Source organism: Panthera pardus, unplaced genomic scaffold (assembly GCF_024362965.1).
Source record: "Panthera pardus isolate Hobbes unplaced genomic scaffold, ASM2436296v1 HiC_scaffold_12, whole genome shotgun sequence".
Lineage (NCBI taxonomy): Eukaryota > Metazoa > Chordata > Mammalia > Carnivora > Felidae > Panthera > Panthera pardus.
In genome coordinates, this window is record NW_026526677.1 from 25,353,169 (window position 1) to 25,470,966 (window position 117,798).

Sequence of the window (117,798 nt, forward strand, 5' to 3'; positions counted from 1 at the left end):
TTTCAAGTTTTGGATGATGTTTCTTAATAGTAATTTTTAAAAACGTGTCCAGAGAGAATGTACCAAGAGAAGCCATAAGGTATCATTTATCTTGATGAATTAACCTGACTCTCAGCTGTCAGTTCAAAAACTGATTTTTTCCACCCAGAGTGCCTGCACATTAACTCAGCTTGTGGCAAACAAATCTAAACATCAGACAAAAGCAATTCATTTACATTGAAAATACAACTCACAAATAGATCAGATACTGACCTCCTCTGGCTGGTGCATTCTTTCCCTCAAGGAAAGCAATAAATTGGGTCAACTTATCATCTCAACATTGCTTGAACAATGGAAATTGTTGCTTGAACAAGGAAAACACTTGTCCCAATGCATTGGACACTCACCCATCATTTCCCGCTCTCCCAAATGAATAAAAAAAAAAAGGAGATCCCCTCCACTCCCCAAGAGTAGAAAAAAATGAGCGTACCCACAAAATGTCTGGGTTCTGGCCTGGGATTTGGGAAGAGGGTAGAGAAAAAGGGCAAGTATTTTTCGTCCCTGCTAATAGACTGGCTTTACCAAAGAAAACTCATTGCCATAATGACTTTTTAAAATTTGTTTTTCTTAGTAATCTCTACACCCAATGTGGGGCTTAAATCAGAAATCCTGGGATCAAGGGTCTCATATTGCTGTGAATGAGCCAGCCAGGTGTCCCTGCCATAGACAGTTTTGGGAACTTCTAATTGAAGGCAGGCTCAAAATTAACCTTCTGTCTCCTAGTGGCTCAGAGTCTGCTCTCAACCTGGACAGTAGACTGAGCCAAGTGCACAGCCCCAGAGCCTGTTATCAGTGTCTGAAGTTTCTCCAGAAGCCTTCCCATACACATCTACCTGTCCACACACCTCACTCACTTCCCTCTGTGCTCCCCACGACCTACCCTCACTCCTCACTACTTACTCCCAACCTTGTTATGAGAACTTTCCCTTATTTTGGTGGAATGGGGGTGGGAGGAGCAAGAAGGGAGAAATGATGGGGTTATCCTGAAACTTATACTCAAAGTATATTCCAAGGCCGGAATCTTCTGTTGGATAACATTCCTTCATATGCTCCTTTGGCTTTGTTTAGCCACTGTTGGCAATCATGAAACCGTTCAATAGGTAACTGCCTCTACAACTCAACGATTAATGACATCGGGCCATTTCCAAAATTCCTGCCTTTGAAAATGGACAGCTAGGGGGAGATTGGACCCAGGGCACCTCCTCTCCCAAATAGAACGTACATGGGAAATGCCACGCTGGATCTCTGACCTTTTTCTAGGTTCCATCTCATCTAATTCCTCTTCTGATTGATTGATTCATTCTTGATCTGTAATTTTCTCAAAGGTTAATCTATCTACTTTCATGCTCTTCCTGCTTCTGGCGTGAGAAAGAATCTGACTGTAAGGTGCCTCTACCCACATTGCAGATACCAGATTGCATCTCTTCCCTAAATATGGTCGCCCTAGATGATATCATTCAGGTGATTCGAAACACTTTATGTGGTGGTTGCTCAAAAATTTACCACTCCAGATCTGATCTCTCCTTCAAGCTTCAGAGGCCTTACTTCCACAGCTTACTAAAAGTCTCTAATTACATACTAGCAAACAATTTACGCCTCAGCAGGTCAAACATGGAACTCCTGATTCTTTCCTTTCCCAACCTGGTCCTCTTTCATTCTTCCCCATCCACTCAGTTGCTCGTCAAAAATATCACAGTCCTGGGGCGCCTGGGTGGTGCAGTCGGTTAAGCGTCTGACTTCAGCCAGGTCACGATCTCGCGGTCCGTGAGTTCGAGCCCCGCGTCAGGCTCTGGGCTGATGGCTCCGAGCCTGGAGCCTGTTTCCGATTCTGTGTCTCCCTCTCTCTCTGCCCCTCCCCCATTCATGCTCTGTCTCTCTCTGTCCCAAAAATAAATAAAAAAGCGTTGAAAAAAAAATTAAAAAAAAAAATATCACAGTCCTTTGTTATCACCAGCTCACACCCAATCAGCAAGTTTTATGACATGGCTGTCTCCCTCTAAAATGTATCCAGAATCTGCCCACTTCTAATCACATCCGCTGCTACCCACCAGTTCAAGTCTCTGTCTTTCCTGGATGACTGCAATCTTTCTTTTCCCCCTTCCTCTTGTTTCCGTCCTTGTCCTTACTCTTCATAAAGCAGCCAGAGTGATTCCCATACATGACATCATATCCCTTCTCTCCTTATAAATCTCCTTTGCGTGGATTACAAGACCCTGCCTGATCTAGCCCTCACCTGCCTTTCTGTCTTCACTTTTTACCACTCTCCAACTTAGTAGTCTTTTTCCCCCCTCTCACATGTCCTTTAAAAGTGATTTTAAAACTGTACAACCACTACCCTATAATGCCTCCCCTTAGAGATGAACACGAGCCACCCTTGCAGAGGTGGATGAAAATCTTTTGTTTATCTCCTGCAAAGTGCTTGTTACATTGCTTTGACGTTTAATTCCAGTTAAACAGGGAATTCAAAATAGCTTTCTCATGACAGTGACAGAAAAGAGGATGATGTCATTGGCAGCAGTTTCAGAGAAATGTTTAATATATGGGCTTGACTCCCTCGGACTGGTTGAAGGAGAAGGACCAGATGATAAAAGAGGGTTCTAAGTACCTTGGAAACTTCCTTGGCAAGGAGGGTGGAGCTGGGGAGCTATTTAAGAATTCCCGAAGGTCAAGTGATCTAAGCCCATTTGGGGTTTTCTCCTGCTTGGATAGGGAAGCTATAAAAACACACCACCACCACACACACACCAGTTCAGGACTGCGGTGCAAGGAATTCCCAGATGGATACCTATCCAAGCGGCAAAAGAATCCCAGGCGGAGTGCACGAGATCCACAGCTGGCCCTGCCCCGCGCCTGCGCCGAAGCCCGCGCGCCCGTGGAGGACCGCCGCCAGGGGGAGCCCCGCCCCGGCTCGGCCGCTCTGTCCCCGCCCCCGCCCGATCCCCGCCCCTCGCTGTCCAAGGCAAGCAGAGAAGGCGGAAGTAGGGGCGTCCGCGGCTGGGGCTGGGGCTCCGGGCGGCCCGGGGTCGCGGCCGAAGAGGCCTTCGGGTGGAGAGATTGGCGTGCAGGCAGTCTCAGCTCGGAGTGAGGAGTCTTGGCGGAGCGGAGTCGTGCGGCCGGGTGGAGTCGGCGGCCCAGCGGACGGGAGCGGTGAGTCTTTCTCGGACATCTCCTCCCAGTGGCCGCGGCCTCTCTTCCCAGAGGTTGCCGACGCCGCCCCCTCTCCCGTTTCTCACTGGTTGGGGTCGCCGCGCCCTATCCTCTTGCTTCCCCGAGGTTAGGGAGGCCGCCCTTTGTCCCCTCGCTCCCCAGAGGTAGGGGAGGCCGCTCTCTGTCCCCTCGCCGCCCCCTCTCCACTCACCTCTGCTCCCCCTGCTTGTGGGGGCCTCGTCATTCCATCCTCCGACGGGAATCCTGCGCCCCCTTCTTTAGCCCTACCTCTCTGCACCCCGCGTATTCCCCTTCCCAGAAAAGGACATCGCCTCCTGGATTTTCCCGTCCCTCCGAGTTGTTACCAGCTTTTTAAAAAAGGGGGGTGGGGGGGACCTTTTAAGTTCCCACCGTTTTCTGTCACTGTCATGGGAAAGCTGTTTTCAGGTTCCCTGTTGAACTCGATAGACATCCCAGGCAGAAAGTAAAAGAAAAAAAAAAAAAAGGTTCAGATGACAGGAATGTTTCCTCCCCCGCCCCTGCATTGGCAGTGGTAGCGATTGTTCCAGACGCGGGGTTGATAAAGCTGTTCCTAGTATTTGGTTTTAGGGGAACTCCAGTTAAGAGCTAGGACTGTCTTGAATGTGAACAGAAAGCACCTAAAGTATGAGCAGCTTGAATGTATAGCCTTGGCGTGTTTCTCCGGAGAACTTGTTACTAATGTCTTGCTACACGGGCGTAGAAACGAGAAAAACTTGTAAAGAAAATCTGAATGTTGGCCTTGTGAACCTGACCACTGCCATATTATCCGCTCCCCTGTGATTACTGGGGAAGATAGAAGAGGTTTTTCTGATTTTGAGGTTGGGGTGGCCTTTTTGTGATTCAAGGAAGGAATGTGTGTGTGTTTCATTCAGGCACTGGTTGCCCTTATCATGAGCAGGGTGTCAGTCTTCATTCATTATATTCTCAGTAGTTCAGAAGTGTAAGGGCGAGGTCTTTGCAGTTTGGGCTACTTTGATTTCAAAAGAAGTTGTTCAAATCCTTGCCTCCAGAAGGAAAATCGTTAGTGCCTAGGAAGGGGAATCCCTCTTGAATTTATATTCAAAATTAAGACGTAACGGTGGACTATTTTGCAACACTTCTTGGTCATTGCAGGACATTTAACAAGTCTTTGCATTTTAGGAATAGATTTTAAAGAGGTGGTGAACAGTTCTGTTTCTGAAGCTAGTAGCAGATTAAACGTACTTGCTCAGTATTTTGCTTTATATCATTTTACTTCATAGGAGTTCTGTATTTCGCCATGAATGAATTTTCCATTGACTTAAAATGGACCGATTCGAGACCTACCATGTTGATTTCTTTATCTTAGAACCTTTCTCCTTAGCACCTGTTGATCTTAGAGGAGCACATTTTTGTGCATCACCATACTACATCTGTCCCTTGCCTAAGATATTTAACAGTATACTCTTTGGATTATAATATATACCCAGATACCATGGATGTAAGCCATGATTTATGACAAGGCCGTTTTCAATATTCACTTTGCAGTAAAAATAAGTGGTTGCATCCCACAATATTTAATTAAGGCAGTGCTTTGTCAAAAGTTCAGAAATAATAGAAGTAAAAATCAGTGAATCACTGAAGTAGTAACTGGTAAAAGTTTATTGTACACACCAAAATACTTCTGCAAACTAGGAGCAGCCAAACCAAAACATGGAATGAGGCCCAGGATATTGTTATAAAGCAGCTTACATAGTGAGAAGGCCATGACTGTGTATTCCTAACGGTAATTGGTTATAATATTAGAATTTTTTTTAATGCTAGGGAATTGGTCAGTGGATGCTTCGTATGAATGTTGGGAAACAATTCAAGTATTACCTGTAACTTACTAGCAAGTTACTTAACCCTTTTATGCTCCATAGTTTCCACTTTGATAAAATGGGGACAATAAAATTATTAAATAAAATTACTGTATAGAGCTGCACATAATTAATAACTCATTCTTTCAGGCACAGTTCAAGGGCCTTGCACATATAATGCATTTAATCCGCAGTAATTCTGAGGTGGATTCTGTTATTATCCCCATTTATAGATGAGGAAACTGAAGCATAGAATGTTACCTAACTTGTTCAGGTCATACATCAAATGATGGAGAAGAGAGTGAAACCCAGATCGTTAAATTCCAGTACCTAAGCTTCTCATCACTTCACACACTCTCTAGCCAGAACAGTGCCTCCTCCTTTGTAGATCTTTTTGAGAAGAAGAAAAAGGTATCTGTAGTCGTAAAAAGATGCAGGATTACTGTCTTAACCCAGTGTTTGGCATAGTGGCAGCCAGGATTTTCATAGGAGAATGAAGCAGGCAGGGGGATAATTGTCTACCATATTGACTAGAGGCTTACAGTAGTTTCTAGAACTATAGCATATGTTAGCGGTTTCCCTCAGGTGTAATTATCTACAACAGAGACTTGGTTACATAGGCTGTGAGTTGCTTTTAGACATTAGCTTATACTTCATAAATACTATAATGGTTTAGAATTTAAAGGTTTCCCACCTACCCGTGAAAGCAATAGTTTTCCTTAGGCAGATGAAACCTCACGTGTTTTTCCAGTCATTGATAATGAGACACAGTCACTTGATCTGACTGAAGGCAGAAGGACATACACGTATATATTTTTAATTCCATTCTTTCTACGTAATAGAAATCCCCACACTGAATATTTAGAAATACTTGGAGAATTTTAAGTCTAGAAGAAACCAAGATCCAAATTGTTAGGTTGCCCCAAATCACGCATCTAGTAGGGCAGGTGATCACTTGATTCCTTGTTTAGTGCTCTTCCTTGCAGTGCTTGCTGGTCACACCATGCTCTTCGGTTTAGGATACTTGAAGGAACTTCCGTAGCATAATTCAGTTCTTCAGTAGATGCTTAATGAATACCAATTATGTGAAAGATCGTAAGTACTGAGGATATAGAAATTCTTGACTTCAGTGACAGGAAACAGACATATAAGCAGATAATTATGATAGAGCTAAGCTTTACAGTTGAGGTGCTTCTCTTCCGTTAACCTCGTATTCTCTCTTTCTCCTAGATCATGGACCCCTTAGCTCATTATAAAATCATAGTCATGGGGCGCCTGGGTGGCTCCGTTGGTTAAGCGTCTGGCTTTGGCTCAGGTCACGATCTCATGGTTTGTGGGTTCGAGCCCCACGTCGGGCTCTGTGCTGACAGCTCGGAGCCTGGAGCCTGCTTCGGATTCTGTGTCTCCCTCTCTCCGTGCCCCTCCCCTGCTCGCACTCTGTCTTTCTCAAAGATATAAAAAATATTTTAAAAATAAGAATCGTAGTCATGAAGCAAAACTCAAAGAACTTTGAAAGTCTTCTGTGAATAACGTTAACATAGCTAATGCATATCAACCGAAAGGTGAAGTGTACAGGTAGGCTATGACATACGTGTGTGCCTGTGTGCACGTGTTAATGCATTCTTTTCTCACTGTTCCTACAGAGCGGTTGATAATCACGTTACTATGAGTCTGCTAAACTGTGAAAACAGCTGCGGATCCAGCCAGTCTGAGAGTGACTGCTGTGCCGCCATGGCCAGCTCCTGTAGCGCTGCGGCGAAAGATGACAGTGTGAGTGGAACCGCCAGCACGGGGAACCTCTCCAGCTCTTTCATGGAAGAGACCCAGGGGTATGACGTGGAGTTTGACCCGCCCCTGGAGAGCAAGTATGAGTGCCCCATCTGCCTGATGGCTCTCCGGGAGGCAGTGCAGACACCGTGCGGCCACAGGTTCTGCAGAGCTTGCATCATCAAATCAATAAGGTACGTAAGTGTCAGAGCCGTGTCCTGTAACGGAGCCAAGCACAGACAACATTATCACCTAGAACACAGGCCCTTCTGGGGCTAGTCTTACACATAACAAGTTACTTAGGGAAAAGAACACTGGACAGCAAGTGGAGAAATTTAGATTCTTATTCCAGTTTCTGCTGCGGTGGGAAAAGTAACTGCTGTCTTGTCCCCTCCTGACCCTCAGGTAAATAAACAGGTAAATCAGCTACTTCTACTTAAAACCCTTCTGTTGCACACTAGGAGGTGAGTCCCTATGCTCTAAGAAAATAATATACAATAAATGTACCTTAGGGGCACCTGGCTGGCTCGGTTGGAATGTGCAACTCTCAGTCTTGGGGTTGTGGGTTTGAGCCCCACATTGGGTGTAGGGATTACTTAAAAATAAAAGCTTATAAAAAAAATAAATGTACCTTAAATGATGATGCTACTAGAATCTGAAAGTCTCAATCATACAAGGAATGCTACTCTTAAGTGATCAGTTATTTTAGTAGCCATGTAAAATTGTGTTACCTGGTGCCTATAGACAACTGTAAAATCACCAATATTTTTATTTTTTATTTTTTTAAGTTTCTATTTATTTATTTGAAAGAGAGAGAGAGCAAGCACGAGCAGGTGCGGGAGGGAGGGAGGGAGGGAAGGAGGGAGGGAGGGAGGGAGGGAGAGAATCCCAAGCATGCTATGCATTGTCAGTGCAGAGCCAGACATGGGGCTCGAACTCACAAATCTCAAGTGAGATCGTGACCTTAGCCCAAATCCAGGGTCAGACGCTTAACAGACTGGGAGATTCAGGCACCCATAAAATGACCACTAGTTTTAAGAAAGTATTAGTTGATGGCTGTACCTTCATAATACACCTAAAATCGAACTCCTTCTCATTGCCTCCACTGCTATTGCCAGCTGAATCACCATCAGCCATCACAGGCCTCTTGCTTCTACCCTTGCCTTCTTCCAGACTGTTCTAAATAAAACCTGGTAAAATAAGTAGGATGATGTCATCTCTGCTAAGAATATGGCATCAGGTCATCTGGGATGATAGGCTCAGTCCATTTGCTGACTGCCTCTCTGCTACGCTCCCCTTCCTTCCACCAGTTCATTCTGCTATTTCTTGGACATGCCAAGTGTGCTCTTGCCCTGGGGAGTTGGCTTTAACTGTTCTCTCTGCTTGGAGCCCTCTTACTTCAGCTGCCTGCTTAGCTGACCCTTCCCTTCCTCCAGTGTGGCTCACCTCTCACCTTCTCATAGGTACCCTGGCGACCCTATTCATACCACAGCATGCCTACCTTCCTCCACACTCCCAATGTCCCTTACCTACTTTTCTTTTTTCCTTAGCAATTTCCATCCTCTGAAATACCAGACAATTTGTTTGTTGTCTGCTGGTTTAACTGGAAGAAAGCTCCGAGCAGAGGTTGAGATCTGTTTTATTTCTTGATATTTTCTAAGTACCAAGAACAATGGCTGACACACAGTAGGTACTCGGTAAAACATGAGTAAATCATGGTTGCTTTAACCGAATGAAGGTGTATGGGATTTCCACAGGTGATTCAAGTTCATCTCCTGAGAAATAGATACATTTTACTATAATTCAGAAGTAGATGGGAATATTTCTGGGTGACTAAGGAGTTCTATTCAGAGCAAAAATATTGGAAGAAGTGGGGGTATTTTATGTTCTTCAGTAAATATCTAGTTATATTGGTAAAATCATTCTTAAGCTGACTATTCCCTAGTCTTCAAGTTTTTCTCTTTCAACTTTTAAATTAACTTTTCTATAAAACTTGAATTTTGGATAACTACATCCATATTTGGGACTTGGCTTAATTTAAGTTAGAAGGGAACATGTGGCTTGTATCACTTTTTGAAAAAGATGTGTCACCCATTATTGGATTGCTAAGGTCTGTCTAGGGCAGGTTTTCTTATCCTCCTCACTTTCTGTTCTGGGCCAGAGAACTTTTTGTCATGGGAAGTTATTGTAGGATGATTTAGCAGCATGCCCAGCCTCTGCTCATAGATGCTGTGGTATCTCCGTCCTCCCTAGCTCTGAGACCCAGAGTGTCTCCAGATACTGCCAAATGTCCCATAGAGGACAGAATTGTCCTGGTTGAAACCACTGGTTTAGAATATACACGATAATGATGTTAAAGGCTCAATTTTTTGTTGTTGTTTATTATGATTCTTATCTATATTGTATGTAGGTAACAAAAATGGATTGTTGATTTTCCTATAGGTAGAAATGTATAGTATTTTACCAAGTGTCATGCATCCCAGGAAGGTAACGAATCTTTAGCAGTTTTTTAATAGCAAAATATTCTTGCAAGTAGTGGGACAGTGGTCTGAAAAGGAAGTAAAACCCACAAAAGGAAGTCTGAGCGTTTTTTTTGTTTCTCTCTCCCTCTAAGTTAGAAATGACCACTTAGCTTTAACTCTAAAATTCTTAAAGGAACAGCTCTGAAACTTTTCATCTGTTATGGTCATTCAAGGAATCAAAATACATCTCAATCCAATTCCATTTCCATTTGGAGTGATTGCTAATGCTGTGGACAGTGGTTTCCAGTTTACTGTGTAAGATTGTTCTTATTTTCTTTTAGTCATCCATCACTTAGGTTTGGGGCACCTATTTCTTTCTTTCTTTCTTTTTTTTTTAATGTTTTTATTTAATTTTGAGAGAGAGCATGTGCGCAGGAGCAGGGGAGGGGTGGAGAGAGAGGGGGCAAGGGATCTGAAGCAGGCTCTGTGATGGCAGCAGACAGCCCAATGTGGTGCTCAAATTCACAAACCATGAGATCATGACCTGAGCCAAAGTCAGACTCTCAACCAACTGAGCCACCCAGGTGCCTCTGAGCATCTATTTCTATGCTTGTCAGAAAGTATTTGATAATGTAGTAACAGTATGCATTTTGAGACAGGCTCCATAAAGACCATGCTTCTCACCTTTACTGCTTCTAAGACATTTGACAGCAGACCCCATTTTTTAGCAGTTTTTTTACCTGCCAAAGCAATTAGTACTATCGGTTTATACATAGGAGCTGCTCAACAAATTGTCGAGTGATTGTCTAGCCTCCCCAACCTGCCACATTTTGTCAGTTAAAGGTTGAGACGTCTCAAAAAGTTAAAAGGGAGTGACAGACGACCAAGCTTCCTGGGGATGGCTTTTCCATCATAAGATCGAATAAACCACTGGGAATCAGGACATAGAGGTTGTCTAACTTGTACCTTAAACATAAAGGAAAGCTTCTGTTGCCTGTGAGCCAGAATATTGTAAGGATTGTTCAGAGTAAATCTAAAAATGTGGTCTGGTAGGGGTACTGCTAATTGGTTTAACTTTTACTTGTAACCAAGCAACACATTGTAGACATGTTAGCACGTGAGCAGCACATCGAGCTCTGTCTCACTGGTACCCAGTACGGCTGCCGACAGAACAGAAACCTGCCAGACTGCCAAAATTCCCACCCTGAACTCTCATTTCAGCTCATGCCAGTCAAAATAAGATTTCATTCAAGTATTTTTTCTCATTTTTTACTTAAAATCTATCCCCAAATCTAAAATCCCATAGTTTTTGATAGGTAATCAAAATGGTGCTAGTTGTATTCATTTCAGTGAAGAACAACTGTTGAACTGTCCACCGAAAGACAGTTTATTTTGGTGATATGCAATATACGGTGTTAAATTATTTTCCATAGGAAATAGTAAGTGGAGAATTTGTATGTGGCAAATGAAAGTTTGTGGGGTTTTTTGTTTTTTTTTTTTTTTTTAGTTCTTTTAAATTTATTCAAGTTGTTAACATAAATTTTGTGTTTTCTAACATTAACATTTGTTTAAATCTAATAAATGTATGTATCTTACTTGTTTTCTTTTAGGGATGCAGGTCACAAATGTCCAGTTGACAATGAAATACTGCTGGAAAATCAACTATTTCCTGACAATTTTGCAAAACGAGAGATTCTTTCTCTGATGGTGAAATGTCCAAATGAAGGTTGTTTGCACAAGATGGAACTGAGGCATCTTGAGGTATTAAAAATTATTTTCTAGCAGTTAGCATATATGCAAGGCAGTTCCTAGAGAATAGGCACTTTGCTGTGTCCCATCTGTGCCTAGCATATAGTGATTGGTTAATAAATTTTTGCTTATTATCCCGATTCTTTCATAATTGAATATAAATATAATTAGAAACCATAAATTTTTAACGATCTTTTTTTAAAATTTAGTTAATTTTTAAAATGTACATCCAAGTTAGCTAGCATATAGTGTGACAATGATTTCAGGAGTAGATTCCTTAATGCCCCTTACCCGTTTAGCCCATCCCCCTCCCACAGCCCCTCCAGTAACTGTCTGTTCTCCATATTTAACAGTCTCTTATGTTTGGTCTCCCTCCCTGTTTTTATATTATTTTTCCTTCCCTTCCCTTATGTTCATCTGTTTTGTATCGTAAAGGCACCATATGAGTGAAGTCATATGATAGTTGTTTTTCTTTGACTAATTTTGCTTAGCATAATACCCTCTAGTTCCATCCACGTAGTTGCAAATGGCAAGATTTCATTCTTTTTGATTGCCGAGTAATACTCCATTGTATATACACCACATCATCTTTATCCATTCATCCATTGATGGACATTTGGGCTTCTTCCATACTTTGGCTATTGTTGATAGTGCTGCTATAAACATTGGGGTGCATGTACCCCTTTGAAACAGCACACCTGTATCCCTTGGATAAGTGCTTAGTAACGCAGTTGCTGGGTCATAGGGTAGTTCTATTTTTAATTTTTTGAGGAACCTCCATACTGTTTTCCAGAGTGGCTGCACCAGCTTGCATTCCCACCAGCAGTGCAAGAGATCTTCTTTCTCCACATCCTCACCAACATATGTTGTTGCCCAAGTTGTTAATATTAGCCATTCTGACAGGTGTGAGGCAGTATCTCATGGTTTTGATTTGTATTTCCCTGATGATGAGTGATGTATTTCCCTGATGATGAGCATTTTTTCACGTGTCGGTTGGCTATCTGGATGTCTTCTTTGGAGAAGTGTCTATTCATGTCTTTTGCCCATTTCTTCACTGGATTATTTGTTTTTTGGGTGTTGAGTTTGATAAGTTCTTTATAGATTTTGGATACTAACCCTTTATCTGATACGTCGTTTGCAAATATCTTCTCCCATTCCATCGGTTGCCTTTTAGTTTTGCTGATTGTTTCCTTCACTGTGGAGAAGCTTTTTATTTTGATGAGGTCCCAGTAGTTCATTTTTGCTTTTGTTTCCCTTGCCTCTGGAGACGTGTTGAGTAAGAAGTTGCTGCAGCCAAGATCAAAGAGGTTTTTGCCTGCTTTCTCCTCAAGGATTTGGATGGCTTCCTGTCTTACATGGAGGTCTTTCATCCATTTTGAGTCTGTTTTTGTGTACGGTGTAAGAAAGTGGTCCAGGTTCATTGTTCTGCATGTCGCTGTCCAGTTTTCCCAGCACCACTTGCTGAAGAGACTGTCTTTATTCCATTGGATATTCTTTCCTGCTTTGTCAAAGATTGATTGGCCATACGTTTGTGTGTCCATTTCTGGGTTCTCTATTCTGTTCTATTGATCTGAGTGTCTGTTTTTGTGCCAGTACCGTATTGTCTTGATGATTACAGCTTTGTAAAACAACTTGAAGTCGTCTTTTTTTTTTTTTTTTTTAATGTTTATTTATTTTGAGAGAGAGAGAGACTGATCATGCACGCATGAGCAGGGGAGGGTCAGAGAGAGAGGGGGAGAGAGAATCCCAGGCAGGCTTACCACTGTCAGCGCAGAGCCCTATGTGGGGCTTGATCCCACAACAATGAGAGCATGACCTGAGCCAAAATCAAGAGTCAGGCGCACAACTGACTAAGCCACCCAGGTGCCCCAAAACCATAAATTTCTTATTCCATTTCCTGTGGCTTTGCCCCGGTGATAATAAGAAAGTCAGGGGTGCTTGGGTGGCTCAGTTGGTTAAGCATCTGACTCTTGGTTTCGGTTCATGTCATGATCTCGCAGTTTCATGGGTTTGAGCCCCATGTCAGGCTCTCTCCCTCTTTCTGCTCCTCCTCCACTTTGCACTGTCTCTGTCTCTCTCAAAATAAATAAACTTAAAAAAAAAATCTAGGATAATCTTATTAAAAGAAAAATCAGTATTCTACTACAAGTTTTTTAGGTGAACATTATCTGCAGTAAAACTGAGGAGCATAACAATTTTTTTATTTAATTTTTTTAAATGTTTATTTTTGAGAGAGAGAGAGGGAGAGAGAGACTGTGAGCAGGGGCAGGGTAGAGAGAGGAAGGAGACAATCCTAAGCAGGCTCCAGACTGTGAGCTCAGCACAGAACCCGTCGCGGGGCTCGAACCCACAAACCGATCATGACGTGAGCCGAAGTCAGACACTCAACCAACTGAGCCACCCAGGTGCCCCAACACATATTAATATATTAACTTGTATTTGAAATGCACATATAATCACCAACATACAAAGTATGTCTTGGGGCACATGGGTGGCTCAGTGAGTTAAACGTTGGACTTCAGCTCAGATCATGATCTCTCAGTTTGTGGGTTCGGGCCCTGTGTCGGGCTCAGGAAACTGAAATCAGAACCTGAGCCAAGATTAAGAGATGGGCACTTAACCCACTGAGCTTCGAAGGTGACCCAAAAGCATTTGTTTTTAAATTAAATAAGTCAGTTCTTAGCTTAGTTATTTTATTTATTTTTTTTTTTAATTTTTTTTTTTTTAAGTTTATTTTTGAGACAGAGACAGAGCATGAACGGGGGAGGGGCAGAGAGAGAGGGAGACACAGAATCAGAAGCAGGCTCCAGGCTCTGAGCTGTCAGCCCAGAGCCCGACGCGGGGCTCGAACCCACGGACCGTGCGATCGTGACCTGAGCCGAAGTCGGACGCTTAACTGACTGAGCCACCCAGGCGCCCCCTTAGCTTAGTTATTTTATAAGAAATTAAATATTATTTATGTTCTATTTGAGATTAAGTGTTTAAAACATATTTGTAACTTGCCCCCCCCCCCCCCCATAATTAGTTCCTTTTGAAGGAATGGTCCTTTTGACACAATATTCAATTGATCATCAGAAAATCTGACTTCTTTCCCTAATTGGATAGTTTTATTCAAGTTCAAGTTGCCTAATTGGATCCTTTTTGTTCAGGTTCAATTGTGAACTTGAGAATTCACATTCTTTGTATAAATAATTCACAACGGTTATTTTTAAATTCTTTAAGGCCTTTATATGGTGTGTGTTAAAGCAGTCTCGGTAGCCATTTCTTTTTTTTTTTTTTTTTTTTTTTAATTTTTTTTTTTAACGTTTATTTATTTTTGAGACAGAGAGAGACAGAGCATGAACGGGGGAGGGTCAGAGAGAGGGAGACACAGAATCTGAAACAGGCTCCAGGCTCTGAGCTGTCAGCACAGAGCCCGACGCGGGGCTCGAACTCACGGACCGCGAGATCCTGACCTGAGCCGAAGTCGGCCACCCAACCGACTGAGCCACCCAGGTGCCCCTCGGTAGCCATTTCTATAAAAGAGAACAGTACATTTTTGGAAGAGATTATTTTAGGAAATTTCAAAAGATTGGCAAATATTAATCAATTATTTCTTTCTTATTATAGGATCACCAAGCACATTGTGAATTTGCTCTTATGAATTGTCCTCAGTGCCAGCGTCCCTTCCAAAAATGCCAACTTAACATTCACATTCTCAAGGAGTGTCCAAGGAGACAGGTTTCTTGTGTAAACTGTGCTGCATTGATGGCATTTGAAGATAAAGAGGCACGTACCAGCTTGGATTTGTTAATTTCTCTACTGCTTAAAAAAAATTTTTAATGTACATTTGAGGGTAAGAGATGAAGATGTTACTCCGAATCCGGGTCTCTGTGATCATTTGTGGGAAGCTTGATGTTTAAGAAAGAAGGTTCAGTAAACCAGTTAAGTAAGTGTAGGGTTTATACTTGTATATCTTTCTTAGAAAACATTGTTTATACGACGTAACCACTATAGTAGATCTGTGAGTAACACAAGCTTCTAGGAAAGACTTGCTAATCTACTTTCCTATGTGATATGTTTTTTTAATGACCAGTCTTGGATTAGAGACAAACAAGTAGAATGATTACTTTATCAGACTCACACTTTTCACTTTGAAAAGAATGGGTTGTTAAAACCTTTAGGGAGAATAAATTAAATTCCACAAAGTGTATTCCTTTGGTGATAATTCATCGAGTTGTACACATGTAATGAATTCACTTTTCTGTACATGTTGCACTCCAATTAAAATGTGTATCTTTAAAAAGAAACTTCATGGTGCTTGACCACACCGTAACCATAGAACAGTTTTCCATTCAGAAACTGAGATGTGGAGAGGTTAAGTAATTTTATGTTAGTGTAGTCAGTGGCAAAGCTAGCACTGAGAACCTAGAACTGGATCCCTGTCTTATGTCTTTACTGAAATAACCAACTTCTAATTTATGTCTTTTTTTATAACTAATAAGATACTTCTTTAAACTTTATTTCTTATAAATTCATCTTGGTAATTTTTCCTACTTTCTTAGAAGATCAAGCATATTCATTAGGTTGATGAAATACTAAAAAAAGTCTGCTAACTTGCTAAAAATGTAGAAAGGTTTGAGGCATAATGAGAGCAAATTGATGTCTCTCTAAACTTCAGTAAATTAAATGGACTTAAACTGGAAGTTTGATGATTTCTCGGCATATCGACTGAACAAATCTATTGTATTCTGGAACACAGAGCTCTCCGTCTGGAGCACATGAGAACCTGGGCACTAAAGCCTCTTGCCCTAATAATATTTGTCATCTTTTACCCTTCTTGAAAAGAGTTTTACCTAAGTCATCATGCGGCTATTTGAAATTTTTGGAAGGGGGACTTTGGAGACTCCTGGTATTGGTAAATTTTGTCCAAACTAGTCATAGATGCTGTGCCTCGGTTCAAAAGTGGTGTAGAAGATTCTCTTATGTGTACTCACACTCTGTTAAAGAGCTGGAAGGCAAGATGGATCTCTCATTACTCCACTGGCAGAGGGAGGGCAAATAACCTTTGTATATCATTCTTACATTTTTGTTTTGCACAAACTGAGGTCCTTAGTTTGTTTATAGTGAAAGAACTACTTTTTATAAAAATAGACTGTTCTTACTTTTTCAGATTTTCTCATGCTTTTTACATATTTTTTTAATAAAATTTAGATCCACGACCAGAACTGTCCTTTGGCAAATGTCATCTGTGAATACTGCAATACCATGCTCATCAGAGAACAGGTATAATGATTCCCTTTCCTACGTTAATATTTCCATCAGATGAAGTAAACAAGTTAGGTTTTCAATTAAAAATTTAAATGAGTAAAGCACAATGAATATAGGTTGAAGAAGTATTAAAACTGAAAAAATTTTCACGTAAACTAATATAGTACTTTCAGAAAGAACAAAATATTCAGCTGTAAGTACTTAAAATTCCTGTCATTAACATAATACCCATGTTTATGTGTTTTCTTAAAAATTCCCACCAAACCCAGGTACTTGTAAGGTAAAAATGAAAAAATCTCCATGTAAAGAAAGAAAACTCTTTGAGAAATACATATTTGCACGCTGTGAAATAAGGATCTTGGGTCTGCAGAGACCAGCCGAAAGAGTGAGAGAACAGTGAAATAGAAGAAAGCAAACCTGGTCAGTAGCAGAGCACTACTTGTAGCTGTAGGCCCTGAGAAACGTTGGGACATTTTGAGATTTCCAGGATTGGTAGCGCCTCTGTCATTTGTGCTATAGGTCACTAATGGGCATCATCAGAAGAAGTAGTTATAGTAGAACGCTGTACATTTGTATTAATAGAGAAAGGAAAATTCCATCTGAGTACTATCTTTTGACATTTGGAGAGTTTACCCACAAAATATGAATATTAGTCACTAAATATTTACACACCCATGAAATCTGCAAACCCAAAGATCATAATTGATTACCTTACTAAGTAGCAGCAAGCAAACCAAGTTTAGTCAGTTGACTAAACTTTTCCATTTGTTTTTTAACAGTCTTTTAGTTTCTTTCCCAACAGAGCCTTAATTTGAAGGTGTTAAACTTCTTTTTGCTTATGAAGTCTCACCTCCTTAGTTTTTGTTTTCTCTGTTTTAATATTTAATATGTATCACATATTAAACCCAGTAAAAATAAAACAATGTAGGAAAAAACTCTAGGTTAAGAGAGAAAACCTAGGTTTTGATTTTGGCTGTGCCACTAACCTGCCCACTGATCTCTGACAAGAAAGTTGACCTTCTAGATCAGGAATCAGCAAACCAACACACCAGCCAGTCTGGCCTGCTGCTCATTTTTGCAAATACATTTTATTGGAACACAGCCATGCCCGTGTGTCTGTGCGTTGTATATGGCTAGTGTACCACAGTGGTAAGTTGAGTTGAGTACTTGGGACAGAAACCATAAGGCCCACAACGCTGAAAATATTTATTATGCGTCTCATTGCACAACATTTTGTAGACTGCTGTCCTAGACTGTACAACATGAAGAATTGGAGTAAGTGGTCTCAAAGGTCATTTCTGATTGAAGTATCTATGAGGAGAGCCAAACTAAATTTCTAAACGGAATTTGGTACCACTGTCAAAGAACATGATTTTGCATAATGGGTGTCACCTTGAAGAATGTGTTTTAGAGTCCCCAAGTCAAAGGCTGTGACTTTCTTTAGAACTGTTATTAATGTGCTTTAAAATACCTTCTAACATCTGCATCTTCCCATGGTAATCAAGGCATGCCCTGGTTAAAAAAAAGTAAGAGGACATATGAGACAGTCATGAGGGAAATAATGGGTGCAGCCAGTGGTGTCAGTGCATGGTCCCTATTAACTGGTCCATGCAGTTAACTGGTCCCTATTAAATGGCCTGGACCACAGCAGTCCTTGAGTTTGCAGTTGTAGTTGACGTCAGAAGATGTTTTTTCTCTGAAGTGTCCCTAGAGGGCGTTAGTTTCCCAGCAATAGAAACAAACTCGTTATCTGGAATTTTGAGCCATTCGGGGGGATGGTATGAGATATTGCTGTTTCCTTTCTCTGTGACTTTGGAAGTAAATACTAATCTTTGTGGGCTACACGCTTTCTGTTGTAACCACTCAGCTCTGCATTATGCAAAAGCATCCATAGACAATACATGATTTTGTTTAGATGAAATGTAAATCTTTATTTCAAATGTGATCTCATCAAACTCGAACATGATATGCAAGGAAAACCATTTTTTAACCTTTGTTTTGGTTTTCAGATGCCTAATCATTACGACCTGGACTGTCCTACAGCCCCAATTCCATGCACATTCAGTACTTTTGGTTGCCATGTAAAGGTAAAGCTTGTTTTTTCTTCTTTAATTATTGAATACCGATGAAGAAAATTCTGTTACATAGTGGATTTGAGAGTACCAGTGGACAGGGAGATGACTGGCATGTACTGTTGTATGAGTTTGGAGCTCCAAACAGAAACTGGGACTCAGAATATTGATGGGATGCCTGATGATGATGGAAGGTGCGATTGAGATCATAGAGTGAGTGTGTACAGGAAAGAGAAGCAGACCGTCATAGGAGTCGTGAACAAACCGTATTAGAAATTGGGAGGAGATGGTATGGTTATGTTCTCCAAAAAATTAGTTTCAAGACTAATGATCAGTTGTGTCATGGTTGAGATCGATGATTATTGTAAGTCATTCTTTCTGGAGAGTACAACTATGTTTTTGCTTTTCCATTATACTTTTTTTGTCTGACTTTTTTACAATAAGCATGCATTTAGTAATTTTAAGAATAAAAAGAAGAGAGCCGCCTGGGTGGCTCAGTCAGTTAAGCCTTCGACTCTTGGTTTCAGCTCAGATCACGATCTCGTGGTTTCGTGAGTTCAAGTCCAGCGTCAGGCTCTGTGCTAGCAGCACGGAGCCTGCTTGGGATTCTCTCTCTCCGTCTCTCTGCCCCTCCCCACTCGCACTTCTCTGTCTCTCTCAAAATAAACTTTAAAAAAAAGAAAAAGAGGAAATGATATATGCCGTGATTACATTTCGTGAGAGGATTCTGTATGTGTGTGTAGAGAAAAAGACTTAAAGGAAATGTATCAAAATGTTAATGGTAGTTAGGTGAGATAATAGGGAACTTTCATCTTGGTCCTCTATATTTTGTTTTTCTATAATATACACAAATTGCTTTTATAATAAAAGTTACCATAAGTATTTTTTCATGAAACAGGATGTTCTTGACGACCTAAGAAGAGTGTGGAGACACGGAAGATTATACTTTGCAGTAGATTTATAAAATAAATGACTTGGGGACAGTGCAGACGGACTGCTCTTGGTCGTAAAAGAAAGAGGGAGAAAATGGTATTAGCTAAAGAGAGACGTGAGATCAATAGAGAGGTGTGCCTTTTTTTCAGTAGGAAAGACTAATTGGAGGGAAGGGTCAGGGGGAGAGAATGAAGATAAAGGAAAAGGGGGATGACTGAGCAAAACCTCTGAGGTGTTGAAAATGCGAGTGCCAGCAAGAGCCCAGGTGAAGCATTAATGTTGGACAAGCAGAGCGTCGTCTCTGAGTCAGATGAATGGGTATGGATCCTGATACTTCCGTAGGTGGGAGGGAGGTTTATCTTGAGTGAAAGGTGAGAGTATTTGGCACATAGCCTCACTTTTCCAGTGGATGAAAAGATAAGATCGTCTCACTAGATCAAGAATTTGTTGAAGAAGATGGTAGGGGACTGAGGGAAGTGATGACATTACTTGAAAACCTTTTATTTGGCTTGGCTAGGTCTCTTCCTAGTCCTCACAGTATCTAGTCCCAACCTAAGGCTTGTGCTTGGTTTTTAGATGCAGAGGAATCACTTGGCACGCCACCTGCAAGAGAATACCCAGTCGCACATGAGAATGTTGGCCCAGGCTGTTCAGAGTTTAAGCCTTGCGTTACCTCCTGTACCTCAGTGTGATATGCCTCCATACGATTCTTCCTCTGCGTCCCGGGTTTCCACTGGGTGTCACCCAGAGGTCCAGAATTTCCAAGAAACCATTCAGCAGTTAGAGGGTCGCCTTGTAAGACAAGACCATCAAATCCGAGAGCTAATTGCTAAAATGGAAACTCAGAGCATGTACGTAAGTGAGCTCAAACAAACGATTCGAACCCTTGAGGACAAAGTTGTTGAAATAGAAGCACAGCAGTGCAATGGGATTTACATCTGGAAGATTGGCAACTTTGGGATGCATTTGAAATCTCAAGAAGAGGAGAAACCTGTTGTCATTCATAGCCCTGGATTCTACACAGGCAAACCCGGGTACAAACTGTGCATGCGCCTGCACCTTCAGTTACCGTCGGCTCAGCGCTGTGCTAATTACATATCCCTCTTTGTGCACACAATGCAAGGAGAGTATGACAGCCACCTCCCTTGGCCCTTCCAAGGTACAATCCGCCTTACAATTCTTGATCAGTCTGAGGCACCTATAAGGCAAAACCATGAAGAGATCATGGATGCCAAACCAGAGCTGCTTGCCTTCCAGAGACCCACAATCCCACGGAACCCAAAAGGTTTTGGCTATGTGACTTTTATGCATCTGGAAGCCCTGAGACAGAGAACCTTCATTAAGGATGATACTTTATTAGTGCGCTGTGAGGTCTCTACCCGCTTTGACATGGGTAGTCTCCGGAGGGAGGGTTTTCAGCCACGAAGTACTGATTCAGGGATGTAGCATCCCTGCATGTGTTTAAAAAAAAAAAAAAAAGCCGTCTGGAGAAAGCCGTCTTTCCTTGCCTTGTTCTCAATAATATGCAAACAAAAAAAGAAGTGGAAAGACATTGTACCCAGCAGTGAATGTTATTACTGAGGTCACTTACCGCTTCTTCCCGTTACAGATCTCGGAAGTGGTTTTTCCCTTGGAACCTACATGTTCCACAGTTTCACAAAGACTGGAGTGCCTGTGGCATATTGCAGCGGCTGTCTGTCTGTCTGTCTGTCAGTCAGTATACCTCTTTGTTGCACTTCATGGGCTTTTTTTGCTCCAGTGTGTTTTATTGTCAAAGACCCCAGGGTTGGAGTAGTAAAGCTCAAACCTTTTAATAATAATGGACGTTCCTTAAAACTTCAGCTTATTTTTATATTATATGTAATATATTAAATTTGAGAATCACTACTGCCTCGTGCTGGTGCCAGCGAGAATTATTACTCTGGAGCTGAGTTCTCATTTATTTGACCTTCTGTAGATTTCAGAGGATTTTAACCTTAATCCTTGGAAAGTTTAAGTTCTCATTTACTCCGTTTCCCCCCCATCCCCGGGGTGCGACTAAGGATATTCAGAAACTAGTTTAAACCCCAGGTATAACCTTACCTAGTTAGTGCGAACACGTCTGTTGAATAATTCTTATTTGTTTCATTCTACCTGGCTTGCATATTTCCTTGAGGCTACATGTAGCATCTTCTCTAGAGTTTCGAATGCTGAGGACCATATGGATACCAACTGCCCAGTGTTATGCCATAAATCCCTTTTTCCTGTTCACTGCAGATTGAATTCCACAGCCTTACGTATGTTCTCTGCTACTCATGGCTTATACAACAAGGAGATGCACACATATAATCACCAACATACAAAATATGTCATGGGGTGCCTGGGTGGCTCAGTCGGTTGGGCGTCCGACTTCAGCCCAGGTCATGATCTCACAGTTCATGGGTTCGAGCCCCGCGTTGGGCTCTGTGCTGACAGCTCAGAGCCTGAAGCCTGTTTCAGATTCTGTGTCTCCCTGTCTCTCTCAGCCCCTCCCCCACTTGCACTCTGTCTCTCTGTCTCTCTCAAATATAAACATTAAAAAAAATGTTTTTTTTTAAAATATATCAACTAGTCAACCAACATGGCATCTCCTGGTGGTGGCAGAAGCAATCTGAGCCAGAAATTTTCAGCTCTTTTGAACACTCTCTGGGAGTTAGTTAAATGGAACAAAACTGATTTCCTAAAAGCAGAATTTCTTAATACCTGGGAGATCTTGGAGATACCTGAGAGGTCATCAAACCAGGGTGGGAAATCCTGGTGGTTCTATCAGGACTTAGCATGAATAGGTTCTTTAGTCCAGCAGTATATACCTGAGGAGAGTCATGTGGAATGTATCAGAGTGGCTAAGTGTTCCTAATAGAGATGGGTTTTAGGCCATTTGTTGGTTAAGGCCTATAGGTATAAATATGGTGAAATCTCATTCTCAGGGAGTCCCACAGCTAGTCTAGGCTCTTAGAAGACTCTCAGAGGACCCACACACTCTGCTGTTTACAAGATTGTTTAATGCTGTCTGGTCATGAGAGACGGTACTTTTGTTTAGAGAAGCCAAATCCGAGCATTCAAGATCAGCCTTAATTTCAAGAGAAAGCCAAGAGACCTTGTCTGTGGAGCAGAATGGTTTCGGTTCCAGGCTGACCCAGCAAGTGTCATTGTGGCCTTTCCCCTTACCTGTCTGTCTGCCCCTCTCCCCCCACGTTTAGACTTCCTCTCTGATGGGTTCATGTTCTAGAGTAAAAACAAAGCTCATGCAGGGATCCTGTTCCCCAGAGTTACCAACCGTACCACCTGCTCATCACCGGTTCCCAGTTTGCTTCCTTGAAGTCTGTGTCCCTCAGCCGCCGTGCCTTCCATCTAGCTCCCAGGAAGCGCTGCGGCACCACCATCTAGGTTCGAAACCCTGCACCGCTGCCCTTCTTGTGACTTTTTCAGTGAATAACTGTTGAGTTCCATTTAAGAAGTAAATGGTAGTTACTTTCATTACATAGAAAAAGCCTGAAGGAAATATACTGAACTATTTTTGAGGACTTATTTTTTTCTTTGTGCTTTCTTCATATGTTTTACATTTTCTACTGCAAACGTAACTTTTTTTTTTTTTAATTTTTTTTTTCATATTTATTTATTTTTGAGACAGAGAGAGACAGAGCATGAACAGGGGAGAGTCAGAGAGAGAGGGAGACACAGAACCCGAAACAGGCTCCAGGCTCCGAGCTGTCAGCACAGAGCCCGACGCGGGGCTCGAACCCACGGACCGTGAGATCATGACCTGAGCCGAAGTCGGACGCCTAACCGACTGAGCCACCCAGGCGCCCCTGCAAACGTAACTTTTATCAGAGGGGGGAAAAAAGGGGTTGCCACAAAACATTCAACCCTACCAAAAAAGGAAATGCTATTTAAAAGCTTCCTGGTCAAATTTCTATTAAAAGCATGGCTGTGCTTTAGGTTCTGAGGCCAGTCATTTCCTGCTTTGGTTATGTTATTTTTTTTCCTACTAACTACTTAATCCAAACAAAAACAGTTTTTGCCTGATTTCAACTTCTAGCTTCAGGTTTCTCATCTGTAAAATGAGTTGGTTTAGATGTTTCTAAGGTCCATTCCAGCCATAAAATTCTGTTTTAAGAAATGAAGTTGTAACCAGCAGAGTGTTGATAATACTTTCTAAAGAGTTTTGCCAGTAGGAAATGGCCTAACCTTATTTTTTGCTGACATAATATTCTACTTCAAATGTAGTGTCCATCAGCTGGGTCTCCTCTTAATTCAAATAAGCAATTTTTTTTTTTTTTTTAACCCGCAAACATTTTGTAAGAAACCAGGCACTTATTTTATACTGGCCATTCATTGTGAATATAGAATAAAAGTAATGGTCAAACTGTCATTCTAAATAGAAACTTTTGTTAAGATTTCAACTCAGAATCAAGCGTGGGTTTTCAAATCCGCCCCACTCACATGTTCTGGTTTCACTCAATTGGCTTACCCAGTGTTTGCCCCATGTATTTTTATTTTACTGACCTTTTAAACATGTTTATCTTCTGACATCATCTTGAACTTAGCGAAATTGTTTCCTCTTTTCCCAGAGGTGTCCAAGCCAGTGTTGGATGAAACTTGTTGCAAGTCATATATTTTGCTGCAGGAAAACAAGTCAGGATGTCGACTGGTATTTTGGTAGTTTTTACCGACCCTCAGCCCTTGCAGCAATGGCGGTTTCTGGCTATGCTACAGTGGGATGCAACTTTTATTGTGGGGATGAATAAAGTGAAGTAGAATGAAAGGCAAGTTTTGTTCCTCTAATACATAGAGATGTTGGATGATACCTGGCAGTTTCTGTGACAGGTGTAAAATGATGTTCTCCATTACTGTTTCTGTACCAGTAAGTCTTAGATGAGGTAAGCAGGAAGAGGTGAGGAATTATGCATCCAGTTAGATTACATTCTCCATAAAGAGGAACAGTTATCCAGGGAACTGTCAATTCTCTGGTGACCAGAAAACACTTTTAATTAGTAGAGAGGTTTTTCTAACTTAAGACTTTAAAGCAATGTTCTTTACTTGTTACTCCTCATTTTTTTGGCTTGCCTCGATTAAGTTACACTCATCATTTTATACAAAACACCATTAGGTGTTTTTTGTGATGCCTAGCTCTACAACACCTAAGCAGCGCAGTGCCTTAAATGAAAAATGGACAATAGTCATTTGTATATTTCTTTTGGAATACATTTTTCTCTAAATTTCCCAGATTCGCATGATAAGCTTATAGTTAGCTTCACAGTTGATACCATTGCTATCTATGGAATGGGGTCAACACTTCCAGATTCCCAGTATCCAGAAAGAGGATTTGATGAAACCTGGTTAGATGGATCTCTACAGATTGTAATATTCAATTCCAGCCTTCACTTACAGTCATGCACTTGCAAGGAGAGAACTACTGGTTTCTCTAAATGTCACCTAAGCCTTTAATGCTTTAAAGCTTTTTCCTCCCCCCAGATTGTTACTATAAATTTATAAGATACTAAAAAACAATGCCAGATGGGGCATACATTTTGTAGAATGAGGAGATGTGGTGCTCTTTTTTTCTCTCTCAAAGTGCTTTCTCAGCAGGACACTAGCCCCGCCTTGAGGACAAGAGGGAAGGAGAGGCGGACTCTTCTGCTCCCTCAAGGCTTGCCGCTGAAACAGCCCTCCTGGAAGGTCAGCAAAGCACACTGCGTTGCTGCTGCCCAGTGGGGTTTCTGGAAGAGAGCACCTGCAGGAGATTCCCTGCCCCTGCTGACCGATGGCATCCGCCCAGTGCTCCTGCCCATGGACTTCAGGGTCCAAGCTAAAGTGCCAACGGGGAAGAGGAAGTACGGATTCCTGTGTTACAAGAGAGAAATGCCGCCGGTCTTAGAAGCCCATAATGACTTACTCCAGTCCTCAGGAGAGTGTAAACATTGAGGGACAGGGACACTGTCCCGTTCACCACCGAAGTGGTGAGCGCCACTGCACAGCGCCTGGCACAAAGTACACGCTCACAGACTTTTAGTAAGGAGCAGCTAACAAAAATTCTGGTTCACGCCGGCCGATTTCTGGTAGTTTATTTGTCGCATGTAAGTCTTGGGTGGAAGTGTATAGACGGGGTTTTTTTTGTGTTTTTTTTGTTGTTGTTGTTTTTTGGTTTGTTTGCTTTTTACCTCCGCGCTTCATGATATTTTTCAAACGTTCAAAAATGTTGAGTGAATTGTACAGTGAACAACCACCACCTAGCCTCTACGAGTAACATTTTGGAACATTTGCTTTCTTACTTAGTGTTAATTTTAATGAGACTTCCTCAAGTTTGGTTTCTCTTTAAAAATCTAAGATAATTAGCCTCTACCGAGTCATCTTAAACTCTTTGAGGAAATGTGTGATATGTGAGCTGTAGCTAGAATTGTAGTCCTCGCTTTCAGCTCGTCTTCAACTTGGAAATTTATTATGCTGAATTTTAATCTTATTTATTTTGCCTGAAGGGATCCTTTTTATAATGGATTTATGTGAAAGTCCTCGATCAATTGTGCAGAATATTCTGATGTTATTTTCGCACTTGATAAATTATCCACTTAATTTCTCTGGTGAGAATGTAATTTGGGGCCCATTTTGCTTATACAGGGTTCCAGGATTATGTTCCCAGAGGGCTTGAGGAGGCAGTGTAATTTAGCTTATATACCAGTAAATTAGGAGTGAAGAGACTTCGGTGTTACTGCTGACTGACCACGGGCAAATCTGTTCTCTTTGTCTCGGTGTCTGTTTAGGTACCTGTAAAGAGGAGGATAAAATTTGAAATTTGGATATTATTAAGTAATGGGTAACATTTATTAATGCTTGGATCTGTTCAGAAAGATGCTTTATGAGCCCGGGAGGCTCTTCTAAGTGTGTAACTGTATGATAAGCTATGGGATGAAAGCTGACTTGAAAATGAAAGCATGGGCCGTGGTCAGAGTATCTTATCAAAAAGCCTGCTGTTGCTCAGAATTTACTATTGCTGTGGAATTTGTGAGCAGTTTTGCTAATCCACCTGGACTCAAAATAATGTGCTTTGTGAGAGGGAGTGAAGCAAAGGTGGCAGGGGGAGGCTAATCACAGAAAGACCGAAAATCAGTGTTGAGCAGGACGTACGGAAGGGCGTGCGTTGAAGGCATTACCAAGATTCACTGCCACACGCCCTCCACTAACCCCCCCTTCAACCACCCCCATCACCATGCACAACACAGACAGCAAGCCCTGCTGCTGCCCCGGCTCAGCCTCTGGTGATCTCCGTCAGGATGGCGGGGGTGGCCGAGCGATAAGCAGGGTCTCTACTCCATTGGTAGATAAGCGTGACCTGTTCTTTCCAGCCCAAGGTTATGCATATAGATTCACATGTATCTCACAGAGGCACTTGGAGATTTTACAGTAGATCATGTATTATTAGTAGTGGTTACAAGAGTATCACCAAAACAGAGTTTCTGGAATGGCACCTTCACTGAATATTAACTTAGAAGAAAACATGCCAGGAGGCGCCTGGGTGGCTCAGTCGGTTAAGCATCTAACTTTGGCTCAGGTCATGATCTTGCAGTTCCTGAGTTCGAGACCCGTGTTGGGCTCCGTGCTGACATCTCAGAGCGTGGAGCCTGCTTCAGATTCTGTGTTTCCCTCTCTCTCTGCCCCTCCCCTGCTTGCACTCAAAAATAAATAAACATTAAAAAAATTTTTTTGTAAAGAAGAAAACATGCCAGACTGACCTGCCTACCTGCTCCCACCTGTTGTGGATATTGTCAGCCTATATATAGCACCAACATCTTTACCAAAGGAGTACTCTTAATTAAAGTGAAATACATATATTAAAATATAACTGGTATTCTGGGTGTTTGTTTTAATAAAATAACTATACTGCTTGGATTTTTGCTTTTAGCTTTGTTTTATTTTGGAGACGGTAACTCGCTATATTGGGAGGGAAGAATGATCCCAGGCGCTAGTTTACACATGAAATACAATTAAGGCTCCTCCAGGAAATGGTAAATGAGGATTCATTCTAGCGCTCCATTTAGGCTGTGGTTTTCTTCCTAGGGCTTTTAAAACTGCATTTTGCAAAATAAGGCTAGGCCCAAAGAGAAAACTTTCCTACAACCATCTTAGGCCCAGTGAGAAAACCAGGTAAATAGAAAATATGAAACCAATTCCAGGCTGTGGCTGTCCCCAGCCACCCCCTTGCTGGCAGACTGTCCAGACATGGTTTTAAGCGATAGCTGCCTCTATCATATGCCAAAACAGCATTTTCAGGAAGCTTCCTGTGGGTCAGTCCTTGTCTTTTCTAAAGGAGGCTCAATTTCCCCAAGTGGGATATGAAAGCTGGTAAAGCATGCACGTGCTTCACAAAATGCCGCCTTCATTTTTAAAGGTCCAAAAGTGAAATCCTTGTATTAATCCCAGAATAAGCCATAAAAAAATTTTTTTAAACATTTCACCTCTAATTTGGGTTAGCTTCTTGACACTTACTTCTAGTCCATTCTTGTAGATGTGCTGTTACACTTGTCATATTTTTAAAATTAATTTTTGCATGGCGACCAACAGGAACCAGGATTACTTTATAAAGTGACAATTGTAATCTTTTCAGGAAATGATGCATAATCGCAATAATTTTTGCTTGGTCTGGGTGGGGATTTGCACATTTTAATATAAAAGCGAGTCAGCAAGTCTGAGCTTCACAGAATTTATACTTCTGGCAGCTAAATAATAAAACCTTGCTGAGATGGTTTTGAAATCCTAAAAAATAATCCTCATCATTATCCCAGACTTTCTCCTGGCCGCTCCACCCTGACTGGCAGAGGTTGATTTAGAAAAAAAACAAAAAACAAAAAAAACCAACTCTTTGTGGGAAGGTCTGGCGCGGTAATCCCAGCTCTGTTTCCCTCTGTCCAGTCCTCGAAGTGTCTAGATGCAGACAAAGCCCCATCAGCAGTGCTTAAGGAAGCTGAAGCTAACTAGTCATTCCCTTTAGAATAGTTTGGGGCTTGAATGTAAAGTTTATTTCAAACCTAATCTGATACTCTTTTGGAGCCTTTGTGAAAAAAGAAAGCAGATTTTCTGGGTACAACTAGGGTCAGTGTTTTGCAACGGTTTTTGTTGTGTGTTTTTGTTTGCTTTTTGTTTTTGTTGTTTTGGCTCATGAACCACAGTAAATGATGTAGATATATAGATAGATAAAAGATAAATAATAGAGGTAAGATGAATAAATAATATGTACCCTGACTAAACTGTGACAAAAGGTATTTGAAACACTTGCTTTTACGCCATCTGATGCGTTCTGATATTTTCTGTTCTTTTTTAAATGTAGCCCCAGAACCCAGATGAGTTCATCAGAATGCAACTTGTCTTTTGAGTCAAGATCTGAGGATTTAAAATAGCCCAGATTGGAGGCCAAATTCACATGCATTCCATCTCTCTCCACCTAGTAGGGTGCTACCTGTTTGAATACAGGGGGGCTGGAGGGAGGGTGAAAAGAGGAGAGGCAGATTGCTTCCTGCTATGTCAGAGTTACTGGCAACCATTAAGTGTCTCCTTCATCAGACTATGAGCGAGCCTTCAAGGGAAGGGCCAGCCCTTCTAATCTCTGATATGATCCTGGCCCTCTCAAAAGAGAGTCTGTCTCCTACGGATCTCAAATGAACACAAGTTAAATTTTTAATTTAATTTTAAATGAGGGAACCAGGTGGACGTTATAACTAGCAGAATCCAAAGAACAGACACAGTCCAGGAATATTTAAATGAATGTCCAAATGGACGCAAAGCTAGCTTCTTCCTCCACTGGGGAGGGATGTCAAGTGAACCTCTCCCCACAAGATATAATTTGCGCTTCTAAAAACAAGAATTATTTTGCATTTTCTCAGTTATCTACAGGACAGAGCTGAAAAATAGCTTCCTTAGAGTCAGAATGAAGGGTGTACTCTAGACAGGATAATGCAGCGTCTCATCAAAACACAAAATTTCCCCCACCCCTGTCCTAGTAATAATTCATTGCAACATGTGAATTGTAAGTAAATACGTCTGGAATATCTGTTCCTGTACCTAGAAGTGAACTACTCTGACAGCTGGAGTGAGGTGACAGCTGGTTGTAGCTCCTACAAAGCTCCACACTGGGAGAGTCACAAGCCAAGCAAACCCAGCTTAAGAACCACATAGCAGTAGGGGGCAGCAAAGCTCCATCCCTAAAGATTGCAGACTTCAGAAAGAAAGTTGTAAAATAGGAGTGACCATGGACTTTTGAGTCCATAAATCTCTCAGAGATTGTATGCAAAAAGTTGTACTTTGTGCATTTTTCTGGTAGGAGAGTCTTTTTTTCCCCCTACTTTAAGTCTGATGAAACTACAAAGCAATTTCCCCCAATATTGGAAATTCCATGTCCCGATTATTATAGTCACAACTTAGTTGCCAAATCAGCTTCATATTGGAAACACCTTAGAAGTTATTAGGTTGGCCCCTACAAACCTGTTGTTTTTGTAAGGTCACTAGAAGAGATGAATATTGGCAATTTGTCGAGGTTCAACTTTCATATAGGGATTCCTGGTCATCCTCACTGTGATACAGCCAATGGGTAGAACGTCCGAGATCAACTACCATCTTCAGGTTGAAGTTTAGGAAAATGGACTATTGGACCCCAGTCCATCCCAAGGCCTAGACGTTTAACCCCAGCCTTTTCTAGCCACTCTGAACTGTGAAAACCAAGATGGCCTTAGGGCCATCACCCCCTACCCAGGTTACTGGGGGGCTTTCTCAAAGGGTCGGATCTCTGATCAAGGGCCTCAGAGTCTCCTGGGGTGCTTGTGAAAATGCATATCATTAGACCCCATGCCAAACCCTAGAATTAGAATGAGTAGTGGGCAAGGTAATCTGCATTCTAAATAGGCTCCCAGGTGACTCTTCAGCAAAACAAGAGAGTAAGTAATCACAGGAGGCCGGAGAGAGAATGAGCTGAGGTTGGTCAGCTGTATCAAAGTATAATTGTTAAAATGGTAAAATCATGGCTCTCATTCAAATATAGGATGGACACGTGTCAAAGGTTTTGTTCAGTTCATAAATTTACAACAGAACCAATAGATGGCAAAGCTGATTCCAAGAGCATTTGAGGAAAAAGAGTTGATATAATCTCCCAGGGAAAGCATTTCAAAACAAAAGAATGTTAGAATAAGATTGCTAGGTTAAAAAAAAAAAAAAAACTAGTTAATATCCTGCAGGCTAACACAACCGTAACCTTTGGGGCTATCTTTCCTACCAGATAGAAAAATACAAATTAACCCATAACTTTGCAGTATCTGGCTATCACCAAACAATAAATAGCAAAGTCAAACACAGACATATTGTGCTAGAAAATTAAATAATCCTGGGGTGACTTAGTTAAACAATTCCCCAGTAGGACTTTGAAAGGACTTGCAGCCCAACTTTTTGCCTTGTTTCCAAGTTTTAAACACTTCTTTTTTACAGTGAACGAAGACAACACAATATGAAATGTGTGGACTCTGCTCCCAGAGGAGCAGCGAGAAAATTCAGGCTAGAGCAGATCTATTCAAACACAAGAAACACTTGATTCAGAGGGAGGAGAAAACTGATATTCAGAATTCACGTACAGCCTTCTTGGATTTATTTCAGACACCAGCCACAATCACTTCCTCTTGTTTTGTAAATAAAGTGGTCCTCTTTCTAGTTATCTGGCTTACAACTTCGTCATTCCCTAATAATTTCTTAGAAGTCTCTCTGAACAGCCTGCTAAGGTTTTCAGCTTTGTTCTTTTGTTTTTAATCTAAAAATTCAGGCGCTTTATTTGCTTAAACATGAAAAATATCCTCTGATTTTTACAAAACAATTGTTCACCTCGGGTGAACAATTAAACTTTCAGCTTCAAGAAACATGAACCGGAATGGAAATATCGCGTGTCCCAACTCAACCTCCATATTTTTTCATAGCTTCTTTTGCCTTTAGAGGGCTAGTTTAGGAATGAATGTATCTCTGTTGTGAGTAAACATCTGAGGTTCAGCAGCATTTCATTTCATTTCAGTTCCTTCTACTAATTTCCGGTAAAATTAAAATTTAGTAATTTTTGTGAAGTAACCTTCCAGCAGTTTTTCTCTACGTGAGATTACCGAGATTTTTTTCTTTGTACTTTTTCGTGTTTTTCCTTTTTGAAAAAACCAAGAGCGTATCTTTTTCATTATTTTCTTAAAACTCGCTTTATTGGTGAAATTTACCATTCCTTAAGTTATTGATAATAACAGCACCTACCATCTATTGGCTCTTTAAGTTTTGACAACAATAAATTCTTAAAATTTTTTTATAGTTTGTTGATCTTTTTTTTTTTTCTTCTTTTTTTCAACGTTTTTTTTTTTTTTTTTTTTTTTATTTTTGGGACAGAGAGAGACAGAGCATGAATGGGGGAGGGGCAGAGAGAGAGGGAGACACAGAATCGGAAACAGGCTCCAGGCTCCGAGCCATCAGCCCAGAGCCTGACGCGGGGCTCGAACTCACGGACCTCGAGATCGTGACCTGGCTGAAGTCGGACGCTTAACCGACTGCGCCACCCAGGCGCCCCTATAGTTTGTTGATCTTTGAGAGAGACAGAAAACATAAAGTTTTATTTTAAAATAACTTTATTGAGATATGTGCTATGTATCATAAAGTCCACACATGTCAAGATATTTATACATCAATGTTCCCAGCAGTATTATTCACACTAGTCAAAAGGTGGAAACAACACAGGTGTTCATCACTGGATGACTTGATAAACGAGATGTGGTCTATACATACAGTGGAATAGTACTCAGCCTTAATAAGGAAGGATAATTTGACAGGTGCGACAACATAGATGAACCCTGAAGACATTATTCTAAGCAAAGGGAGGCAGTCAGGACAAATACCGTGTGATTCCACTGACCTAAGGTGTCTAGAGTAGTCAGATTCAAAGAGAGTAAGGGACCGTGGGGAGCTGAGAGAGGCGGGTTTCTGCTTGACCGGGACAGAGTTTCAGTTGGGGAGGATGAAAACGTTCTGAGGGTGGATGTCAGTGATGGTTGTACAACGATGCGCACGTACTTAATGCCAGCGAAGTGTACATCCCAAAGTTATCAGGGTGGCAAAGTTCATGCTCTGTACATTTGCCACAAAAAAAAAAAAAAAAAAGAAAGAAAGAAACCCCCGCAACCTCAGATGTACAGTTCAGGTCGCTTTTTGTAACTTTACCCAGGGATGCAGCAGCAGCATCAAGCAGTTTTAGGGAGTTTTCATCTCTGTGGCAGGATCCCTGGTGCCCATTCCCACTCCACCCCCAGGGCAACCACCGATCTACCTTCTCTCTCGAAACATTTGCCTTTTCTGCACATTACGTATATATGGAGTCACACAAATGTGGCGTTCTGGGTCTGCCTTCTTTTACCTAGTGTCACATTTTTGAAGGCTGTCCGTGACGTAGCACGCGTCCATAGTTTGTTCCTTTTTTAGTGCCAAATAGAACTTGAGTGTGTGGATACACCTCGTTTATCTACCCGTTCGTTCATCAGTCGACAGATGTGTAGGTTGCTCCTAGTTTCTGGTTATTACACATGATGGCTGCCAAGAATAGTCATGATTTCACCTAACCCAGAGACAGCCTAAACCTTTTCTATGCCCTATGCACACACATATGTATGTGTGTATATATGCCCACATATGTGTGTATATATGGGTGTGTATGCATATGCATATGTCTAGATATTATTATTTTTCTCGAATCCTGCAAGACAGGCATAATTAGCTGCACACACATATGTATGTGTGTATATATGGGTGTGTATGCATATGCATATGTCTAGATATTATTTTTCTCGAATCCTGCAAGACAGGCATAATTAGCTGCATTTCACAGAAGAGAAGAAAGGTTAAGTAACTTGTGAAGGGTCACCCAGCTCGTTTTGCTGGGCATCGACAAAGGTCTGACTGACAGCAGTGACATGAGGGTGACAGAGGAGACAGAGGTCTGTCTGGATTGTCTGTGGATTTGGCCCCCTCCCATGTGCTCACTGGCTCTCAGGCGGCAGGTTTTGGAGGCCTAGCCTCGATGTGCCTCACACACACGGGTGGGGAGCCTCACAGAGGGAACTTCCCTCAAGTAGAACAACTTCCCTGTGGGAAACCAGGAGTTCCAAGGGGCTGCCCGGCATGCTCTTGCTTTTCTCAGTGACTGTAATTCTCCTTGGTAATTTAAACCTTTTTTTTTTTTTTTTTTTTTTTTTTTTTGAGAGATCATGTAAGCAGAGGAGAGGAGGGGCAGGGGAGAAGGAGGGACAGAGGGAGACAGAATCTCAAGGAGGCTCCTCCCTGTCAGCGCAGAACCCGACACGGGGCTCCAACTGACCAACCATGGGATCATGACCTGAGCCGAAGTCGGACACTCTGAGCCGACTGAGCCACCCAGCTGCCCTCTACTTGGTAATTTAGGTTACATTTTCCAAAGAGTAGAGGAAGAGCGTATCACGGTTAAAAGCAAGGCCTCTGGAGCTGGACAACCTGAGTTCACATTCTGCTGTTGCCAGTTTCTAGCTCCCTGGCCTCGGGGGCAAGTTATTTACCTTCTCTGTGCTTCAGCTTCTTTATATGTAGAATGTGAATAATAATGGTGTCTACCCTTCTGGGTTGTTCTAAGGTTTAAATGAGATAATGGGGGGGGGGCATCTGGGTGGCTCAGTCAGTTGAGCTTCCAACTTTGACTCAGGTCATGATCTCACAGTTTGTGGTTCGAGCCCCGCGTCGGGCTCTGTGCTGACTGCTTGCTCAGAGCCTGGAGCCTGCTTCAGATTCTGTTGTCTCCCTCCCTCTCTGCCCCTCCCCTGCTCTCTCTCTCTCAAAAACAAATAAACATTAAAAAAATAAAAAATAAATAAATAAGGTAATAGAGAGGGGCGCCTGGGTGGCTCAGCAGGTTGAGTTTCCAACTTTGGCTCAGGTCATGATCTCACAGTTCATGAGTTCAAGCCTTGCTTCAGGCTCTAAGCTGACAACTAGGAGCCTGGTGCCTGCTTCAGATTCTGTGTCTGCCTCTTTCTGTCCCTCCCTTGCTTGTGCTCTCTCTCTCTCAAAAATAAATAAATAAGCATTAAAAAATAAATGAGGGGCACCTGGGTGGCTCAGTCGGTTGAGCAACCGACTTAGGCTCAGGTCATGATCTCATGGTTTGAGTTCGAGCCCCGCGTCAGGCTCTGTGCTGATAGCTCGGAGCCTGGAGCCTGCTTCGGATTCTGTGTCTCCCTCTCTCTCTGCCCCTCCCCCCCACATGCTCTGTCTCTGTCTCAGAAATAAACATTAAAAAAAAACATTAAAAAAAAATAAATAAAAATAAATGAGATAATAGAGACAGCAAAGACTACACTAGCACCTGGCCATAGCAGGTCCTGAATAAGTACTAAATGTTATAATTACTTGCTACAGAATTATCCTTGGAGTCCCAGGAGCTTAGAAGACACTTGGGGCCCCTATGTCATCCTGACTAGCCATCACCACAGCACATTATGCCCCAAACTTCAGCCTGTTTTCTCTGTAGGCTTTTCCAGATGCGCCTGCCCACGTAGTAAGGGAAGTGGCAACTGGTGAAAATACCCTCTGAGGGAAATACCCCTGGAGCTCGAGGGCAGAGAGGGCTGCAGCCCAGACTGCCCACTTCAGAGAATGCTTCATTTCATGGCTGCCTCCAGCTTCCCCTCCCACCCTAACGATGGGCCCATCTGTCCCCCACTCTCTCTTGGGGCTCCCCCAGCCTCTTCTGCCTGATCCTGCTATCTGCCCCCCCACTCCAGGCATCTTTGTGTTTTAGGTGAAGACCAGAGCTAGCAGTGGCTTGGGAAGGATTCTCTGGGGGTTTTCGACTCTGATTCCCACCCACCCACAAACGCATGACTTCATCATGGAGTAGGCGAGTCTCTCCTCTTGAGAACTGCCAAACGCTCCCCTTCAACTCCAAAGGATTGAAAAGCTCGAAACCTAAAACCAGATAAGATGGCGCTCCCGAGCAGCAGGCAGCTGATCAAATCGGGAGTGGATACATGATTCTTAAACTACACGAGGTTCTCGAGAATTTGGACTGAGAAATTCAAAGAATCAGGCTGCAGTAGCCCATGAATTGGAAAGTCTCTGTACCGCTTGGAGACCATGTGTATAGAAGAGTAGCGCATTCGTAAAGTGTGAGAGTGACAGAAAATCTAAGGGTCTTAGTTCTTGAAGGCTTTCCAGTCCAGCGTCCCAGCAGTACCCACAGTCCGCTTGTGTTGAAATGGTCTCCTGCGCCCTCAGGGCTCCTCTCCAACTGGTTCGAGAAAGCACACCACAGGCAGCAGAGCTGTGATTCAAGCCCATTGGCAAGAGGTCAGACAGAACTAGGTTTGAATCTTCGCTACCATTTTCTAGCTGTGTGACCTTAGGAAAATGGTTGTCTCTCTGAGCTTCAATTTCCTGGTCTAATGGGGATGATAAAATTTACTTCATAAAATCACTCAGATGATTACACACAACAATGAATGAAATACTTATGGTGGTACTTGGCATATAGTTGATGACCAATAAATGATAATTTACGTATTATCATTTATTGAATCATCCTTTTATGAAATATGCATGACTCTAGAGGCGCATGAGTGGCTCAGTCAATTCAGTGTCTGACTCTTGGTTTCAGCGCAGGTCAATTTCATGCGATCGAGCCCGGAGTCAGGCTTGCACTGGCAGCAGTGAGGAATCTGTTTGGGATTCTCTCTCTCCCTCTCGTTCTCTACGTCTCCCCCACTCACATGAACATGCACTCTTTCTCTCTCAAAATAAATAAACTTAAAAAAAAAAGAAATATGCATGACTCTAAATTAACAACACCAAATTTCTTTAGTTAGTGTTTACATGGTATATGTTTTTCCATCTTTTAAATTTTCAATATTTCTGTGTCCCAATATTTGAAGTTATGTCTCTTATAAGCAGCCTATTGTTATTTTTTAATCTGATGTGACCATCTTCATCTTTTCATTGGAGTATTTAGCCCATTTACGTTTAATGTAATTACTGCTGTACTTGCGTTTACGTCTACCATTTGCTACCGTGTTTCCTTTCTGGGTTCTCAACCAAAAGTCCAGGAGGTTTGCCAAAGCTCCTCCCCCTCGGTGGGACTCAGGCCTCTGGCTCCTCGGCATTATGCAGCAGGTGAAATCCGTTTAGCTCTTTAGTTCCCAGCTTCTGTTCTCAGCTGGTTCCCTGGAATTCTCCCTGCATGCCCAGCTTAGGAGTCAGACAATAACTTGAGGGAAACACATTTGCAGATTTTTCATTTGCTCCTCTCCATCTTTCTCCCTTCGAGTCCCAGCTCCTCTGGCAGCCTTCACCTCTGATCTCAGCCCAGTAAGACTGCAGTTCTCTGCTATCACCCACTCCTCCCCTCCCCAACCCGCCCGTGATCTGGGAAAATGCCTTTGGGAAAAACCGGGATGACTGTGCATTTTGCTTCTCTCAGGGATCATAGCCACGTGGCCTTGCACCCAGTGCTCTTCAGTTCCTTCAAACGGTTACCCTACATATTGTGTCCAGCTTTTATAATTATTTTGACAGAAAGATTAATCTGATACAAGCCATTGCCCTCTGGCCAGAAGCAGAAGTGTTACCGTACTTTCATCTATTAAGCCCTTCTCACCACTGCCTTAGAGTGGACACCAGAAGTTTCCGTTGGCAGGCAACTGACTTGATCCTAGTTCAGTCAACGGGGAGTGAGATGACCTCGTAAGTTGGCTCCCAGACAAAGCTGAGATGTTTCATTCATCTCAGACTGAAGTTTAGGCATCTGTTAAGTTATGCGGCCCTGAGATGCAAGAATTCAGGAGCCTAGTAGGTACAAGGTATTTATATTGCTTAGGATTCTTCTCAGAGGACCAGACCTAGGCCAAAAGATCATGGAAAATGAGAACGAATTTAACGAGTGGCTTGGTGAGAGGGTCATATTTCCGAAGGGAGACCAAAGAACGAGGCAACTGGATAAGGCAATTGCCTACAACATCACTTCTCTTAGGGTTATGAAGTCACAGAGTAAGCCATCAGAAATAGCATCCTGTCTCTCTTGGGGATTCTGACAAGAGTCAAATATGCTTCACCAGTAAACTCAAGGATGCAGAGGAACAGTCACCAAAGTTACCTGAAAAGATGTCGCGGTGTCCTTAGGTCAGGGTGACAAGAATCGCTGTGTGTGTCTGTGGCTCTGGATCGCATACCCAAAGGAAATTTCTGGTCATGAGTAACCTGGGTTAACTGAGAGGATCAGTGTCTTCTTTAGTGAGTGGTTTATCAGTCAGGGTCTATCATGGGGCAAAAGCCACGCCAACATCCAAACGGAGAATTTAACGCACAAAAAATTGTTCATCAGGTATTGGACAAGTCAGATGGCAAAGAGGAGACACGGGGGAATCGCAGACGTGGTGAGTGCAGGGAGCAGCAACCACCCTTAGGAGCCAGGACCCAAAAGGCAGAGGTGGGGATGGTCGACGTTGAAAGGGCTAGAGGAGGGGCCCAGGCCGGCTGGTGCTGCTGCCTCTGAAGGGAGACGTCTGAGGCTGCTTCTGAGAGTGAGGAAAACTTGAAGCTGATCCTAGCCACTGCCATTGGGCCAGCCATGTTGACAAAGGCAGGAGACTGGGGTAAGTCTGTCTCTTCTCCTTCCCCTGGCTGCCCAGCCGCCCTCCAGCGCCCCCTGCAGGCAGAGCCTAGCAGGAACCCAGCCGACAAAGCAGAAATGTGGTTTTAGATTTCCAGCCCCAGCAACCCAAAATACAGAAAAGAATGGAAGCTGAGAGACGACAGCTTAACAACCAACATACCAAGAAGATTTAGACTCAAGTGTAGGAAGATTTAAAAGAAAACAAACTAGAGCACTAAGACTTTTGTGTTAGGAAGGAATCTGTGCATATTTGGTATTTTAGACACATGATATTTAAGAGAATAAGGCCCTGTTCAGGGACAGTTTTATAATTCCACTTTAAAATGTATAATTGAGTAATTAATTAAGACTTGTGTTTGTTTTTTTTATGATGTCTTCTAAGCTTAAATAGAGTATAAAAACATTTAAAGTTTCCCTTAGTCATAAGTTTAACTTTTGAGTTTCTGTAAGAATTTAGGATTGGGGAAGATTTTGTATGCTGTCAGAAAAAGTGAAGTACTTAAAAAAGAAATATTAAATTTATAAATGTATTTAGAAGTGTTTGAAGCGCTGAGCTAGGCTTGTAAATGGGAGCAAAGCATTATTCAAAGGCTCCTCCAAAATTAATGCTAAAATCTGCTAGACTTATAAATAGAATAATAAAATTTGTGAGTTAAACTTAAAAGCCTAAGACTTTTAAATTTGTATCTTAAATTGAATATTGACTCTGAAGACATTATTACCTGAATTATTTATTAAATGAATACTAATTATTAAACTTATTAAAATATTACTTTTAAATCCAAATTTAAACTTACTAAATTTTAAACAAACAAAATCAACCCACTGCTATCTTTCCTGCACAGGAAATCAGCTGTTCAGGATGGCAGAATCCCCCCACTCCCCCCCACCCCTCCCCCACAAGGTTTTCTAGAAGTGGTTGGAGAAGAGCAAGAGAGGCAGCTTTGTTTCTCGGCTCTCTGGAAACGCTGAAATCATCCCACTGTGTAGCGGGCTGAGGGAATGTGCCCCTGGCTTAGATGCTCTGCCTCTTCATCCTCTACCAAGCCAGGACACCTCATGGAACACAGGAAGGATGGCCACTGGACGTGGGGCAGGAGAACCCAAGCCTCAGTTTTCCCATCTGCAAAATGGAGGAGATACCTGCCACGCACAGTTGTGGGGATCAGCATAGTGCTTGGCACACCGGGGCAGAGTCTGAAGCTCCCTCGTGTTGGGCCTTTCTTGGGTTAGAGCCAGGAGGTCCTTGCCTGAGCACATGGGCCAGGAATACTCCCGCTCACTTCTTGGCAGGAGAACTTCAAAGAGATGGCCTCCCGCCAACAATAAGCACACGTTTCAGGCCCTGAAGGAATCTCTCACCACAGACAGAGAGGGGACAGGCGAGGAAGGAAGCAGCTGGCTCGGGAGCAAAGCAGCAGCCTGATGGACAGGGTCCGAGAGCTCCACAGGGACCGGCAGCCACCGGCTGGAGCAGGAAGGGGAGGGGCCACAGGGAAGGGCCTGGTCCTGGCCCCCAGCGGCGTCCACGGATCACCGGGCCACGTAGCCTCAGCTGGAACATGGTTCTAGAAAGTGGCATGGGGAAGGTCTCTGCCTACAAAGGAAAGGGGATGAAGGTCTTCTGTACGAATACATGGGAGGGAAGGAGTGGCGGTCAGAATTACCACCATCTCATTGTCCAGTGCACCTGACTTAGAACTTTCTCTGTATTGCTAAGCCCTAGGCATGCAAACACAAGTCCCACGTATCCTTGCCTTCCTGGGGAGGCACCTGCACATGTAGAGGCAGAAGTGTCTACCCAGAGAAGCAGTGGGCAGGGCGTCCGGGGTGTGGGGGCAGCAGGAACAAGGTGGGGTGCATGCACGTGGAGGACGCCTTCCAAGACAACGAACCATCCAGTGAGACTGACGCCTCATGGCGAGGGAGTCAGGGGGCAGCAAAGGAGGCCGGGAAGGCAGAGGAGCGCCAGCTTGGGAAGGACTTTGAAGTCACGTTCCAGTGTGTGGATTTTATCGGAAGCCAGGGAGAAGTTTTAACTACGTTTTAGAAAAATCTGCTGGGGACGTGCATGGGGAGAGATGGAATCTGGAGACAGATACAGGGAGTTCCCAGTTGGAGGAGTCCAGACGGGGGAGGATGAAGGCTTGACAAGCAAATGAGATTAGAAATCAGAGAAAGGTTGGAGCAAGAGACTCCAGAATCATGGTTGGCGTGGGAGTCTGGGCCAAGGCACCTGCCCGCCCACTACAGTCTCATCTTTGTAGGGTCCCCAGCACACTCTGTGGTGGCCCTTCTCCTGCTGGGACAGGCAGGCAGTGGAGACAGTGCCCATGACATCTCGAGATGGAGGTCATGCTGTGTCATCTCGGGGTGGGTGGGTAATGGAATCCCAGGGCCACCGTCGCTGGCCTGGAAACCTCAGGAGGTGGCCCATGAGCCCAGGCATGCAGGCGGCCTCCAGAAGCTGGCAAAGGCGAGGGGACGGATTCTCCCCCAGAGCCTCCAGCCAGGGCCGCAGCCCTACCGACGCGTGGATCTTAGCCCAGTGAGACCCACGTCAGACTTCCAGTCCCGTGAGGCGATAACTGTGTGTTGTTTTCAGCCACTCAACGCCATTGCCATTGGCGGCCATTTGTGATGGCAGTGACAGGAAACACAAGCAGATTATAACGTTGGGCATTTCAGAGAGAACTTCTCTAGCCACCTCACCCAGGATTGCCCTCTCATCGCACCCCCCAGCCACTGAGGTTTGCATTTGATTTCCTCCGGTGTCTTTTGTTATTTGAAACGCCTGTGTTGATCCGATTGCCCACCTTCCCCCATTAGACTGTCTCCAGGAGGGCGGGCACCTTGCCTGGCTGTCCATCACCGCATCCCCAGCTCCAAAGCAAGTGCCTATGACACAGTGGCCGCTCCACAAACTCCTGGTGGATAGATGAGCGAGTGTGACGGTGCACCAGTGACACGACCAGAGATCTGCCAAGGCACAATATACAGCAGCTCTTTCCCACCACATAGCCTCTGAAGGCTCAACACAAATGTACATGCTCTCCCCCTACCCCCAACCCCCCACTCTCCCCCGGGATGCTCAGCTCAGGTCCCACCTCTTTGAATGCTCTTACTAATCAGCCTTCAATCTCAGGCCAACTCGGCTCCAGCCCTCCTAGGAAAACACACGCAGAGAGTAAAATATTATGGATTCCCTCTGCCAAACAGATCGGAGGGGAGCATATGACGAGAGAGTCCATGAACAGACATGGTTAAGTGTCCCCCTCCAGGTTAAAGGCTCGGGAAGAGCCCAAACTGGTTTTAGAAGAGGCCTTGCCTTCTCAGACTTTGTTCGGTGTTTTCCAAGCTTCGCAGACAGGCCGCCCCTCCAGGAAATGACTTGCCGATCCAGCTGAGGACGGCAAACAAAACCCAGGGGACACTGGCTGAGGTCAGGCTGCTGCCTAATCCTGGAGTGGAAGCCGGCACAGAGAGCGTGAGGACAGGATGCATGAAGAGCTGGGGGCGGTGGCGCTTGCAGATTCTGTCTGGCCACACAGCACGGGGACAGGGAGGACGTGTACAAAATGACGTTTATTGAATCTATTTTGGAAACAGGCAACATGAAAGGTTTTTGGTTTGTGAGCTCACTCAGAGCTCCGAGTCGTGTTAGCTTCCTGTCATTAGAACTCAGCCACTGGAAGATTCTAGCTTCATCTTCTAAAGGGGCAAAAAAGTGGTTGCAAACACTGCAGCCATCACTCTTGCCATAGCTCAGATGGCTAAAATGCCCATAAGCATCAACAAAATGGTGTGTGTAGTCTGAAATATTTACAGTACGAGATCAGGCAGGTACATCAAAGGTGAAGTTGTAAACTGGCGAACAGTCATCAGCAAGAAAGTACAGTGGGTCTGGACCGACACTCCCATTCTCATCCTAAGAGCTGACACGTTTAACCGATGACTGCTGTCCTCATCAGGGGCATTTAGTATACGGACAAGGCATTTAAAAGCATATAGACCTTGAACGTTGTAAACTAAAAAGCAAACCCAAGCCTGATTAATTACCTTGCCTGGATCAATAAATACTAGTCCCAAGTGCCAAGTGTACCAGTAAGGACACACACCATCAGTTAAATAAATCATCATGTTGTTACTTACTGACGTTCTATTTGCTAACGCACGTTAGTCAGTTTGTGGACTTTATCCAACACGTACACAGAGATAATTTTTTTGTTTGAAATTCTCAGAAGACCTCCTTTGGACACTTCTCTTCCACCCTCTCTTAGAAGAATAAAAATGAGACAACTTCTTAAAGTTTCCAAATCAGAAGCCATCAAGAAAGCATGACTCTGGTCACGTTCCAGATCTTCACCCAGAAGGGATGTGCCATCAAGGCTTCGATGTGCTTAGAAGGCCTCTTCCCCTGCTGGCAGCTTACACTGTCCTTGTCCTCTCCCAGCCTCCTCCTGCCATATTGGAGGCCAAGCTGGCTCCTGTCTCTGAGATTTTATAAACAGTTTCCAAAGACCAACAGCACACCTAAAAGGTGCCAGAAGGGTTCGGGGGATCCTTCTCGCTTTTCTGGATGTGTTATCAGTGAGGCCAACAGGCAGATACAAAGAGAAGAACAGGGGTTCTAGGTGGATCAAAAGCCCAGACCTGGGGGAGCAGTGTTAAGGATTCAGCACAGTACCAAAGCCTGCTGCCCCAAATAGCATTTTGAGAGCTCAGATGTTAGAAATTCCAGGCACTTCTGGCATTTCTTTAATCACAGGGAATGAACATCTCTCCAAAAGGTCCTGCCCACATTTCCCCCATCTCCCTCTATGGTGAAGCATTGAGACATTCCATTTGCTGCCACCCTCTGCTCACGAGGCAAAGTGAGGCTCCCAGCCTCAGTGCTGTCGACCGTGACACTCACAGACACAGGCCGTTCTGGATTCAAGTCCAGTGGCTTCCGGCGCTCAGCAGCTGATGAGCCCTGCCCACCACGGATCCCCTGCGCCCTGAACAACTTCCAGGCTCCTTTCCTAGGGGGGCTATTTTCTAGTTTGAGGACACACCCCACTGGAAATGAGCAGTGCAAGATCCTACGTGCAAATATTTGCAAACACTTCCTTTTGAAACGATGCACATTTACAAAATTCAAGTCAAATCCAGGAACAGACTAATTGGTTGGTTATCAGCTGGCCCCTCACCCACAACAGGAAAATGGTCAGTGTCTGAAATGAAAGAGGAATGAAGGCACCAGCTACTCCACCAAGGAGGTTAGTTCCTTGAGCTTGGTGGGGAGGCCTGAGAGGGAAATGCTGAGGCTTTGTCAAAGAGGGGACTTCCTCAGCCCCGTAGCCCTCCTGGGCCAAAAGGCAAAGGTGGCAGGTAGGATCTGGATACGGGTGAGAATGGCCCTCACCCGCGTGAGGGGGGCAACTCTTTCCAGTAATTGTGAAACTAAAATAAGGAAAGTACACTCCCAGAGTCGTGCTTGGTCGGGCTGCTGCCTCCTTCCACTCCCCACAGAGTAGGCGGGAAGGACACCCCTCCACTACCTGTTCTCACCTGTGAGCCCCGCATCACAAGAACCTAACGGGGAACTCCAGAGGCCGATGCATCCTCGCTGGCTTTGTGTGTGGCTCAGCCGACGTCCTGCTATCATAACGCCAGGGGGGCCCTGGGCCGCATCATTGGGAGTGTCGGACAGTCCACTATCTGGGAGAAAAGCCCAGAGAGAGGGGTCTGGAGTCAGGCAAGCAGAAAGGGAACATTAGGCAGTTGGGTCTGTGTGGCTGTAAAGAGATGGTCACAGTCACAAAAACAAAGAGGTTCACACCCGGGATTTCCACTAGGGCACTTGGGCTAGGCCTGACACGGGCAGCGTCACCCGCAGGAAGAGCCCCTTGGTGAGCCCCTGGGGATGGGGCGGTCCTCGTGTTGGTGACCAGGCCGGAGCTGGGAAGTCCCAGAGGCGGGCATTCAGCCGAGGGAAGCACAGTTCAGCTCAGAGTCCCCCTGGCTGCCCCCTGTCACCTCCTCCAGCTCATCAGGGCTGTCGGTGATGTTGGGCTCACTGGAGCACTGTCGGTGGGGTGGGGAGAAGCTGGGCGGCAGGAGCAGACACTTGTCCTCACCGCCAGGCTCCTCGCCTAAGCCTGAGTGCATCATGGTGGCCATGGCCAGCAGCTGGATGTCTGAGTGGGCGTTGGCCACCGTGTGCCTTCGGACGCTGCCACACTTCTCCAGGTAGGCCTCCCCCTCTTGCTCCGTCAGAGGGGTCAGAGCCGTCTCATTCGGCGGCCGGCTGATGGTGGTCGTTGGGGAGGCGTAGTTCAGGACAGCCACCTTGGGCCGGACCCTGGAGTGGCGTCTCGCTGCAAGACAAAAACCAGCACAGGCGGTAACTGCTAGGGACACAGGGTCAACTGAGCCTACTCATCAATTTGGGGGAAGAGGGAGGTGGTGGCTCCACCTTCCGGAGTAGCTTGAGGCACAGTTCGGCTGGATGCAAGGGAGGAACCAGAAAGGTCTGCCTGCTTCCCTCGCAGCCTTACTTGCCTGCGCCCGACACTGCCCCGCCGACATTCCCACCGTAGTAGGGGTCACCAAAGGGCTTTCCGGGACAGACTAGCTTCAAGGGGATCTCCCCTCCTTCTCAGCTGCTGCCTGAACTTCACTGCATTTGCCCTAAATCTCCTTTCAGCCGGTCTCCTCCAAAGGCCTGGGCACAAGCTGGACCAGCTTCTACAAGAAAACCCCCAGCTCTGTGGAGCAGGAAGTGGCCTCCCCAGTGTCAGCAGATGAAGTGGAAAAGGCCCCAGGAGCTTAAGGTCCAGCTTACCCGAGGGGGCCTCGGCTATTAAAGCTAGGGAATGGGACGTCCTCCAAATCATCTTGACTAGGACTATAGCACTCCCCTCCCACCAGGCCACTGGCCCGAGACCTATGTGCTGTTCACGTCCTACTCGCTTCCAACAGCCTCTGGCACCATCAAAGAACGGGCTGGGCTCCACGGATGGCCCCCGTGGAGCCAGACACACAGAGGAGGGCTGGACATGAATCATCACCAAACCACTGCTGCTTGAGCTCTCCCCACATTCTAGAAACTACGCTAGGCCTTGATATGCACTCATCTTTTGACTCCTAAAAACTGAGCTTAAGTCATGATAGGTTTATTGGCTCCCACTTTACAGATGAGAAAACGGGAGTATCAGAGAGGTGATGACTTACCGACGTGTGCATCGCTAGAACGCGGTATAGCGGGGAGTTAAGGGTGGCCTCCCTGCAGACGCTGCTCTTCCCGGACACCCACACAACACGCACGTAACTACAATAGGCTGAGTACTGCCAGGGAAGGAAGGACAAGCCAAGTGCATGGGCTTCAGAGGCAGGGACAAGTGTATCCATGTGTCAGGGCGGATGTAGCCCGGAGCCGGTCTTCAGAGTAGCAGAGCTCCCAGAAGGGAGGAGTGACAGCATTCTGAGCAGCGGAAACAGCCCGAGCAAGGTGCCCGGGACAGGTGCGCCACTGGGCCCCAGCCTGGCCGAACACTGTATGCATGAAACAGTGGGGACGTGCACAAGCAGGCGGATGGCCCTTGGTCCTGCAGGAGGGCCCCTGAAAGCCAGATGGAACCATCGGTGATCAGACAAGCCCGGGGATACGGCGCAGGATGGGGGCTGTGCTCCAGGAAGATGCACCCCGCAGGAGTTATGCAGGGTTGGAGCCCGAGGGCCCAGAAGTGAGGAAAGCCAGGATCATGACAAACCTACATCCCCTCCGTGTCAGGGAGGTCTCTTCCCCACGCTCCTGGAGAGGCAGCCCACCTCTTCTCTCACGTGGGCCCTTCATCTGTATCACGAGTGGGATGAAGGACCCCAGCGAGAGACAGGACTGACAATGGAGGGCTGAGGACCAAGTGGGTTCTGTTCAACCTCTCTCTTTCTACCGGGGCATACTTCTCCCGTCTTTCCAGCCACCCACCCCATTTTCCCATCACGACTTTCCACAGCTCCCATGTCCTTGAGACCCTGAAGGCCCCCCCAAAAGCACCCTCTCTCAGCAGGGGGATGCAGCAGGCCGCAATGGAGAAGTGTGACAGGGCTGCTATTCCTGAACACTGGCAGGATCAGAGGGGAAGATTTAGTCCCTAAAGAGAAAGCAAACAGTGCTGCTCAGAGACTGTCCTTGGGGACACACGGCCCACTCTGCTTTAGTTTACTCTTGGCTCTTCCTGTGGGTCTGGAGGGCCCAGATGCACACTGTCGTCACTTCCAGAGCTCAAGCTCCTAGACGGGCATCACAGTGAGATAGGCCATGTCCCCTGCAAAGCTCTCCGCGACCCCTGTCACTGGACGGTTCTGCATGTCCTTATATACACATATATGCACAGGCAGTGACAAGAGAATGAAATCTTAAGCCTTAGGATGGAGTCACCAAGTCTGCTGGCTCTGAGCCCAACAGGAAATCTTTGGCAGGTAACTAATTATTTCTCAAGACCCAAATAATATGTAGAATTTTACTGTGTTCCCATCCACTTTCTCACTGCTGAGTCCCAATCTCCCTTTGAAACACCAAGGCTACTCTCATTATTTCCATTCTTCAGATGAGGAAGACTGAGGCTCAGCCCAGCTCTCATAGGCTCTCAACAGCCATGCCCAGACTTTCCCCACTGCATGCTATTGTGTCTCAGGGTTCCACTGCTGCCTGACCCCCCCACACCCCCACCCTCTGATGCCAGGTAATAGCAAACACTGTCCCCTGAGGTGCCAAATAAGAGGCTGCTACTGGCTGGGAGAGGCTAGTTCAGCGGCCTTTCTCTTTGGGGAAGAGTGAAAAGGAGAGATGAGGTGGCAAAGAGCGACCAAGAAGCAAGGATCCCATTAAAGAACGATCCTTAAAAAAATGCCCTCGAAAACCATCCATTCATCCCCTGCTATTAGAAACAAGCACTTACGACCGGCAGTTGCAAAGATCTGTGTTGTGGCCCAAACCTTCAACCAGCTGGGCAGGAGACTGGGCTAGACTGTTCGGTGAGCATTTACTACACGAAGATCCAGGAAGGCGAAAGAGCTAGAGCAAAGGCTGGGCTGGGCCCAGGACACAGGGTAAGTTGAGGGCATGGGGGATAGATGAGGGACACACACAGCATCTCTGGAGGAAATGAGGATTGTTTGATCGTTTCCAGGGGCCCTACTCCAGTAGAATGAGCCAGGAAGGGTGTTTCAGATGGGTGCCTGGATGTTCTCCGTCTCTCTCCCACATTGTTAGCCAAGAAGCCCAAAGTCCTGGGGGCGGGGGGTGGGGGGTGGTGGTTAACAGGCAGAAGAGACAAGAGAGACCACGTTAGCTGCTGCTGCAAGCTGGAGCCACAGTGAGGGTGGCCAACAAGGAGGAGGGGGTCTCCATGACATCTGCCCTCTCCTGCCCCAAACGCTCTGAACTGCAACATGCAAAACACTGTGGTCGCTGCTGGGAGGGAGAAATGTGAATCTGACATGGGGCCCGCCTCAGGGGCCTGAGCCCAGTGCACGTGTGTGTGTGTGTGTGTGTGTGCACATGTGCATGTATGTGGTGGGGGGTTGGGTCAATGAGCATCTAGTACGTGCCACATACTGTATCAAAAAAGGAGGTGCCTCACCGACATGGTCATCTTCTGACCATTTTGTAGAAAAGGAACCTGAAGTGAAGATGTGAAATAACTTTCCAGCCAGTCAGCGGTATAATCCGGATTCAAGCCCAGGCCTCAAGGCAGAGCTCCTGCATGCCCACTGGGAAGCCTACACACAAGTACCTGTTAAAACCAGATCAACAAGTGGGGGCACCTGGGCGGCTCAGTCGGTTAAGCATCCGACTTCAGCTCAGGTCATGATCTCACGGTCTGTGAGTTCGAGCCCCGTGTCGGGCTCTGTGCCGTCAGTCCAGAGCCTGGAGCCTGCTTCGGATTCTGTGTCTCCCTCTCTCTCTGCCCCTCCCCCACTCACGCTCTGTCTCTATCAAAAAATGAATAAACGTTAAAAAAAAATAAAACAAACAAACAAAAAAACCCAGGTCAACAAGTGTGGAATTGTTGAATCACTGTATCATACACTTGAAACTAATATAACACTGCATGCTAACTCTACTGGAAAAAAAAAAACGAACAAGGTCAACGAATGACAGGGCAGAGGTACAGGCAGGAGCTCTCTGAGGAGTCAGAGGAGGAGAAGTCTTGAAGAAGAGTCATTTCGGATGGGCCTGCTCCAGAGTGACTGACGGATGGAACCCAGACATTCACTCACACACTCACTCAGAGCAGACACCTATGCTAGGGCCTGGGGTACAAGAGGAACCACACATTCCCTGCCCTCGACGAGCTAACAGTCTAAGGGGGAGACTGACAAATCATCAGGCATGACTACGCAGCATGGCAAGGGTCAGGATGCGGTCCGGGGAGAGGCACATACAATTTCTCATCTGGAGGCATTCCAAGGGGGCCAGGCTGCCTCTAGCTGGGGACCGTATCATAGCAGGTAGCAGCTCTGCCTGGGCCCTGCCCTGAGACAGGGTGGCATCTTCCTTCTCTGTGCTCAGCTCTCTGCAGCTCAGAGACATCAAGTAACTGACTCTAGGCCACACAGCCAAAGCGCAGCCCTTGTGGTTTCTGAGGCCCCGCTCCTTCTGGCCTTGCCTCTCTCCTTATGGCTGTTCCCTGCTGATGACTCACAGGAGAGGCCTAGGACTCTTCCTTCTGCCTGCTGGGTGGAGTGTTTTGGTTCCCAAGACTGGGTGTGGGCAGAGTGGAGACCACAGGGGCCGCTGGGCTGTGCCGAGTCCCCCGGGGGCAGACAGCGTTTCCTCGATAAGCTCCCATCAGACTCCAGAGTCAACCTCAGACAAGCACGTCAGCTGCGGCCCCAGTGGGGTCAGACCACAGGCCAGGCTGAAGCTGAGACAGCTACCCACACTGTTGTTGCCTATCATCTTCCCGGCCTTCTCATTTGTACCCGGGAAAGTCAGGCCTTGCCACTCAGAGAAGAAAATCTCCCTTTAAGAGGCTGATAAAGCTGTGGTCACCCCTCGGGGGCTGAAATGGGTCCTTCCCTTGCAACGGTACCCTTTGAGCTGGGAGAGGAGCCGTGTCCTGCCACCTGGGCAGGCACCCACCTCCAGACCTCCTCCTCCTCCTCCTCCTGCCTTTCACACGGGGTGGGGCAAGGGGAGCCTTTCTGCCTTCATCACTCCCCAGGCGCCCCACTGAGCTCTGGCATTCATCCCCCTACACCGGAGCCAGCAATGGCAGTTCCTTTCAAACCCCAGAGAAGCAAAGCCTGGATGAGGCGGTCCTCGGGCCCTTTGTGGGGGACTCCGTTCCCAGGCCTTTGATCTCCCAAGCTCGAAGGAGTGGCCGCCATAATGCGGGTATTGTGCTCTCTGCACGCCAAGCCCATTGTGGACGTCCCTCTCCAGGCCCAGGCACCTGAAAGCCCATGAATGCCTACTTGTCACGAGGAGAAGTTACAGGGTCTTGAGGAAAAGGGCCCTCCCCTGGAGACACAATGGAGGAAGATCTGTGGGAGGCCAGGGCTTTTGTGTGAGAGAAACACAGCACGGCTGAGTGTTCTGAGTGTTTGCTGGGGGGCCCGGGAGGCAGCCAGGGCAGCAGCTTGGAGACTTCGGGAACTAGAAAGGTAGGATGTGGGCCTGGCCTCTGACAAAACAGTTTTGTTTTTGTTTTTGTTTAAAGATTTTACTCCTCACCTCCACCTCCCCACAGCTCTGGAAAAGGGACTGCTTTGGAGAAGAGCCACATTGCACACACAGTTGCTCCCATGAGCCTCAGAGTCCTCTCTCTCTCTCTCTGCCAAGCCTCGTATATCAGGGGGTGAGGCTCGCTCCTCACACCCATCGGCCTGGCTCACAGGAAGAGAGCCTTCCCCAGAATCCCCGTGGGGTCAAGCGTGCCTGGACAGGCGCGTGCAATGAGGGGCGCCCCCTGGAGAAACCGCTTCTCTGTCTCTGGTCATCTACTCCACGCAGCCCTGGGGAGGTCTCTTCCGGAGTCTGAGATTGAGGCAACCACAGCACTCCCCCACCCCTCAGCAGGCTGTGCAAAGAGGACAAGTGCCCGGTCAGCACCTGAAACATGACAGGCATTTTGATAAGTGGTGGCTTTTGAGATGAGCGCTCTAGCTGCCCTCGACTGCTCCTCACCCCTGGATGCCCCCCATCCCCTTCCCCTTCCCCGCCCCACCTTTGCTCCCCTCACCACCACCCCCGCCCCCGCCCCAGCAGACCACGGCAAAGCCCTCCTGTGGCTTCACACTTCAGTTGGTGGTCTGCACGCTCCTCTCCTTCAGGCAGGATAAACATCATGGTCTCCATGTTTTACTGAGGGGAAGACTGAGGCACAGAGAATCCTCACTTTATCTGGCAAAGGGGTGTCCTCAACGGGGAAGAGATCCATTGTAGCCATGTCAACTTTTTAGTATCCAGAGGTTTGGGGTGAAATGTCTGGCCCCGGAGCCCTGAGGAGCTAAGGAATGAGGGGGAAGGATCACCTCCTCAGCTGTCCCTCAGTAAAATCACAATGACCTTCTAGAAACTGACAGGGGCGGGGGGAGGCTGGAGCATGTAGGATAACTGGTAAAGTGCAAACAACCTGGGGCTTTCAAATCCCAGCTCCAACAGCCAAGTGACCTGAACCCTCAGCTGTAAAATGGGAACAATGGTGCCCACTCTGCGGTATGGTCTCCAGCCCACCCAGCATAATGCCCAGGATGTAGTCTGTGGCCTGTGCCTTCCCTGGCCACCAGCCACTTTGCAACTCTGACGGTATTTTGGTTTTTCAAATGCTCCAGCCCCTCCCCCCGCCCCCGCCCCGTTCACCACTCTCCCTACCCCAAAGGCCTCCCAAAGATCTTTCCCTCTCCCTGGGATAGCTCAGCAAACAGCGAAGGGAGACTACCTCAAATCCATCCTACAGGACTCAGCACAGGTATCACTTCCTTTGGGGAGCCTCCCCTGGTTCCCCCAGTCCAGGTGAAGTGCCCCTGCCCTGGGCCCTGTGGCCGATGTACTTCCCCCATTCAGAGAACTTGTTCACTAATGAGTCATGATGTACTGTCTGAGACCTCCTCACTGGACTGTGTGCACCACAGGGCAGAGATGGGTTGGTTTTACTCGTGGATATACCTGCAGCACCTCCTAAGGTACCAGGGGTAAGGTTTCAGTATACATTTGCTAAAATAATCATAATCAAACACTCCATAAGAGTCATTTTCTTCCCCTTCTGTCCCTCCTGAGACAACGCCCCACACAAGGATTCTCCTTGGTATAAAAAAAAAAACAAAACCAAAAACCTCAGGCCTTTGCTTTATACTTTGACAAAAGGATGTATTATCCTAACTGGGAAGCCAAAGGTGTCCCCTCTTGGAGTAAGTACTCCCAGAGCAAACTTCCAAATCTGTCCCTGTTCCTGGCTCTAGGCCCAGCCAATGGCAAAGTCCCCGATGTGGCCCAGCTCACCTGATGGTGTCCTGACATCTACCCGGATCCTCCCGTCCCAAAGTGGGTGAGCCGGCAAGCCAGTGGGCTGAGCTGAAGTAAGAAGGTGGGCTCCAGGGAGGGCATAGCAACGTGGCACCCCGCTCACGGCCAGAGAGGCAGGGGACGGTTTGCCCTCAGCCGCCATTGCTACTCTGGCTCATGCCAGCCCCTGGGCGGAATGAGTGAGTGAGCAAGGGTGGAAGAGAGGGCGGGGGAAGGACCGGGCAGGCGGGCTGGGCCAGCACCCCAGTTGTGCGGTGGCTGTGGCTAAGCTGGTGTCTCCAGAGAAAACACACGAAGGGGCCAGGAAAACTGGCAGCCAGCCCTGCTTTGCTTGCAGTAGTGAGGCCCAGGAAGGGGTAGGAGCCAGGCTGGAGGCTGTTCCTCTGCCCTTTTCTTTGACGCTCGGCTGCAATTCCATTAAAGCAAGGAGAGGAGGCAAAAGATTCCCAGTTCAGGGAATTGCTTTTCACCTCTGCAGCTCTGTATGGGCGCCAGTCAGCCCCGCCTTGGGGTGCAACTGCCTGTCGTCCATCCACTAAGTATTTTTTGAGTGCCTACTATCACCAACCACCATTAAAGTCACTGGGGATAGAAAAATTCCTGCCTTTGGGGGACTTTCATTTCAAAGAGTGACAGGAATGTGTCTTATGATAAGCCTGTTATACGGCTATTTCCCCATCTGGACCGTGGTTTCACAGAGAGAAGGAACAGATCCCGTTCACCTCGAGATTCTCCAGGGGGCCAAATGCAGAGCCTGACGCTAATGCTAGCCTTACAGCCACCAACAGGATTTGTCCCCCAGTCCAGGAGCCCCTTTCCTTGGCATGTGGGCCCTGGCAGTACCTACAGACAAGGAGGGGGTGACAGCAGCTCAATTTCATCTGTCCCTGGCAGCACATAAAATGAGTTGGCTTCACATTTCAAGCTGCTTTCAAGGGAAAATCCATCACGGGTGGTTTCTGCACTCGAGTGTGTGGGGTGTGTAATAAGGCATAGTTTCTGGTGATCAGATACAGGAAAAGTATTGCAGGCCCACAGAGAAGATCAAAGCCACTGATCAAAGATGTGGATCAGACAAGCAACACCACAGAGGCACAGTCCCTGGGGAGGCATCGTCAGGCGGGGAGGGTTACGGCCACACAGGCCAGCAGGACACAGGAGTGATTACCAGGCACAGATTTGCACGGACCCACATCAGAAGCCAAGGGCTTGGACATAATCCAGGTTCAGGAAAACAGAGCTGGCAGCATTATCACCAAAGCACCCGGCAGCCCGAGAGCCTTGCCCCTTACCCAACATAAACGCGGGACCCGAGACACCGCGGTCCTCACTGATGCCGAGAAACGGAGACACCACTTGCTTCACCAGTTCCTCCAGCTGCAAATAACCCTCACTTGGGCCTGTGGGCTCGTGAACACTCTGGAAATAAACATCCAAGAGAGACAAGGGTCAGTCAAAAGTTGCCAGGGCCAGCTGGCACTCAGCCACCAAGTCCTGATTGCCTTCCTACTACATTCAAAGTGGTGACACCAGCAGGCGGCATCGCTGTGGCTGGAATGAAGGAAACTGAGGCTTAAAGCCCGAGTCATTTGCCATGGGTCACAGGGATCAGAACTGTCCAGGGCAGGTGGGACTGCCCACTTTGGTCCCAAGCATGTAATCCCACCCCACTGCCACAATGCAGGCACTTTACACGGACCAAAGCAGAGGCCTCTCAACAACGCAAGGAGCCAGGGACCCTCCCTCATCGTCCACCTTCTACAGATGAGGAAGTAACACCCAGAGAGCTCAAGTAACTTTCCCAGGAACACTCAGCTGGTGAGTGGCAAAAACCTGGGACTGGAATGCCGGCTGTCTGGCTCTGAACCCATCTTACTGCCACTTGTTAAGGAGGTTAGAAAAGAAAGGGGGACAGAATATGGAAAAATCCAGAACAGTAGAAGAAAGGGAGAGTCACTGTGGAGCCAGACAGATGTTAGGCACCAAGATGAAGAAGAGTTAGTTCAAAAGCCCAACAGGACAGGAGTCCTCAGGGCTAAGCCTGAACAGACACCAACTAAAACACATGACAATGGTCAAAACCAAAAAGGAGACAAAACATGACGAAGGTTCTCTAGAAGACCAGTAGACTCCTAGGGAATCCAATATCTTGCTGGAAAGGGCTCGAAGCCTTGCTCTGTGTTGAGGGACTGTGGAAAGGCAGAGAGAAAAGGCTCCGTGGGGGCTCCCCTCGGCCATGGAGGACGTCCCACCAAATTCTCAAATTGGAATTGATGTTACAATCACCTTTACCTAAAAAGTAAAAACTCCTCACTGTGCTGGAATTTTCAGGGATTAGAGGACAAGATGGTGGAGGGGTGAAGCGGGAAGGGCCCATCCCACAGGTGGGGGAGGCCTGGGTGGGGTGGAGGCTCCCCTGCACACAGGCTGACTTGGCCCCTTGTCAGCTCCCCCCACCACGGAGACAGGGATGGCTGGGGGCAGTGACAGGGAAGGAGTGGCTTAAGGAAACACAAAGGAGGTTGCGGAAGTGGGCTGTGGGGACAGAAGACTTGGAGGCTGGGGCTGGGAAGGGGTGGGAAGGGAGGAGATGCAGAATAAACACGAGTGGGCCTCAGACTCCCTAGCACTGGCAGGGCACAGGGGACAGGGGACGGTGGGAAGAAGGCAGGATGTTTCTCATGCCCCCCGGGCTCTAATACTCCTCAGCATGGGCCGAAGCCACGGAAGCAAAGGGGAAAAGCACAGGGCCTGCTTCACTGGGGAAGGAAATCCTCAAGGCCACAGAGGGGAGAGCGGAGCCTTGTTAATGCTCCCCGGGAACCACCCAGGCCTCAAGAGTGTAGCAGTTTCAGCCCCAAAACCACCTCGACTGGTGTTCAGAGCTGAGGAGACTTTTTTCTTTTTCATTTTTTTCCTCCTTGTTATTTCTCAGGGATATTTCTCTGAGATATTTCTCTGTTATTTCTCTGCCTTCTCCTCCCCCGCCCCCCACCCAAGTGTTTCCCCCACTACGATTAATAAACGCTAAACAGAGAGGGGCAACAGAGAAAGGAGAGGAGGCAAGAGGTGGGAAGAAAATGGGTAACAAGTGCATGGTTTGGAGCTGGATGGTTTTCTCCCAGGGTAGCTGCTGGACAGCCTGGCTTGCACACAGCCCTCAGCCTGGCCGCCGGACTGCTATGTATTTGCAAGGCCCAGTGCAAAATGAAAATGTGGGGGTCCGTTACTGAAAAATTATTAAGAATTTCAAGATGGCAGTGGGAGAGAATTAAACTAAGCACAGGGCCCTGCTTGGCATGGGACCCTGGGTGACTGCACGGGTACCCCTCAGAAGGCACTGTTCTAGGATGATCTCAGAACCTGTCTGTACCTGCCAGGAGGAACCAGATCTCTATAGTGGTCAAGACCGCTGGTTCAGCCTCTCCCTGGGGTAGCTTGGGAGCATACAGCCCATAGCAGGGAAGTTGGAGCCCCTTGCGTATTTTGGGGAGGGAGAGGTTTGTTCAGTGACATTTTGGAAGAGCACTGGAAAAGGGAGAGAAGGCCTGAGAAATGGCTCTTTTCTCTGTACGAGTCAGGCAGGGAAAAGCCAGCCCCAGATCTCATGGCACTGGGGAAAGTGGGGGTCTGGGGAGAGAAGGGAGCAATTCTAACTACCGGGACCCAAATTTCCTGCAGTTGGAATGATCCCAGGGCACGGCAACCTGCAAGCTGCATTCAGACCCAGCAGCTGCCATCCTGCTATTCAAGATGACAGACCTGGACTGGCCAAAGATCCCGATTCGTCACTGTCACATTCCCAGCCCTGGGCTTTATAGCTCCCAGGGTGAGGAAGAACGTGGGCCAGAACTAGTCCCACGAGACCCTTGGGGGAAATAATGCCAAATGCCCAGCATTAAAGGGGACCATCTTAGAAGCTTATGTAGCATCTCCCAGGACCCTGGGGGGACTGCTGGGGGGCAGGCAGTTGTAGCTGGGCACGGCTCGGTGGGCAGGTAGCAAGAGCTGAGGACTGGATGACAGATCCAGATCTTACAGATTAGGACGTGACCTTAAGCTGGTTGGCCAACTCTCTGAGTCTCCACCTCATCTGTGAAAACAGGAAAACAGGGACGGTTTCCTCGCCCAACTTCCCAGACCTCTGTCACGACCATGGAGTTTCTCCGACTGTACTTCTGTCCACCAAGAGACAAATCCCAACTACGTGATGGTCACTGTCAGGGGATTTGAGGCCAGAGACCTGGGGTCAGTCCTACTCAGGCTCTTTCTGGCTGTGCCATCACTTGCGGAATGGGTGTTTCGTTCACCCTTCCCCGGGCCTGCTATGTGCTGAAGGAACAAGAGGGAGGAGCAAACATACAGACCTGCCTTGGCCTGAAGGGGACCGTGGACCCTGGAAGACTCTGCTGTGTAGGGAGACACAAAGGGGGTGCAAGTGTGGCTGCAGTTTCCAGGTGAGACTGGGGAGGTGGGAGGACCGGAGGCCAGGGTACAGACTGGGCTGCTCTCCTAAGATCCCACCGGGAACCCCACAGACAGCGGTGCGGACTGGGGGCCAGGATGGATGAAGGAAGCATCTCCCAGGCAAGCAGGCTAACCCCTATGGGGCTTCGGGGGGATGACGGCAGCTTTCTCATGTGATTCTTGGGTTGTCCAATGTGGGAACGTGGTGGGCGTTTCTCATTAGTACAGAGACAGTCCTTTTTGGTCTACTGTCAGCAGGTGGGGACCCCCGCCCCAGTTCTCCCTCCAAAAGAACAAACAGCAACAATAATAAAGGACACCTGTCATCCCTAAAATATTATAAATGGAAGTAAGAGGGGGAAAGCCCAACTCCTCTTTCCCAATTATCCTATCCGAACCCTAAAGGGCTCATTTTCTAGACTTTTTCCATGGGACGCAAGCTCTGCTTTATGCATCCCAGACATGAGCCCACACACACACTTTCTGACCCCCACGCCTTCTCCTTCCCTGCCATAAACATGCCTGAGCTGGCTTTCCAGACATTTAAGCGCCCCCTCGTCCTATTAGGCAGCTCTTGCTCCTCTGACTTCAGGAAAGGGGGAGAATGCCCAGAAGGACGGCCTAGCTTAGACAGCCAGAAGGCAACAGCAGCTGGGGGAGGGGGAGACCAGGGCCCCAAGCCTGCTGTTCTACCCCTGCCAAGAGGGCAGCGGGGTCACCACCAGCCTGACCAAGGATGGAACCGGCCGCCCTGGGGAACGGCTCAGACCTGATGCTGTGGCAGCTGAACTTGGTACAGAGGTGGAGGCATAGTTGCCATCTTCTGGGGCTGTCCCTGGGCTGCAGCTCTGTTTCTTGGGAATTATGCACCCCCGTCCATCGGATCGGGCTCCCTGACGCCATGTTTATGGTACTCGACCCAAGGTCATGGCTGACTGGCAAAGGGGAGTCGTGTAGCCAGAGCTAGACAAATCCAATTCTTTCCCCTGAGTGTACATAGCTCTGAATCTTACTACCTCTTGCTGAGGGAGCTTGGACAAACACACACTTCCCGGGTTTCCATTTCTTCATCTGTAAAATGGGAATAACAACACTGTCCGCCTCATAAGGTGGTCGTTTGGATTATCTGATTCAGAAATCAGCCAGTAGCATTAGCTCATCTTCCCACTGTTGATTCAGAACTGGGATTAAGAGACAACCATCTGGGTCAGCTCTCGGTGGAAACACGGGAGTTGTGTGGGGGATGCCACGTTTGGTCAGGTGCAAACCAAAGTACTGAATACAATTCTGCAGAAGGAGGGAGAAAGGGAGAGACACCAAGTCCACGAGGCACCGGGCAGGGCCAGGAGAGGTAGCAGCAGAGAGAAACAAGGCAAGACTGATAAGTGGTGAAAGGCTGGCAGCTTTGGGGCTTGATGTGGTCTTACTTCTGGCTGTAGTCTCTTAGGGTGCCCACCTGCCCGGGAACCCTCTAGGGAGTTCCTGGTCTGGCTTCAGCTAGGCTACAGCAGGCTCTTGTGGTCTCGTGTGATTTATGGATCACTGACATGCAGGAGAGGAGGGAAGGTGCTTCCTGAATGACAAGACCTGCTTCTCTGGCCCCCACTGGGATCCCAGCAGGGAGCACGGTGCCAGGGGCCTCACAGGCGCTCAGTGGAGGTACAGCAAGGGAACAAATACGCTAAGGCACAGGAACAGCTACACTGAAGAATACGAGCTAAGCTAAGACGTTCAAGTCGTTTGGTGCCTCCGCCGTCCCACAGGGTCTCTTCCTCCCTTGGCCAGGTGGCCACATCTCCACCAGGGCCTCACCCACCTGCAGGACGAGCAACATCTGGACAATGGATGAGGGCGGCTGGGACCGGGCCAGCAGCAAGTCGCCCAGCTTCACCTTCAGCAGGACCAGGTCGCGGAAGCCCAGCAGAGAGATCTGGCGGATGGTCAGCTCCTGGCCCTGGAGAGGAGAGAGGGGGCAGGGCTGGGAGGTGAGAGCCCGCAGAATATGCCACTAACCACGGGGGTTCCAGGACAACCAGTGTGTACAGAGCACCACGATGGGCCGGGATGAGGTGTTTGCAGACCTGGGTGGGGGGAAGACTGCTAAAAAGTCGAAGATTTGGCCCCTTCCTCCCCCCCGTCCTTCCGAATGAAAACTTCATTTAAGATTAAGGTGTGACTCAGAGGTGCCTCGTGGCTCAGTCGGTTAAGCGTCCGACTTCAGCTCAGGTCATGATCTCACAGTTTGTGCGTTCGAGCCCCGTGCTGGGCTCTGTGCTGACGGCTCGGAGCCTGGAGCCTGCTTCCGATTCTGTGTCTCCCTCTCTCTCTGCCCCTCCCCAACTTGTGCTCTCTCTCTCTCTCTCTCTCTCTCTCAAAAATAAATAAAACATTAAAGGAAAAAAAGATAAGGTGTGACTCACTCAATCCGCCTAAGTGACCCAAGATGGTACAAGATACATGGGGGCTATGCTGTCATGGGGGGCAAGGGGCATTCAGGAAGGAGGAAGAAAGGAAGATGGGGGGAAGCGAGAGAAAAGATCAACACTAGCCCTGGCCCCCACTTTCAAGGCTGCTTCCTCAACTTTGCTTAATACAGGGACTCATTTTGACCATGCAGGGTGCAGGCGGAGGATGAACATAACTAATAATCCTAAGAGCTGATACTACCCAAGCTCCATGTGCAAGCCATGACTCTAAATATTTTAGATGGAAGTAACACGTTTAGTCGCCACCCTTTCGGATAGGTACTATTACAAAACCTACCCTGCAGATGAAAACCCTGAAGGACAGGGTTATGGTACTATATCCAGGGAAGAGCTGGATCTCAAACATTAACCGGTTGATTTTAGAGCTGCCAAAGTTTCCCAAAAGAGAAAGGAGGGCCTCTTTCCTAGACTCTCCTTTGCACATGTATATACGGCACACACCAAAGATGGGTTGCTCGTGGGAGAGCCAAAGATATCATCAAGGCACCTGCCAAACAGGATGTAGCTTTTCATCCCACAAGTCTGCCAAGGCTTAAGGAAGTTTTACATTTCCCGTTAACTCCTTAGGGTTGCCATCCCCGCATCCCCCCCTCCCTCCACCAAGAGATGCACACAACCACCACCAGTGCCTTCCAGGCTCGGGTCAACCACCCCCCTCCCTGATTGCCTTCCCCACCGCCTTAAGGTGCTACGGTTGCTACTTTTTGCCCCACACGCCAGCACTCGACACTGACCGCCTGTCTCTTAGGTCTCTGCCCTCGCTTCCCCTCCAGGGTTCCTTTCCCCTTATGAGGTAGGAAGATGAAGGCAAGCTTCCACACCCTTGAACCCAGTAGGTACTCAAAACCACACTGTCCAATGAGGAAGTAGGTGTCAGACACCCATCCAGGCAGGGGGCTCTAAGAAGGATCTAGCCGGACAAACAGACACCTCGGTGTGTTACCACCAGTAGCGAGAACCGCTAACTCAGGGCTTCCCGCGGTGGGGTGTCCGCAACAGCAGCGGCAGCAACAGCACTTGGGAAACCGTGTGTGGCGAAGCGGATGGACGGGCAGCATCACCTGTCACCGGAGCTTCTGATTCTTCGAGAGAAGCAGGACAGTAACGTCCTCAGACCCTCACAGCTGGGCTCCCGCTTGGATGTATGTGAGGGCCCTTCTTGGCCATCTGACGATTGTCCCAGGGCCATGCTCACTCGGATGCCACACTTCCATTCTAAACCCATCTGGATACACCCACCCCTTGAAATTCCATGCCCACCAGGTCCCAAGAGAGAGACCCGGGTCTATACACCCCCGCCAACAGGATGCCAAATAAAACAGAGGATGTCCAGTAGAATGTGAATCATTTTTTAGTAGAAGTACGTCCCAAATGTTGCATTATTCATTGTTGATCTGAAATTCAAATTTAACTCAGCATCCTGTCATTTTATTTGCTAAATCTGGGAATCCTACCCCTAGGTCTGTCTTCTTAGGATCCAGTGCTGGCCTAGTGACTATCACAGGGTATGGGGGCTGAACTGTCTACATAAATGCTGCAAACCCCCTCACGGGGGTAAAGGATGGACCCGAGGATAAAGGAAGGGATCAAAAGAGCAGTGAGCTGTGCAGGCCAGAGGCTTCTACTAAAAATTGTTAGGGGCAGGCCAGAAATGGAAAGGAGCTCTGTAGGCATAACTTCCCAATTTTAAATACGGATACATATTTAAAAGAATTCCAAGCTCCCATAAAATACCATTCAGAGCAAACAAAGCATGTGGGCCCTTAGGTCTGGTACCAGGGTCATTCCTACCACTGTTAATGGCTCAGCTGCTATGCCCCACACCCACACTTCCCCAAAGCCAGGTGAGATAGGAGCCTTAAGCCCAGGGGCGGGGTCGGGGGGGCAGTGTTAATGCAGGACGGAGAGGTGAGTCTGGGAGAGGAACATCGATTGGTACACCTGCCTTCGGGGGCATCTACTCTGCACTGGCAATGCCTCGTCCTGCTATTAGACTCTGCGGAAAGATGGAAGGAAATCACCTCAAGTGTTAGGAGAAGCCCAGGTCACACAATAATACCAAAGAGATGCTACTCACTGCTCACACAAAATTCCACATTTTGCAGATGAAACCGAGCTATGCTCAGAGAAGTGAAATGAGTTTGCCCAGGACCAACTACTGATTCTCAGTCTAGTGTTCTTTCTGCTACATCATGTGGCTACTTGTCTTCGGGAATCCCTTACAGAGGGCAAGAAACATTATTCCTTTCCCACAGTTTGGTACAACAGGAACCCTGCCTTAAAATTGTGCTTCAAAGAAAGGGAGGGGGGAACAAAGAAAGAAAGGGACAGAAAAGAAAACAGTCTCCCTACCCCATCTCTGCTTCTGAGAAGCTGGAAGAAACAAACCACTCCGAGAACATACAAGGCATATTCAAAACCAAGAGGGTGAGGAGAGCCTACAAATTGCTAGTTACGCAGGCGCTCTCTCTTTGCCGGAGGTCAGATGCTAAACACAGACCAGAGAGCCCTTCAAAGAGCTCCGAGGTCCTTAGCCGACTCAGGCACCCAACGTCCTGCCTCTCCCCAGTTCACCAGGAGGCCCGAGCTGGCAAAGGCCAAGGAATGAGACAAGAGTGCTGAGGCCGGCAGGAGGTCGTTCCTCCGAGACTGACCTGAACTGGATAAAATATTGCCTGCAGGGTGGGGAGAGTCTCAGTGAAGAAGTGGTCCCACACTTCAGCCAGAACCTCAATGCGATTTTCACCTACACGAGGGCGAGAAGATGGGAGGGGAGAAAGAAAGAAAAAGAATTTGTCATTACTTGCAGGAGAGGCTAGAGACTGCTCCGTATCAAAGGGAGCATGGGGGCAGGTAACTCATGACCTACATTTCATCTAGGAGGCATTGCTACAAGTAAATGTGGGAATGAGTGGAAAGACTTAACCGAAAAGAGGCAAATATGTCTTCTATCCCCCAATCCAGGAAAGGGAGCTGAAGTCTGGAAATCACAGAACAGTTGCTGCTGTGGTGAGAATGGTAACAACATTCTCAGGCACTGTACTAAACTTCTCGTCTACATTTCATGAATAAACTATTCCCTCACTTTACAGGCTCAGAGACAGGCCAGGTGTCTAGCCTAACATCACACGGCTAGAAGGCAGAGCTGGGATTCCAGAATCCATGCCCTTGACCAACATTATCTGGGACGATCACGTGCACAATTATATATTGTTTTGATTTTCTAATCACTACGACACTGGGTTTTTATTCTGGATTTGAGCTGTTGGGACAAGGAGGTGAAAAGAAGGGCCTGGAAACTGTCACTTCCACCCACTGGTTTGCAATAACCAGCGGGGGGAGGGAGGCAGCATAGCACCTGCAGAACTCAGGCCCCGCCTCCTGATGCTATACTTACGCTCACCCCTGGGATCCTGAGCCATTGGTCAGGCACCGCTCCCAGGCTGGGTGTACATGGGTCACCCAATGCCACCAGAAGGCCGTGCCAGGAACCGCGCACCTGCAGGAAAGGCCGGCACTGGCAGAGAGGAGCCTGCACGGTGGCTGCTTTTTAATGACCTAGATAACAGAGCTGATTGGGCACCGTCTTTGCTCATCTGAGGCCGAGAAACTGGGTCGGCCAAGATTAGACACTGAAAGATGCGTTTGGCAAAACACTGCCAGTTCCACTGAACAGATCTTGAAAGATTCATTTAGCCTCTTCCGCCTATTAATTTAATGGACAATAAAAGCAGTGGCTGGGAGAGAGAACAGAACAAGGGCAGAACCAGCAGCTAGTGGGGCCGAAGATGCGTGGATTTTTGAAAGCTTGGAGAGACACACGCTAGGGGAAAATGCAAATCCATAGTCCCCTGTAATTTGCCTCACAAAGTGCTAATTACACGTTGTTGGAATCACTGATTGACTTCTCTGTCTCCTCTCCTAGAATGGGATGGGCGTCTGGGTCCTGTCTGTCCCGCTCCACCATTATTATTTCTAGTGCCTGGCATGTTGCCAGATCAATAAATTGCTTTTTAGAAATCTTTGAGTGAATGAATCACAAGTATCAAGGGTACAGGCTTTCGCAGATGCTGCGGCTGGTGAGCGAAGGGGGTTAACATTTAGCCCCAACATAGGACAGGACACAACAGGACTTAATAATTAGCTCCAACATTTTCCTTTGCTCTTAGATCAAGGAAACATCTGCAATACGGGCAATCTGGAGGGGACAGTCTGTTTCCTTCTTCTGCATCCTCACCCTCCTTCTCTATTCCCCTAAGTATGTGGATTTTATTTCAGTCCCTCAGGCTCACCATGCTCTGCACACCACAGGGCATTTGCATGTGCTAGTCCCTTTGCCTAGACTATTCTTTACCCCTCTTTCTGCCTCACCTACATCTGCCTATTCTTTTAGTTTCAGCTCCAGCATCATTTCTATAGCAAAGTCTCACCCATGGTTCAAACCTCCCTCCTACAGACTGTATTCTTTTTTTTTTTTAATCTTTTAAATTTTTATTTATTTTTGAGAGAGAGACAGAGCAGGAACAGGGGAAGGGCAGAGAGAAAGGGAGACAGAGAATCCCAGCAGGCTCCAGGCTCTGAGCCCGATGCGGGGCTCGAACCCACGAACCGCGAGATCGTGACCTGAGCCAAAGCCGGACGTCCAACCGAGTCACCCAGGTGCCCCAGACTGTATTCTTAGTACCTGCTGCAGTTACAGTGTTATATTTCATAATGATTTGATTAATCTCTCTCTTCACCACTGGGTTATGAGCTAATCCACGAGGGCCTGGAATCCTAGGATGGTTTTGTTCACCACCATGTCCCCAGCACCTAGCAAAGTGCCTGGTAGATGGCTGAACGAACCAATCTTTTCAAATGTAGGCTATGCTAGTTTGTGGCAGGGAGGAGTCGGGGAGCTCAAAAGGAACATCTGACATGTTAAGCCATCCTGGTACCCAAAACCAAGGTGAACCCAACACCCGGGGAACGTACTGCACAGGAGAAAAGGCTATATTCCAGCTGCTTTATTGATGGCCTGTATCCTAAGCCTTCCATTACAAAGCCCAGCAGAGGCCTTCCCGACACGAAGGAAGGGCAGGAGAATCCTGCAGATCCGTGCCGGTGCCCGCTTATTCCCCTCCACCGCCAGGACGGAGAGCTCGTCAGCACATGAGGTAATCTTTCAACCCAGCAGCAGAAAGGCACCTCTCCTGGGAACCCGGGTCTAATTGCTGGCTTCGAACTTCACAGAGTAATGGAGGTTTTGGAAAGTGTTCAGAGAAGAATGTCCGACTGACACAGGCTAACAAAACAGGGTGACCCCGGGGAAGAAAGAGTTTCAGGGAGGTGACTTCACCTCCAGAAACAGCCCCTAAGGACTTAGCTCCCTGCAAAGATGAAGGGGGCTGCACAGAGGCTTCTAGACAACCACCCTATAAAAACTGTCCTCTAAATGTGCCACGGGAATTTAGATCACCGGAAGCCCATAGAAGGGGAATCAGGGACTCCTTACGGTCAACGCCACGAAAGCTCTGGGAAAGATTCCTGGAAGAAACACGGCAGATCCTGCCCACAAAAGATCAACACAAGGATAAGAGCTGCCTCTGTCCTTTCTGCGGCCATAAGGGACACACGTACAATGTGTCCATAAAACAATCAGGTCAACAGAGTACGGTCTGTTCAGTGATAGGATGGATCCTATAGCAAGGGAATCCTTTCTGTCAAATAAAATCTTTCGTGGGGTTGTAATACATGAAATAAAAAAGTGGAGAAGTTCTGGCTGAAGACAGGAAAGGCCCTTCAAGGTTCTCCACCTCTTTCACTGTGCAGAGGTGACATGCAGACCTCATGGCCAGCACGGACCCGGGGAGAACCCCCGCCCTGGTGCCCCATGGCGTGCTTTAGGGCAGAGGCAGAGAACCTCAGATGACCTTCATTTACCCCATTCAGCACCATTTCTGAGCCTTCACTCCAAATGTATCCGTGTCAAGCGTCACTGGAATAAGAGACATCGACTCTTCCCTGAAAACACTTACAGACCTGGTTTTGCTCGGTATCTTTTTCATGAAGCTGGTTTCCCACACTTGCAGGAGCATGTAGTAACCCCTCAGGTGACTTACAGACAAATAATGTGGCCAGAGACCACACTTCCCTTCCCCCCCTTTACTAGGCAGCCACCTTCCATACTTGTGTACTGGCCCGGCTGTTAAATGCAAAAGGGGCACAAAATCCCTGTCAAAGCCACTCACTTAAAACTAAGGCCCTGGGCTAGTGGGTGTTTACAAGGTTGAAAAAGCCTGAATACAGCTATATGGAAGGAAAACAAGGCTACAAGTTCAGTCAGCTGTCACATATATGGAAGTTAATTTCTAATCTCTATTCTTCCAAAGGTCTGCTGAGCACCTACTGTGGGCCAAGCACCGGAACTTTCCGGTGTCAGCTTCTCATTTGTCTCCTACTTTGTCTTCCCAGGGGACACTTCATGGAACAAGAATCTCTTTCCCAGGGAATGGAGGTGAAAAAAAAAGGGATGCTCTATGGCCTGATACGTCTGGGACTAGTAGAAAATTTGACCTACAGATAGAGGTCTTTAGGCTAAAGTACCAAAAAAAAAAAAAAAAAAAAAAAAAAAAAAAAAAAAAAGAAACCAGTTTGTGGACCTACGGCATGCCAAGTATGGTGCTACGCCAGGTACACTCCTTCTACTCCTTATAACCCCTAGCCCATTTGGTCATTTTAAAAATGATAAAAAACCGGGGCGCCTGGGTGGCTCAGTCAGTTAAGCATCTGACTCTTGATTTCGACTCAGGTCATGATCTCATGGTTCACGAGTTCAAGCCCTGCACTGGGCTCTGTGCCTGCTTGGGATTCTCTTTCTCTCTCTATTTCTCTCTCTCTCTCAAAATAAACTTAAAAAAATTTTAATAAAAATTTTTCAAAAATAAATAATCAGTAAAAACCAAGGCTCAAAGGAACTAGAAACTTGGCAAAAGTCACCGAAGAAGTAGGTGGTAAGCTAAGGTCAGAATCTACCTTGGAGGCAGTTGAGAGGTAGCCCTTGATAGAGTCCCGGGGTTGGCCACTTCTTGCCTTGGTCCCATCTCCCATCTCCATTCAGTGCCTTTCTATTCTGTCTGCTGGGCTCTAAAATCTTTTAAGGCCAGGAATCTTCCATTGCCTATGAAATCATATGCCATTCAGCAGGGGCCTGTTTAGCCTGATGCCCCCCAAACAGGTAGGCCTCCTGTCATATAGGACCTCAACTAAGATGAAAAAGGCCAGTTAGAAATAGCCTGGGTCAGACCAGGGAGAACAGCATGTCAGGATCCATGGTAGAATTTATCCCTCCACAGCGGACCGCCAGCACGCATCCCGTGAAACACCCTTGGCGAGGGTTCTCGGAGAAGACCACCCCAATCCCACCTCATTTTTCAAAATACAGATCTGACTGGCACAGCCACAGTGGCTGGCTCCAAGCAAGTGAGGCCGCTCGCGGGGGGAGCGCGAGACGGGGTGAATCACTCACTTGGAGCCTGCCACTCTTGGACAGAAGCATTTCAGCTGTCCAAACAGCAGAGGCTGAGTCACAGGGCCCACTGTACGAGGGCTGCCTTGTACTTGCCTTCACACAGCTTAATCTTCTCCTCCACAAACAACAGGCCTTTGGCAAGAAGCTGATTCTGTCAAGAGAGAACAAAGAACACAAGGGTTGGGCTACTTCACGCACCGACAAAACCTCTTCCACGTCCAATGGGCGAGGGCGCGGGGTTCTGGGCCCTTGGATGCCAGTCACGCTTCCAAGTACTAGAAGCCATCTGTCCTCTTGGAAGATCAGGCTTCGGGAGAAGTCAACAAGACATCCCCCGGCAAACGAGGGAGACGAGAGCCAAACTCAACCACCACTCCATCCCTCCAAGCAGGGAGGAGGCATGCCACAGGCTTGGCTGAGTCCTACGGCAGGCCTGTGGTGGACACCCGATGTCCTTCAAGCCCTTCATCTAAACTCAGAAAAGGGAGCGTTGAGGTAATGGGAAATTGTGCAGAGATAATATATTTTTTTAAGAGATGAATTTAGGGTTTCCCACGCAAGCATGAAAGAGACTGTATGCAAAACCTTAAGCAGCCGTGAGTATGTGTCCACCAGTGAGGGTGTGCATGGAAAGCTGTGGAAAGAGAGAGTACGGTTAAGTCCTTGTGCAATTGTACCTAGCAACTGCTGAGTGTTCTGCGCACGTCAGAGGGTTTATATCCTTCATTTCACCTAATTGCTACCCTCCCAACAGTCCTATCCGGTTGGTGCCATGACCCTCATTTTACTGATGGTCAGTGAAGAGACCGCCTACAGGAGACAGACCAGGTCTTCTTAGCTCCAGAAGCCATGTTCTCCCCACTCTGCTTTGTTGCCTTCTAGCAAGTCTCCCCACCCAGAGCCCCCTTGAGGGGCTAGCGCTGGTCCCATAAGTGGAGCAGCCTCTTCACAGGTCACGGAAGCTCCAAGAGCAAGGATGCGCTGGTGCCTCTCCACTCACCTCACATTATCAGATTATCAAAGTCCTATGCTTATGGGGCAGGGGGCCCATGGTGATCTGTATCCTACAGAAAACCTAATGCATTTCTTAGTATTCTCCTTTATAAAACCTTAAAACCCTGTTGCAACGATGACAATGATGCAACGATAGCAATGATGCTATGCTCGTGCATAGCAGAGCGGAAAGAATTTGGATATCAGACGGGGGCTCAAGTCCCAGCTCGGCCACACTCAAGCTGCGTGATCTTGAACTTTCTCTAATACTTGAATTCCTCAGCTGTAAAATGGCACCATACCAGCAACATCATAAAGTTCTTATAAGACTTAGTCATTACACACACACACACACACACACACAGAGTATCTCATGTCCTTAGTACTCAGTGGTAATGGGCATTGATGATAATAGCTGTTCTCTTAGCCCATCTATCTTCACAAAGGAGTGGGAGTTAAAGAGAGTTGGTAATGAATGGGCCTACATCAAATATATTAAAATATTTTGTCAAAGGAACTGTCACATTTCTGTGACTCACACATATAAACCAAATTTCAGAAGCCCTATTAAAATTCACAAGAGATGATCTAACTTCAAAAAGTAGTTGGCCAGCGTTTAGTGTCAAGATGGAACCCCAACTCAAAGTCAGAATGACATCTTCTAGGAGAACACCAACTGTGTTAAAGGAGACAAAAATCAATTCCTTTACACAGAACGATGGAACAGAGAGGTAGTTTCAGTGAGACCCCACCTGCATTCTCCACCTTCCAGCCAAGCAAATGAATCCCAACAGCTTCTGGGTCAGAAAGCAAGAAAACACCACTGCACCAAATTTAGACTATCAGAAGCAAGGCTCTGTGACAGCCGGGCTGGACAGGAAAGGACTGTGCAGGTGCCTTCCAGAAGGCAGTCGCTCCACCTGCATGTTTCTGAGCAGCTGGGGCCTCAAGTCTCTGTGTGGGTCCCTATCACCCAACCAGGTGAAGTTCTCAGAACTTCCCCTGGGTGCTCTGTGCAAGGGCTCCTGATGCCATTAGTCTCTGTCACACCTCTGATGCCAACACAGATGTCCCAGGCTTCTTCCAAAACAACTTTACAACCTTCCAAGATGTCATGTTTCTGCAATGCACCTGTGAATGTGATTGCACCTCCCTCTTAATGCAGTTTTTGTGACTTTGTCCTATGACGTCTACATTTTAAATGGCAGGGGTGGGGGTAGAGTGGTGGGAGAACAGGAAGTACTGACAACAGAGAGATAAAAGCCTAGTCCAGGCGATGTCATGAGTTAAAGAAACAAATTCAAACCCTGTATCATACTCACTAGGTCCTTAGGGGTGAAGGTCATTTCTTACTGCTCTGAGAACAGTGCCCCAAACATAGCAGATGTTAATAAACATTGGCTGAATATATATATTGCCTGTTTTGGTGCTGAAGCCCATTTTGAACTTTTAAGAAATCAAGATAAGAGACAGAATATGTAGAAGAGGGGAGAAAGTGATACAGGGTCCCTAAATCTGTGGACGTTTTCTTTACTTGATAAAAATCACTCTGTATCTGTACCTTAAGGGATAAGCTTTAAAAGATGGCTCAGGTTCTTCTTCCCTCTCTCTCCTACTTCTCCCCCTTCAAGGAGACATTTGGGGAAAGAAAAAAAGGCATTTTTTTTTCAATGAAAAGGAATGATTTGTGTATTATGGAGAAATGGAAAAGAAAATACTCTTTTAAAATCCTCATGATACACAGCATGGCAGTTCTATAACTTAGGCCAAAATAAGAGCAATAGAAACTTGGGCTCAGGAGGGGATTTAAGGAGCCTCTAGCCATATTCTGCCATCTCCCCAGCCCTGTGGTCAAAATCCACTGGTCACGCGCAGTTCTGAGGCTGTTTCGGTGGACTCGTCCTTTTCCAGGAAACTAAAGCACCTTTCAAAAGCATCTTGCAGATTCTTCTATCCGTAGGCATTTGTAGATTTTGCTCTTATTTTACAGCTGAATAACTGGTCTCCAGCTTTTGTTTGTCACGTGCACGCAGAGGAAGGATCACTGGGCCCAGCCTAGCCCACAGCCCCTGCTCTCCAGAGAATCTCCCGCCATGCACTCAATGGATCTGTGCCCCACTGTGCAAGCTCAAACCCCTTGATCACAGCCTGCATCTCCGGCTTAGCTGATTGGCCTGTTTCCTATCCCATTGCTGACCCAGGTCTCAAACTGAGCCAACAGTCTTCTCTCCTGGGAATCTGCAGTCACACAGGCTCCTACCCTCCAAATGGTCCTATGTTCCTCCGGGCCTCATGGCCTGAAGGGCTTCCTGCTTGGGGTTTAATGCTCTGCAGTTGCCATTTTAATTTTTAGTATTTTTTATCTTCAAACTTGTGTTTTGTAAGTGAAATCTGATAGGGTTCACTTGTGGTCCTGCCTCCCACCACCTCCCCAGGAGGATTTTTCAACACCTGCTCGCCCCCCACTCCCCCACCCCTGCGCGTACTGGTCCCACAGGGTCTCCCTCACCCTGCCTCCACCCCCACACTGTCCTCTTATTCCCCGAAATGCTGGGGGGCCCAGGCTCAAATGCAGGGAGGGTAGGGTTGGGGCAGGCCTGCAGCACCTGGGGAGGGGCCCTGGGGGCAGCCTTCCCCACCCCAGGGCTGGCAGAGCTGTGGCTCAAGTGCTGGTAACTCAGGGAGGGCCTCTTGACCATCCTGGATGTGTGTACTGAGGGTGCAAAGGTTCCGATCTCTCGCAGGGGGTCTCCTGTCCACCACAGGCTGCAGCAGCAGGCCCACGGGAAAGGGAGACCGACCTCCCCAACCCTGGCTGTGGCCACTCTGTATGCTGCTCGCTTCACCTCAGGATACGCCAACTGGACATCTGTGGGGCTTAAGGCTGCTGAGACATCCCCCTCCTTCCCCCCAAAAGGACAAAGGAAAACGAAAAGAACCAGCCTTGACTCAGGCATCCATCTTACACGGTCTGTCCTTTTAAGCATCTCTTCTCCCTGGAACTCGCCTCACCGCATTCCCGGCCCTTAACAAAGGCATGATTCTGGAAGGCGCCGAGGACATGCTTGCTGCAGGCCGTGGTGATGGAGCTGTGTGGTGCCAGGGCTGGGAAGAACCTGACCTTTCTCTGGTCCCGTTCCCTGCCCAATGGCGGCAACCGCACCACCCCCCCCGGCCCGATGGCTTGGAGCCAACAACCGTTTACATTAAATAGCAGCCACCTAAGAAATGACTTGGGACTGGGAATGAGGCCCATTGTTACTTGGTGCCTTGCCCCCACCCCATAAATGAACTTAGATGTGGAATACACATCACTTGAACCAAGCAGCAGAGGAGCCTGGATGTGAAAGACAGCTGACACGTCTAAGACATCAAAAAATACGCCACCAACAGAAAAATGAGGTTCAGCTAGGAAAAATGCAAAAAAAAAAAAAAAAAAAACAAACCCAAAAAACAAGGATGTCTGGGGAAAGGCATCCAAAACCACCCAATCTTGAGTGGGTGGGACAGATTCAGCTCATCCTAGGTGATCATGGAGGGCAGGCAGGAGGAGGCAGGGGAGGACAGAGGAGAAGGTGGGCTTGTCAACAGTGTGCACCTCTTGTCAAGCAGGTACTTCCCGAAACCCACCGGAGGGACTCAGGGAAACAGGGAACCCACAGGCTGGGGAGTGGGGGTGGGGAGAAGGACACTAACCCATCTTCCCAGAGGAAAGAACTTTCCAACAGCAGGAATCCTGTAAATGCTAAGGCTGCCTGCCACTGCTTTAGCGATGATGACGATGATGATGATGATGAAGAAGAAGAAGAAGAAGAAGAAGAAGAAGAAGAAGAAGAAGAAGAAAGAATGATGGTAGAGTTATTCACTGGTTTTTACTCTTGTCAGGCACTGTATTAAACCCTTTGCATGCACTAACTAGCTCATTGTACCTTTGCCACAAACTATGCCTTTTGTACAGATGAAGAAACGGAGGCTCAGAGTAGCAACTAGCAGATGTGAGACCAGAGCTAGCACCCAGATTGGTCTGAATCCAAACCCCCATTATATTCCCCTGGTTTATTTTAGCAATAATAAAAAAATATATATAAAGATACAAATAGCTACTGTATGTTGACCGCTCCCTAAATACCAAGGACTTTGCATCTACAACATCTCATCTAGTAACCACATCAACTTCTTGAAGTCGGTACCATGATCTCAGCTAGCGTATCACTAAGAGAACTGAGGCTCAGACAGGTTAAGTGACATGCCTGCAGTTACCCAGCCAGTGAGCGTTCCAGCAAGGATGGGAATCCAGACCCACCCGGAAGAAGGTCTGGTGCTTTTAGCCATCCTGTTCTTCTGCCCTGTCCACTGGGGAGGTTTCTTGTGTCCTTGCCCAAAGGGGAAGGGAGAGGAGATCCACTTCAGGATCACACATACGGGGAGCAGTCCGTTTAGCAATCTCGGGTGATGGGACGGAGTTCCGCCATGAAACCTCTATCCAGCTGGGCCATTTCCGCTGCCCAACCCTGCTACCAGCTTCCCAAATTCTGCCTCCCCCAAAGTACTTCCTCAGGGCCTCCCTCTCCGCTATCCACACACACTCACTGTCCAGCAAGGCTCACACGTGGCTCCTGGGTGGGTTCCATTCCCAAATGAGACATTCTTTCCTACCCCGGAGGCATCTAGAAGCATGCCACTCTGCCTACGGAGAACTCTTGTTAGCCAACAATTCTTTTCTACTCCAGGCATGTTTCCAGTGATATCAAGATCCACAAAGGTTCCTGGCACTGGCACTAAGCCAGGGATGGAAACTATGGGCCACCTCCTTTTTTCCCTGCTGCAGCTTTGAAAGTACAGCCATCATCTCTAAGGTAATGTCTGCATTTCCTGTGAACCTGGATGCCTTCCTAGATAAGCAACCTTATAAACACGACTCGCCCCCAAGCCCAGAGAGTTCCTAATAAACCAGTCCTGGTGTGTGGATGGGGGCGGGGAGGGGATGTGGCAGTGTGATGAGACCAGACAGAAATCCCCAGATGGGAGTGTGAAAAAGATGAAAAACTTGCTACTTATGCGAATCCTTCATTTAGCACCATTTCAGTGGTAGAGGGTGAATTCGGGCTCTTAAAAAATTCATTTTAAAGGAAGCTGGAAAACAGTCCCTGTCTGTTTCTCTGGACACCAAAAATAAATAAATAAAATTTAAAAACACAGACATTTCTCTTCCGTGGAGTTTTTCAGGGAATGCCTTACGGGCATTTTAACATTTAGAGTATAATCCAGAAGATTTTTCTTCCATGGCCAGAGGGCCTGGGTCTGACACTTGCTCTACATTTTACCAGCTGTGCGATCTTGGATAACCTCCCTTCTGAGAGCTGCAGTCATAGTATCTGCAGAACAGTAATAACAAAATCTTCCTCATCAGCTGTCAGGAGGAATAAGTGACTTGGCACAGGGAAAATGCTTCCAGCGTTTTCTCAGACTTGATTAGATATCAGAATCACAGAGTTCTGGGCCCCATCCCCACAGTGTCTGATTCTGTGAGTCTGAGGAGGGGCCTGAAAATCTGCCTTGGCAACGCGCTCTCAGGTGGTGTGGAAGATGCTGGTCCGGGGACCACACTTCGAGAACCATCAGCTTCAAAGAGTGGCTGGTGCATAAATGCATGAAAATGTTCGCCGTCGTGACTATGGATGTTTTTGTCCTCCATATAACCCTTTTTAAAAAAAAAAAAATTTATTCATTTTTGAGAGAGAGACAGAGACAGAGTGTGAGTGGAAGAGGGACAGAGAGAAAGAGAAGGAGACACAGAGTCCGAAGCAGCCTCCAGGCTCTGGGCTGTCAGTACAGAGCCTGACACAGGGCTTGAACTCACTGACCATGAGATCATGACCTGAACCAAAGTCAGAGGCTTAACTGACTGAGCCACCCAGGCGTCCCCTCCATATAGCTCTTAAGCAGCCTCAGAGACAGTTGCCCTGGTGCTTTCCATGCCTAACAAATATTTCTCAGCCCTTCCAACTCAGTCTTTACCCCTCATGGCCACTGAACTGCTGAATGTTTGCACTTATCGGAACACACGTGCATTCCCAGCATCTACCCCTGCCTTCCAACCTCCCTTCACTGGTGCCTTAAACCTGGCTGCTGCCATTCCCTGCCTGCTCTATAGGAAATCACCCAATTTCACCCATAGTGGGTTCCTGAAAACACGTATTCGTGTGGAACAAGACACTTACATGATGTTCGGAGTTCTGTTCCCACAGAGCTAAAAAGGATTATAAAATCCCTAATTACACCTCACCTTCGGAGCTCATCTTCGGGTGATAGATTTTCAGCATTTTGTACCTACGTGTTCCTTCTTTAACAACAGAATGTGCAATCACCCAAGTCCAATGAGGCTAAAGATCCGCCATTGCAGCATGCCCGCGGATTTTCATCTTTATCTCAATTATATTAAGACCTATGGTTATCAATTTCAAGGCCCATTTTCCCACTTATCCTCATAAAATGTGAGAAAAAGTACAATAAAAATATTCAAATAATTGCACAGATTCCAGGCAATCGCCGAGGAGATTAAGCATGGCGGAGCTGCTGACAGGGAACGCGGCTGGCTGGCGGGCAGCCCCACACAGTGCAGCCTGGGACATCCAGGGGTCCTTCTTGCAGCCCCCAGACTGGCACCACCCCATTCCCTCCCCTCACAGTGCCCAAGCAAAGTTTGTGAGCCACTCCCAAGTTTACAGACTCCACAAGGGCTCTCTTCCAAGTACTGGCCAAATCCAAAACGTAACCTCGCAACGATCTTCTCTCCTAAGGGTATCATCTTCCCCCCTTGTCTTTTTGCTGGAGCTCAGCCCACTTGTTCAAAGCCCCATCTCTTGCTCCCCTCCATCCACCTAATCACCCCTTTCCTTTTGGGGAACCCCATGTGTTTGGGAAGACCTCCCAGGCTGACCAAAGAGGAGCTGAAACTTTTCGCCTCTAGTCAATTTGGGTTTGGAAAAAAAAAAAAATCACATGAAAGTGATTTTCCCCAATCTTTATCATCTCTCCACCCAGGAAGAATCTGTGGATTCTTACAAGTCCCACCCAGCTTTGTCCCTACAAAGTATACTTATCCTGGGCCTGTTTGTAAGCCTTTACCATCCACTCAGGTTTTCAGCTAACACTACCCTGTGTGGTACCTGCATAGAGGTATCCACATCCCTGCTCTGTCTTCAATGTCAAACTCCACGGTGACCATGACACTTCCATGGGTCTCCTCCCTTGGTTCTGCCATGTGCCACAAGCCCTTAATGAACCTTCCCTGATAATGATGAGCTAAGAGGGACTGGCCTCCTGGGGCTCTCACAAGACATGAGCAGTAATGGAAGTATTTAGATCAAACACTACCAGGCCATCTGTGGCCTTTGGGCACTGGGGTGACTAAATTTCCCCTTTTCCTAGGTACTATCTTGTTCAGAGCGACTGACTAGAAACTGAGTTTCTGTATCAAGCAAAACTCTAGTTTCACCAAAGGGAATTTAACTTTCCGGGCTTGGGGTAAAAACTTGCAACAAACGCAACACAGCCAGCAGATACAGGAGCACAGAATACTCTATCTGCAGCCACTCCCCCCACCCCCCCCACCCCCCGCCCATCCCCATGCCCTGCACCACCAACGTGGTTAACCATTAATTAGGTGATAGAAAAATGTAGAGCACTTCCGATCATCATTTCCAAAGTTCTAAGGAAACAGTTATCCCACAGAGCTGTCTCTATGATAGAGTTCCCCTGGGAAACCCCAGCTTTCCTTCCAGGCCCAAAACAGAGGGAAAGAGAAAATTCAACACTGGAAATGTCAGATTTTTTCCCGCCAGTTTCTTATGGAAATCTCTCTATGCTTCTGTGGATCAAATGGCCTGTCTTCTCTGTGTGCAGACACAAGATAAGCACTCTTTTCCCACCTGCTTCCCCTCTGCCTTCACCTCAGGTCATTTTCATTATTCCTGACTGAAGATACCCTTCAGTGAATCTTTCCTTGAAGCTACAAATTGAGAATGCTCACCTTCAAAAGCAGAGCCACAGAGAAGGTTCTGCAAGTAGAGATCTCTGGGTTGGAGAGATGCGACCCAACCCAACCCAGAAGAGATCTCTCTGGGTCCCAGGAGATGCGAGTTCATCGCTAAATGCAGATGGCAGGGAGGGGGCACCCGATCCTTCATGTCACACAGAAAAGCCCAGAGCCCAAAAAGCCCATTCATCGTCCTCTCCAACAGCCACATCCATGGCTTTGGGGTCTCACCTCCACCCTCATGATCTGTTCCTTATTTGTCCATGGACTTCCTCCTTCCTCCTTACTGGAGGCGTGTTCTTTCTGGAGCCCATTCAGACTTTTCCTTCTTCACAGCACGTCTGCTAGTTGAATGTGAAGGCTAGCCTCTATGGCCCTCCCTCCTGGACCTCCCTCCTCCCTCCCATCCTCCTTCATGGACAGTTCTTCCTTGCATGGCTTTGGAACCAGCCCACCTTCAAGCGGTGCCCAGCATTGGGCTTTCCAAACCTGACTCTCTCTTGAACCACCTTCACCATCTGGCCATCGCCAGGGTCCCCTAAACTGTTATTCTTTGCATACTATTTTTCTTAAATCAGTCCACTTTTTAAAACATAAATATGTTTAAAAAATGAAACTATAGCAACATCATTTGCCATAAACAGAATGTAACTCAACCATCAACTCGAGGCAAAGAAAAAAAATTTTATGAAATCCTAATCAGTGTTCCTAGCTGAAGACACTAAGTTCGAGGCGTGCTCTCTCTTTCTGAAACAAGGGAGATCTCCAAGTCCTGCAGGAGCGTCAAAGATACAGTGGCACAAAGCGAGACTCTCCCTGGGCACAATCCGAAGCATGAAAAGAAAAGAAAGGAAAATACATTCTAGCCACGAAGACCAGTATTACTTAACGTCATTGTGCATACTACCTAATATCATCTCCTGTATCTGTGGTAGACAACCCCTCCCTCTCTCCCAAGAAACTTCACTGGGCATCTCTTATGTTCCAGGTACTTTCCAGGCACTGGGGAGCCAAACACCTTTTTTTTTTTTTTTTTTTTTTAAAGGGCTCTGCACCTACAGGAGACTTAAAACTTACATTTAAATAAACAGCGTCCAGGATAGCTTTCTCTCCAGTCTAATACTAAGGAAAATCCCAGATTCAAAACTGTGAAAACCAGTTCCCACCCCACACCCCCAGAAAGAGACTCAATATTCACCAAGCCGTTTCTCTGATTAAGCTCTCGATGGAAAATGACATGTGGTTATTAGTTAAGTGGCTGGCATACTTTGTAAGCAGCATTAACCGACCCCCCCAAACCTCAGGGCTTCCCAGATAAACAAGTCCCCACCCAAGTGCCCTTCCCCACCCATCCTAGGGGTAGCCCCCCGTGCCAAAAGACAACTGACATTTAAAACCCGATTGAAACCACACCAAACTCTGTCTACTTTAAATGTCAGCGAGGAAGGCTGCCGGCCTGGCAGGTTTCTTCAGGACCAATTGAAAAACCACTTCTCTGTAGTTGGATTTAAAAATCAATCACTACAGACAGCCAAGAGAAGAGACTGAGGACAAGGCTGACCTTTGAGTCAAGGGCAACTGAGATGATTCACATTTGTAACTAATTACCTCTTTCTTAATCTTTATGTTTGTCTCTCCCTGGACAGGGGCTTTTTCTTTCAAGCAGCTGAGACATCTGACCCGATAGAATTCCAGGCTGCTGTTGGGTCTTGCTTTGTCCATATTTATAGTGGCCATTCTCTGCTGTGTGTGTGTGTGTGTGTGTGTGTGTGTGTGTGTGTGTGTGTTTTAAAGGACTAACATCTGTCATTCTTTAAAAGTGCACGTAAAAATGTAAGCTTCCCGAATGTTGGTAAGGAAGAAAAAAAAAAGAATGTCAGTATTGTTTTTAAGATCTAAAAATTCTTTAACCTGTCTTAAATAAAAGTATGTTCTCCGTGGGTATAGAATAGCACCACCAACCTGAAACCAAGATGTTAGGTATTTTTATGTTAGTTTCCCATTAAAAGGGTTGCACTTTAGAATAACAAATACGCATACAGTTAAGTTTAATAACCGCATTACTCTGTCTTCCTCTGTGCTAGTCACTGTTCTGAGCACTTGACAAATAACAATTTATTTAGTCCTCACGACAATCTTATAAGGTTAGGTCTTAACACCCCTGGTTTTATAGAACAGAAAACTAAAACACACAGAGGTAAAGCAACTTGCTCAAGGTCACACAGCTGGTAAGGGGCTATGCTGGGCACTAAACTCAGGTAGTCTGGCTTTAGAGGCCACGATATTGACCACTCCCCTACTCTGTCCCCCACCCAACACCCACACTATGCGCTGAATGCTTTGCATGTGTTATTTCACGTAAACCAACGACCTCTAAGGTAGGTCATATTTTTGTTCCCATTTTACAGATGGGGAAAATGAGGCATCTTGCCCGAGACCTACTCAGCTAATTAGCGGGGAAAAGTAGTAACTCTGACTTCACTAAAGTATCAGTTACTCACTGTCAAACAACACATCCCCATGCCCTCTCCCACATGCCTGTGGGTGGAGTCAGGAAAACAACTTGTGTCAGTCAATTAGAAACTATCCTCTGAGGGGCATCTGGGTGGCTCAGTTAGTTAAGCTTCTGACTCTTGATTTCACCTCAAGTTAGCATCTCACAGTTCATGAGTTCAAGCCGCAGGTCAGGCTCTGCGCTGACAGCACGGAGCCTCCTCAGGATTCTCTCTCTCCCTCTCTCTCTGCCCTTCCCCTGCTCATGCACACACAACACTCTCACTCTCAAAATAAATAAAGAAAAAACGAAGAAGAAAAATAAACCATCCTCTAAGGGAGTCTGGAACCTTGAGTTCATTAGCCTCATAACAACAGTGTTTGGGCAGGAGGGGTGTCAGGTCGCCGGATCCAATCATCTTTAACAGAACAGACTAGGAGGCTTAGCGACAAGAAGTCACTTGGCTGAAGGGTACATACAGTTACACCGAATTAGATGCCATCCCCGGGGGGTGAGAGGGAATGTTGCTAGAGGAGCAGTTCCCACAGTGTGGTCTGAGGTCCCATATCCCCAGACCTTTTCCACAGGGTCAAAACTAGTTCCTTAATGACACTAAGCCACAATTTGCCCTTTTCCTCGCATCTTCCATCAGTGTACCGTGCAGGTTTCCAGAGACCACATGATGCACAATGTCACAACAGACCGAATGGGAAACAGACAGGAGGATCCATCCGGCTATCTTCTATGAAGCCAGATGGTGCAGAGATTTGCAAACGTAAAATAATGCCTCTCTTCTATTTTTTTTTATTCTGAAAAGTTATTTTTCACAAAAATGCTATTTAGACTAACATGTAATGGGTTTATTATTTAAATGACTTAAATATTTTTAAGTTTCTCAGGTTCAGTTTCCAATATGGTGAAGACAGAGATAACCCAAATAACCGATCATTTTTAAGAGTGTAAGGATGACCAAGAAGCCTGAGAACCACTGCCCAAGACTGTAATCTCCATAAAAGCAGGGACCACACTGGCCCTGTGCATTATCAGGGACTCGGCATATGTAATTTTGGATGTTGAAGGAATGCCCAGGTGTATGGTATTGGCCATCCCTTTAGGTACATGTATCCATGTGCACTATAATGACAGATACTCAGACTCACACAGCTTACCTGGAAATAGTCTGTAATGAATGATCCAAGTTCACTCTTCAGCAGCCTCCTGGGGAGAGAGAAACACCATCAAGCAGCCCATGATAGTAGAGCTCCCGGTGCCTAACTCACGGACACATACGATGATAGAGTGCTCCCCAGTGGCATAGGGGCCAAGGCCAGGTCTAAGAAAGGAGTGTGCTAGGCTCTAATAATACCTCTGTACCAAAGTTATTATGGGATTCAGGCAATGGAAGTCCTAAAAGGGTATCTGTTCCTTAGTTCGCTCTACAAAGACAACCATCGCCAGAGGGCAGTCGCGGGAGATTCTAATTCTAATAGAGTTGGTAGAAGCAAGCTAGGGGACTCTGGCTTCATGGGAAGCAAAAAAAAAAAAAAAGAAAGAAAAAGAAAAGAAAAAGAAAAAAGAAAAAAAAAGAAAGAAAAGAAAAGGAAAGAGAGAAAGACCATAATTTTGTAATCTTCCATATTTGTAGACTTTATGGTTTAAAACATATTTTTCATGCATTCTTCAGCCAAGGATTGAAGAACTGTAAAGTATGTGTGAGAGGAGGGCAATTATTATCCTCCAATATAAGTAAAGAAACAGAGGCTCAGAGAGGCCCCCAGTGGCAGAGTGAAGATTCAAACCCAGGCCTTCTGCAAATTCAACATCTTTCCCCATAATCCCACTCTGTCTCTCCTCCAAATCCATCAGAGACATTCAACATGGTGCCATAGTTTGGATGGTTTTACCACCCCCCCCCCCCAAGTGACTGAGGCAGTCGTTCAAAGGGGGCTACAACAGGGAAGACAGATTTTATTTATCCAGTTTATTGAGCTTCCCTTGACGTGCCAGACACTGGGCCAGCACCAGGTGGAGGGAAGTGAACAACCAAGACAGATGAGGTCTCGGTGGTGTGGATCGATAGTGTGTTAATAAATACACTCGCAGGATAATTTCAAAGAGTCTTTAGAGCTAAAAAAGAATTTTAAAAATAGAGGTGTTGGCACCAGGTCCCCATCTCCCTGTGACAAATCGTGGGACCGCCCTACTGATCCTTCTTTAACTTGATCCAAACAAGGCAATGAATCTAAAAACATGAATAACTGGCTCTCCGGATCCAACGTGCTCCCTTAGAGGGTACACTCCTCATTGACTTCAAATTGTGTCACCCCACCAGCCACGGTCATTAAGGAGCAAAGGCTCAGCCTTCTGACAACCCCCGCTGGATATCAACTCCCCCGCCCCCAAAATGTGTTCCCACATGTTCTCCGTGTCCTGGAGAAACAGGAAGTGACAGTGAGGTATCATTCTGTGCAGATCATCGATGCAACGGGATCAAAAAAGAGAAAGAGACACCCATGATCTCAATTCTCACACCAGAAAGAGCCCTGGAAAGCTGCAAACACGGGTTGCACACGGAAAATACCTTCTTTTTCCCAAGACAATGTGCCTGTGTGGATACCGCATCTTGAGATCCAATTTAATGGCAGTCTCCTGGAAGGCTGCCCCATCAACACAACCCAGAAGCTCTCCCAGATGGTGGGCAGGTCTGACAGAAACAGGGGAACCTTCATCAGTCAGGAGGCTTAGGGCAGGTTGCTCATCGCTGCTCTTGGAGGTTAGAAGTGTCTCTCAGACAGAAAACAGAAACCTGGCAGGCAGCCACAGATGGGGGCTCTCAAACAGGAAGAGTCAGAGAGGCTGCTTCTGACTGCTGGCCACTGGGAAGTCTTCATGGCCACTGGGAAGCCTCAAAACCATAGGTGAAGAAGCCAGGCTTCCTCAAAAGGACTTAGAAAACCAAGTCCTAATAATGGGCTACTTCAAACAAAGTTTCCCACACACATCTCAGGTACCCATAATGCTGAGGGGCTGACACGGCTCTGAGACCAAATAATACGCTATGGAATTGGCATTCTGAGGAATCTGTGCTGGGAAACTCTGTGCTCATGAAGATGCTTTGGGTAAAATGGAAGGAGAAAGAGGTTAGGGGTAAGGGTAGTCCTTCAAGGTCAACAACCATGGAAAACCCTACTGGAGCACGTTGGAGGAGGGACCTATGCAAATGTAACAGTTGTTAATGGAGGCTAGACATGGTTAAACAGGCGATGACTGCCCAGGGACATTTCACAATGGCACTCTGAGTGCCTCCTGATGTTACCCAAGTGAGGAATCCAAGAAGTATCTTCCCCTACCTATCAGGGCATGCAGAAAGGCTGGGGCCTCCAGTGAGGGGGAGATATAGCACCTTATGGTAAGGCGAGGGCTGCAGCAAGCCATGGCCACAGACAGAATTCTGCAGAGCGTTAAGGGAACACAAAGCATGGGGTAGAAATCAGCTGATAAAGGAGCAGAGGCTAAGGAGTGAACCTGACATAACCACCAAGACAAAGGCACAGAAGAAAGGACTCTGAAGCTACGAGCAGCCGCACCAGGAGCGATGGGAGGGTGATGGATGGGAACAAGCCACAGACCACAGAGAGCTGCTTCCTGCACACTGATGAGGGCGATCCTCAGTCCTTTACCGAGGGGGAACCTGCACAGGAATGTGCACAACAACCCGCTTTATAAACTTAAAGCACCATGGACCATTTATAACCAGGTATGGTAAGAGAATGAGACACTTTTCCTTTCATCTATCCTGAGTTTAAAACCCTGTCCACTAGGTATTATTGTTAGACCTAGCTGAACAGAACTGACCCCATCGGATCACTGAAGCCAACATTCTGTTATCCCGGGTAGGCGTGTCAGTAAGTTGCTCTGTCCCTTACAAAACCTGTCGGACTTCTGGGCATGCTATGCATTACACAAGGTCACTGCATATGTGTACAGAGTTTTTGCTGCAGGAAAATACAGGAATCAATAAAAATGGGCACCAATAGTGCTCATAAAAAATTGTGGTTCATTCATACAATGGAATTTTATGCAATTGTTAGAGACAGAGAGAGGGAAGAACTCTAATGATACAAAAATTAATTTTTTAAAAATGCAGGATACAGGGGTGCCTGGGTGGCTCAGTCGGTTAAGCTTCCGACTTTGGCTCAGGTCATGATCTCGCGGTTTGGGAGTTCGAGCCCCACGTTGGGCTCTGTGCTGACAGCTTGGAGCCTGGAGCCTGCCTCGGATTCTGTGTCTCCTTCTCTCTCTGCCTCTCCCCCACTTGTGCTCTGTTTCTCTCTACCAAAAATAAATAAATGTAAAAAAAAAAATTTTAAATGCAGGATACAGAATAGTGTGTATAATATGCTACCTTGTGAAAAGATAAAAGAAAAGGAAGAATATATAGATTTTTATTTACAGAATACCAATGAACTCAGTTGTCAGATCTGCTCTCTTCACTTGCTGTTCTGCAAGAGCGATGTGATTTGGTTTCCAACAGGCCCTTTGAACTAAAATAGCACCTTGATTTTTAAACCATGAAGCGTGTATGCATTTAAAAAATTATATAGAGAATTATATATAAATACTGGGTTTGGTCTCCTCTTCTCCATCTCCCCAAGTAAGGACACGGAGGAAGCAGAAGTTGTTGCTGGAAATTTGGTGGGGCAACAAAACACTTTAGCAAACTTTATTCCCTGAAGTTAGGGGATATTCTCCTACAGATCAACCCAGTCTATGGACCTCCTATGAACTGTTGAATATCCCCAGCTACTTTTCCATATCGATGTTCCTTACATATGCCTAAGGAAGGTCTGGGAGAAAGTCCACTAAATTGCTGTTATAATAATTATCTTTGCGGGGGCTTGAATGAGAGCTGGGTTTCTGGGGTACAGGAGAGGGAGATTCTTCAAGGTACAACTCACTATATAAATGTTTCATACCCTGTGAACAAAGTCCTATTGAATTTTTAAAATTTAATTTTAAAATTTTAAAATTTTAAATTTTAAAAATTTGTAATTAACAAGAACCACCCCCAAGGTTACCACGAGATGCAGCTGCGAAGGAATTCTGGGAGTGAGTTCCCATCAAGGGCGTGATGTCAGGAAGCAGGCAGTCCTAGGGAACAGAGAACCCCACAAGCAGAGAACCTGCCAACGCAAACCCTCCTCAGCCTGGCAGCCTGAGAATTCAACTCAGAGAGAAAAGCGGGGAGGAAAGGCCAGAGCTGGCCCAGCCATCGGAGAGCAGACTGCCGCTGAGTCATACCACAAAATCTCCAACCTGTTTCTCTACTCGGTGTTTATTCTGCTTGCACTGGGTTTACAAGGAACGAGTACTTCTGAAAAACATGATCTTAGCTGAACTGAGAGAAAGAGGGATTTTCCACCCCTCTGTCATGATACACCATCCCCAGGGGGAACTCGGCAGTCGCTTCCCTCCAGAGTGACTGATAAGAGAAGAGAGATCCATGAATTCATTCACTGAATCACAACCATTTCCTGACCACCTGCGGTGTGCCAGCCACGGTGCTAGACTAGACGCTAAGAGAAGGGATAGGCAGGGCTCGGACAGTGATTTCTTCTCACCGGGGCCGAGGTCTCAGGAGGCACCAGGTGCACCAACGTCTCCAAAAATGGAGAGCGTAAGTATCAAGGCATTAGAGGTATGCGGACCTACATTCACAGAAAAACAACTCGCCCTGTAACTTCCTCACCAACTTTGCCAGTTTAGTCTGTAAAGCACGAGAAAGAAGAGCAAAGCAGGAGGAAGACAACAGAATTAACGAGCCTATGGTTTGTGGTTCCCTAGATGCAAAAGACAGGAAATCTCTGATCTCCAATCCTTACGATGCATGCTCTGTCTCAGGCACGGGGGCCAAGAATCCAGCATCCCTCTTCCACTTTTTCCACCCTTTCCTAGGGTGTTTTCCCTGAAGACAGGAAAGTAGGGACTTATTGCAGCAAATAAATAAGGAAGAAGAAATAAACTGCTCTTAGGATGGAGCTGGACGATCTTTTCCCCCAGTTAAAGCTTCACTAAGCACTTACTAGGTGCCAGGCACTGTTTTCCACAACATACACAACATGTGTTTCCTCCTGTAAGCTAGAAACAAAGCCATATGGTTGTAGTGACAGCTCCACTTTTTAAGGAAACCAATGCTCAGAGGTCACTCAGGAGGGTGTGCAGCAAGCACAGGACGAGATGGGAGGAGCCTCACAGAGCGTGAGGACCAAGAGGCAGCTCCTGGGCCTCAAAACTGTTGTCAGCAATAACCTTTGTAAGTCAATGTCCCAGGTTAGTCCCTTGTATCTGCTCCCCAGCTGGAGTTCAGGGGTAATGAGGATCCCTACTCCGCAGATAGCGTAAGGGTTAAGGGAGTTCATCCTAGACCAGTTAGTTCCCAGAAGAAGCCTGGCACACACAAGACTCAGCAGGTGCATATTCTACCCAGGGCTGCAGACCCTGAAGCCCACACTCCCAAGGACTCAATTTCACTGCTTCTTGGCATCTTTTTTTTTTAAGAGAGAGAAAGTGCATGCATGAGCAAGGGAGGGGGCAGAAGAAGGAAGGGAGAGGGAGACAGAGAGAGAGAGAGAGAGAGAGAGAGAGAGAGAGAGAGAATGTCAAGCAGGCTCTACGCTCACCACAGAGCCTGACATGGGGCTTGATCACATGACCCTGGGATCATGACCTGAGCTGAAATCAAAGAGTTGGATGCTCAACCGACTGAGCCACCCAGGAGCTCCAGCATCTTCTTAAAAGGACAGCTGGGCCAGCATTTCCCAGACCTGACATTAAGCACCCAGGTGAGACTCATGAAGGGGCCTGGACACTAGGGCCAGACCTCACTGATTTAAGGGTAAAGGCATAGGATGGGGCCATACTTGGGGGGAAATGTGGCTGTGACGAAGATGGAAGTAACATCTCAGCTTAATGAGATGCTTCATCTGTTTCACGTACGGGGCCTCCATGCCAGGTTTCGTGTGGAAACCGAATCCTAAGCTAACCACCACCACCCCTAGTGGCAGCTGCAGCCACGGAGCCAGAAGAAGGAAGTGGGGCCTCAGGAGTAATGCGCCCCAGGAGTAATGGCAAAGGAACACTTATGTGGACCCGGCCCCAAAGCGAAACAGAGCATGAAGTTCAGTCAGAAGCCAAAAAGGCCACAATAGGGAAAGAAATGGGGAACCACTCACTGGTCTGTATTATCTCACCCCTTCTCCCTCCCAGGCTGACTGGGCGAGACACCACCCCAGATGACAAGATTTCCTGTTATTACACAGACTCGCCATCTCGCCCCTCACCGTCTTGTCAACTTCCCACTTCTGTGGACTCGAAAGTAAACAAGGCCCTGCCGGAGCTGGATGCTGGTTGGGGGGCGTGGGGACCACAGGGTGACAGGCAGCGCAGGAGCGGCACGAAGGATGTAGAGAAACCACCTCGGGTATGAGCCATGATCTCCCTTGCACGTGCGGAAAGACCCAAAGCAGCAAAATCCCAAGGGATGACGAAGCAGTTTGGAGACAGATGCCACGGGGCTCGTGTTTAACCAGCACGCGTCAGGACAGCCAGATGAGTTGTTCGACGTTTCTGTGCCATTTGGCAATTAGGGGCTGCCCCACGTACTCAGGCCCTCCAACCTGGCCCCTTGGCGGGGTCCAACCCCACTTCCTCAGGATCCAGGAACAGCAGGGGACCTGCAGACTCGGTTACTGATGCTATGCTGATCAGTGTCCCGCCGACCCGACTGCGAAATCCTCCGAAGATGAGAGACGGGGCAGAGACAGAGAGGGAGAGAGAGAGAGAAGTGCGGCTCGAGCTCACCCAAAGCCGGGCTCAAACTCACAAACCGTGAGATTGTGACCTGAGCTGAAGTCAGATGCTTAACTGACCGAGCCATCCAGGTGCCCCAAGGAAGTGGCACCTTTAAGCACTAACATGGAAATGCCCCATTTCCTCCTTGGGTCCGTTCTATCGGGGCCACTGGAAGTGGTGTCCATGACTCAGGCAAAATGCCAGGACTCCCATACATCTCAGTTTCCTGCACCCCAGTGGGTGGCGCTGGGGACAGTGAAAAAGATGGAGGAAAGGTTGACCTAATTATGTCACACGCACGTTGCTAGGCAGTTGACGCACAGGGCTGCTGATTCTCCAGTGCCTCTGTGGTAGGAATTTATCCTCATCTGCAAGATGAGACAGACGCTCAGAACCTTGCCCAGGGCCATGTATACAGATCCTCACTCAACGCGAGGCCAACCTGAAAGTCGGTCCATGGCACCCCACAGGCTCACAGGGGCAGGTAGGCAAGGTGGGTGAGGGAAGCAGGTGGGCATGAATAGCGGGGGGGCTGTAGTGGGCTTCTCTAAAGCCAGCAGCCGGGCCTTGGCTCCTGGAGGGGAGCTGATCAGTTCCAGGCCAGGCTGCACATCCAGCGCTGCCCGACGTGAACTTTCCAGAGAGGCCTGGATTTTTAGGGGAGATATCCACATTTCTAAACACTGTGCAGACCAACCACCACACGGGGCCAGCCCCAGAGGCTTCCCATTTGTCACTTCCCTTTAGCTACCCTTCCCTCCCCCAAAATCAAATGTGTTTACCAACCGGAGCAGAGAGAAAAACAACACACACTCAGGCAGGGCCACCTGGGCTGAAAAGAGACTCCACCTCAAGCCCTCCCAAAGTAGGGCCCTCAGAAGACAGCACCCTGCTTCCCTCTGATGTGGTAACGATTCTGTGCCCTGGGACGTCAGGCCTAAATCTGGACAAGGCCATCTCTGTGTGCCTCCTGCAGCCTACTTACTAGAAGTTTAAGATCACGGGAGGCTCGGGTTCAAATCCCAGCGGTACGACTCTGGGCAAGTCGTCCCATTTCTCCGTGCCTCTATTTCCTCATCCGCAAGACAGGGATACAGTACCCGTCTCATAGAGGTGTGGTGAGTTTTAGAAGAACTGACACAGTGAAAGCACTCAGAAGCAAGCCTGGCACGTACTAAACACTACGTAAATGTCTGCTATTATCATCACCTCAGGGAGTCTCGCCTCAAACTCTGCCAGCCTGTGGGCCGCGGCCAAAGTCTCCTCCTTTTCCAGCTCTTCCCAGCTCTTCCCCGGGGTTGAGGGTCCTGCCACAGTCACCAGGCTCCCTCACAGAGATGGGAAAACCTGAGGTGCGTTCCCTTCGGGGGGACTCAGGCAGCCAAATGACTCAGAAGGAGGGCGTGTCGACTCAGAGCCATCAAAGATCAAGCATGGTTCTTGGAACCTCCTCTTTCCTTGAAAATCTCTGGGGTTTCCTCCATGCTGCCTCCCTCCCAACAAGAACAGAAGCAGTGTGGTTGGAGACAGAAGGAAAATGTGAGTTTCCTGCCTCAGGCCAGCTGCAGATAACTCATCTCTGGTTTCCGGAACCCTTGTCTCTGAGCATTCATTTCTGCAGAGAGAGAAAAAAAAAATCCTCCTGGGGGGAGAAGCAGAGGGTGGGAGGCCATGGAGACAGAAGTACAGCAAGGAGGTCATGGCCTCAGTTGCCCTTTCCACCTCACCCTTGCCTGCTCATCCTTCAGATTTCAACTGAGGTGTCACCTTCCCCCAAATAATCACGTGCCTATCCTCTGCCCTCCCCCGGCACTCTGGATTCTGCTAACACCCCACTGAAGACACAGTAGGGTCACCACCTATGCAGGGCCCCCCACTCACTCTGCAGGAAGCTCCCCAAGAGCTAGAACCACCTACTTCAATAGCTTCCTCCAAACCTGGCCCAGTATCCGGTACAGCATCCACCAATATCCACTAACTACATGAATAAAAGCACCAGTGGCCTCTCCCTCCACACACGCGCCCCCACCAATCAAAAACTGAAAGCACTTTCAAGAATCTACTTGTACAGGTTCTCGTAAGAACCAGCAAATGTAAATCATAGGTTTGTCATACTTCTCTAACTCTTCGTAGTCACACACAATCCGTAGAACAGTTGGCTGAAAAGGAAGGAGGGTGCTCCTGTGTCAGAGAGGTTTGGACAGTCTGGTTCCTGAGAAAACCCAGGGAACCCAGGCCTCAGACCCAGACGCTTCCCCACTGCCAAAATGCAGCCACATCAGGATTGAAGCTGGGAGGGTATTAAAAACCACACGGGGGCACCTGGGTGGCTCAGTCGGTCTTGATTTTGGCTCAGGGCATGATCTCACGGTGCGTGAGCTCGAGCCCCGAGTCAGGCTCTATACGGACAGTGTGGAGCCTGCTTGGGATTCTTTCTCTCCCTCTCTCTCTGCCCCTCCCCACTCACGCTTGCTCTCTCTCAAAATAAATAAGTAAACTTTAAAAGCAAACAAACAGAAAACCACATCAATGCCCCACGGAAAACCGAAACCAACAGGATACTCAGGGCCAGCCCCAGTCAGGGCAGATGGAATTTGAGGGCAGGCAGAATTGTGGACGGTGATGACCAGCGATCTCACTAGAATAGGTCTATTCTAAACAGTCATTTTCTTGCCTCTAGGGATATAAGAATATGCAAGGCCTGCTTTAAGGCAACTCTGATTTACAGTCTTCATACTGAATGACCATATGCCTGGACGTATTTGGGAAAAATTGCTGCTTTATTGAGGTGTGGACATTCCTGATCAATTTGCTCTTAAAAGGTCTCCACATCTTACTCTTGATCTAATAATGTGTTTTAGAACTTGCCCATCCTTACCAAAGTTCTTCCCCGTAACTACCCCAAACTCTACCTGCCAAAATTTAAACTGGAATTCATTCTTGATAACTGAAGGACCAATTGTTTGTACTGACTGCATTATAAAACCTAGTTACATAAGGCCTCTACCTTCCTGGTCATCCTTTGCATCGGCTAATGTGTAAATGAATTCACATTTCCTGGGCACATACTAAGTCCGCCATTAGAAAGAAGGCCAGGGCTGGCCAGGGTGGCCTGAGGAAGCTGATTTCGGCTTTGACTCTGGACTTGGACAGTCCATCAAAGTTGATTACCATTTGGCTTGAGTAGAATGGAGAATGGAGTCATTTCCTCTCACTCTTGTCTCTGAGGAAAGGAGAAACAGCTGGCTCCTGGTTGGAACTCCGGCTCACCCAAATTTCAAGTCCAGCACATTCTTGGAGGGGCCTGTCCCGGACCGCTCTCATTCAAAGTGAGCTCCCCGCATCCAAATTGCTAGAGAAATCTCTACACAATTCCATTCATGCAATGAGTCATCATACTGCCCCTCTGCTCTCACCCATCATTCATCACTTCATTATTACTAAAATCTCACAATAGTAGGAATAATAATGGTTAACATTAAAAAACATTTTTTTTTCAATGTTTATTTTTGAGAGACAGAGAGAGACAGAGCGTGAACAGGGGAGGGGCAGAAAGGGAGGGAGATACAAAATCCGAAGCAGCCTCCAGGTTCTGAGCTGTCAGCACAGACCCAGATATGGGGCTTGAACTCACAGACCATGAGGATCATGAATGACCTGAGCCGAAATCGATGCTTTACCGACTGAACCACCCAGGCACCCCAATAATGGTTAACGTTTCTTATGCACTGGATCCTGGACTAATGGTGTGTGTGGCATTATCTCAGTCTCCCCAAACCACCATCAGGTTGACGCTATTATTATCCTCATGTTATAAAAGGAAAAACAGAGACCAAGAAAAATGAAGTAACTTGCCCAACGTCACACAGCTAGTCTAAGTCTTGATCCCCAGTCTCTCTGAATCGGGACGCTACTCTCTTAACATGTTCACAAATTCTATTGGACCCACACAGATCTTCTGGGACAAAGACCTCTCACAACTGATTGCAAAGTGGGCTTGAGAATCACTAGTCTCCCCTCCTTCCATATTCTCTTCTCTATGTGCCTACTGTCCGGTTCCCCCACCCTCACATGCACCCTCTCCACCGGTCATGCCTCAACCCTGTTGAGTGTATGGACCTATTCTGCGAACAGGTCTTCGAAAAGAGCAAAGAAAAGGAAAATCAAATCCCAAATGTCTACCTGAATGTAACCAGCGAGTGGCATGCCCATTTTGGCATTTTAATTGCTGAACTAAGGGACAGTGGCATGTATTTCTGTGCAGGCACTTGCAGACGTGGGCACACGTGCCAGGCCAGCTCACTTTACTCAACTTGGGACCAGGTCACACATCTGCCCAGGGTGTATTTCACATTCTCAGTCATGTAACTCTGAGTGTGATGTGAAAACCCATCTCTATTTTAATCACTATCCTAGAGAAGGCCAGAGAATAGAAGGTCCACAATCGTGGCAACTCAAACTCTGGTTTTTGACAGTTTTGACTTATTCTGGACTCAGGTCATATCTGGACAATCAGTGTCAAACCCCAACTACATGTACTTCTCACCAGCCTGAAAACTGCCCCAAACATAGGGAACTAGACCCAACACTGGAAGGGAGTTTGGGGGAGGGTGTTACGCCTCTCAGAGGGGTGTTAAGAATCACAGCGCATGATGAAAGATGGGGTCCCAGGGGCCTCGTGGAAGGAATGCAGAAGGAAACACCAAGACCACCAGGTTAACCTTTCTTCCAGCCTAAAACCTCTCAGACTCTACAATACGGTACAAAGAACCTAAAGCCCTACCCTCCCAGTGATGATATTTGGAGATGGGGCCTCTGGGAGGTCATCAGGTTCCGATGCGGTCATGAGCATGGGGTCCTCAAGATGGGATTAGCGGCCTTATAAGAAGAAACACAGAGAGGCTGCTAAATACGAAGGAGAGGCCTATAAGGACGCGGTGAGCCGGCGGCCGGGAACTGGACTCTCACCAGGGACCGAACCTGCTGGCATCTTGACCTGAGACTTCCCAGCTTCCAGAACAGTGAGAAATAAATGTCTGTTATTAAACCCCCAGTCTGCGGTATTTGTTATGGCAGCCTGAGCAAACTAATACAGGTGCCTGAATCAGCCAGGAGTTCAGATCCTGACTGCACCCTTTACACAGCTGGGTGACCTTGGACGAGTCATTTGATTTTTCTTATCCACAATTTTATGGATAAACTATGAGAACCATGGTCGCCTCACAGGGCTGTGAGTTCAGTTGAATGGGCCGATGTATGTGAAAGGTGCCCAGAGCTTTTCCTGGAACGTCCATCCCTCACACGGCCTTTGTGCTACAACAGCCCCCATCAGCAATGACCTGATGCACGCCGTGGTTCATCTTGCCAATAGGTAGCCTATTGGTCACATTCAGCCCACAGATGTGTTTTGTTTGTCCTGAACTAATGTTTGGGGGAACTTTGGGTTATTTAATCAAATTTAAAAGCCAGGAAGTTTCATGCAAAAAAAAAATCTCAAATTCTGTTTGAGAGATAGGTTGACATGTCACCGGCCCTGCGTTCTGCCAGGGCAATCCCCTCTCATCAGAAGGTGACCTCTCACCTCCATGCACCCAGGCGACCTCACCCATTCAGAACACCCACTTGGCACCTGAAGGCTTCTGAGTTAGCAGCCCCTGGGCTGAAAGGGCTGGTGGAATCTGGTGTGGCCAGTACTTTTCCTAGTGCCCACGAACAAAGATTTTAAGTACAATTTCAGGATCAGTCTTCCAAAGTGAGGAACAATTAGCACATTCCTGAGTCACTGTTTTATTTATTTTTACTTCCACTGTGAGCTCAAGAACCCTCACAGAGAGGCCAGGATCTTAGTTCTTGGAGTAAAATAGATTTCTTACAACCCAGAGGTTGGCTGACCTAGCTTTGCCCCTGTCACTCAAGTTTGTGGGGCCTCAGTTTCCTCCTCTGTAAAAGGAGGCCTTGGGCTAGACAAGCTCTATTGTCTCTTCCCATATTTGTGTAATTATTAGGTGGAATTCAAGCTCCTGGGTAGAAATTCAACACAGCCTGGTTTATTTCGGAGCCCTAAAGGTTTTAATGAGCTCTTAAAACACCTCACTGACCCTTAAAATAAGACTTAACTAAATGTAAACAGGACTCAGATAATGGCCTTGTTTATTGTTCTGCTCCCTCCAGGGTTGGGGCTTTAGCCTTGATGTTCTGCACTTAACACACCAGAACGGCTGATGTACAACCTCCTGTCCCCAGGAGGTCCTAGTGCTCTGGGCCCTGCCTGCCTCTCTGCCCTCATTTCACCAAGACACAAACCCAACCACCCACCCCCCAGCCTCTGGTATTCTACACACGTGGGCCTTCTTTTGGCTTCTTGCTCACTGCCACCACAGGACCTTTGCACCTGCAGTTCCCACCAGCCGGAACCCTCTTCACCTAGTTAATTCCCACTGATCCTCCAGAAGACAGCATCGGCAGGACATTGCCACTCCTTGGCAAGAGCAAGTCACGCTAACATGCTTTCATCACATCAGCTGCATCACAGGAGCTGTCAAAGCGGCTCTTTAACATCTTACTTGTATGATTAGTTGGCTAACGATCATCTCCCTGACTGGATATAAATGCCAGAAGAGCGGGGTCCACATCTATCTCTGCTCCAAGTTGTCTCTCCAGTGCCTGGCCAATAAGGAGGCACTCAAATATTTGTTGAACGAGTGAATACATTTACGAAAAGCTGACACTATTCTACTGGGAAGATCCTGGAAGGCAATAAACCCCTCAAGGACCACGTCCTGTTGAGGGCTGTATCTCCAAGACGTAACGGTAATGACAGAGACAACATGGACAGTAATAAGAGCTATCAGTTCTCAGTGTGCTCCAACCCTGTTCTAACAGGTCATTTATAGAATAACTTGATTTAAACCTTCATAAGAATCCTATGGGGGCACCTGGGTGGCTCAGTCGGTTAAGCATCCGACTTCAGCTCAGGTCATGATCCCACAGTCTGTGAGTTCAAGCCCTGCGTCGGGCTCTGTGCTGACAGCTCGGAGCCTGGAGCCTGCTTCGGATTCTGTGTCTCCCTCTCTTTCTGCCCCTCCCCTGCTTATGCTCTGTCTCTCTCTGTCTCAAAAATAAATAAAAACACTAAAAAAAAAAAAAAAAAAAGAATCCTATGGAAGGAGGCACGTTTCTCATCCCTGTTTCATGTAAGAGGAAACCGAGGCACAAAGAAGTTGGTAAGTCACTTGGCCAGAAGTGTTAAGTCACAGACCTGTATCTGTGAAAAGCTAAGTGAGGGGTATAAACCACTTTATACCAAGTGGGTAAGTCACTTGGCCAGGTCTTAACAGAAGTGTTAAGAGTGACAAAATCCCAAGCAGTCTGGTTCCAACCACGAGGCCATCTTGCCTACGATGGCACCAAATGGTTAAGGAGGGCACAATACATCTTTACACAGTATGTGATATCTGCCTGTGTATCAACCCTCTGCCCCCCTTACAGTTGTTATATACATGAATAAATGGATGAACCATCTATGGATCAGAAGTCTAGACAGGTAAGGGTCTCAGAACTTAATAGCCACATGAGCCACATCAAAGTCAACAGAAGCAACAAGAACCAAGCAAACAAAAACCTTAAGATAGGGCTCCCCGTGGGGGATAGTCCCCCTGCCCCAGCTCAGTCCCACCAGGGGAGAATAGTCCGTGACCTGGCCATCCACGTACCTGATGTTTTCGTTCAGTGCATAGAGTTCGTTGCTTTGCAAGCCACCCCCTTTGAAGACGTTGATCACGGCAGTCTGCACACTACAGGGTAAACAGAAATGACCCCTGGTTAGAGGATCTGCCTGCCTGGGGCAAACTCAACAAGCAGCTCTGAGCTAAAGGCAAGTGTAAGGGCCAGGAAGCACATGGCACAAAAATGGCCCACTTTCCATCCCTGGAAACCATCATTTCCTTCCCAGGGTCCTTGGAGAGAAACAAAGACCGAGGCCAAAAGGATCCAAAAGCAGCTCCTCTCCCTCCACTCTCTCAAAGGCCTGCAGGTCTTCCTCGCTTGCCTCGCTGGTGGCCCTGATGGCAAACAGCACTGATCAAGGGCAGGTGGTGGGATCTGCTCTCAGGATCTGTGCCTGGAGGAATCCAAAATGGCGCTTGCTACAAGCAGGAGCCAACTGGGTTCCTTCACCTAGAAGGTCCCTGTCCTCACAAGGCAGCCTCCATGCCTGGGGCTAATATAAAATGCTAATTCCTTGCCTTTAAACAGTTTTTCTTTGGAAGAGTTTCACCGAGGCCAGCCTCTCTTGCCCCTTCCATTCCCCCTCCTGTGAGGTATAGGGGGTTAGTCCCTCGAGGAGCCACAGTTAAGTCTTAACCCTAGGTGCCCTGAGACTCCAGCCAGGTATTTCAGCAAGGAGCAGATTGCAATCTTGTCTTTATCAAGGATCCAAAGCCTTTTTTAAAGAACATGGATCCATCCATAGCAGAACGTTTCACAGCCCCCTCTTCTTCCCCATCAGAAGAGGTGCGCATTCACTGAGAAAATCCAAAATGAACCAAAGGACAAAGAATTCAGGAATGCTTTAAAATAGTGATGCATTTAATTCATCCAAAGAGTAACTGCTAGATTTGAAAAGTAGTAGCCCACAGGAACACAAGACGCAGTGTTGATTCAGTCGCTACTCGATGCTTGGTGTACAAAAAGTCAGCCAGACACCCATAAAAGCGCAGTGTCTCCTTTCCCATCCACCTGTGGCTCACAGGTACGGCTAGTCCTTGGTTTATACCCCTCACTTAGCTTTTCACAGATACAGGTCTTATCTTCCCAAATAGGTTATAGGTGACTTACATGGCCCCAGCCCTGGGTACTCGAACAGTCTTGGGCGTGACTAAGGAGCATGAACTGTCACTGTAAATTCCAACCCAACTGTCCCGGACTGGCTAACAGACTCTGGTAGCCCGGAGGCCCCCGGTGGCCCACCTCGTCTCCACCCAAACAAGGCAGGCCAGCGGATACGGTCTCCGCAAGAAAATGTGCCTGTATACATAATGCCGACCTTCTGAAGCAGGGCTCTCAGGAGGAGCAGACGCTAAGCCAGTCCCCTGGCCCTCCACCCCAGGACTACCAGCCCCCGTTACCTGTTCCAGGCCGAGCTGGAGCTCAGCTGCAGGGCCTGCCGTGTGGCTTGGAAGCGGGGCAGATCGCTGAGCACCGGGGAGCTCATGAAGCGTGGCCGGGGCCTGCGGAAGGAGCCCATCTCGTGGAACGCGGTGGGCACACTGGGCGCGAAGCCACGGGTCATAAGTCCGGGGGAGGGGACGGCTTCTCCTCTGTACCACAAGGTTCCAGCGGCCCACGGGCAGGGGCTTCTTCCGGGGCTGCCTTCCGGCCCTCAGGCTTTCTTAAAACCACAAACTTAGCCCACACCTGAAAAGAGAGGAAAGCTTTTATTGAAAACTCCCGCGTCGGGCAGAACATTTCTTAGACGAGGTTGGCTGGGATTTTCTGGCCGCGCTATGTTAAAAACAACTCCAGTGTCCTGAAATAACATCTATACCCTACACGCTCCCACTCATGCATTTATACGGGGCTCCGTCTGGTTACCCCAAAGTGGGAAGGCAGCAACAATGGGAACAGGTTGAGTCAATCCTACAGAAAAGTGATTTCTAAGTTGTGCTTGAATGTGGTTCTAAATGCCTACAAATGCCAAAGCATGGGCACTGGCTGGGTTTCTGTAGACCCTGCAACATTGCGCATTAAAGAGATGGCTTTTTCAAAAATGCCTGGGGGCGCCTGGATGGCTCAGTCGGTTGAGCTTCCGACTTTGGCTCAGGTCATGATCTTGTGGTTTGTGAGTCTGAGCCCCGCGTCAGGCTCTGTGCTGACAGCTTGCCCAGAGCCTGGAGCCTGCTCCGGATTCTGTCTCCCTTACTCTCTGCCCCTGCCCCACTCACACTCTGTCTCTGTCTCTCTCAAAAATAAATAAACATTGGGGCGCCTGGGTGGCTTGGTCGGTTAAGCGTCCGACTTCGGCTCAGGTCATGATCTCACGGTCCGTGAGTTCGAGCCCCGAGTCAGGCTCTGTGCTGACAGCTCAGAGCCTGGGGCCTGTTTCGGATTCTGTGTCTCCCTCTCTCTCTGCCCCTCCCCTGTTCATGCTCTGTCTCTCTCTGTCTCAAAAATAAATAAATGTTAAAAAAAAAAATTAAAAAAAAAAAACATTAAAAAAAAAAAGTGCCTCAAGGAGAACACAAAAACTCCTTCTCTTGGCACTAAAGACCTTCCATGATATGCCCTTAGCATGCCAGCCCATGTGTATTGCTCAGTATTTTCCAAAGTATCAATACCTCCTCACTCAGGCACATCCCACCATCCCTTACCTGCCATTCATTCATTCATTCATTCATTCATTCTGTAAGAGCATATTTACTGAGTGTTCATTATTTATTAACCACTGGGAGCTGTAAAGCATCCAAAGATTTCTAAGATGTGATCCCTGCCCTCAAGAGGCTCAAGGTCTATTGAGAAAACAGCTATCTGTGTATTCACACACACAATCAATATTTATTTTCTTTCCTGATTTTATTTTTTTAATAACTTTTAATTCTAGTTAATTAACTTATAGCATTGTATTGGATTCAGGTGTACAACACAGTGATTTAATATTTCCATACAACACCCGGTACTCATCATGAGAAGTGTATACTTTTTTTTTTCATTTGTTTATCTTGGAGGGGGGAGGGGCAGAGAGAGAATTCCAAGCAGGCTCTGTACTACCAGCGTGGAGCCCGATGTGGGGCTCGAACTCACATCATGACCTGAGTGGAAATCAAGAGTAGGACGATCCACTGACTGAGCCACCCAGGCTCCCCAGTAAGTGTACTCTTAATCCCCAACACCTACTTCACCCACCTCCCGTCTGGTAACCATCAGTTTGTTCTCTGTAGTGAAGGGTCTGTTTCTTGATTTGCTTCCCTCTTTTTTTTCCTTTGCTTGTTTGTTTTCTTAAATTCCATATAGGTGAAATCATACGGTATTTGTCTTTCTCTGACTTACTTCACTTAGCATGATACTCTCTAGCTCCATCCATGTCATTGCAAATGGCAAGATTTTGTCCGTTTTATGGCTGAATAATAGTCCATTGTATATATGTATACACCATATCTGCTTTATCCATTCATCAGTCGACGGACACTTGGGGTGTTTCCATAGTTTGGCTATTGTGAATAATGCTGCTATCAACATACGGGTGCATGTATCCCTTTGACTTAGTGTTTTTGTATTTCTTGTGTAATTACCTGGTAGTGCAACTGCTGGGTTGTAGGGCAGTTCGGTTTTTAAGCAATCAATATTTATTGACCACACCCTATGCAACAGCCACTCACTTACGTATCCGGGATATAATGGTGGCTCTGGACAACGTGGTGGCTGCCCTGTGGAGCTTACAAACCGGTAGGCATGGTTCCAGCCTATGCTTCCTCCCTCTCCCCACCTGGACTATATTTACTGCTTCCCTTCCCCGGAATTCCCTTCCTTTTCCTTCCCCTATGCTTACCTAAATCTACCCTACCTTGCAGAACTAGGTTCAAGGATACTGTCCCCTGAGCAGTTCCTAGGACTTAATGACTTTGTGGCTAATGGCAATGGCTTTGGAGTGAACCCGGGTTCGAGTCTTAACTGGGCCCCTCCCCAGCTGTGTGACCTGGGCACACTGAGTCCAAGAGTCCACAGCTGTTAGCAGTGCCAACTGCACAGGACCGATGAGAGACGACATGAGATGGTGTGATGTGTGTCCAGCAGAATGGCAGACCCAAGACCCTCGAGCGTGGTCCTGTTTCTGCTGGAGCCCAAAGCTTGCTTTCCTCACAGCCTCTATTCCTTTCATTTCAGTCTCTGACTCTCCAGTGAACCTAAAGTCTAAATCACTGAGTTAAAACGAGTTTGGGAGCTGGTCGGAGTAAAGGACAGAGGAAACGGCACCAAGGTTAGAGTCACTTTTTTCTCAAGGGGTTAGGGTTGAGCCCAGACGTATTCTCAAGGCCACCTCTCCCACCAGCTAATGCTGCTGTTTCCCACGAACCAGTGCTGGAAGAAAAAGATGGATCCCAGCCATACACGTCAGTCTCCAGGTGGAGAGGGGAGTACATTCTGCAGTCCCAGCTACAGCGTCTGAAGAAGGAGGAACCAAGGGGCCGCCCCCAGTTAAACATGCTGCTCCCGTCAGCAGAGGACTGAGGCTTGGGGATGGGCACCCAGGCGATCCATCAAGAAGGCATGGGAGGTGCCAGATGCTGTCTGCAGACAGCGGGCACGCTGGCAATGAACTGGCAAGACCAAGAGCCAAAAAAGGAATGGCGTGGACTACCTCTTGGAAAAAAATTTTTTAAACGAAAGCAGGCTCATGTACCATTTCCTTTTCGAGTGATCTGCCCTTCCACCTGCTTCTCAGGGTGAACCAACAGTAACAAATTTATCGGTAAGTACCACAGAAGTCAAAACAGGCCTGCTCCATTTCAGAGAGTCTCAATGGCTACGCAAGAGCCACTAGAATTTGGAAAGATCTATGCAAATCAGTGAATGAGGCAAAGAAGAAATAAAACCATGGGGCCCCTTCAGAATCCTTACCCCGGATGGCTTCGGGATTTAACTTGCCTGGTAAAGGTCATACTATTAAAAGAGGACCCATTTTGCCCTTCTTTAAATGGGCCTGCTAAGTGCAATACATCTGCGTAATTACAGGATATTAACTCCATTTACGAGGACCTTAGACTCGAGGTGAAGGAGCCGCCTCCCACTCAGAGGCACTCGTGCAGGGAAGTGGAAAGGTGAGCTGAATGGATCATCCAGGTGTTTACTTCCCGGCTTCCCGCTGCAACAGCCACTTCTCCAGGAGGCTGTGCGACACTGAGGACCACGGGGCCGGCTCCTGTCCCCCTCTGCCGCTCAGCCAGCAGCCCCCAGGCTCCCCACTGCAAGCCGGGCTGCGTATCCAGCAAGGCACACAGACGGGCAGCCCCATTGGCCTGCGTCCCCTTTTAAATAAGGATAATTTTCAGCAAAAGAACAACGAGCGCGGCTCCCATGACCTTGTCCCTGGGTGTAGAGTCACACACGACAAGCAGGTGCCTCTGACTCATTCCTCACCCATACCATCTGCCACCCTCAGACCCTGACTGGCTGAAGACCATTGGAAGCCGCCTTTGTTTCCACCATTCCTGCTTCCGGACAGAGCCACGAGGCCCCCCCAGAGCCCTGCCGAGAGGGGCTGCCAGCAATGCTGGTGGGATGACACGAGCAGCCTCAAGGTCAAAGCCGGTGCGCCCTGGATCCACCGGCTACCACGCTGGCCCCTCAGGCACAGGCATGTCCTGACCCAAATAGGACAAGTCAGAAAATGACAAGACGGGCGGGGCCCCCGTTTATAGACGACAAAAGTGAAGCCCAGAGGAGCCTGGCCAGTGTCTCTGAGGTCGGAGAGCCAGCACTGGCCAGAACTCAGGTTCCCTGACTCCCGATCTAGAAAGTTCCCCAGGCCCCACCTGGGCCATTCTGTAAACTCCTCGAAGAGAGGCCCCAGCGCTTACTCGTCTCTGTATCCCCAGGCCTAAGCTCACTGTTTAAGATACAGACCAAGGAAGGACGGGAACGAATAAGGAATCAACTGCCTGCCTGTCGTGGTGCCAGGTACGGTCACAGCCAGTGACTGCCTCAGGGATGTGTGAGGATAAAACGAGTACCTATTTGTAAAGCACTTAGATAGGACGGTGCACGGCAAATAGCAAGTGCTAGGTAAGTGCTTGTGAAATAAATTAAATACTTTGTTATTTCTAAATCTCCAAGCAATGACAGCAGTTGAAATACAAGAACACGTCCCCCCTGCTTCTGGCAACCTCAGCAACATCTGGAAAATACTCCGCTCGGGAGGATGCGAGGCCTCCAAGCTGCCGTTGTGGTCACAGAGTACTGACGCCTTGCCTCCTCAGGCCTTGGGTAACTCACTTATTCACTGACCCTTCACCTCCGTGTGGACATCCCTCAGTCTCAGAGTGTTTCCACACAGCCCCACACTTGTAAATCTTAACCTAACCCTACAAGGCAGGTTGAGTAGGGATTCCATAGGATCGGAACTCTAAGGATACGTGATATGGCCATAGCTGGGAGGCTACGTGGTCAGGGAACCAGATCCCACCCAAAGTCTCCCAACCTCAAGCCTGCCCTGCCAGGAAATTCTTCTTTTTTCCCTATATATTTTAAAATATTTTCATTAAGCAACATACGTAAAAAAGAGTTCATAGACACATACAAACACATGTATCTTAGGGGCACCTGGGTGGCTCAGTTAGTTGAGGATCTCAGGTGATCTCAGCTCAGGTCTTGATCTCAGGGTCATGAGTTCAAGCCCCGTGTGGGGCTGCCCGCTGGGCAAGAAGCCTAATTAAAAAAGAAAAAATCAATTGCATGTATCGTAAACAATAATACACTACCACCTGCTTAAGAAAGAATGTTTCCTTGGAAACCCCATGTGTTCCTATTTTTCTCATAATAGCACACCTACTTATTTATCACGACAAAGGTACACATGCACGTATACCTGTAACATACAAAGTGAGAAAGGCTCTGGCCACTGAATGTGGAGAAGCTCTCTGCCCAGAACTTTCTAAGATGACAGAAATGTTCTATATCTGTGCTGTCCAACGTGGTGGCTACTTGTGGCAGCCACGTGGCTATCGAGCACTTAAAATGTGGCTAGTGTGGCTGAGGAAGCAAACTTTAATTTTATTTTGTCTTAATGTGATTTTTAAGGCCATATAGATGTGTACACACGGTATTTCAATTAAAATGGGTAATTTGTTCTTTCCTTTTAACACATCATGGCTACCTTCCCACAGCACCATGGATTGATCTATTTCATTCTTTATAATGGTTTCTTTATTCCATTTAGGGGACACCATATTTGATTTAACCAGTCCCCTATGGATGGGTATTTTGGTAGCCTCCAGTTTTTTATTACTGCAAAGAATGAGCATATCTGCCAGTCTCAGGGATCCTGCCTCTTACACCCAATGCCACGGCAGCCAGAAATAGCACTGCAGAAAGGGACTTGAGAGGTCTCTTGCCTGTAGCTCCGAAGGATGGGTGGCTTGGGAATCAGGCAAGCCCTGGCACCAATGTTCATTCTGCTGCTCACTGACTGTGAGAGGCAGAAACACTGGTGTCCCAAAGGTATACTCACTTCCTAGTCCCCAGAACCTGTAGATATTATGTTAGGTGGCAAATGACATAATTAAGTGAAAGATCTTGAGATATGGAGCTCATCCTGGATTATCCAGGGGGGCCATAAATATAATCACATGTCTCCTTATAAGATGGATGCAGAAGGAGACTGGGGACAGAAGAGGAGACACAGATCCACAGGAGGAGGTGATGTGAAGACAGAGGCAGAGCCTGGAGGGATGCTGTTGCAAGCCAAGGAATGCCAGCAGCCACGAGAAGCAGCTAGAAGAAAGAAGCAGATTCTCCCATCGTGCCTCTGGAGGCAGTATGGCCCCGTGACACCTTGATTCTGGCCTTCTGACATCCAAAATTACAACAGAATAAATTTTTGTTGTTTTAAGCCACCAAGGTTGTGGTCATGTCTTATTGCAGCCACAAGAAATAAATACACTCACTGTGTGGCCCTGGGCCACTCTGAACTGCAGTCTCTACATCGGAAAAAAGGGGAACAGGAAGTGTGACCTTGGAGCGTTGCGGTGTTGAGAAAGATGATTTAGGAAGTGCCTGGCAGGGATCCGGGAACTACTGGGCACGACACAGGTACAGTGGAGGTTCTGAGCACAGCTGCCAGAGCCGGGCTGAGTGCCACCACTTATGGTGTGACCTGGGCAGGTGACTTAGGCTTGGTCTGAGGGTTGAATGAGATGACTCAAGCAAGGCTTAAAATGGTCCCGGTATACAGTAAGTGCTGGATAAATACTACCTGTTGTTTATTCCTATCACCACCACCACCACCACTGTATCAGTCTGCTCAGGCCACTGTAACCAAAGACCACAGACCGCATGCTGTTAACACCAGAAATGGATTTTGTCACAGTTCCAGAAGCGAGAAGCTCAAGATCAAGATGTCAGCAGGTTTGGTTTCTCCTGAGGCCTCTACTTGACTTGCAGGTGGCCACTTTCTCGCTGTGTCCTCACATGGCCTTTCTTCTGTGGACACGCATCTCTTGCTGTGTGTCCATGCATCCTTTTACAAGGACACCAGTCAGACTGGATTAGGGCCCACCTGACAGGCTCACTTTAACTTCATCACCTCTTTGAAGGCCCCATCTCCAAATACAGTCACATTCTAAGGTACTGGGAGGAACATGACTCAGCCACCACCATCATCATCACAAAAAGTTCTTGGCCTAATGTCTCTGAGTTAAAGAAACCGGTGTTTTGGTGGATATTCTCCTGTGAAGGGCCAATGCAGTTAACATGTAGAGAAATGTGCATCTAAAATGATTTAAATGGTGCAGCTTTGGGTGCTTACATTCAGCGATCTGGAAAGCCGGGGTCCTGGACATAGGAAAGCCGGGGTCCTGGACATGTGGTGGTTACAGGGTTATTGGGTGTTATCACTGGCCTTACTCTCCCAGGCTCACCGCACAGGGATTTCTTTGAAAACTGCCACACATTGGGGCGCCTGGGTGGCGCAGTCGGTTAAGCGTCCGACTTCAGCCAGGTCACGATCTCGCGGTCCGTGAGTTCGAGCCCCGCGTCAGGCTCTGGGCTGATGGCTCGGAGCCTGGAGCCTGTTTCCGATTCTGTGTCTCCCTCTCTCTCTGCCCCTCCCCCGTTCATGCTCTGTCTCTCTCTGTCCCAAAAATAAATAAAAAATGTTGAAAAAAAAAAAATTTAAAAAAAAAAAAGAAAACTGCCACACACAGGATCCAGAATATGTTTCTTGGAGAGAAAAAAAAAAAAAAAATGTGCCTCTCTTTCTTCTCCCAGCGGCCAGGGCACGGGGAGTGGGGCACAGCCCCGCAAACCAGCCCCGCGGGCAGAAGAAGGCAGTACACTTGGTGGAAAATGCAAATAAATTCCACTCAGGCTCCAACCCTTAACTCTGAAAAGGGAAGGAGAACCATGGCACAACTTAAAATAAAGAAGTGAGTGGCTTATAATGACTCTGAGGCTTCCAGGAAAAAGCCATTCTGAGTGTAAATAACAAAGAAGTCAAAGAAAACGGAGTCGGATGTGACCGCCCAGAAAACAAGGAGAAGCTAGTTCCCAGGGAAACTGTACAGATGGTACAATTTCCACGTTCCCCTCAGCAGTTCCTGCAGCCAGGAGGCCCTGGGTGCGACTCCTTTCCCTGTGACCTGAACACAGAGATGAAGAGCCAATGTCCTTCAGCATCAGTCAGGATTTGGATACTGTCCCTTAACGTGACCGATGTGTTCTCTAACCGCAACCAGCATCATGATGAGTGATGAGTGAGAGCACAGTTTACTGAGTGCCAGCTGTGAAGCATGCACTTGACATATATTATCTCAGTGTTTCTAAAAGGATTGTAGGGGTCTTAGCCAAAACCTTTAACAGACTAGGATAGAAAATATCAGCGTGCCTCACATTTTGGGGACACGTGTATATGACACACATGCCCATGTGTACAGAGTCTAAGTGAATTGCACATTTCATATGTATGAATGTAACACTCAAAATGTTTGAAAACCCCTGTGTGCTGTGACCATCCTCACCTTACAGAGAAGAAAATGGATGTGCCCAATGTTGACCTTGTCTAAGGTCATACTGTCCATGACAAGAACCCCACAGCCCAAGGCCCTTGGTGCTCATGTTACTTCAATGCCTTCAAAGGCTCCCCACAGCTCTTAGAATAAATCCCCATACCCCATCCTCCTACCTTCACCAACCACCTGCTACTCTGCATGCCAGCTCACTGATCTTCCTTCATTTCCTCCAACACCACCAGTTCTTCCCTGCCCCAGGACCTTTGCACATACCATGCCCTCTGTGTGAAATACTTTCCATCCACTTCTCCAGGCTCAAACCCACAGACCCTTTATCACTTATCTTGATAAGCACTTGCTCACAGAGCTCTCTTTCCCCTGATTTTTTCTCCTGATTAGGAGACCCCAGTGAACACCCTCCTCACCTCCTTTGTTGTCTTGTCATCCTATAAATGACTACAGAATTATTTCTTATTTTTGTGAGGTCCATAAAGGCAGGGACTATGTCTATCTTGTTCTCGGGTGCTTATTACAGTGCAGGAATGCTTCAGACACTTGATGAATGAGCAAATGAACCAGCCACATGAGAGGTACTACCGGGAGACACAGGAACTTCATGCATGTGTCAGCTGAAAATTCCAGCACCTAAAATTACATAAAGCTTTCCCATATGAAAATATCCTGGTACTGAAATCTGACAAGCCTGGCCTGGAATCCAGCATCTACAGTTTATTAGCTGGGTGACCCGAGTAAAGGACCCTCAAGTTGCCTTATCTTCAAATGAGTGGGGTATGCATCTCCACGAGGTAATCTAGAGCATAGCTGGGCCCGTGAAGGGGCCCTCCAAATTATAGCTAGTGTCAATATTTTTGTAACACTCTGTTCTTCACAAAACGCTCGCCGTTTTGAAGAGGTGACAGAGGACTAGGGTGTTGGGCGACAGGCACTCTCACACATTACTGGAAGCAGAGCAGTTTGGGGCAGCTGCTGTGGATGGAAATGTGACAAGATCTGCCACAGTGACAAAGGCTGTGCCCTCTGACCTCCAGCGACTTACATAAGCAGGGTTTTTACTACGGCCTCCTTTACAAGAGCAACAGGTTGCAAATAACCGAAATGCCCAGCCACAGAGGACCGACTAGGTGAACTTGAGTATCTCACACTCTGAAAGCCCGTGCAGCTCTAGGAAAGAAGGGGAGGGCTCTGTGTACTGACTGGCGTGCTCTCCAATCCGAAGGAAAGTGTGCTAAACATAGAACTGCACGTGCAGTATGCTACGATCTAGGTAAAACAGACAAAAAAGAGCATTTACAAATCTCATTGCACGGCATAAAGAATCTCTGGAAGGGGCAAACCAGAAACTGAGAACACCTGTTTCCCCCAAGGAGAAGAGCTGGGTGACAGGGACACAGTAGGGAGATTTTTCTCCATAAACCTGTTTGTGCCTTTGAATTTTGAAACGTGAACACGTACGACTTATTCAAAGAAATAACTAAAAACAACAGTGATGCCTTCCCCCAGCTCCTCAAAAGGAAGGCAAAAAACGGTTATTGATTTGTTCAAAGTCCCTCAGCTGCTCAGAAGAAGTGAGGATTTGAACTTGGCTCTGATCCCAAATGCGATGCTCTATCAATTATAGTTCATTCGTTCATTCATTCATTCGACATAAATTTATTTCTTTTTTTAAAATTTACCATCATAACCATTCTTTAATGTTTATTTATTCTTGAGAGAGACAGAGGGAGAGAGAGCACGCGTGTGCAAGCAGGGGAGAGACAGAGAGAGAGGGAGACAGAAGATCTGAAGGATGAGTAACCGACTGAGCCACCCAGGCACCCCCACAAATTTATTTCTTTAGCACTTATTCTACAACAGGAGTTTCCTTGTATATATACAGGGACACATGGGCCAGAAAAACAAACCCTGGGGAAAAAAGCAAACAAAAGGAAGACTGATTTCTTTCCTTTCTGCATGATATGCCACATACTTGCCATACTTTGTGGAACATCACAGAGAGTGGGCAGGATCCAGGCTAAAGGAGGCAGTCACTACTCAATCCAATCTGGTTTTTGCCACCTCGGCGCACAAGTTCAGTTTTGCCAGATCTGAATTTTCCCAGAGATGCCAAAAACCCAGATTTTTTAAAATGCTAAACCATGTGATTTATAAGTGTTAGCAACGAACTCACCAAGCCCACTAGCACTTTAGGGGCCTAACATATAGGTTTGGGACCTTTATTTTCTCCCTCACAACTATGACCACCAGCCTTCTCACACCCCTTCCCCAGGGCCTAAGTCAGGTGTAACATAAGCCCTCACAAACCAGTCACTATGGGCTTGGGCACACAAGTGGTCTTCCTGAGGTCTGCTGGCTTATCAGTTGATTAAGAGTCTGGCCTGGGGCACCTGGGTGGCTCAGTTGGTTGAGCATCGGACTTCAGCTCGGGTCATGATCTCACCGTTCGTGAGTTTGAGCTCCACGTCAGGCTCTCTGATGTCAGCCTGTCAGCACAGAGCCCGCTTCAGATCCTCTGTCCCTCTCTCTCTCTGCCCCTCCTCTGCTTATGCTCGCTCTCTCAAAAAATAAACATTAAAGAAAAATAAAGAGTCTGGCTTAGCTAGTGGCCATGATTACCTCAGCATCGCCAGCTCTATGTTCAGTCCCTCCCCTCATTGCCCTACAGAACTGAGAGCCTCTGAGAGACGTGGCAGCAGATGACCCCCTGATACAGCACAAACCCAGAACTGGACTCCTCTGGTGTTTCAGCTCCCACCTACCACGTCATCTAGTTGACCAGCCTCTTACCTCATCAACTGTCTTCTCTCAGTCCTACCCCATCACTGATTCTGTTCTGGAACCACAAGCACTCCTGTAGTATAGACATATCCATATGCACTCTTCAAACAGGGCAAGCCAACAGCTCGCTGGCTTGGGATATTTCTAGAAGAAACACACAGCAAACAGAAGCCCCCAAGCCAGCCCAGGAAACTAGATCTGAACCCCACACACCCCACCCCAGCTCACCAGATGGAAACTGAGTCAGAAGTAGGTATTCAAGAATACTGAGACCATTTTGCAAATCGCCTACCGTGACTATTTTGTTAAAATTTTCCTGAAAAGCATATACTCCTGGGGAGCCCAGATGGCTCAGTTGGTTGAGCGTCCCAACTCTTGATTTCGGCTCACGTCACGATCTCACGGTTTGTGGGTTCAAGCCCCGCATTGGGCTCTGTGTCGAAAAGTGTGGAGTCTGCTTGGGATTCTCTCTCCCTCTCTCTCTGCCCCTCCTCTGCTCGTGCACTCTCTCTCTCTCTTTCTTCCTTTCTCTCTCAAAATAAATAAATAAAATTAAAAAAAAAAAAAAAGGAATACACTACTTTTCATCATGGCCAGGATGACCGGGATGGTATCAACCCCCTATCTGCATCTAGCATCTCGGTTCATCTCCACTTGAAAGTAACAAGGTAGGTTTAATTCATCCCATTTCGCAGATGAAGAAACTGAAGCACAGGGGTTAACTTGTCCAAATTCAGAAGAGGAGGAAGAGGGACCAAGAGTCAGATCCTACCTGATTCCAGGGCCTGACCTCCTACACCGCCTGTTTTAAGCAACACTCACGTCTGCCACACGCAGAGGTAAGAGGTGACCGTCACCCACGGCTTCCCTTCATCACCAGCTTCTTGCCGGGCCCGGGCATGAGGAACACTCAGTCTCTCACAGGATGAGGCTTTTGTTTCTCAGGCCCTTACCAGCTTGTGAGGTCATCGTGTTTGTTTACTTGTTCACTGACTAGCCCCGATGGCGTGTAAGTTCCTCAAAGCCCAAGACCTGCCTCTCTTCCTCCCTGCTGTATCCCACTGCAAGCACAGTGCCGGGCACATACAAGGTAAACATCTCCAGGGCCCCTGGGGGGCTCGGTCAGGTGAGCCTCCAACTCTGGATTTCGGCTCAGGTCATAGTCTCACAGTTCGTGGGATCAAGCCCCACATTGGGCTCTTTGCTCACTGCTCGGAGCCTGCCTGGGATTCTCTCTCTCCAAATAAATAAATTAAAACAACAACCACAACCACATCTCTGAATGATGGAGTGACATGTGGCTTCTAGGCCACCGGGCAGAACAGGCTTCCTATTTTTCAGAAACCAGGAAAATTCCCTTCCCAGATGACTGAACTGGAGTCCACCTAAGTATTACTGTCCACAGGAATGTGGAGCTCAGCCGCGTGGGCCAGGAATCCTGGGTCTGTGTGCCGGTCAGTGGAGCCTACAGACATGGCAGGGGACAGGTGTCTGCTGCATAGCACAGAGCGTTTGTTTTAAGGACCAAACTTCACAACGCTTAGGAGACAAAAGCCAGCTGAGGGACAGACACTCCCACAAGCAAGAAGATGTCAAGGGTCAAGTGTGGACTATGCAAAAGGCTCCACAGGAAGAATGAGACCACTTTCTCAGTGCTCACACTGGACACCAATGCAGACACAGAGTCTTGAGAATCTGAACTTAGGCAACAGTAAATATTAGCGCAAACAGGATGCAAGCTCAAGCCCTTATCTTTGCTTAGCAAAGTTTTCTTAGTGCCCACACGACTCAAAGCACTGACGATTCAGATGCAGCTAGCAGTAATTATTCATCAGATCATCACCATCAGCCTGGCCTGCAAACCACTATGTAATCACCAGAAAAATCCCCTCCTCTGGTACAACTCAAGCAAAACTGTGGGGAAGAGCAACACATCTCAGTTACTCATCTCTAAGCCCCACTTTAAGCATTAAGTTTCTTGGAGTGCAAATTGTTAGGGTGTGGCCCATAAATGCCATCCAGAACGATTCCACAGGGCCTACCAGATGATAAACTGAAAAGTCTAGACACAAGCAGTGGCTGAGACTGACCATTACGTGAGCAATCGCATTTCTGACACGTACCCTCTAAAACCCCGGTGGGGGACACAGCGGACAAAAGCTACTGCCCGGCAGACAAGAGCTCTCCGTGTGGGGAAGCGTGCTCCAGATTAACTTGTGCTGTTTGTTCAAAAGGAGCTTCACCCTCCCATGGATGAAATGCTTTTTCATAAGAAAATGGGATCAAGGGAAAGGAAATTTCTCTTCATGACACGTAGCCAGGTGTAAAGAGCACTGCACAGAGACTCAGAAAACCGAAGAGGCTCTCGGGATCTGATCACTTCACGGAGCTCATGAGGTCAACTCCATTTCATTCAACAACCAAACATTAGGAGGTCTGGGTGTGTGCCAGGATCTGAGAAGAGGAAGCATAGAGGGTAAAGAAGAATAAAATACGTGCTTCTGTGGGGCTCAGGGGCTCATTGTAAACACTCAGAAGTTAACATTATACATGCAAGCTGACGACTATGAGGGAAGAACGGCAGTTGAGACAAGATTGAGGCGGAAAGGTTAGCTTGCCTTTTCCAGTTTACAAGGCAAGGCTAATATGCGGTCAACTGAAAAATAAGGCTCTCCATTTTCTTCCTCTAAAGAACATGGACACTGGAGCCTAGAAAGGAAATCTGGGGAAGGAAACACAAGCTTTCATAGGTAAGCACTTCCCAAGCTTGAGTATCCTTTTTCATTTGTGACAGACAAGGACAGGAATGAAAAAAACCCACACATTTCAACAAATATTTCATGAGCACCTACTATCCCGAACACAAAGACAAGCCAGATATAGTCTTACCAATAATAAAGAAACAAGAAGAGAGAGAATAATAAGTTGGTCACGATTAAAGACAAAGACAGGAAGGCCTGAAGCCAGCACAGTAAACTCGATTCTCAGTGGGACCAAGGCAGGGAACGCCACCGCGTTAGAGAATCCAGTCCCCCCACCCCCCGCTTTTTTTTTTTTAAAGCTGGAAACCTGAGTTTAGATGTCAAGTCTCCCAATTTTTAAATTTTAACAGACCAGCAGTAGGCCAATCCCATTATTTTGTAGCTAGGAAAACTGACACCCAGAGCAATCGAGCAACTCGTACAGCTTGCCCCTGGCAGAATGGAGATCAGGATTCAGATCTCAGTTCCTTGACCTGCGTTGTCTCCAAGATGCCAGCTAGCCCCAATGCGGGGACTCTTTCACCAGCTCCCCGCTCTTCAAAGTTGACACCGACACCTTTCGAGGTATCTTGAAAGGAATCAATTGTTCCGCTGGCAAGAATTTTCTTTTTTTTCATTTTCTCAGAACGCCACAAGGGATCACCTTGCTCACCCACTAATTTTGCCTCCAGATACTTTACAGCGAAAGGGGCCATACACCCCCACAGTGGTGGACTCCAGCAGCTGGCACACTGGGCAGAATTCCCCAAAATGATGGCACGGTTGACGTGATCTCCCCCAAAGACGTCTGGGGGATTAAGGTAAACCACTTCCAAAGGAGTATTTGGAATTAAACAGCAAGCGTGAATGGGTTTCCAGGGAGGATTTACGCGGCTGAGGTCACGAGCAGGTTGTGACAGGGTCTGAGGCAGCTTAGTTCAGAACAACATACACACACATCCCAGCGCTTGCTGGACTCTGGCCCCCAGTCCCTGGGAAGAAGACAAAAACAAATGCTTCCTTCAGGTGCCCTCCCAGGCTCAGCTCAAGCTGACATATATATACTCTAGTTCCTGAACGAGGGAGCCCAAAGCGGTTCCTTCATCCTAGCGTTTACTAAAAACGTAACCGTAGTCACAGACGCCTTCAACAAGACACTGAACTCAGCGTGCATCAAAAGGAACGAGCCAAGCTGGACAAAGTTCTGTAACAGGTAAAGAGAAGCGGGAAACTGGAGATGTTGCTGCCATTTGGCAACGAGCTAAAGCGAAACCAGAACACTGATGAATGCATTCGAAAAATCATCTATTTGTACCCCAAAATTGAGGAGAGGAAACAAGAATGAAAGCCTAGAGAGGTAAATCCATGCTTTTAGGTAATGTACAATTATACACAAAATCAATCGTACAAATACTTACGATAGGTTGTTTAGGGGTTGACCCTATCTTCCCATAGGCCATGGTCAAAAGAAGGAGAGATCTTTTGGTGAATTCTACCACTCACTGAAACCCTCTGGGTGCAGTTCATCATAAGCACACCAGGGCCCACGAGAGGAGGAGGCAAGTAAGGCCCTGTCTCTCGGGGTCATGCCCTTCAAGGTTGCAGCCTTGATGCCTACCTAGTCTCAGCCCCAGAGCATACCCACCACCCACTCCGACAAAGAATAACTCATATTTTCTATTCAAAGCTCAAGCAGAGTAAAGGTGGCTGATTTGCATCATAGGCCTATTCTTTCACTACAGAGATAAAGGAGGAAGCCATACCCCATCCTTCACATAGGTGTCCCTAAATTTATTTTTTTTTATTTTAAAAGAAACTTCTTATGTTTTATTTTTTATATTTGAGGGGGACGGTGCGGAGAGATTGAGACAGAATCTGAAGCAGGCTCCAGGCTCCAAGCTGTCAGCAGAGAGCCTGATGTGCGCCTCGAACTCACGAACCGTGAGATCATGACCTGAGCCGAAGTCGAACCTGAGCCACCCAGGCGCTCCTAAATTTCTGACAAAGAATTCATCCCACTGGCTTGCTTTCCAGAGTCTGACAAAGCTGGATGAACCTGGCTGTGAGTGTGCTTCTCAATGAAGCAGGTATATAATAACATCATTCATTATCCTGCTACAGAAATGTAATATTTTCAAAAGGTGGGGAACAAGAGAACGCCCTCTCCACACTTAAAGAATATAAAAAAAAGCTTCCAAAATCCCGGAATATGTTAGAACTAGAACTATCCTGGATTAAAAAAAAAAAAAAGTCAGCTTAAATTTAATAGACCGTTTAAATTCCTAGTTGACGGTAATTAGAGAGCAAGCAGCATTTCTTTAAACGCTGCGAGACAGAACTTAATCCAATTTAGGTAATCACTAACCTTTGCTGGTTTTTTCCTCCCTCTCTCTCCTCTAAATGGAATCCAAGGATTGATCTACAAAGGCCATAAACTGGCAAAGCATAAAAAAAGAATATTTAAAGCCAGAGATTGGGTGACTATTACCACAAAGGGCCAAGTCCAATTAAAATGGAAACAGGTCTCACAAGCTCCCTAAATTATATTGCCTACGAACTGGGGCTCCTAACCAGGCATCATCACAACAGAAGGTATGCTGAGGGAGATGGGGGTCCCCCCTCTGGGTACGTCGTGCGGCATGCCAATTTCCAGGTCTTGTACAGTGTGACAGCCATCCCCTGCCAGACCAATGCTACCAATTCTCTATATTCAAAGTATCTGCAGGGCTTCTCTCCTTCTTCCATGGAATAACAACTGTCAGAATGATCCACACTGTCCCTTCAGTTCCTCCACTGTTCACCCACCTCCTAACCCCTCATTTTAGAGCTCCCACACTGCCCTTGCACCCACTTCTGATCCAGGAACTTCCATGTGAACCGCCAGGCCTTTCTTGAGTACTTGGCACCCTAGATTTTTCATGAAAGGCCTTCAAGGATAGATATCAAAATGTGCTGCAGAGGACAAGGGGCTTGAGTTAATGGCTGTGTTACATCAGGAAAGTAATTAACGTCTCTGAGCCTCCATTTTCCCATCTCAACATAGAGAAAAGAATATTCACCTGCTTGCGTTGCTGAGAGGCTCAAATAACATTACCATGATTGTACCTGGCTCATAATAGTTGCCCAATACATAAGTTGGCTTGTTTGTTTTAACTGAGTAAGTTTCAAAGTAAACCTTGGATCCCCAGTCCCTGACAAAAATGTTAATTAACTCAAGTTCACCTCTGTTGTCTCATCACTGCTTTGCATCATTTGCACTCCCAACCTCCTTTCTGGTTCCAAAGTGCAATCTTCCTTTGTAAAAACTTGCTTTCTGCTTATCAGGATATCACTCTCTCTGTTCCCAAATTCCTAACCCAGTATAAAATCCACAAAATATTGTGTTCTCAACCTTCCTTCAGCAATAGAGATATTCACACCGACTTGTTAACAGATGATACTTTTCAGCAAGCATTACTTTTAACATTTGCATATAGAGAGGCAGTTCTAGAGAACAAACTTTTTTTTTTAAATTTTTTTTAACGTTTTATTTATTTTTTGAGACAGAGAGAGACAGAGCATGAACGGGGGAGGGGCAGAGAGAGAGGGAGACACAGAATCGGAAGCAGGCTCCAGGCTCCGAGCCATCAGCCCAGAGCCCAGAGCCCGATGCGGGGCTCAAACTCACGGACCGAGAGATCGTGACCCGAGCTGAAGTCGGAGGCTTAACCGACTGAGCCACCCAGGTGCCCCTAGAGAACAAACTTTTAATGGCAAACATTAAACACAGTAGGGATCTTTGAGGGGCCCACACTCTATTTCTCAAATCAATTCTGTATTGGTCTAGCTCTGCAAAAACAATTAAAGGGAAAAAGTCAGTTCAATTCAATTCAATCTGAAATTCAAGAAAGATTTCAGTATAGGAAAAAGTCAGTTCAATTCAATTCAATCTGAAATTCAAGAAAGATTTCAGTATACTTGATCTTGTACAAGGGCACTACAAAAGGAATGACCACAGGAAGTAATTAGAAAAGAGAAATAATGAAGAAATCCATAAAGTCCTAACAATCCAATTTTCCACAGATAAATGGTTTAAATGTTGCACACACACTGTTAGTGAACACACTGAAGATTATGACATTGGGGTCTGGGCTCCCAGAATGAAATTGTCAATAGCAGTGGAACAGTTTTCTAAATGTAAGATTAGGATTTTTTTTTCTTCAACAATTGAGCCATTCTGTGATATTATGCGACACAGAGAAAAAGAAAGAAAAAGCCACCAAGTTATTCGACCATAAGATGATCTAATTAACAGCTGAGGAACTGGAGGGAAAGTCATCTCCAATACTGGCTGCCACTATAAGCCTGGAGTAGCAGACCCAGAACTCACCCTAAGCTCCACCCCTGCATGTGTGTGACTTTGAACAAACTACCCAAGTTCTCTAAGCCTCAGTGGGCTCATTGTTATAGTCATGGAGATGTAATAGCACCTATCTAAACATTGTTTTGGTGCAGATTATACAACATCGTCAATGTCTCTTAGGGCCAAGTTTAAGACATAATAAGAACTCAAGAGGTGTTTGTCCCCTTCCTCCTTTTTTAAATAAAGGGAACATCTGTATAATGTTCAAATAATAACCATTATTGAAATCTCACCCACTGAAATAAATACATATGCGTGAACTTCTGGTTGTGAACGAAATGAGGTCTTCTCCTTGAGAAACATGGTAGTCTCAACTAGGCTCTAGAGAAATAAACCAGTTAGACTAGCTCATTGCTAAGGCCTTTCTTTTTTACACTATTCGTGGTTCTGGATGTTAGAAGAAGCATTAATAAAATCCCAAAAGGACAATCAATGGTTGTGGTTGGAAACACTGAAGATGATTTTGTGGATTGATCAAGCACTGTTTCCTGTATCTGCTAGATTCCTGTAGAAAAAGCTCTCAACAGCACCCTTCGTGGCTTAGAAGGGCTCCACGCTGCCACCAGAGAAAACCTACCAGTCAGGTTCCACGGAGAGGAGGGTCCCACCACACCTTTCTCAGTCACCTTTCTCAGCGGTAGAGAACTCACCAGGGGCTAAATTTAATGTGTGGCTAAATTAGCTTCTGCAAGCTCCATTTCCCCTCCTGATCCACTTGCTGCTTTATGGTGTCAAGAGCAGCCTTTCCCCAGAGAGCAGCACTGGGACATTCTGCAGCGTGTAGGCCAACGAAATGTCATGACAGCAACCCACGGTGGTCAGGATTACCAAAGGGAGGTCGAAAAAGGCAGTGTTCGAGGCTTGATCCGCGAGCACCGTTTGAGGGGAAGCAGGGCAGACTATGGAGGCAGTGTGGACCATCGGCGTCCTTGACTGCTTTGGTCCTCCCCGTGGGCCATTTGAATTTGCACGCGGGCAACAGGTCCAGAACCCCGCCCCAGGAGGGATGCCCGGAGACTCCAGCACAGAGTTTTTTTCCATGCGGGTCTCCGTTGTAAACGTGCCTCTGAGCTGCCGCGCGTGAGCCTTCCGTCTTGTGGGGCGCATCGCAGTAATTGAAACCTTACATACCGCAGGACTGCAGCGGCGTCTATAAATACTCACCGCTTTACTGCTGACAAACAAAACGCGGGCTCCCGGCACCGCGGAGGAAGAGGCGGCGGCATGTGACCGAGGGCAGGGGCTGGCTACAACAGGGGAAAAACCCTGTTGCCAAACAGGGAGGTACCCCAGAACCGATTCCTGAAGCACAGTTTGCAAGCACACAGCCTGATCTGACCCGGGGCGCCCGCCCTCGGGAACAGGGGCAGAGGGCGGCGAGGGAGGGTCGCGGCCCCGGGAGCCGGGGCTGCAGAGCGCCCCCCAGCGCGCAGGGGGCAGCCCGCGTGCGCACAGTAGGCGCGCAGGAGAAAGCCTCGCCAAATGGAGGGCGGGCTGGAAAGCCGACGCGGAACCGGGGTGCGGCTGACGCCGACAGCCGCCCGCCCCAGCCGGGTGTCCCGCGGGCTGCGCCCCGGCCCGCCCCAGTCGGCGGAGCCCAGTGGCCCGCGGGACAAAACGGCTGTCCTCCCTCCCACGCCTGCTTCTGCAAAAGGGGGACCGCAGGAAAAGATGGGCTGTTCCTGGGCTCCCAATCGCCCGCGCCCCAGCCGGGGCAGCTCTTTAGATTTGCACCCTGGGGCCGAGGGACAACTAGAGAGGCAAGCAAGCAAACTTTCTTTTTCGATCTCCTGGCCCAGCCTGGGTCCCGCGGTCGGCGGCATCCCCTCGCCCCCAACCCGCGCTAAGCCGCAGACGCTGGGCACCGCTTCCCCCCGCCTCAACTCGGGGGTCGCCCGTTCGGTACTCTACGCCCGCCTGCTGCGTGGGATCCGAGGATCCTTAACCGCACGGGGGTCCCCATCCGGCTGCCCCCAAATGTGACGCTCTCCCCAAGCACCCCCTGCCCGCGCCCCGCAAGCCTGTGAGCGGAGTCCACGGCGATTTCGTTCTCAATCCAGAGCGGTTGCTGAGCCGACAACGCCAGCCCCTCCCGGGGACTTCCCCACTCCCCCCCTGGGGGTCCCGGGGCTGAGTCACCTCGAGTCGCACACACCCGCAGCTCCCCTCTGCGCGCCCAGGACAAAGTTTCCGGTGTTCCCGAGAAAGTTTTCTCACCAAAGAGCAACGAGGGACCTGGATGGCTCTCCCGCCGCGCTCTGCCCAGCTCTCCCTCCTCCCTCCCTGCGCGGCGCTGGCATCCGCGGGGTCCCGTCTGGCCTCGGGTCCCCCAGCGCGGGTCCACAAACGCCGCGGCCGCGGAGCTCCCCGAGCCGGGCTGGTGACACGTTTCCCTCCTCTCTCCTCTCAAGGCCGCCTCCTCCCCCTGCTTCGTCTTCTCCTCCTCCTCCTCCTCCTCCTCCTCCTCCTCCTCCTCCTCCCACTTTTCCTGTCCTGTGCTCATCGCTTTAGTTTTTCTCCTGCAGCCCCTACCCCACCTCACCCCACCTCAACCCCTCCCACTCCTCCTCCCCTGCAGCGACTCGCACTCTGCTGGGGAGGAGAGCAAGGGGGAGGGGGCGCCTGCACTTTCATCCAGATCAACAATTTCAGGAAATCCAACTCTTAACTTGAAAAGCGGGGGAGGATGCAACAGGTCAAGGGAGCTCCCACAAGACGACACACTCCCCACCACCCCCCCCCAAGAGATCCACCAAGGGATCTCCGCAGCGTCCCCCCACCCTGGGAAACTCTACCAAGAAGCCATGGGGTTGATTCTAAGGTTCACTAGAGTCCCAGAGATTAGGGACTTTTGTTGTTTCAAGGAACAGTCCCCAGGCCGATTCCAGGAACAGTTGTTTTAAGTGCATTAATGAAAATGTAATTCCGGTGAAGTCTCCCTTAGATTTGCAAAACCCTTTTAAAGCTCTCAAATTCTCTTTCCAGCTGAAGGTTTAGTGAGTTGGAGGGTCCCTCAGAGTTTGAAACAAGAGAAAGCCAACCAATCTCAAAATTAAAAACAATGTAAAATTATTTTCAATTTTTTTTTTTTTTTTTTTTTTTTTTTGCAGGTGGTAAGAATTTGAGGCAGCTGTTTTCAGGACTCACTGGCTTGTATAATTTCAGCCTATGGTTGAGCAGGAAATACTTTTAAAATGCTGCCCGCTCAAATATCACACTTAGGCTTTGAAACCACAGTGACATTTGCTGAAGAAAAGATGTATGTGTCTTTTTATGTCAAAACTGAGAGAAAAAAAAAATAAGTGTTTATTTTGATCACTGTGTCCTAAAAAAACTTACGTTTGAGGATGGGTTGCTGGCCAGGGTGTGCCCAAGGGAAGGGGTTTGGTGAAGCTCCCTGAGCCCCACTTGTCCAATGATATTAAAGTATTCTCAAACCCCAGGGTGATGAAATCTCATCCCAGAAAGCACACACAAGGAGAGGACCAGGCTCCAGCACGTGCCTCGGAAAGAAACGCTTGAGGGGCAGTGACTTGGGAGACATCTTCAAGGCAGCTGTGCTGAGGTCTTCAGAGCCCAAGCCTAGAGCCAGAAGGTCAAAGTTTGTATCCCACCTCCTCTTGTAACTAGCTGCAGGATATTAGCCAAGTTACCTAGCGGTGCTATGCCTCAGTTTACTCCTATGGAAATGAGGAGGAAAGTAGTGGTGATCACAGGGTTGTTATGAGAACGTAATGAATTCAGATGGAGGAAGAGCTTAGCATCTCTGCCTGGATTCAACAGAACTTAAGCCATTATTATTACTGTATTATCCTGCAGGTCAGGGAAGTGAAAAAGGAGCTATTTCTACAGGGCTACAGGAAGCCCTTCGCTGGGCTCATTCTACATTCGAACTCATTCTACACTCATTCTACATGGCTAACTCCCTTATCTCCTTCAAGTCTTTGTTCAGTGAGGCCCATCCTCTTCTGTCCGCGTGAAATTGTAACTCACTCAGCCCTCCCTCCCAAGCCCCCTCATTAGACTCTACTTTATCTTTTTTCCACTGCATCTATAACCTTGTAACATATTACAGATTTTACTTTTTTAAGAAAATTTATCTCTCTCCCACCGCCTCCTACTTCTTGGCCATACCATCAGCTCTCCAAGAACATGGAATTATTCCATTCACTGATATTGCTCAAGATCCTAGAACAGTGCCTGGCACACAGTGTGCACCCAGTAAATATCAGATGAGTGAATCCGTGAATGGATTGGGCACTGTGCAATAAGAAAAAAAATGTAATCACTAGGCCTATCCAGGGATAGGGATAAAAGAGGCTCCCTCTGGAAGAAGTATACTCCCTAGTAAAGAGAAGTACCCACAAGGTAGGCAACACCAGCTTGGTGGGGATGCCATAAAAGCGTATTCAAGGACTGGAACGGAGGTTTAAAGAGGTTACAGTCTCTTCTAAACCTAAGAGTTGCTAATTTTGTAATCTGAATTTTCTCAAAGTGAGAAGTAGCCGACACTGGTGTAAATCAGTCAGAGCTTCTCCCTAATAACGCTTCCTACCACCAATATCTCACACTTGTTACCACCCACATTTTTACCAAAACTTCAACTAAACGCCAATGGAACATTGCCTTTTCTTTCAAAAAAAAATTTTTTTTTTAAGTTTATTTATCTATTTTGAGAGCGAGAGCAAGAGCTAGAGAATCCCATGTGTCAGAATCCGCACTGACAGTGTGGAGCCCGAGGTGGTGCTTGAACTCATGAACTGGGAAACATGACCTGAGTTGAAATCAAGAGTCAGATGCTCAACGGAC

The 117,798-nt window shown here is 47.2% G+C and overlaps 2 protein-coding genes across 9 annotated transcripts; one reads left to right on the top strand and one right to left on the bottom strand.

Moving 5' to 3' along the window:
• The first annotated feature begins 2,984 nt into the window (after nt 1-2,984).
• On the top strand, nt 2,985-21,165 carry TRAF6 (TNF receptor associated factor 6). Its single transcript, XM_019470136.2, has 7 exons — nt 2,985-3,186; nt 6,689-7,006; nt 10,885-11,035; nt 14,633-14,791; nt 16,217-16,288; nt 18,283-18,360; nt 19,855-21,165. Exons 2-7 carry the CDS (start codon nt 6,711-6,713, stop codon nt 20,722-20,724), a joined length of 1,626 nt encoding a protein of 541 aa, XP_019325681.2. The 5' UTR covers nt 2,985-3,186; nt 6,689-6,710; the 3' UTR covers nt 20,725-21,165.
• Nucleotides 21,166-41,541: 20,376 nt separating this feature from the next.
• Nucleotides 41,542-115,435, bottom strand: PRR5L (proline rich 5 like). 8 transcript variants are annotated; one of them, XM_053899829.1, is made up of 10 exons: nt 115,207-115,429; nt 99,647-99,751; nt 94,459-94,747; nt 93,046-93,126; nt 78,652-78,700; nt 66,051-66,108; nt 61,102-61,193; nt 57,778-57,915; nt 52,787-52,913; nt 41,542-44,337 (listed from the first exon to the last, which is right to left on the bottom strand). In XM_053899829.1, the coding sequence occupies exons 3-10, from the start codon at nt 94,620-94,622 to the stop codon at nt 43,943-43,945; spliced, it is 1,104 nt and encodes a 367-aa protein (XP_053755804.1). In that variant the 5' UTR covers nt 94,623-94,747; nt 99,647-99,751; nt 115,207-115,429; the 3' UTR covers nt 41,542-43,942. The 8 variants fall into 8 exon arrangements, with proteins under 8 accessions (XP_053755804.1, XP_053755803.1, XP_053755805.1 ...); XM_053899828.1 differs by having other exon boundaries at nt 99,624-99,751; XM_053899830.1 differs by lacking the exon at nt 115,207-115,429 and adding an exon at nt 114,154-115,042 and having other exon boundaries at nt 99,624-99,751.
• Nucleotides 115,436-117,798: the final 2,363 nt, after the last annotated feature.

Bases quoted from the DNA above. Each gene is read 5' to 3' on its own strand.
- PRR5L (XM_019470126.2), bottom strand. From the start codon at position 94,622: ATGACCCGTGGCTTCGCGCCCAGTGTGCCCACCGCGTTCCACGAGATG. The intron at 78,701-93,045 runs GTACGTGGATGG...CTCTCTCCCCAG, and splicing joins GCACTGAACGAAAACATCAG to GAGGCTGCTGAAGAGTGAAC. The intron at 57,916-61,101 runs GTCAGTCTCGGA...TCTCCTCTCCAG, and splicing joins CAATATTTTATCCAGTTCAG to GGCCAGGAGCTGACCATCCG.
- TRAF6 (XM_019470136.2), top strand. From the start codon at position 6,711: ATGAGTCTGCTAAACTGTGAAAACAGCTGCGGATCCAGCCAGTCTGAG. The intron at 11,036-14,632 runs GTATTAAAAATT...TTCTTATTATAG, and splicing joins TGGAACTGAGGCATCTTGAG to GATCACCAAGCACATTGTGA. The intron at 18,361-19,854 runs GTAAAGCTTGTT...CTTGGTTTTTAG, and splicing joins CTTTTGGTTGCCATGTAAAG to ATGCAGAGGAATCACTTGGC.